Source organism: Sceloporus occidentalis, unplaced genomic scaffold (genome assembly GCF_023333645.1).
Source record: "Sceloporus occidentalis isolate IW3139 unplaced genomic scaffold, rSceOcc1.0.p SCAF_49, whole genome shotgun sequence".
NCBI lineage: Eukaryota > Metazoa > Chordata > Lepidosauria > Squamata > Phrynosomatidae > Sceloporus > Sceloporus occidentalis.
The window spans coordinates 6,576,840-6,715,419 of NW_028317029.1; the positions used below are offsets into that span (position 1 = coordinate 6,576,840).

Sequence of the window (138,580 nt, forward strand, 5' to 3'; positions counted from 1 at the left end):
GACAAGATCAAATATTTGAAGTCAGGTCCATTTCTATGGCAAGCATGATACCTGAGCAAATTAATCAACTCTCATGATATTAACTTCGTTTTTCTTTATCCATGTTCATTGCTTCAACATGTGCAAACTGCGCTGATGCCCCCCTGAGCTCCCACTGTCCTTTTATTAATATATCTATCATTTTATATATATTTATATATAATCAGTGCCTGCTTCTGTTTTCAAATGATCCAGAAAAGAAACGAGGCAGAACCTGCCTTCATCACAGTTCTCATTTAGTCTCGAGACTGGTAAAAGAGAATATAGCCTGATTCAGAGTTCTTTGAGATGTCCGATGTTAACCCATAGAATTCTTCAATAGCTTGTGCATCGATTTTCTGGAAAACAATCAAAAGAAACAAAAAACATTTTTGTACAGCTGGTCATTACATGGACATACAATCAGCTAAGCCGAAATGCACAAAAATATTGGAATTAGGATGCAATCTGCTAAATTCACCTTGGCATTCCACGCACCAGGAAATTACTGCCCATACAACACTAACTTTGTATTGGTACCACGTTTTCATTTTTCACCATATGTGTGTTTTATTAAGATTGTGCTTTTCTGTGTTTGATGTACCCACAGAAATTACACATCCATTTTTCAGAACAAATAGGGGCTTTCCTTTGAAACCATAGAAAGACACAACCACCAAATAAGCATCAGCAGGTCTAAATTAGGTAAATACAGCCTCAGATGACCACATGACGTATTACGGCATGCCATGATTTATACAACAAAAATAAAGCCAAATAACTTGAATTGTTTTCTGTATGACTATCAATCTCCTACAATGTTGTGGAGGAATTATGGCCCACTCTTCTTTACATGTCTTTGCTACAGTTTATTATGGGTTTGTGGGCACTTGCTTATGCATTCACTTAAGGTTCTGCCATAGCATTTCTACTGGGTTGAGGTCTGGACTTTGACTGGGCCAATGCAAAACCTCAATTCTTTTCTTTTTTTAACCATTCTGCTGTAGATTTGCTAGAATGCATGACCCAGTTCCGGCCATGCTTTAGCTGTTGGACAGGTGGCCTCACATTTGATTCCGGTACACAGAGGAGTTCATGCTCGAACCCCTGCGCCACCGTGCTTTACAGTTGTGCTTAAATGTGTTTGGTATTCGCCAAACATCTCCACTATGGTCTTGTCTGTCCAAAGGACATTGTTCCAAAAGTCTTCTGGTTTGTTCACATGCAACTTGCAAACCTAAGCTGTGCAGCCATGTTCTTTGTTGAGAGAAACCCTTCCAAACAACCCATACTTGTTAAGTCTCTTTCTAATTGCGCTGTCATGAACTGTAGACTCTGAGATGTGGGTTTTGGGTGTATTGCAATTTCTCCAAGATGTCCACACTTGGGAAGATTGGAAACTGTCTTGAATGTTTTCCACTTTTGAATAATCTCTCGCTGTAGAATGATGGACTTTAAATTGTTGGAAATGGCTTCATAACCCTTCTCAGATTAATGGTCAGCAACAATTGCTTCTCTAAGATCATTGCTGATGTTGTTCCTTCTTGGCATTGTTTTAACACATACATCTGAATGCTCCAGACCAGCAAACTGCTAAAATATTGGCTTTTATAGAGGTGGCAACACTTGCTGATGATTTATTTGATTAGCAGCACCTGTCTGCTACTTAATTACTATGGAAACAGTAAGGGTGTAGTCAGTTTTTCCACACATGGCTTCTCCTGTGTTGACTAAATCATGAAAATGCGTCGTGTTGCCGTTTACCTGAGGTTGTACTTACCTATGTGTGTATAAACACACGTGTTTGTGTCTAATCATGACGCTAATCACATGCAGAGCAACTACAACAAAAAGTAATATACTTGAACACGTATTATAATAAAAATTCCCTTCTCAACATTATGCGTGGTATGTGTCTTCCTCAACCTCGGCTCCTCTACCAGAAGCCTTGGAGTTTGGATGATCTGCTCAGTATCTTAGCGGTTCCTAGCACTGCACTCTTCTGGAGTGTTCTGATGTTGCCCCTTTTGCCCAACTTAGAAGTCACAGCCCCTAGCGCTCCTATGACCACCGGGTCCACTTTGGCCTTCACTATCCACATCCTCTCTAGTTCCTTTTTCAGGCCCTGGTACGTCACATACTCTTTTCAGATATTGCTCTCACTTGGCACCGCTACATCTATCACCACTGCCGTCTTCTTCTTATCTACTACCACAATGTCGGATTAATTGGTCAGTAACTGCTTGTCTGACTAGATCTGGAAGCCCTACAGGATTTTAAACCTACTGTGGAGAGATTAACCATAAACTCCACACAGTGCTAAATGTTCAAAGCAATGATCATGCTATCAGAGAAGCTCAAGACACTTACCTCTACTATGTCATCATCAAACAGCAGCCAAAAATCATGACTCTTCACTATTGCAATATAATGTCCTCTGTTAGGTCCACTGTAAATACAGAAAGATTGTGTTTAAGCTTGTCAGATGCTTCAAGGCTGAAATGATTGAACGGCAGAAAGCTGAACACTTGGATCAGTGAAAGATACATCTTATTGAAAAGTAAAACTACTATGAAGATGACAAATAATGATTCTGAAGGAAACTCGCTGCGTTCTTTTGACCAATGCATGCCAGCAGGTCAAAATGAGATGAGAAGAATTTCATGATAGGCAACAGGTAAGACTGATGGACCGGCCACACATACACAAATCCTTGAGGGTTTTGAGATAAATACTGCCAAAACAATTATACTGCTGCTTGCAGTAATAGTTTTAATTAATGAACTTTACTTTTGGTTAAAACATTAGTGACAAAAATAATTATTGTTTCAGAACATCTGACCAAAATGACTTATCCGTTTTGGAAGCACAAGCTGTCCTCAGTTATTTATATGGCTCACAGCATTGTCCAGAGCTTATAAACAGCCTTTTACTTAAACATATATTGATATTGCACACAGTATCATACCAAGCATGAACATGATACTCGAGTACAAGCTTCATAAGAAAATGTGGAGCTTGAGGAATCCCCCTCAAATACATATATTAATGAGACTAAGCTTAAAAGAAGGAAAACAGGAGGGAGAGAAAAACAGAAGAACGAGGCGTAGAAATTGCGTGGAGAAAGCCATATGGTCCTCACTGGGCTCTATAAGACTATTAGGTTGCGCTAAAACCGTAATAGCCCTGTTAAAAGCTGCCACAGGACAATTGGGTTCATTTTTTTTTTTAAAGGAAGAGTAGGCAGGAGAGTTAATGTTTCATCTCACTGTATTCACTATGCATTTAAAAAGGTCTCAAAACAAGTTACCTTCCACAGTGGACTACCACAGCTACAAGGTCATACATTCTGTCCGGGTTGGTAGCGTCTCCTGACGTATTAAAAAGTCGAAGTTCTAAAGGAAATACTACCCTATATGACAGTTTTGTATATCGATGCAGCTGATCCATGTACTTGAACCTTTTCAGGTGAAGAGCTAAAATCATGGGCAGCTTTTTTACTTTCATCCTGGGGAAAAAATAGAATAAAAAAAAAAACAGATTAAAGTGTAGAAGGTCTATTGCGTAGTGTTGACCTTCATAAAAAGACTATGCACCAGGATGACGTAAAACCACAGCGAAGAACATAGTGTAGGACATCACCACACAAAACGTTACTGCGGGGTAACTGTCTCATTCAGAGGACCCTGCAGAACCCCCAGGATGGACTTTTATAGCACAATTCCTCTGGTTCTAATGGTTATTTCAAGTAAATAAAGCATACTTTCGTGGAAAACTGTGTGTGACCCCCAGATTTGCAGAATATGATGTTGCGATATAAAACAATGAAAATATCTCTACTTGTGTTTGTTGTGTATTACGTGGAAAAATTGAAAGGTGCTGTCCCACACAAAATATGAATTGTCCTCCTAGATCGTTAAGCAAATTCACGCAAGGCAAAGTTTCATCCGATTAAAGATATATTTCTGGGGAGCGTTTGGCATTCAACAGGTTTCTGATGCTGCATCAAGTCATAAAGTGCCACATTTTGTAGAAAGAACAGAAAAGATTTTACATACAGCTGAGTCCATTTCTTAAGTTATATTGCACTACATAGGGATACATTGGATTTTATTTGAATATTTTATAAAATGTCAAATACAATATGATCTGCACATGATAAATGACAAGTAAGGGACTGGATTTTATTAAGGACACGGAGGCTCCTATTATAGTGCAGTTAAATATTTCTTTGCTCTCCCATTTTTTGTCATTATTATTGTGGTCGATTATTTCATCTATTTATTTGCTACCGATATATTTCTCCTGTGTTTTGTGCCTTCTCGTCGTATCCCGACTTTGTTGTGGCATTGTGGGTTGTGTTCGCAGCGGTTCCTACCGTTTTGGCGCACCCCCCCCCCCCTTTTTACCTCTTACCACTTACCTCCTGGTTCTGTGTCTTCTCCGCCCGCGACGCGGAGTTCATCTGCGAAGCTTTCTGTTTCTCCGGCTTCGTTCTTAGCCGGCGAGCCCGGTGCGCGTATGCGCCCTGACTCGTGCGGCGTTTGGCTTCGTTTCTTAGCTGGCGAGTCGGGTGCGCGCATGCGCACTGACTCGTGCGGCGGCCATCTTTGTTCGCGCGCTTCTTCTGGTTTTCCCCGCGATTCCAGCTGCGCGTTCTTCGTCGGCAGACGCCCCTGCTCCTTCGTTTGATACAGGTGTTCTTCCCCTCGGGTTAATCAACCCTTAGTTTCGTTTTCTTGGCCATTTTTCTTGGTGTTTCTTGTTCTGCCTCAGTTTTTGTTTCCCTTATGGATCATTTTGGGGACCAATCTGCTCCTGCTGGTGTTGCAGGCTCATCCATTAGGGATCATACTGATGATAATCAGCCTCTGTCTTCAGAGGATTTCCAATCCATACTGGATGCCACTATGTCACACTCAATTACTAAGGCCCTTTCCTCTGCCATGGGTGCTATGTCTCACTCTATCACCCAGTCTATTCAGCAGGCCTTGCTCCAGGCGCCTGTGGCGTCTGTTCCTGCCCCTGCCACTTCTGCCCCAGTAGGCAAAAAGGCCCTGTTTAAGACTAAACACACTTCCCCACCACTGCATGACAGCCATGCTGATGTCGTGATGGACAAGGCTACTATTCCTGTCCCAGAGAGCGCTGGTGTACCGCGCAAAAGAGTCCCTGACCGGACAAAAACGGCCAGACAGTGGAACCGCTGCGAACACAACCCACAATGCCACAACAAAGTCGGGATACGACGAGAAGGCACAAAACACAGGAGAAATATATCGGTAGCAAATAAATAGATGAAATAATCGACCACAATAATAATGACAAAAAATGGGAGAGCAAAGAAATACTTAACTGCACTATAATACTCGCCTCCGTGTCCTTAATAAAATCATGACTTTACGTCATGAGACTAGTAAAATCTTAGAATTAACCATCGTACATGTAGCGATTTATTCTTAAAACTTTTGTTATTCAAACGTTAGATTGAATTTACCAGATGTTTCACGTAATGTTCTTCCGTATACAAAACTAAACCTGATGAACATGAGCTGGATATGTGATACTTTTTAGTTCCTAAGAATAACGGTTCATATCAATCACGTTCATTTACACTTTCAAATGGTGAGGGTGATGAAGGCTTTGGGCTTTATGACTAAAATAGCATTTATAGATCTGGTTTGTTGGATGCTCAGTTAATTTTAAGGTGACTTGGCCGGCACAATAAAAGGGATATAATGTATATAACAGCACAACGATGTCATATGTTTTCAGTTATAAAAATGAAAATGTATACATTTGTCTCAATAAACCTGGACATGAAAGGAAGGGAAGAACAACATCTATTTAACCCATAAGTCTTCTAACTGCTGCTAGATACGCAAAACATTCCATCACTTAAGGTGACTACTATATGAGCTTACGAGGATGTGCTACAATTCAGAGTCTGCCGTAGGGCCGCAGTGAAGAGACATTGCTTTATAACCGAGGTTGGTAAAGAGACGTTATAATTGTATTTACCTTTTGTGTGCTTCCTGTTTACTGCGACATTCTTCACAGTAATATTTGTATTCACTACAGAGGGTTTCTGTGTTGCTGAAGCCTCTATATATATATATATATATATAAAAAAATGGAAATTTTGATTAGAAACTGGAAAAAAGATAAGAGGAATAAATCTTGATGTGTCTGAATCCTATATTTTTTTGTGTGGATAGAACAGCCAGGACCTAGTGCTGAGCACAGGCATACGGAGTCACAGCCAGCACTTCACCTCGTAAGGAAGTGTTGCATCACACAACGACGCTATAAGATCAGACACATTCCGGTAAATGAAGCAGAAGTGCCCTGGAGAGCCTGGTGATCATTGCGATCTGCCGCCAAGGGCCAGAATACATCACTTTATGGAAGCCTTTCAAGACATTCTGCAGGAAGAACAGCTCGGAGCTACGGAGGTCCTGCTGTATCAAGTTCAAAATCCACACGTCCGATAACCCCTTAATGACAAAGCCCGTACATGTACGGGCTCAAAATGCATTGTTTTCAAGGGATTAGGGACCGCCCATTGTCCTTAAGTGGTTAATAAACTACAGCTTGCAAATGTAATGGTATGAAACCTGTTACACTGATGGCCTGGCCCATTATCCCATCGACACAAATCGCCAGATTTCCACAAATACCACTCAAGAATGGTAATATTAGCAAATGCTTTCAAGAGTCAAAGAACATATAAATTAATGAATTTCTGCCTTTTGTAAATCAACTATAATAAAAAAAAACCTCAAACTTATAACACATCCTCAATAGCAGGGAAACACAACGACCATGCGCTTATTTTGTCGTTATTGTACGAGCCCATACATGCTTAGCTGCCAAGGATTACTACGTATCAGACCCTCCATTAAAAAGATAAGGCCCCAGAATGCCTTATATTAAATCTGTATTAAGTCTGTGTTTTCATTATATGTTGCTGTATAAAATGCCGTTCCTCACCGACGAAACATTAACTGCACCTTCTGAAAAAACAACCCCAGGGCTCCTGCAACACTTTACCCCAGAAACAAACAAACGTATCAGGGCAACAAGGAAAGAAGAGCAGCCCTTTTGGAATCTTCACGAACAATGTAATGAGAATACAATTGAGTATTAATGATTACCGCCGATTACCTTAAACAATGAGTGATTGATGTATTTTGTTCCACGTCTACTGAAAGATCTAAAAAATCTTCATCTTTGCTGCTTATCTGCAGGATAAGAGAGAAAAAAAAAATAAAAAAAGCGACAAACGACTTCTAGAACAACATTCTTGGCTTGTCCTCTGCTGGGATTAATGTTCTGTATATATCCCCGATCACCATCCCCGTTACATCTCTCTAACTGTACTGTTGCTAGCACCAATTGTAAACACAGAGACATTTTGTACGGGATCTATGTTTTGCATCATTTCATTATTTTTATACAGTGCTTGTCATGCTACGGCCAGTTAATACCGATGATACGCACATTTATAACAAGCCTGATAGGCTATAAATATGTATAAATAACAGCCGACAGACGCGTTCAGCCACACCTGGCTAACAGGTATTACAGGATTACCTCTGCGTGCTGTATCTGGGTCAAAAAAGAAATGGGGCAATAAAGGACTTAACAATACTTATTTAATACTACTTTACTCCTAGCTGTGAACCCAAAAGGCGGGTTTGTGAAGATGGCTTATGGCTGCTCGTCCTGGTATAATACACACAACGTGAATGATTTCTACACATTCTGGAAACGTATTACCAAAAACGCAACCTGACCGATTCAGCCCCATCATCCATGATGCACAATCCCTGCCTTTTCCACGTTCATCACCTTTCCCTGCATCTTCCAACTTCCAGAACGGTTCGTTTAATTACCGCAATAGCAGATACCTTTTACATTTTTATGTTGACTTTCACAACATGAGTTTTATGAATTTTTAAACGATACAGCTAATCCTAAAAGAAATAATCGCTCCAGCGGGGACGGCCGTATTCCCCGGTCGCAACCTACTCTCACACCGCTGATAATATATACTGCGAGTAACTACGGATACGGTTGTATGGGAATAGACACATTTATTCATGGACGTGTAAATCAAGGTCAGCGTTCGATATTCCTCGAAGAAAAAAAAATTAAAATAAAAAATAGGAGTGTGATATTAACACGTCTATGGAAACTGAAGTCTTCCGAGCGTCTTGCTTACATTTAACAAGCAACAACTCGTGCCAAGTAAAGAATACATCCCATGCTAGGTGAACGTTTGTTTGCATCATCAGTTTATCATGTAAGCTATGAAAGGATGTTGCCTCATAAATATAAAAAATTTAATAAAAATGACAAAAGAACAAAATGGCTCTGGTTAAAAGTCAGCAAGAGATGCTGCCGTATTATAAACACATTAGAGGAATGTTAGCGATGTTAACAGTGATGATTCATATTGTTATCAGCATGAGGTCAGAAATGACGCAAGCGTTACAATAAGAAACCCGATGCCGCGACCCGGTAGAGTCTGCTTATATACAGCGAGAAGACTATTATCGTAGGTAACGAAGTGGTCTGTGTAACCAACATGGAACACAAAAGGTAGAAGTACAGAGAGAAGGGAGAGAAGCTTCTGTGTAGGCTGCAGGGAAAGCGAGGGGTCTACCGGGGGACGGCTGCAGGGAATATAACAATAGCAAAGGGAATTGTCTCTAGAACAATGCGCCTTCTCAAGGACAGCTACGGCTTTATAGACCAGCACACCTCTCCGAAACTAAACTGCAAACAGATGAATATAAAGTGAATGCAACCCGTTATCTATACATAAAGTAAAGCCTTAGTGCAAATAAGCAATTGTAAGCTTGTAAAATGGGCATAACCATGGGTTTGCCATATATAATTTACATATTTAACCAAATGTGTTTACAGGCCAGCTGACCGCAGTCTAAGTAACCCAATATCAGCAGCGGCTTAGAGTCTCTACTGAGCAAACAGCTGATAGACGGGGAAAGACCATTGAAATTGTGTTGTTGGCTTGTCTGAACATCTTTTCATTAAAAGAGCGCTCCGGGTAGCATATGAACGTTAATACATAATAGAGTGCTCCCTTTAAATGATCATGGTGCACCCCATAAACAGCATTTTCAGCGAATACATTATTTGAAGGCATGGTGAATGTATATTACTCACAAACACAGCCATTTTTCACTTTAAGCTTATGACAGCCAAGCGGCACACTATATTTTAGCTTTTTTCATCCAAATTAAGAGGTGATGATTTGTGTGAAATTTCTAGGAGATCTAACAAGACAGATCACAGATAACCCCTGGAAATCTCACACAAGCGACGGGCTAGTTGGAGGTATCCCCTTTAACATGACATTGACATGTGACACACACAGGATTACCGTTTCACAAGTAAGACATCTGGTTTCGTTGGTTAATGTTCCCTGAAAGATCTCGTGGACCCAGGTGGGGTCTGGTGTGCTGTTATTGTTCTCGTTGTCGATATTACCATTGGGTATTCTGCCATTTTGCTTTTCTTGCTTTCGCTCTTCTTGCAGAATATCAGCTATCGTGTTGAGCAGATAGTTTAAGAATTCGTGGGCATCTTGCTGCATATAGTTGTCAAAAAGCTCTGAAAAGCAAACATGTCTTGTTTAAGTCTACATTTGCCCCACAACATGCTTTGGTGTTCATAAAACATACATTCATTGTACAAGCTCCAGATAAAATAGTCAAAAGTGCTAGAACTGCAATGTGAAAGCTGTAGAGACCTGTGAGTTTAAATGTATTTTCTATATCTGCCCAAAAGGCACCCAGCTACGACACGATTCAGTTTTGTCTTGGGCTAGTAAGGCTATATCCATTTTTCTTATTGAGCCGAACCTCATACAGGATCAGCAGCATTTATTAGACTTGCGCAAATGGACCACACACGATTCAGACAAATTATAGTTTCTATTTTGGCCCATTCGCCTTCCATCCTTTTGGCTCAGATGAAGCTTCGTTGTCACGCGCTCTCTCACTGTCTCTCTACCTGCGGACCTCTTCTGCGTCCCTGTCTCATTTCCCGCAGTTCCGCTTCTTCTCTTGCCTCTTGTTCTTCTGTTTTTCTTTGTCTGCTTCTCAGCGGAAATGGCCTTTCTGCAAAAGAAACAGGGAAAGGCTGTCCCCGTGGCTCTGCCCTTTCAAGGAAGTGCACAGCGAGGGTACGAAAACGCAGATAGATTCGAGGAGAAAGGAGGCGCAGAAACACTTTTTTCTCAGCGAATCTGTCTTCAATATTCTTGCCTCTCGGTGCCCTTCCGCAAAGGGGCGGGGCCACAGGGATAGCATTTCCCTGTTTCTCCAATAGGGTGAGACGTGTGCCCAGAGGCTCCACCTTTTGCAGCAGTGAACAGGGAAGCAAAGAAAGACGACACGGGGAGAAGCGGAGCTGCGGGAAAGGAGACGGACACACAAGCAGTCGGTGGAGCAGGTAGGGAGACGTTTGCGAGACAAACAAGATTCAGAAATCAGCAAATTGCATGAAAATTTTAATTTGTACTAATCCTAACACACGAGTCTAATGGTCATGATTATTTTTATTTTTTTAGTTTTTAAGTAGATAAACACTCAGGAATCCGTTGACTACACCTACACCTCCTATATAATTCTGAGATGTCAAACACCAAACCCATACATCCTAAGATATTTAGCCCTTTATATACTTGTCAGTGTTACTGCTATAATATTTTCTGACTTGGGCTGTAATTACAGTTCGTGACCTTCGGCAGAGCGTGTTATTTGAGCGTTCTGATTCTCACTGAAATGTGCCTCTGTCAGTAATTGGCACGCGATTCTCCGTGTATTCATTCGGAGCCATAAAGGTTTCCCTGACCAAGTCAATCTGCAGATAATACTAATAGCCATGCCTCTTCCCCAGCACGGAGACTTGCCCCATTTCATCTACGGTGGCCTTATACCTTCAAGAGTTAACTTCCAAGCAAGGATCCGTTCTGTGCACAGCACAAAAGAATGTGATTAAACACAAATAACTAACTCAATGAACTTCTTATAACATTTCTACGTGGGCATAAAAATGTAACTTTATAATGAAGACTCATCTACAGCATTTTCTATGGTAATCAGACTGTTTGGATTAATGCCGCCTACAGCGGGAGATCGCAGAAAATGTCAAAGGTAAAAGAATCAATGCAACCGACTGATAAAGCCCTTGAGACTGCAAAGCGATTGCCGTCCCTGAAACACTGCACCTTTTTTATCTCATTCCCTTACATTTCTGGCTCATCAGCTTTAGTGCTTTAAGACTTATCGCATAAGTAGCAGTAAGACGTAGCTCTCCATCTGTGGCGAGGAATGATGTTCAGCCTGCGCGATCATCATAGGCTTGAACAGATATTTGGGGCACCTAAGACCCCAGCACTTAATTATGGAACTGCGCTAAATCCATCTCATTCCCCAAAAAAGATATTATAAATGTTTTGCTTGCTGCTATGTCAGCAATAAAGTTATTTGACCAGTTAATTGCCCTTAACTTGTGTATCAGATTAATGCACTTTGACCAATAACTTTTGCGGACAAACATCAGACACTCAAGTGAAAACACTCTGAAAAAGGAACGCCAAATACCATTTTCTTTGCGTAATCTGGTAATGAACTTCTTTGGCGGTATCACCCCAACCTTTTTTTTCTGCGTGGCGATGCTGTGGAAGAGGTCCGCTAAGCACGTAAGGAGATTCTCCTTCTTCCTGGGTTGACTTTTATAAGCGAGAACTTTTTCCCGAAATGGACGGCAAAAATAAAGCGCTTGAAGGACAGAATTGCAATAGCAGGTGTTCCCAAACTGCAAGATTCAGTAAAGACAAAGAAAATGAATATTAAAACACACTGCACATGATATATATTATTGCCAGCGGATTTATAGATCATGGTAAAACATGGTGATCTTTAATAATAATAAAAATTAAGAGTAAATCTACACTGATGTAATTGCAGGTTTTCTGGAACTGCCCCAATAAAAAGGGTCTTCAATAAGGAAAGTTTACATTGTGCAGAGGGGGACAGATTAATAAATTCAAAAGAGGCAACACTTAACCCTTTCAATGCTAAAGGGATAAGTAAACCAGTGTAAATGATTCAACAAATGCGCTGGAATACTGAAAGCCATTACCTCTGGCAGTTGAATGGCACGTGCCCTGCGTGGGTTTACTCAGCCCTCCCTAGCCTGGTTACAGCCAGATATGCTAAAGTACATAAATACCTTGTTTTCAATCAAATAATCCTTATATTATACTTCTGTATTAGTTTAGTTATAAGAGGAACTCCTGAAAGCTTCTGCTTTTCTTGGTTGGGAATCAGTGTACGGGTTTCAGCGTTATTAAGTGTAAGCCTGATGCAGATCCGTGTCTCCAGGTGGTGGGGCGAGCATTATCTAACAAATTTACAGTCCTGAAGATCACTCCATCCCTGCTGAAAGCCCAAGGCCTGAACTAAATCAACAACAGAACTGTTAAAATACATATACTCACATTGACTAAACCGAAATAGTGCTCATTTACAGGAAACTGTTCTGGACCAATCTCTTTCTCTAATGCCGAGGCATTGGCGCCCTAGATAAAGTGTAAAGAGACAATAGTTAGATACTATTCCACGCACATTAACAGCTACAACCTAAAGAAAAGGCATTAGACGGCAGACAATGGAACCAGTTCTCAGCTGGTATGACTGCAGAGCAGTTTAATCATCCCGTTAAACCTACTCTCAGCAAGACGCCGACTGCAAGCAAGGGCTGAGACATGAATTCATGAGTCTCCTGGTGTGAGAAGCACAACAGACGAGGATCTCTCATACTTTAATTCAAGCTTTCTATCTAATTCACTTTTGAAACAGCATCAGGTTCACAGTTTGTGGAGGGCTTGTTTCTACAAGGTGCTGGAAACATTGCTCAGAGATTTTGGTCCATGTGGAGATGATGGCATCACGCAGTTGCTGCAGATTTGTCGGCTGCACATCCATGATGCGAATCTCCCGTTCCACCGCATCCCAAAGGTGCCCTATTGGATTGAGATCTGGCGACTGTGGAGGCCGTTGGAGTTCAGTGAACTCATTGTCATGTACAAGAAACCAGTTTGAGATGTGACACGGTGCATTATCCTGCTGGGAGTAGCCATCGGAAGACGGGTACACTGTGGTCATAAAGGGATGGACATGGTCAGCAAAAATACTGAGGCTGCCGCGTTTAAACAATGCTCAGTTGGTACAAAGGGGCCCAATGTGTGCCAAGAAAATTTCACCTCGAACCAGAACCAGTGCCCATTCCCCTCTGACATCAACAAGGCATTTTCGTCCATACAACTGCCGCTCGCTGGATATTTTCTCTTTTTTCAGACCATTCTCTGTAAACTATAGAGAGGTTGTGCGTGAAAATCCCAGATCAGTTTCTGAAATACTCAGACCAGCCCATCTGGCACCAACAACCATGCAACCTTCAAAGTCACTTAAATGCCCTTTCTTCCCCATTCTGTTGCTTGATTTGAACTTCAGCAAGTTGTCTTGACCACGTCTACCTGCCTAAATACATTGAGTTGCTGCCATGTGATTGGCTGATTAGCTATTTGTGTTAACAAGCAATTGAACAGGCGTACCTAGTTAAGTGGCCAGTGACTGTATATACTATATACACACACAGTGCTGTGAAAATTTGCCCCTTCCCAATTCTATTACGCATATATGTGCCACACAAATATTTCAGATCATTCGACTCATTTTAATATTAGACAAAAATGCATTTTTGAAATGATTTCATATATAGATGGAAATGAGATATCCAACCATACCCCGCACTATATGAAAAAGTAATTGCCCCCTTGGTTACTTAATAAGCCAATGAATAATCTTTAGCGGATAATCGGGGTGAATTTCACTAGAGACAGACAGAGATAACGAGACAACCAGGAATGACAACCAGCCCTGCGGATTCTAAACTTCAATTAAAGAATTCAATTTATTAGAACCTGGCAGAGCAGCTGAAAGTTTTAAAAAGCAGCACGATGCCAAGATCTGAAGAAATTCAAGACGAGAAAAAAAAAAAAAAAAAAAAAAAAAAAAAGAACGGGTCTGGAAAGGGTTACAAAGCCATTTCTAAGGCTCCGGGGCTCCAGCGCACCTCCTAGAGCCGGTATCTCCCGCTTACTGCAACTCCTGGATAAGCTTGTGTTTATTCAGTGTTATACTTAATTAATGTTCTTATATCCAACAATTAGGTTCTACTTTATTATATTATTAAATAAAAGACAGCAATGGCAGAGTGAATGGAAAGAAGCAGCCAGCGCGCTCACTCAGAGCCCATTAAAAGGTATTTCTCAAACGATTTACGTGCTACTTGTCTTGTAGGGCAAGATAATGAGATCCCCGCAGAAATGGCGTAATTACAGACTGCCTGTTTACAGCTCGGTCATTTACTTCATCAAGCAGGACTCCTTTCAGAAATAGACGGCTGGCATATAGCTAGATAAAAGAAAACGTATTTCCTGAAAGCAGATCATCTACTTATCCCAGCGTCGGTTATCAAATATATAAACTGAACTTCCACTTATACCTCAATACAAGTTCCGGAAAAGTGACACAAAGCGATAATAAGATATCATACACACGGTTAAAGCCGTGATTAAAAAAAGGGTATACATAAAAACAGAGCAGGAAGGCAGAATTACATTGGATTTATTCAAATAGTCAGTAAAATATAAAAATAATATAAAATCACGCACAATAACAGACTGGTACAAATGAGGACTTTGCTCTCTGAGCTTACAATCTAATGGTTGCAAGTAGGAGAGAACTGGGTAGAGATAAGCTGAGTCAGGAGGATCTGTAGAGGTTGTTGGTCATATATGTAACGAGAAGGATAAACTATTGCCTGAAGGTTTCTCCTCCAATATATAAGTCAAAGGTCCCCATAGTATCCACTCTTGGTTACTACTAAATAGAGGTGATCGCAGAGACGTATTCATTAGTCAGGAGTATCGAGGTATGACTTCGCTGAGTATAATAAAAGGACAAATCCAAAGAAGGTCCGAACACGCCCTACAGTTTATTAAATGTACATTTCCATAGATTGTATGCAAATCAGCGCATGGATTATTTGGTTGAGTAATAAAAGAGCCCCACTCGCTCTGGTTGGCCCCTACTGAATTCAGGAAGCATACGCAAGCACACGTAATAAATACACGGCAGCAGATGCAGTCCATCACGTTCATGCTCACTGAACAGCAACGTTCAGCTAGGACACGTGTAACCGGCTGCCGCTACTCCCATTCAACGGCAGCGCCACAGAGACACACGTAGGCCGGGCAAGGAGACATCTCAAACGATTGAGCACATTGTCGACGTCAATACAAAAGTGTTTACAGCGGCGAGTAACAAGCAGGCAAATGCTGTAAGATCCTACGCTCTATATAAAACTAGGCTTCAGGTTTAAACCAAGTGCAACCTTTAATGTAAGCTACAGAGGCGCCCTTAGAGGACTTCTCATAAAAGTAATACATTTCAACATGTTCTGCGCAAATATGTTCAAGACATTTGTTTTCGCTTGGATGCAAAAATAAAACACACAGGAAAAGCAACTGCCAAAAACATTTACGATCTGAAGTAGGATTTGTCTTCATGGGGCTATTTTAAACATTAATGCACCAACAAACCTCAGCGACCAGTTCCGTAACCCCTTCGTGACAATGGCTGTTTTAGCATTTCTGTGGTGCTCGTGTTCAGCTGTAACTCACTGAACCCAGACGAGCTTTTGGCTTTATGTCCCACTAGATCGCCTGAAAAACCCATCTTTCTGTCGAAGGCGTTCAGCTCCGCAGGCCGGGACTCCTAATGACAACATGGATCCTAAAGTGCGCTATATTTCATAAATTATCATCCCACCGTTTGAGTTCAAACAAACAAAAACATTAACCGCCTCATACTAACAAGGAAAGTGAAATGAATTGCGTTAATGCATTGGATGAAAGCATTTTACAAATTGCTCCAACTATGATTTCATAGCGGCAAGAGCGAAAACACTTGCTTAACATGTCATTCCGGCTATAAATACTTTTCATCTGCTCAGCAAACAAATCATCTCCCTTGGTTTCCCAATATCAGGCAATTTTATAATGTTACTTTAATGGGCAATTAGCTTCAGAATGAAACAGACGCCTATAGCTACGGAAATAATGTGCCTACAACCAGCAGGAACACCGGCAAATTCCCGTCCACAACACCTCGAAATATATCATAATAATAATCTACAAGGAGGGTGGAGAGAACTAGAGAACTTAGAGGCAGAGCGGGGCTATCATATAACATACCTTTGACTTTCATCAAAGATTTGAAAGTATATAAGAACTGGCCCTCCGGTCTTAGAAAATTAATATAAATATATATTTGAATATACTTATATATCAGGGGTGTTGGTTTTGATGGGGAGGACCACATTTGGAAATCTAGCCTAGAAGCCAATACTCATGCTGCTGGTGATAGAATATAAAGATATGGGATTGCCAAGCGGATAAAGAGGCCTTTGAAATCTCCATGAGGCCCATTACTTTTCAAACAAATAAAGCTCTCAAATATATCTCCAAAATATCAATGAAAGTAAGGTATTTTATTCACTGAAGCCATATGAACATGCATGCAGTGTCATAAATACTGAACCAGGACACAAAACATATAAAATGCTCTCTATCATGAATCAAACCAAGAAGAATAGCATGAACAGAAGAACAGCCAATACATCATAAACAGTGTACACCTTCAATAAAAAAGGTACCGCTACACTCATAATGGGAATTACAGACACAGATTAACTATGTGTGAAAAACAGCGATCTGTTACACAACCACAGGTGTTTTTTACCTGCTTACTGGAAATATGAAGGATTTTTTATACAATGGGAGGAAAAAAACAAGCAACTTCTCTACATGCGGGGTAAAAATGGCTTAAAAAGAAAAAAAAAACCAAAAAACAGTACTATGAGAAAATATCACTTGCGCTGTAATAATCTCCTTAGAGCACGCAGCCGAGCAATTAATTAGAAAGCCATTCCGGAGCATTCATACGGGACCTCTGGGATCCTCCCGAGTATGAAGGTTTAGAGTCTTCATTAGGCAGAATCAAGCTGCTGCTCTATAAGTCCTGCATACATCCCCTACGCCCAGAAGGTTTAATGCATCCGGTACAGGCACGCACAGGCTTTCCCCAAGCAAACAGCCTGCAATAAACCCACTTGAGCCCATATGACTGAGCTATATGACCCACAAGGTGGTCCTAGTCTGCTGTGACACAGGAAACCCATTCGTGAAGCCAACTGCGGGACATATGAAGCAGTGAGATTCGTGCTACGTACTGAAGAGCGCTCCGCAGCTCTCTCTTCTTCACAGAGGATGCCAGCGCGGCTTCTCTCTTTTACAGAAGCCTTTCATACTTTTAAACAAGCAAGACCACCACCTGGAAGAGCCCCCCCTGCACTACAGAAACATTCGCGTGCGGCGATCACAGACAGGGTACAGGCAGTGCTGCCGTGCAAGCGGTATGTACCACGTATATACCGCATGATCCACGAGGAAGCGGAGCCCAGCTTAGGCAGCATAGATAACACCAGAGGAGTAATGAGCCCTTAGGGCAACCATGGAATATGACAGGAGAGTCACACAAACTGGTAGCCAGAAAGCAAGACTACCTCTGTCCAGCTCATAGACTTGGTTAAGACTGCATTCTATAAATAATTTACTCAATCAGCTTCGTATCATTCAGTGTCATCACCAGTGTCCTACATAGATGACATGTAATAATATCCTGCCAGCAACTACTATCAATTACCGATATAACACGGCAATGGTTATTGAGTGGTTTTCTGGAAAGAAAATAGGAATCACATTTAATAGCACAGTAGTAACAATTAAAGGGACATTATACCGACATGGCTGCACAGTCTGCGATCCAAGAGTTTTCATGGTATCCGGAGGGAAAGCATCTCTTATACTTGAGTTAAATCTAGTTAGTATGATTTTATGTCTATGACGCTGCTTTTATCATATGGTCAGTTCCGATAAATATTTATTCCACGGAAAGTGCTTTAGATCAGTCAGTTGGGTTTTCATTCTGAATTTTATGTTTCCTTACCCCACCGTTTAATGTCTGAACCTACCGACCCAAAGACTAGGCCAAAATTATAAGACTAAACGAGCAAGAAAACAGTACACTGTATCCACAAACGTACAGACCTAGAATTTGACAGCACTTCCACGATCAGGAGACAGAGCCGATTGCACGAGTATGACACTAAAAACATGCTGCTCACTTCCACAACTATATTTGTAGTCTAACCGCCTCATCCTCGTTTTCTGGATTTAGCCTTCAGACACTTTCTCTACGGATGTTCTCTCTTACTCCGGCCTACATGTCAGTCACACCCTTACACCTGGAGACAGACTAGAACATCATTCTCAACTCTTCACCCGCAAAATACATCTGGAATATTATCATCATCTTTTTTTTAATATAGCGCCAACAGTTGACGCAGCGCTTAATACAATACATATATTCAAGGGATATGACAAGACGAGAATTGACGGACTAAGACAAACCGATACATTAGGTGGAGAGAGCCCGGCTCGCAAGCTTACAATCTACCTCCTTTCCTCACACAACTAATTCATTCCCTTATAGAAACCCATCTAGATTATTGCAACTCCATACTTATTGGCTTCCCCCGCTCCAATCCATCTGAACGTTAATCTTCTTATCCCACCACACTTCATCCGCTCCCCCACTCAAAGGCCCTCCTGACCTACAGAACCCTTAACAATAATACACCCCCTATACTTCTTGAGAATACTTTGTACTGACAATGGCTGCTGCCTATTCATCCGTCGTCACTGAGAATCCACCGATCCAGCAGCATATAATCTTTCCTTCTCGTGCTCACAACCCGTGTTCTGAAAGAAACCACCTGTTCTCATCACCTCCAAGATCTGCAAACCACAGACTTCATCCTCATCCAAGCAAGTGTCTCTTTCTCATCCCTCCTCCACCTCCTGGCACGGGGCCTCTTCTTCTCTACCTGTATCTTTCCAGTTGTAAATGTAACGTGATTTGGAGTCGTTGCGTTTATCCGGGCTTTAAACGTTATGTTTCAGCCGGACGTTGGCCTGAAAATGGTTAGTTCAATCTATAGGTACACGTTTACCCCGTATTTGTGTGATGATGGCTGTTCAAAAACTCACGATCTGGGTAATATACGGCTGCCATTCTTTGTATTTACGAGTGATATTTGACACTCTAAAGGAGGCAAGGTGGGGGGGGGGGTTCTTTTCATGAATAGACGGCAACAATTAATTCATGACAATTATCACTGTAAGGACCTCAATGCTTCTGAGCTCCATTACTGTGCCGCTTGGTTTCATTGTCGCCCCCATTGAAACTCTTCAATTAAAAATCCAGGCCCCACACATCAGTGATATTCCTTTCTATTACAAAGATATCACGGCCGACACAAGATTTAAAAAACAAATCTGTTAATGTATACTAACGGAAGACTTTATGAATTCCTTTATGCTTTTAAGATGGAGACAAAAGAATCACATTTCCATTATATAATATATGTATTACATATGCGATACGCGGTAAAAATCTTTTAAAATGCTGCGTTTCCTTCACTTTTGACAGATGCTATTGGTTATATTGTTATTTTCCAAAACCCACGTGGCCAACATCAGAACGCCTCCGTCCCAATCACCCAGAGGTGACTCAGGCAAATCTAGAACGGAAAGGAACGTCGTCAGACTGGCCATAAACAAATATATTAGCTTAACGCTTGGTTTGGGAAAGTAAACTATGAGGCGACCGACGACAATATCAACATCCATGTCGGCTGATGTTTATCGGAGTGATTCTTCCCCGTAACAGCACAGAACTTTAGTACATATCGCATAAGACGGTATCTGCACTGAACTTCTGTGCAATATCAACTAGCAACATACGACCGGCTGAACTCTCTGCGGCGCATCCTACGTGTTAACGGAATGCTAATGAGGTTTACGTAGGTAAGAGATATATATATATATATATACACACACACACACACATATATACATATGCAGTACCGGGTTAAGTCCCTGGCACTTTGGAGCTTACACTTCCTACACCTGCGCATTCAGAGCACACTAAAGGATTACACCGACCGCCATGAAAAGAGAGGAGGACACGCTCACAGGCATTTCACGAGTCCAGCTCCGTATATAATTCAATAAATAAAAAATAGAATCCTATCTTATGTCTGTGTCACTGGCGTGGTTATTCTTGGGGCTGGTAGGATTAGTCCTCCCCATTGAGCAGCCGATTCATTTAAGCAGCCTTCGTAGGGAAGGAATTTGAGAACGGCAATTAAAACACAGGTCCGACAGATTCCCCTAAGGTGCAATACCGTCTTTGAAAGCAAATACCTCCAAATACAATCACATTGATTACACGACAAAAAGAAATAAATTAGATGGATTATGCAAGAACACCATGAAAGCGACGGCTCCCCTTTCCGTTTGGTTGATTGACAGCTGAATCCGTATAACCCTAGGATAGAGCAGCGCTTCCATATAACGCGCTGACAGAAATCCAGCCTCATGCGGAACCTCTGACACAGATTTTATACGAAAAGCACAAGGGAAACATGAAAAAAACGACGCAACCAAACGGTGACCACTAAACCGTTTCTATATATTATATAAAAGGCTAAAGCAGAGCGAAAGGCCAGCAGTTACAAGCAGCAGTCTGTGCCATTTAGTCGCTCGGCTCCTATTCCGTAACGCAGGGAGCGGCGTGATCCCGGCGAGCGCAGACCAGCCGCACGTCTCAAAGCTTTTCCCGTCAAACCGACGCCGGGTACAACGTTCAGATATTAGGGATTTACTCATAAGGGGGATTTTGCTGACAACGCAAAAGAAAAACACACACAAAAAAATGTGAAAAAATCCCAAGTTGCTGCCATCAGGTGGTTTGTAATTATTTGGGGAGCTGCAGTTATCACAATTTAATATCTGTGCCCAAAACAGCCGGGAAATACCGCGGAAAGCCAATAACCCCACATGATGCACGTTACATAGAATATTATATGTAGTACATAATATATAGAATGTGTGTGGGTATCATTATATAAATATATATGTATAATCTTCTGCTAGTCAGGAAGCCCTGACACTTGCCCTTGACCCGTAGTCGTGCACGGCGGGGAGGCACGTAGTTGGGAAGGGGGTAAGCGCCGGTGTCCCGGAAGGTATCCGCGGCGTTTACATTGCAAGCTGCTGATTAAATCGCGTTGAGGAGTGCTGCAGCTATACGCGGGACTGCTTCCTATGTGCGGTTTTATAAATATTACAATAAATAGAAATTCATTCATAAATGCACCTTTGCCTTCGAGCAGAGAAATGACCCCCCGGGGCGGCTACTGTGCACCTGTCAGACCCACCTATCTGAGCAGGTTCACCGAGCCCCTGCAGCTCACAGGCTCCATTAGGCCCCGTTTCATCCTCGGCCTTTCCTACACAGCAAAGCCGCAGATCAAGCACTCTACATCCCTATCATCTATCCCCAGCTTCCGCTATGTCAGCAATGCCCGCTCAAGGCCGCCCAGGCATTTTCCAGCCTATTCCCCGGTATGGTCCACCTACCATGGTACAGATAGAAGCGATTCTGGAGACTGTCATTAGGATTTCCATCCGCCCGGCGCCATCTTCGCCCGATCACCGCCAGCAGACAGGCCGGAGCCGCGCGCCCCCGACCAGCGGACACTCCGAGCGCGTGCTCGACGCTCTACGGACAACCACCCGTAAGGCGCGCCCCCGGGGCTTAGGGCACTAACCCGCGTGCTCACCAGGGGCAGCCGCCGGAGGGGAGGGTAACGATGCAGAGCGAGATGCCCTGTAAGAGGCGGGGCTGCTCAAAAACACGCGTGACTTTTCTTCCACCCGAGTGTCAGGGAGAAAGTGATCATGCGTTATAGGGCGTTTCTTGGAACGAGAAAGAGTCCTGTGCTGGTCACGTGATGCGTAGAGCAATAAACCAAAGTTCCCAACGGAGACTGGCCTGTGAGATGAGGGCTCTTCGCATTTCCACACAGTGGAAAGTGAAGACCCCTCAGACCCTTTGGTGGGCGGAGATATCCCTCCTAACCCAGCCCACACCTGCTACAGGTGCCTGTGGGGGTGGGGCAGAGGTGGTAGTAGGCAGTTTTTCTGAGGCATCCTTTGGTCTCCATGTCCTGGATGAGGATGAGGAAGGACTGAGATCCGGATTCATTACACATTGTAGCAAATTTAAGTAAAGTAACTGTGATTAGAAGTGAGGCGGCTGCATTGTTACTGTTGCTTCGGGAGCCGTAGAGCTGCCCCGGGGCAGAGAGTTCTTCTGGTTTGACCCCGGATTTCCTGATTTCCTTTGGCCATCAGTACCGATGCTTCACGCCATGTTTTGGTGAAAGGCATATAAATGCACAAATAGATTTTTGGACGTTCCCTTCCTGCAGGATCTTCGCCCAGAAGACCCTGCTGGGTACTCTTGCGACCCCCTTAGCATGTGTGCTGTCTTCAGGCATGATGGAGTCTGGATGCTGGAAGCCTGTCCAGACTGACGTGGCACCAATGGACAGCTGCTGCGGTCCTTTAGTGTAAGCCCAGGCCCAAGCCATCCGCTGTTTTCTGGCCCACAGTAATGACCGCTCACCGGAGGGTCACAGATACGAGCCGTTGAGAAATAAATAATAATGTATCGTTTATGGGTACGTTGTTGCCGATTCATCTCGTTAATATATAAATGCATGGATGTCAGTTTGTTAAACATGTTTTTTTTAGCAGTTGCCCCAATCCTATGAAGGGAATTGTGAGCAACATTGGTAAGGGCGGAAAAATACACGTTTATCGCTGACGTATAATCTAGAACAGCTTGATGGGGAAAGGGTGCATGAAAAATGGAAGAACAGCCCGTGTAAAATAGCCCAGCTTGTCCGCTTCTCACAAATGTATGCTTTTGAAATCTGTGAACGGTATTAAAGTTACAGAATCAGCATATTTGGGGGAAGGGTCATGTGCAACCTTTAATATTTGCCGGTAAATGCTAAAGACAGAGTTTTTCCAAAACTTTGCATTCTCCATCCTCCATCGCACTCTGTGCCTTAAAGACGCCCAGCACAGGCATCCATAGTGTAAATCACCTGATTTTGTTGATCAGCAACCTCTTCCATACCCAGCCCATTGGCCAACGGCACACCGTGGGGCCTGGTCGCCCAATGGTGTGCTCTGTGCCCCCGTTCTGCAGTGGCCTCTCTAGACATAGGCCTTAGTTGGTCTTGGCCAGAATACATCACCGCTGTCATATCCATTCTTTATTCCCGTTCCTCAAGGTACATAGAGCAGTGCGGGGTTTCATCTGGGCTGTATTTGTCTATTTAATTGGTTTCTTTTAACTAAATACTCTTATTTGAAACGTTTAGCTAATAGCAAGAGTTAGCTTAAGCGTTTATCCTACGTGTAACAAATGTATATTAAACTATTTACAAAAAACTTTAATATGAATTCTTAAATGATATGGCTGCATGGAATACTACACATTCCCTATGAAATGTGTAAAAATGTGTGGCTGACTCATACACGATATACAACATTATGACCACTGACAGGTGAAGTGAATAACACTGATAACCTTGTTATCATGGCACCTGTCAGTGGGTCGGATATATTAGGCAGCAACTGAACATTTCGTCCTCAAAGTTGATGCGTTAGAAGCAGGAAAAATGGGGAAGCGTAAGGATCTCATTGATTTTGACAATGGCCAAATTGTGATGGCTGGATGACTGGGTCAGAACATCTCCAAAACTGCAGCACTTGTGGGGTGTTCCCGGTCTGCAGTTGTCAGTACCTATCAAAAATGGTCCAAGGAAGGAAAAGCGGTGAACCGGCGACAGGGTCGTGGGCGGCCAAGGCTCATTGATGCACATGGGGATGAAGGCTGGCCCATGTGATCAAAGCGATCAAGACAAGGTACTGTAGCTCAAATTGCTGACAAAGTTAGTGCTGGTTCTGATAAAAGGTGTCAGAACACACAGTGCATCGCAGTTTGTTGCGTATGGGGCTGCGTAGCTGCACAATGCCTGTTCTGACCCCTACCCAATGCTGAAAGCGCCTACAATTCCGTAACCTCGGGTCCTCTACCAGAGGCTTGTGAGTTTGAGTGTTCTGTGCAGTATCTTAGCCAGGGGCGTACCTAGAGTATTTGGCACCTGGGGCGGATCCTGTATGTGGCACCCCTCCCCCCAAACACTTTAAAACTGCATGGCTTCTATCGTTATATACTGGCGCAGACATTGAAGGTGGTACAGCATTACTGTTATGATTATATACTGAGGCAGACATTGACAGTGGTACAGCATAACACCTACCACTATATACTGAGGCAGACATTGACGGTGGTAAAGCATAACACCTAACACTATATACTGAGGCAGACATTGATGGTGGTACAGCGTAATCCCTATCACTATACATTGAGCCAGACACTGATAATAGTGCAGCATAACTCCTATCACGATATACTAAGCCAAACATTGATGCGGTGTAGGCCTACCACTTCATTGTCTGACTTAGGGACACACCGAAACGAAAATTCTGGACTGAAACCGAACATCCAGCATTTACCTGTCCGAAACCAAATATGACCCCCCACCATAAAAAAAAATCTCACACTTTTATTTAAAGTAAGTAACACAGCAAAATATATATATATATATATATATATATATGATTGTTAACAGCACTAATTCACACTCTCATTCTCACAAACTAATTCATTATCTCCCTCATTCAGACAATTCATCCACACATTCATTCATTATCTCGCTCATTCTCACTATCCCCCTTTTCTACCCCTTCTCACTATCTACCCCCTCTCCCTCCCTACTCACTATCTACCCCCCTCCCCTTCACACTATCTACCCCCCTCTCCCCCTTTGTAGTTAAAGTTTTTTTACTTACCACCTTGCGGTGGGAGCACGACGCCTCCGTTTTCCTGCTCTGCCGCTGCTTCCTGCTGTGCCGCTTCACTGCTGAGCGCCCAAATATGATGTCATATTTCGGCGCTCAACATGACATGCCGGCACCGCGACGGAGTTAGAGGCCTCACGAAGGAGACTGAGGGGCGCCGAGCGGTTGCTAGACGCCCCTCTCTATCCTCCGTGTAAAAAAAAAAAAAAATGACAATGCTGCCGGGGATCCGGACATGTGGTCATCCTAGCCCGTGGCACCTCTCTGACGATCGGCACCCAGGGCGGACCGCCAAACCCCCCCCCCCCCCGCCCCGCACTAGGTACACTAATGATTTTAGCTGTTCCCAGCACTGCGCTTTACTGGATGGATTGGCTAGAAATACAGAGGCCATATACAAATAAATTGATTATATTCCTGGTAACAAAGCGAGAGGGGCAATTACCATTTTTTATTCTCACTTGCTGGTACACACTGAGGTTAATTACAGGGACAGAGTGAGAGGGCATTTTAGGGCAATTAAAGGGGCACTCCAGCCATTATATGCACCTTAATGCATGGACCCTTTACATTTTTGTGTGGCCCATTTTGCAAACGCATTGGGGTATTCTGCAAATAGTTAGAGCTTTAATTTTGTTATTTTGGTTTTTGAAGAATGCTTACTTTTTAGAGGGGGTTTCAAGAGTTGTCTAAAGGGGAAGTGCCATGCAAAAATATTTCCTCCTTCAGCAAAAAATACAGTGCTGTATGTAAATTAGTATTGACAGAAGCCTGGTTTATATTTCATTTTGTTCCAATAAATGTCTTTTATCTGCAGATCTGAAGGCTGCAATTGTCATTTTGATTATCACTAATATCAGTGAGATGTCTTCAGTCTCGTTACCTATTGAATTATTCATTGTGTAGGGCTAGCTCAGCCATTTACTTGCCAGTGTTGGTCCTACAATATAATTAATTAAAACCACAACTGTCCCGTTAACCCTTCTATCAAATCTTTTTTTTTTTTTGTAATGTATCTATTTTTCTATCAGTAACTTATTTTTTTACATTGTCTTGCATTAGAAAATTGACTTCAGTTAATTCTCTGATACTCTTTTATAAAGATCTTTTTTAAGATATGTTTTTCTGTTCTCTAACTTTTTATATGGGGTCAAATGGAGCATTTACCCAGGGGCGCCTGGTGGCAGGGGGTCCTAATTGCTGATAACCATTAATGCATTTGTCTACGCTATACAGCATGTGTGCGGGCCTTCTTGCTAGGTGATGGGGGAGCCCAGAAGGGGGGCATTTGATGTATGGGACTCTTCACCTACAGTACAGATATTTACAGAGACAAAAACAGATTGCAAAGTGCAGGATACCCATATTCCAGAAAACATAGAAGACCCTCTCATTCAGGGATTGGGTGTGTAGGGTGGAGGAGAGGTTGAGGAACTAGTTAAGCAAGCCTTGGACCTAGACACAGCTTACATGGCAGCTTGGCTTGGGTGGCTGGAGTTTATCTCCTCTGAAGAATTCAAGATCATCCAAGACCTGGGTTTGGATGGCCCCCTACAGTGGCGCCATGCTTTCTCCCTTTCTCTCTCTCTTTTTTTCCCCTTGTAAGGCTGGGGAAATAGGTAGGCTTAGGCATGTTAAAGTTCACCGCTCGAGTCCCTTCCTACATTGACTGCAATTTAGATGCTACTGTTATGATATTCCTTTTGCATAGATGTTTATTTTGTACCCATGCCCCACTACTCTGTGTAGTAATATACTCTCAATAAACTTATATTCACAAAAATAAACAGATTGTATGACAGATGTCAGTGATGGCAGGGTCAGCTCTCATGTGACAGGATCTGCCAGTAAGCAGCTCCTTCTGTAGTCACTTGTTACAGTCAGTAAGAGTGGAAGCTGCATGGCTCTGTGCCTTTAATGAAAAGGTAATGATCAGAGTAAATGTATCTAGATCTCCCAGCCAGCAGCTGGCAGCTTCAGGAAGAGAGACACTCTGCAAGTAGGAGCTGGGATCTGTCTTTATGGCTGTCACTGTGTATGTATTTGTGTAGGGATCTCTGTATGACTGCATATGGTCGTGCCTATTAAGCATAGACATGTATGTGCGTTATGCATTTGTGAGCCTATGTATATCGGTGTAGCAACACAAAGGCAGAAGAAGCTTCCATGACATATGTAAAGATTTTACATGCTGCCTTATCTGATGGTTACTTGGCTTTGTGTAAAGTCCATTATCACCTTCTTGCATGATTCCCCCAGCTTTATCTATGGGTCCCTTCCTGCCTCCTCACATATGATTCCTGTGCGTGAAGCTGAATTGTGTGTTGTGCGAAGAAAAAAAAAGACAAATTATAGAAAGTAAATGTAGTAATTCCTGAGCAGATAATGGCTTCTTAATATACTGTATTGATGTATAAATACATATACAGGTTTTTGGGGTCACACAGTCTGGAACGGATTCCTTACTATTCTACACTGCTGTGATTACATATCAAATTTAACAGTTAGGGAGTTTGTTGCAGCCCCATAACAGAGCTGTGGCATGGCTGCACACAGAGATCAGAGGCCCCCATGGGATTCCCCTGACTGCTGTAGAGGGGACCACCACAGAGGAACTCCCTTGATTGCTGTGCTGGGAACCCTAATAGGTGATAAGTGATAAAAGACCCCAAAGTGGATCTCTATACATTGAGCACTGTAAAGATAGAGAGCAGTGTAAAAAAAATGTAAACCGTATTCTAAAATGAAAAAAAGAAGTGTTCTTTGGCAGTGACATATACCAGCAGCAGTAAATTCATACCTGAAGTACAATGGGTGTAGAAAAAAACCCACCAAAAATACCACAAACAAAAAAGGACGTGGTAGAATTGTATGGGAAGATTTAAAATACCTTGGGGTGTCTTCTTTAAAAAAAAAAAAATGTTTTGGTTAAATAGAATGCCCAGCTTTAATGATGTCCCACATAGGACATGGGGCAGGATGACCAGATTTTACATAAAAACATTGGGTATTTCTAAACTGAGGACAAATATCAGCATCTGTTTAGCAAGTTTTTTCATAATTTTTTGTATATTTCCTAAATAAGTGGTAGGGGCTTTTCGCCATATTTTATTGTAAATTAGATGATATGATCAAAATAATGGAATCTAAAGAAAGCCCTCCTTGTCGTGAAAAAAAAATGTATGAGAAAAGAAAACTGCAGCTAAACATGAAGACCGCAAAAATTATTAAAAACAGCCACATCACAAGGGCACAAAAAAAAACAACCCAGTCCTTAAGAGGTTGAATAGCATCCAATGCATTAAAAATAAAAATGTAATATCACATCTACTGCCATAGAATTAAGGCACAGAGGATTCCATGCACATTTTCCTCCATATCTGATAACTCCTCATTGGAACCGCACTTCCAGCTCCATTGGGAAGTAGTAACCACTTTTTGTGCTCTGAGTGCATTGTTACCATGGCCTGTACCTTAGTGGTTGGTTATATCCTGGCAGCTCCTCTGTAAAGTTATTCTTGTGAGCCTTCGTGAAAGGGAGCATTTTCAGACTCAGCTCATGCTTATGCTTATGACTTTTGCATTAGTGCGGGAGAACCCATAACTAAATCAGAGAGAGAGCAGCATCAGCAGTTGCAGTTGTTCCTTTTGCCCCAGGTTAAGGAAAGCCTCAAAGAAAGAAATGAGGAAAAAACAAAACAGGGGCTACAAGTGTGTTTTTACAAGGGTCCAATGTCACTGCACCTGTAACAGGGCTCTAGTAGAAAGACCTCCGTTGACACAAACCTGTCTCACCTTACCTATATGTCCTCAGTCACACAGCTAACTGGCCAGGAAACATTAATTATCTCCACGTAATAATGAAAATGTCATGCGTTTGTAATTCCGATTCTGGATTGTTGAAAGTCGTTTTTTCAGTAACAGATTATAATGCAGAATCACACACATTATGCAGAGGCTGACAGATCTGATCATGTTTATTTATATCCCCAAAATTGTGTGTATTCACAGATTATAGTTATAATGAATGTAGATACTCAGGTTTTATATCTTTTATAATCACGTATAAGAAAAAACACTTTTGTCATTTGGCATTTGTGTCTTTTGTACAATGTGTTGCGGACCAGTCAGTGATGGATGGCACCGGAACATTTGGCAAACACTAAACCAAACAGAAGTAAATCAAATTGTGTTTTAAGAAGATAAAAAAAAAAAAAAAATATGTATTCACCCCTTCCAAGAAAATTCAGCTGTGATTCACAGTGAGCGGCGTGATTGTTTGGTAATGTACCCAGCACACTTCCCAGTAACGATGCTGTACGGCTTTACATTTTTGCAATACAGTACATTTCTCTCTGTACCGGAAAGGCAAAACATAATACCCTTGCAGATAAACAAACATTTTGTAAAGCAGTGACATAGCTAGGCCTGGGGGCAGCAGTACCCTACTGCAAGCCCAGCGGCCCCCCAGTGTCACGCTACTGAATGGGCCGGTTACAAGGGAAATCTGATCTCTTCAACCTGTCCATGTCTAGCATGTCGGCTGTGCTGGCTCAGCTCTCTCCTTTTAAAACAATGAAGACGCCGGCTGCCCAAAAGGTATATATGCTGCTGCATAAGGAAAGTATCCTGACCATGTATATTCTGTTGAGCTTTAGAAATACCCTGTTTATTTGTTTAGCTTTTCTTTTTAAAGAGCTTTGCACAAAAATATTTGTCCTTTTCCGGGTCTTGCTTTGGTCTGTTTATGAACTGTTGTTTTGGGGGGTTTCCGTCAAGGGGGAGTTCGTCGACTGGTGTTCTTTTTCCTTTTGTATTCGCTCACGCAGTTCCTTCTCAGACCACGGTCGCAGGACACAAACTGCAGCTCTTCCATCTTTGATAAGTTTGGGGCTGAACATACAAGTTGCGTGTGTTGTCATCGATTCAACAACTTCCTTTAAAAGTTCCTGGAAGAAAATAATTTGCCAGACTCAGATGTAGATTACTGTACCAACTCAATATGGACCATAGGGAACACAATGTTTAGCTGCCCCGTTATACACACACATATATAGAGCAAAATATTCCCAAGCATACCCTTTACTTGCTCTCTTCTTTCAACTTGGCTATTCATTTAAAATATTCTTACATTTTTGTTTTTACTTTTTGTATAAATGATTCTTTTAATAAATTACATTTTAATGTAAATTAAACAGATGCTCCAGATTCCCCTGAATAATGAATGCATATAAAAGCACTTTTATATGCATTCTTCAAACCTAAAAAAAATATAATAAATAAATGTACTTACCAATGGGGGAAGCTGCAGTTCCTCATCCCCTCATGCCTTTTAAATGCATAGAAGCACTTGAGAGATGGAACTGACTGGCGGTAATTTTCACATATATCAGGAGATGTGTTTGGCAGAACACATCTCCTGACCGCCAGCAAGCTGGGGGATGGGGGGGGGGGGAGGTAAATACATTTGAGGGCATTCTGCAGAATACCCTCCATGAATTTGCAAGGGGAACATCATATCATATTAAAAGGTAAGTATAGCTATCATATGCTTAAGGTGCATCATCCCTAGAAGAGGTCTATGGCAGGTAAGGCAGAAAAGAAAGGGGCTAGTCAGATCAAGGATTGCGGACTGTCAATGTCTATGCCCCCTGGTCTTTACAATGTTATTGACAGACCATAACATAAGTTACTTGGCCTTGACATACAATTGAACAGTAACATTGATAGCTGTCTATTCAACAGGCCTTTTGTGTTAATATCTACCCCATCTTTAGTATTTTATCTTTTTGTTTTATATTATACCTTGTTTCTACAAAACACTAGGACTTCATCACACAGCTAAACAGACCGGGTCCCGATCTTCAAAACCAAAACAAGTTGCCACTCACCAGCTTGTCGCTCCCCTCTGCGGAGCTGCCCCTCTGAACGGTTATTCGAACATGGTGCTTCTTTTCAATCCAGTGTGTAATCTGCTTGAGTTTTACATCTAAATCATGCTTTGCGATGCTGACAGAAAAGGACAGCTCTTTTATTTGTACCGGACCTGTGGAGGAAGAGACACAAATTGCTAGTTTAAGGATCATGGGTTAGTACAGCTAGAAATGGGGTTTTCTTAAGCACCTTTATGACTGTTAATCGGTATATTCTGTGGAACACGGTATAAATAATGGTGACAGAACTTTAGATGCATAGGGCAACAAACAGCATCTGTTTTAATATAGCATAAAGTATGGTATTATGTCTGATAACTCCTACGTGTGTTCGGTTGTTACAAAGTAGAAGAATCCTGAGCTTTGTGAATTAGTTGGCAAAGATCCCTCTTCTCCTGGTCTTTGAGAAAAGAAAGGCCTACTTTACCTTATGAAGGTCTCCTAAAGTGGCAATGCGTGTCGACATGACTGTAGCAGCAAACTTCCATCTGGAAGCTCTTTCGCTTTTCCCAGCGTGCGCCACGCGCACACAGACGTTTCCCCTTACTTTCTCAAGCAAAGCATATGCATAACTTCTTCTACTGATAATCTCAGTGCGAGCAGCTGAGGCTACCAGGGCTCCGGTCAGAAACAGGAAGTTCTACTTACCGAGAGCTTCTTTTCCCTGTCAATCCCTGGTGACACTAAGGATAGACTCCTCCTCCGTACCTGATAGGGCAGGACTCAAAACTTTAAAAGGGCCCTCCCCTCCTACTAACACCAGTGAACACCAAAGACCACACAGGCAAAGCAATCTGATGCAACAAAATTTATTGATAAGAAGGGAGGGAACAAAAACGTGTCACCAGGGATTGACAGGGAAAAGCAGCTCTCGGTAAGTAGAACTTCCTGTTTCCCTGCCATCCCAGGTGACACTAAGGATAGATTTACCAAAGAAGAAGGGTGGGCAAACTAAGGAGACAAAACAGCCTCAAGGACCTTCCGACCGAAAAGAGAGTCCTCCTGAGCCATCTGGTCGAGACGGTAATGCTGCACAAAAGCGTGGAGAGTCCGCCAAGTAGCCGCCTTGCAGATCTGGTCGGGCGAAAGACAACATCTTTCAGCCCAGGAAGTGGAGACTGCCCTAGTAGAGTGGGCACGGATCCCCACAGGAGCAGGTTGGCCGGCTGCAGAATATGCCAAGTTGATGGTTGCAACAATCCACTTAGCGATGGAAGACTTGGAGATACTGATGCCCCTGTTGGGCCCTGAAGAGGCCACGAATAAACGAGAGGACTTACGCAGGGGTAGAGTCCGTTCCAAATAGATGGTGAGGCATCTCTTCAGATCCAGAGTGTGAAGAACTTCTTCTTCAGCCGAGCCAGGAGCAGGAAAAAAGGTAGGCAACACGATCTCCTGGTTCTTGTGGAAAGCCGACTGAACCTTGGGTGAGAACTCTGGCGGCAGAGAGAGAACCACCTTATCCTGGAAAAAACTGAGAAACGGTTCCTTCATACACAATGCCTGGAGTTCACAAGTCCGACGAGCGGAAGTAATCGCTACTAAGAAGGTCGTCTTCAGCGATAATAGATACAGAGAAACCGACTGAAGAGGCTCAAAAAGGAGGTAATGTGAGTCTTCGAAGGACGAGATTCAGGTCCCACGGAACCATCCTGGTGACCGAACGAGGACGTATCCTGACGATGGCCTTGGCAAAACGTCAGATCACAGGCAGAGATATAAGCTCGAACCCGAGGAGAGCACTGATGGCAGAAATCTGCACCCGGATCGTAGAAGGCTGAAGTCCACAGTCGAATCCTTCCTGGAGGAAATCCAGAACAGAGGCAGAGGAACAGGAAGTTGGCAAAATCCCCTTGGAACAACACCAACTGTGAAATCTCTTCCAGATCTTAATGTATCGCAGAGAGGTAACCTTCTTTCTACTCTGCAGAAGAGTCTCAGCCACATGACAAGAAAAACCTTGCGCTCTCAGCAGTCCGCGTTCAATCTCCAGGCAGTCAGGTGGAACACGGCAGGGTTTGGGTGTAGGAACGGACCTTGATGTAGAAGGTCTTTCCAAGCTGGGAGCTTCAGAGGGGGAGAGAGACCTAGAGCGATCAAGTGGGAATACCAGACTCGCTTCGGCCAGTCTGGTGCTATCAGGATCACGGAGGCGTGGTCCTTCTTGATCTTCTGTAGGACCCTGGAGATTAGGGCAAACGGAGGGAAAACGTATGCGAGACGGAAATTCCATTCCTGTGAGAAGGCATCTATTGCCAAGGGATGATCCTGAGGGAAAAGAAATCTGAGCATTGTCTCTGGATGCCATCAGGTCGATCTCGGGCAAGCCCCACCGTTGGACGATTAGATTGAAGGCTATCGGATGCAGAGCCCACTCGCCGCTTAGCACAGGAGTTCTGCTCAGGAAATCTGCTTGAGAATTCAAAGTTCCACTGAGGTGAACGGCGGACAGAGTCATGTGATGGGACTCCTGAGCGATATACGGAGAAGCCGAGGACTTCTTGTTCCCCCTTGTCTGTTGACATAGGCTACCACTGCTTGATTGTCGGAACGAAGCAAAATGTCCTTGCCGGCGAGCAGATGCTCCCAGTGATGCAGAGCTTTTTCTACTGCAAGTAACTCCAGACAGTTCGAGGGAAGAAGTTTTGTAGCTGGAGACCAGAGACCCTGCACAAACAGGTCTTGATGCGTAGCTCCCCATCCCTTGATGCTGGCGTCGGTGGTGAGAAGTACCTTGGAGACAAGAGACCATCTTCTCCCTGCGGCAAGGACGTTCTGTTGGAGCCACCAGGAGAGGGAAGCTCTGACCTGCGGAGGAAGACAGACACGCCTGTCCAGAGCCAATGGGTTGTCTTCCAGATGGTTGAGGACAAATCCCTGAAGTATTCTCATGTGGGCCAGAGCCCAGGGCACTGCATAATTTGCGGAGACCATCTTGCCCAGCAGGGACATACATAACCGTAAGGAGCTGCGGTGCGCAGAGCGAATCCTGCGTACTAGGAATCGAATCCCCTCTATTCTGGCAGTCGGAAGGAAAGCTTTCCCGGAGCAGGAATCCAGACGAAGACCCAGGAACACTAGATGTTGAGAGGGAACGGTGCAGGATTTGTCCCAGTTCAGAATCCAGCCGAGATCTTGTAATGTGTTGACCACCGTGGAAAGATGAACCCGAAGAATCTGTGCCAACCGGGCATGGATAAGCCAATCGTCCAGATAAGGAATGACTGAGATTCCCTGGACACGGAGATGGGCCGCCACGACTGCCAAAAGTTTTGTGAAGACTCTTGGTGCTGCCGACAATACGAATGGAAGGGCTTGAAACTGGAAATGCTGGACAGTTGAACCCCGAGGAATCGCCACTCTCAGGAAACGTTGATGAGACGGATGGATGGGAACGTGGAAATATGCATCCTTTAGGTCTAATGAAGCCATGAAGTCGTTGAGGCATAAGGTGTCGAGGGTGGATCTTACGGTTTCCATCCTGAACCTGATGAACTGGAGGTGACTGTTCAAAAAACGCAAATCTATGATTAAGCGAAGACCACCCGGTCTCTTGGGGACCAGAAAAACCGGAGAATAAACCCCTTGGCCCAATTCTGGCCAGGGGACAGGAACCAGGACTCTGAGGTCTGACAACTGCTGAATGGTGGATAACAGGACCGACCGCCTTGCCTGGTCTGGAGGAAGGTGGGAGATCAAAAAACGGTCTGAAGGTCTGGTCCGGAATTGAAGTTGATAGCCGTGCGATACAATGGCTCTCACCCAGCGGTCTCGGGTGAGTGAGAACCAACTGTCGGTGAAAAAACGGAGCCTTCCTCCCACCGGAATGGAGGAGGCGTCATGCAGCGTTCTTGGGGTCTTGAAACGTTTTGGGGAAGGCGATCCTGTCAAATCTCCCCCTTCCACGAGGGAATCTGCCTCGAAAGTTTTGTTCTCTAGACGAGGGGTTGAATCTAGAACTATGGCCTCTAGATTGTCCCGGGAAAAAAGGCCGAAAGGACTGCCATCTCTTCGAAGGAGGCTTTCGTTGAGGCATCCAATGCTTGTCCCCTGTGGTCTTCTCCAAAAGGGACTCCAGCTCTTCCCCAAATAAAGTCTTGCCCAGGCCTTAAGCCACAAGGCTCTTCTAGCTGCCACCGAAAGCGCCGAAGCTCTGGCCGTCATTCTGATGTTTTCAATTGAGGCATCACAGAGAAAATCCACGGCCAATCTCACGGCAGCAACATTCTTGAGGATAGTCTCCCTGGAAGTTTTGGCAGCAATATCCTCCTCGATCTGGGAGAGCCAAATCTTGACAGCTCTGGAAACTGAGGCAGAAGCAATTCCAGGTTTAAAGGTCGCAGCTGAAGCCTCGAAAGATTTCTTAACTGCAGCTTCGGCTTTCTTTTCCATAAGATCCGCGATCACCGCCGGGACGACGGCGCCACCGCAGCCGCGAACACCGCCCCGGCCGGGACAAGCATTGGGCGACGCAGCACCAGCCATCAGGCTGAGGTGCAAGGTATCCCCCAGGAATGGGGGCTTAGCCCGGGGAAACGGCTCAACCTAGAGCCTAGAAAAATAATAAAAGGTAGACGAATCCCCTACCTGGTAGGGCAGGAAAAAACACTGGTGTTAGTAGGAGGGGAGGGCCCTTTTAAAGTTTTGAGTCCTGCCCTACCAGGTACGGAGGAGGAGTCTATCCTTAGTGTCACCTGGGATGGCAGGGAAAAATTGCTTTTGGTGCCGGATATAATAAAATCATTTTTAGGCCAGTTCTCATTTGTGCTCCATTAGTAAATAAGGCAGCAGGAATACGGAGTTTACACGTATGTGTAGAGCCATCCTCAAGCGGCAGAGTAGTCTTCCTGGAGACCTTCATAACAGCAGTATCCACCAGCGGGGTAGCACAAAAATCAGCAAAGTTCTCATCAAAGGGAAACATGCGTTTAACCCGTCTGGACAGGTTAACCCTCCTTTCCGGGTGGTTCCATTCCTGCTTGATAATGTCAGAAAGCGCAGGATGAACAGGAAACGAGGCAGACTGCTTGGAGAAGCTGGCACCAAAGAAAGAGTCATTTTTCTGGGTGGAGGCCTCCTCCAAATGCATAGCTGACCTCACAGCAGAAATTAAAGTCTCAATTTCCTCCACCGGGAACAAAAAAGAACTTTCCTCCCGGATCTCTCCTTCCTCTGAGGAACCTTCCTCTACCTCAGGATAATCAAACTCAGAGTCTGAGAACAAAGGCTGACGCCCCAGGAGAGCAGGGTCTTGTACCGCGGGAAGGTGATGATAGGCAGGAACAGGAACAGGAACCGTCTGACGGAAGGCAGAGAAGGTAGACTGCATCTCCTCTTTAAGCCAGACCAAAAATTCCCTACCCCCAGGCGGCTCAGAATCCGCTACAGATCTCAGGCAAACGGAGCAGAGTTTGTTCCTTGAATCCTGCAAAGCCTTGTGACACCCGGAGCATTGGGCATGTTTAGACTTCATAACAGCTTTCTTAGGCTTGTCCTCAACAGAGGGCGGCTCAGAATTATCAGGGGCCGACATGATGAAAGATGCAACAGCACCTGACCAAAAGAAAACAGCAGGAACACACACACCATCCAAATCACTTACCTTCTATATATACAGTGAAAAGGAGCTGAAATTAGGCTGGAATCTGCAACAGCAGAGTTTGGCGCCAAAATTTTAAATTCTGACCAAAACGAGGCTTGGAACGCACAACCAGAAGTGCAGAAGCCCGAACCGGAAGACAGCAGACGCCATATTGGCCGAAGCCAGTAAGCCGCAACAGCGGCATCAAGCCGCTGAATAGTCAGACCGGCAGGCGTCCCCGGCTATAGGAGGTGCCGGCAACCCGTTGGCATCTCCGTAAACACGGCCGGTGGAGCTGCCGCGCTAACCGCCAGGACGGCGGCCACAATCACAGCCGGGACGACGGCGCCGCCGCGATCACCGCCAGGACGACGGCGCCGCCGCGATCACCGCCGGGACGACGGCGCCACCGCAGCCGCGAACACCGCCCCGACCGGGACAAGCATTGGGCGACGCAGCACCAGCCATCAGGCTGAGGTGCAAGGTATCCCCCAGGAATGGGGGCTTAGCCCGGGGAAACGGCTCAACCTAGAGCCTAGAAAAATAATAAAAGGTAGACGAATCCCCTACCTGGTAGGGCAGGAAAAAACACTGGTGTTAGTAGGAGGGGAGGGCCCTTTTAAAGTTTTGAGTCCTGCCCTACCAGGTACGGAGGAGGAGTCTATCCTTAGTGTCACCTGGGATGGCAGGGAAAAATTGCTTTTGGTGCCGGATATAATAAAATCATTTTTAGGCCAGTTCTCATTTGTGCTCCATTAGTAAATAAGGCAGCAGGAATACGGAGTTTACACGTATGTGTGCATTTTAATAACTATCTGCTTTAATGCTACTCTGTGATAACACAGAGACCATGGCAGTATAACTCACTGACAACTGTTGGAGACCCTTGCATTATATTAATAAATGCTTAATATGAAACATCCATCAGGAAGCGGTTGAGAACAGTTGAGAAAGCAAGGTCAGTTGAAAGCTTTACATACACCAGCATTCATTCTCACTTAAAGGATACTAGACCCATGTTACGTCCCATACATTGCTGGTCTGCTTTCTATTTTAACAAGATGTGTACCATGATTGGAGGAGATCTTTTGTTTTTCTCGAAGCTTGAGCTGCTCTTCGTGAATCTGTTTGCCCGTTAGCAGTCTATAGACAGGGGGATCAGCGTTTTCTTTGACAGGAACCAGTTTAAGGCCTTGTTCATCCATGATACGTATAACATCAGCTCTATGCATCATCCCCAAGTCCTCTCCGTTGTCATTAAACACATGAATAAGGCGGTGAGGAATCTTCCGACCTACACTTCCAAAGAACTTGGTATTCTGGTTGCCTTTTTTCTTTGTGGCGGGCTTCTCAAGTACCTCCTCATCCTGTTCCGCTGTGGAATAAACATTTACATGAATAGCCAGGGGCCCTCCTCGAGCCCACGTCGTGGAATTTAGCGGTAGAAATGTTGTCAGTTTAAACCAATTAGACGGCAAGACAAGGTGTTTTCCAAAATGACACCTTCCATTATTTGCTGCTTGACAAATGATTTTTCTTAGGTGAAAACCAGACATTCTGCAAAACAAAGAGAAAGTTCAAGCACTTGAATTAGAAAATATGCATTTAGCTTTCTCTTTATTAAATCAAAGAAGCCAATGCAAGAAAAACTCAACAAAGCATACCTCGATTTTATACCCAGTATCTAATGTTTCTTAGCACGTAATATGGAGTAAAATTTGCTTGGGTTTCTACTAACCATTTTATTTACATTTAGCTCAAGGCTTCATTTGATAGATGGCATTAAGAGAACATGTACTTTTCATAGTCTGCATGGGGATGTTTAGAGGAGCTTGCACTCAAAAACAAATCTGGATCAAACTCAGTTTGGGTCAAACTCATCTGCTACCTGGTATACTCACTGTCACTGAGCTCCAGTAAACGTATTACTACTACTACTAATAATCAGTATTAAATTCAGTTACGAACCCGTGTACTTCACTATTCTATGTTGTAAAACAATATCAATGCCTGTTCAATTTCTCCTGCCAATGGGCTAATATGTCAGTGCTAAAGAGTCAGTGTCATTATTATTAATGATTATTAATGTTTTCATTAGTTTTCATTGTAGCATCGCTAGCAGATGTTGTCTAAGAACGTAGAATTTGACAGTAGATAAGAACCATTCAGCCAATCAAGCCTGTCTGCTTTTCCAGCTTTAAATACTGAAACCTGAATCAGTCTCTTAGATTCAGGACAGCCATATGCCTATCCCGTTCATGTTTAAATTCTCTCACCGTATTAGCCTCTATCGCCGCTCGGAGACTGCTCTACCTATTTACCATCCTATCAGTAAAGTAATGACAAGTCATTGAATCACAAACCGCGGATTATTTACAACCATTAAGGTAATTGGATCATTAAATCAGACCTATTGTGTATATCATCAACAAATTAACTGGGTGGGAGTTCTCATAATAGAAAAGGTTTTGATGATACAATTTTCAATTCATGTTTCTTAGGAAAGTTTTTGATTTGTTTGTTGTTTGTGTTATTTGTTTTACCGGGCAAACAGAAGGAATTGCCTGTAGAGTAATAAATTCCATTACTAACAAACAGCTAGAATTGTTTATTGAGCAACAGTGTAGCATAGTTTCAGTAACTCTACTGATACAGATGCCTTAGTTTAGTTTATTTCCCTGTATCCTCACGGTACATTTACTTGACTGATAAGAATAGGTAGATCTTCCCGGAAGGAATAGATCTCAGGGCAGCGATATTGTTATCCGGCAAACTAAGTAAGCATAATAAGGAGCATTTTAAAATGAAAACTATTCAACTCTGCCAGGGCTGGACTGGGGATGACAAGCTTAAATGTTCTGTTTTTACGGGGCGTATGGAGCAATAAAGGTCAATATAGGCCAGCAGCCCACCAGACATTCGCCCGGTGTGCCAGTCCGGGCCAGAATATTGTTATAAGACACTGGAACTGCCTCTTTAAATACAGCTCCCTGCACTTACCGTACAGTGTTATCTTTAAGTAGAGACGTCGCCAATTTACTAAAGTAAATCAAAAGCACCTGAAAATGTAACACACTATATGACCGTATTGAATTATCTGCTTATGTGCCGATTTGAAGATTTCCTTACTTTTGCCAAAATCACCAAAACAAGTCATAACTTGACTTACCTGTTCAATGCGGTTTGTGACAACTGCAGAAGTCTTTCAAACAAAAATCAGACTCACATTCTTCTTCGAAGTAAATATTTCTGTAGGCATCAAAGAAAATACTTCATTACCTTTGTCCAAGGGTCATCATCATCATACCTGGGAACTTCTGGGCTCTGGCTACCTGGAGCCTTCCCTTGCAGGATGCGGCCGGTCCTGCTGACATCGGGGGAGTTCCCGCTGGCGGCAACAGGAAACACCCCATTTAAAGGAAAAATGGGCTGGGAGCGGGACGTGTCAAGACCCCACTCCTGTGACCCGGAGGAGCAGCGATCACCCGGAGAGTTCCCAGGTATGGTCATCATGTATACAACAATGAGTTTGATATCTATTTGAAAACAATTTTTTCATACTTAATAAAAGCTATGATTGAGAAAAAAAAAATTTTTTGGTTTTTATTTCCTTTTATTTGCCAACCTGCCCCCCAGTTTTGCACATCTGCCCCCCAGGCTTGCCACTCTCCTCCCTGATATGCCTTATACCCCCCTATATGCCACTCTGCGCTCAGTGGATCTGGATCTTTGAGGTCTGATTAGAAGACGACCCCATTTGCTCTGAAAAAAACCTTGTCTTATAATTCAGCCAATACGGTTATACTCGTTAAAAAAAGGTTGGGGATCTGCATCAAGAGTATGTTATAAATGGCCAACTGTGTTCTTTGCAGATGAGGCCGATCACATTAAGCCCGAGGGAAATGGTGTATTGTAGTCTTTGCATTATAAGCAGCATTCAACCTACTCTTCTGAAATTCTGTGCGACACAAAAGCAGGCGAGATAGGTTGTTGCCGTAGAAACTGAAAATGCATCTAAAGTTTGTGTGTTGTCTTTATTTGATTAAACCATCAGAGGAAATAATAAAATGTACAGTTCTGCCAAGCTGTATTTGCTGGGCATACTAGAGGGTAGACTTGTGCACATGGACGAAAAACGATTCGGACAAATTTTTTTGTTTTGTTTTTGGTCCATTGTTTTCAAACAAATTTTGATTCCTGCCCTTTTCATTTTAGAGTTTTGTCATCACACATCACATTACCTATACACAATATGTGCCTATAAGTGTAATGTATACTGAATCAATCACTGGATGACATCTTGTAGGGTAGCGTGTGCATAATATAAGCCTTCCACAACACTACATCAGCTTATTAACCATCATTTAAGGAGACAAAGGCTGCCACGGGCTATATTTTAAAGCTAGATCCATGGTCATACCATGCAAAGATAAATACACCCTATACAGCTACAGTGCATATAAATACAACCTATGCAGCTACAGTGCAAATAAATATTTACCCTATACAGCTACAGTGCATATAAATACAACCTATGCAGCTACAGTGCATATAAATATTCACCCTATACAGCTACAGTGCATATAAAATATACCCTATGCAGCTACAGTGCATATAAATACACCCTATGCAGCCACAGTGCATATAAAATATACCCTATGCAGCCACAGTGCATATAAATACACCCTATACAGCCGCAGTGCATATAAATACACCCTATGCAGCCACAGTGCATATAAATACAACCTATGCAGCTACAGTGCAAATAAATATTCACCCTATACAGCTACAGTGCATATAAATATTCACCCTATACAGCTACAGTGCATATAAAATATACCCTATGCAGCTACAGTGCATATAAATACACCCTATGCAGCCACAGTGTATATAAATACACCCTATGCAGCTACAGTGCATATAAATACACCCTATGCAGCCACAGTGTATATAAATACACCCTATGCAGCCACAGTGCATATAAATACACCCTATGCAGCCACAGTGCATATAAATACACCCTATGCAGCCACAGTGCATATAAATACACCCTATGCAGCCACAGTGTATATAAATACACCCTATGCAGCTACAGTGCATATAAATACACCCTATACAGCTACAGTGCATATAAATACACCCTATGCAGCCACAGTGCATATAAATACACCCTATACAGCCACAGTGCATATAAATACACCCTATGCAGCCACAGTGCATATATAAATTCGCCATATAAAGGTACAGTGCATATATAAATACACCCTATACAGCTAATATATAAATACACCCTATACAGCTACAGTGCAAATAAATATTCACCCTATACAGCTACAGTGCATATAAATACACCCTATACAGCTACAGTGCATATAAATACACCCTATGCAGCCACAATGGAGATACACCATGTACAGCTACGGTGAACATAAATACATTCTATACATCTACATCTATAGTGCATTTACACATATTATATATATATATATATATATATATATATATATATATATATATATATATATACACACAGTGCAAATAAAGCATATATTATGTCATTACATGACCTGTCGTGCGATCCGCGCACCGATACACACACCCTCCCCTTGTACGTTTATTTCCGTACAAATCACTCAGCTGTCACCGTGAAGGCCGCACTTGATCTGCGGCCTTTCCTGCCATACAGCGCCGCCACGCGTGTTGCGGTCACACTGATCAGCCCCGAAAAGCAGTGAAAGTTACCGACCCCGCTCGTCCTCATAGACTGTGACCACCGACAGCACCCACCCGGAATATCCGCAAAAAGCGCGCTCCCAGCGGCCCCTCACCTGTCACTCACTACGCCCCATAGGCAGCCAGGGGGCTGACCACACGCGCTACCCAGGTCACATGGCAGCTGCAGATCTGAACTACAACTCTCATTATCCTCAGCCAATTCGAGTTCCACACTAGCTGTGATTTACCTAAGATCGACATGGGCAGCACCGTATAGGGAAATGCACGTTATTTATGGAAAAAAGGGTTTATATGCAATAAAGAAACATAGCTGCCAAACGTCCTTACACAGTAAACGCTGGCTGTCCTGGCCACTGCTGCTTCCCAAGACCTTTTAGTGGATCAGTTACATTAACCTTAAACAGGCATTCCAGCCATCATACACTTTCATACATCATACACACTTAGCAACCCTTCTACTTAGCTTGCAGATGTCTTCTGCACACACACACACATGCACGTATATACACATACACACATATATATATATATATGTATATACACTCACTGGCCACTTTATCAGGTACGCCTTGCTAGTCCTGGGTTGGACCCCCTTTTGCCTTCATTCTTCGTGGCATACTTTCTACAAGGTGCTGGAAACATTGCTCAGAGATTTTGGTCCATGTGGAGATGATGGCATCACGCAGTTGCTGCAGATTTGTCGGCTGCACATCCATGATGCGAATCTCCCGTTCCACCGCATCCCAAAGGTGCCCTATTGGATTGAGATCTGGCGACTGTGGAGGCCGTTGGAGTTCAGTGAACTCATTGTCATGTACAAGAAACCAGTTTGAGATGATGTGAGCTTTGTGACATGGTGCATTATCCTGCTGGAAGTAGCCATCAGAAGACGGGTACACTGTGGTCATAAAGGGATGGACATGGTCAGCAACAGTACTCAGGTAGGCTCAATTGGTACTAAGGGGCCCAAAGTGTGCCAAGAAAATGTCCCCCACACCATTACACCAGAACCACCAACCTGAACCGTTGATACAAGGCAGGATGGATCCATGCTTTTATGTTGTTTATGCCAAAGTCTGACCTTCCCATATGAATGTTGCAACTAGTATCGAGACTCATCAGACGTTCTTTCAGTCTTCCATTGTCCAATTTTGGTGATTCTGTGCGAATTGTACCCCAAGTTTCCTGTTTTTAGCTGACAGGAGAGGCACCCGGGGTGGTCTTCTGCTGTAGCCCATCTGCTTCAAGGTTTGACGTGTTATGCGTTCAGAGATGGTGGGGTTAAGGACATTCTATCCCAAAGTTGTAGAACCATTTGCTCTACACAGAGATGGCTTGAAGGACTTAGGAGCAGCGATCCGGGTGACACAGTGTGTGTGGACATCATCATTTATAAAGTGAATATGTCTATATTCAATGCAAATATGCTAAAGTATGTATATAATATATAACTTAAAACCAAAATACAATAACTCTCAGATTGGGAATTGGATTTTAACCCATTTTTTTCTGGAACGATATAAAATGATCCTCTCAATATGCTAAAGTATGTATATAATATATAACTTAAAATCAAAATACAATAACTCTCAGATCGGGAATTGGATTTTAACCCAATTGTTTCTGGAATGATATAAAATGATCCTCTCAATACAATCTACCAGTATCAAGATTTCTGAAGTGTGATTCTGGCCATTTATTTTGATGGTAAGCAGCACTGGAGTGTGGTTAGAAGGGGGCTACATCTCTCTTGCAGCACAACACACATTTTGGGGCTTGGTCTGGCTTTCTGGGAACCTGGCGTTCATGTCATCAATATAGGTTTTTTCATCAGCACAGAACATCATGAAGGTTTAAAGAGTTTAAGCGGAATAGCACTCTTATAACTAAAGACATTACTGCTTCTTTAAGTATGACAATTGCCAATATAAAGTTTACCAGGGCATAATATAATATTACCCAAAGTATTATTATTTATTGTTTTATATAACTCCATCAGATTTTGCAGAGCTGTACAATGGGTAGACAGGACATGACAAGTAGTATATAACATAACAATTTGACTTACAGAAACAAGAGGTATGGAGGGTCCTCATCAAAACAATTTTATAATCTAGAGGGAGTTAGGGTGTATTACACAAGAGGTAAAAGTCACACTACTGTAGTATAAGTATTGTCTGAAGACATGAGAAGGACTAGGAAAGCTAAAGTCCTTAAAGAAGGGGTTCTTGGTGGATTTTTTAAAAGACCAAAGTCAGGGGGAAAGAAATATACGCCGAGGAGGGTATTCCAGAGGATGGGGCAGCCCTTGAGACATCTTGCAAGAACTAGAAATCAGAGCACAGGACAGATAATTGTCACGGACACAGATTGGATGGTGGGGGGGGGAGAGACTGGGTGGGAATGTACTTGGAGATGAGTGATGGGAGGTAGGTATGAATGTACAAGTCAGGATTTTGAAATGTATACTGAAGTGCACATGTAGCCAGTGTAGGGACTGACAGATGGGAGAGCTCCGGGATTGGTAAGGAAGATATGTCTGGCAGCAGCATTCACGGTGGGTTGTAGAGGGGCGAGACGGGTATGAGGGAGACCAGCTAAGACAGAGTTACATTAGTCAAGGCTGAAGATAATGAGGGTATAGACAAAAGTCAGTGGCATATTGTGTTAAGAAGGGATGAATGCGGGCCAAATATTTCTAGATGAAACAGACTGGATATGGGGGGTGAATGAGAGATCAGAATTAAGGATAACACCAAGGCAGCGAGCGTGAGGGGATAGGGAGATGATCGAGGGACATGAGAGAATGTTAGTTTTGGAGGGAGGGAAAATAAGAAGCCCCGTTTCTGAGAGATTACAGAATGGTGCAGATATCCAATTAGAGACAGAGGCAAGGCAATTAGTTACACGATCTAAGAAGGAAGGAAAGCGATCAGGGTGCCATCGGCATACAGGTGGTATTGAAATCTCAACCAAAAGGTTGAGATTTGTTTGCCCAGCGAGGTTGTGTAAAGGGGAACAGAAGGGGTCCTAGAACGGAGTCTTGGGGTAGACAAACTAAGAGGGAAAGGGGAGAGGTAGTGTTACTGGAGAGGGGGATGCTGAAGGTACGATCAGAAAGCTAGGATGTGAACCAGGAGAGACCAAGATTGTGAGGAGCTTGGAGGAGAAAAGGGTTGCCCACCGTGTGAAAAGCAGCAGAAAGGTCCAGTGGGGTTAGCATAGGAAGGTGGTTAATGCTATAGGAAGTATAGAAAGCTATATATAAAGGTCATAAGTATATGACCAGTGACAGTTCCAGTATAGCCCTGCCAATAGCTGCACCTCTAATCAAACGCCTAGAACAAACAAACAAGCAAAAAGCATCATCTTTTGCCATTGGGGATGTGGAAGGTATGAAATAAAGGAAGATAATGTACTAATAGCTGTTTATGATGCTGCTTACTTTACATTAGTGGAATAGCCTCCCATTAGAAGTAGTAGAGGTTAATAAAGTAAAAAATAGGCAGATTAGATGGGTCTTATCCGATGTCAAATTCTAATTTTTTTTCCTCGAGGGCCGAGGGACTTTTCAGTCGCCAATTTCTGCACGTGCACAAAAAAACATTAAAGTTGAGCTTTAGTGTTCAACCAAGTGAAAAGGTGGGAAAGGATTATTATATAATTAAGAATGTATTTTATTGACATAGTTTATATTTACGCTACATTTTCTGTTTATAAAAATTATTATCACTTACATACACTCACACCCACTAACCATTCCAGGCAGGGCCGGCCCGACAATGGAGCCGAGTGGGGCAACCGCTCTAGGCGGCACTTTTGAAGGGGCGGCACTCCGCCACCCCAAGCCCTTTTTTTTTTTTTTTTTAATTTTTTTTAAAGCGAAAGAGAGAAAGGGGCGCCGAGTGGTTTTCGCTTACCAAGCTGTCAGTACCCGCTCGGCGTCCCTCTCTCTCCTCTGCGGCGAGTCTTCCTGTTCTGTCTCGGTGCCGGCTTCGAGACCGAACAGGGAGACTCGCCGCAGGACTGCTGAAAGGTAAGTACAAGGGGGGGGGGCGGCAGGGACGGAGGGAGAGGAAGAGTAGATAAGGGGGGGGGATTTTAAAATTCGGCCCAGGCGGCATTTTGCCTTGGGCCGGCCCTGATTCCAGGCGTCTAAAAAAACAGGAACATCATCGGATAAAACAATGCCAGGAAGGTCTAAAGATGCGTGCCCCTTAAAAAAGGAAACCTAGTACGCATGCCCAGACTCACTGACCAAAACCCTGAAATGCAACGTTATGTTATTATCTGCTTAAGAACTTCGCTTTCATGAAGTGTAGTGACAACACGGCGCATGATAACTACAAGTCCCATGATGCTCTACAACAAGCTCAACCCAGCGTAGCCAATGCTATGGTCTCCCATGGAGTAGGTCCTCTATTAGTTGGCCTATTTAGCCGCCTACGTGGTTACTAACGTTTTATCGGATTTGTGGAAATGTAATTTCACCGCTGAGTATGATACCGGCGTCTTTACACTGCCGAAAGTTAGTTTATTAATGTATTTTTAGTTACCGTCTCCAGTCAGGCAGTGCGTGGGACAAACGCACGGGCTTCATGTAAGGGGAGGCGGAGCTTTTACTCCCCCTTTCCGCCGGACCCGCCATCTTGCAGGTAGCCGCATGAGATCTCGAGCTCCGCGCTATGCGCTAAAAATCTAGGGTTTTCTCCGTACATTCGCGGTGAAAAGTGCCTTTGTGTGGCGGGGAACGTTATCGTGACTGCCAGCTTGGCTTTAGTGGGGAAATGTAGGCGAATTCTTACCCGGAGGGCTATTAATTGGATTGGTATAATGTGGCCTGGCCCTCTATGGGAAAACGGCCTCTGTCCTGTTCTGCCTGGAGACTGTCATGTATTCCCTACCTGAGCGGCCTTTTATGTTTATGAAGCGTTATTTCTATACAAGTACGGATGTGTCTGTCAGGGGACTGGCGTGCAATTTTAGGGCCAGGATGGTTTTTCAGGGTCACATTTTTATTATAGTTACCTTCTGTATTAAATGACGTAAAGTTATAGCCATCCCTACGTGTCCAGGTAACCACAGAACTTCCGTTCTACTTAGCGGCATCGTTACCGATGGTCCGCTTGCTAGGCTGGTGTGCTTACGGATGCTCTTCACCTTAGTCCGTTAATGGGTTGTGTATGGAAGGCGCGTATAGCGGCCTAAATCTGAAGGAGCTGCGTCTAGCCCTGCCGTCCGGGTTTGGATGCGGCTTTGGTTGTGTTTGCAGTCCAGGCACACATGGCATACCCGGGGTGTTCGTTACGGCTTCGTGTTAAGACTAGGTTACCCAAGTTCTATACACCATTGGAATGTGACCGGAAAGGTGCATGTATATATAATTAACCTTTTGTGCACCGCATTTATAGGATATGAAGATACAGTGGGTAGATATGGGTGCTGATCGTAGTTGTGTGATTATAGCGTGTAGTACAGCATTCCGTGGGCTGCCCCGTGGGCTGCATGGTGACATCAGCTGTGTGTGTTTTGTGACTGGCCGATGGAAATGCAAACTTGCTGAGGACTCTTTTCTCTTTTACTCCTGCAGTGAACCGCAAACATGACTAACACAAGAGGAAAAAGGCGAGGAACCCGTTATATGTTCTCCAGACCCTTCCGTAAACATGGTAAGTCCATCTCACTGGCTGTTTTTGGTCCGCATCCAGTAACTGATCTGCTACATCCCAGTCTTTTTTTTTTTTTATTCTTTTGCTTAAACCCAATAAACGTTAATCATTTTTTTTTTTTACTTTTAGCTGTCAAAAGGAGTCATGTCTGTAGTGCAGTAGTATACTTTGGTAGTATACGGCAGTGCAGAAAGTTTCTGCTTTACTAATGGCAGCTGGGAGACGGTCCTTGATGGGTCTGGACTGTTGTATTTAACGTAAGGGGTGATAATGGTGCAGAACTTCGTTGTCTTCTCACTGCAGAAATAAATGAACTGGTGTGATTAGTTGAGAGATTCAAGTGATTGTCATGGTGACAATCTTTCTCAAACTGACCCAAAAATGTAAAGGAACCATTAATGAAACAGTTGGTCTTTCACAAGTTATGTAGAACGTATTCTTTATAAGCAAAAGTCCATTTTTTTTTATTTATTTTTTGCAAATGTAACGGTGTATCATGACTCGGGGGCCATCTGCTCTCTGGCTAAGATGCGCCCTGACGGTTTCACCAGCAGGTCTGAGCTGGCAGTGCAGAAAGTGCAATGTTTTAAAATGCCCTGCATTTTCTGAAAACTGAAAGGGGAAATTAAATTTGGTTTCTCTGTATTTTCTGCCACTTGCCAGTTTGTGTTTGGTATTAGAGCGGTTGTTCTGTCATGCAAGCCAGCGTTAGCGCTGTCTGGCAGCGAATATCCTCACAAGACATCCAAATAGGTGTTGAACATAAATGCAAAGGTTGGATTTTGCTATGACAGCTGAGTGTGAATTTACGTATGAACATTTCCATTCATTAACATAGTACAGACTAGTACGTTCCCTATAGTCTCCACCAGCCAATGCTGATTTGCACAGGTTATTACAATAAATGGACAAGAAACAATCACTTCTTGTAAACATTTTTAACTATTCATTTGGTGTCTCTTAGGTGTCGTTCCTCTCTCTACATACATGCGCACCTACAAGAAGGGTGATATTGTGGACATAAAGGTAATGTCTATAAGATAATTGGCAAACCCCTCTATAAGCCCTCTCCTGTACTTTACCAATGGCACTGAAAAGCCTGATATGGCAATGAGCTCGCTTTCTTATTAGCTGGGGGGTAGTGAACGGCATTCTGGGATGTATCTCAGGAACAGATAACATAACAGCAAATATGATGGCGTCGTATAGGCTGCTGCATGCTATAGAGGCCAATTTCTATTTTCCGTTAGTGTTGTTGTTTGTAATAAAAGCTCTGCCTAGACCTTGTTTACCAGCTCGTATTGCCATGCAGTGCTGTTAAATGCTCGATGATGATATATCTCCTAACTATTTACGTCAGTAAATATGAGTCTATCATTTCACCGGTTCTGAGAGCATTTTCTAAACAACTTACAAAAAGGCTTTCTTTTGGATCTGTCTGTCGTGCCTGTTTTGTCGTTAACAGAGTTTATGGTGCTATGGGGTGTTTGCATATCAGTATTGAAAATGGTTACTTGATGAATAAACTGTAAATTTCCTTGTAAAATGCTTCTTTAGGGTATGGGCACAATTCAAAAAGGCATGCCCCACAAGTGCTACCACGGCAAGACTGGAAGGATTTACAATGTCACTCAGCATGCTGTAGGAATTATTGTAAACAAGCAGATCAAGTAAGTGCCGCTCCATACCCTGACAATGTAAAAGCCCTTTCACTTTACCATATAGAATTCTGTATGTCTATAATGGCCATTCAGGAGGGCTATAGAAACTCTTCTTAAAACCCAAGCAAATACTGCATATATTTGACTTGTGTCCTGTCAGAGGAAACATTTATTCAAATAACTAGTGATGTGTATGTAACTTCTCCAAAAAGGAAAACATCTGAAAATTACAATGAGCAAAATGTACTGATCTGTGGGTTTACTTAAGTAGACATCTAAGCAGAATATACAGTTCTTCATACAGTAGTGTAGATTAGATTTTACATTTGATGTCAATCATTCAGCCCATCTAGTCTGCCCTTTTTTTTTTTTTTTTTTTTTTTTGCTGGTGGAAAGACTTGGGCTTTACCAAGACCCTCTTGGTAAAGTAAAATCAGGTTTTTCTCATTTTGTTCAAATTATCTACCGTTCTGGAGCAAAATGTCTGTTGCTTTATGTAAATGAAATCCACTTCTGCGTGGACTTTAGTTTGGCTGGATCAGTAACACTGAGCTATTCTATTGTTCTAAGTAATAGATGTGTTTAGTAGATTGAGCTGGGGTAACAGGTGCAATACGTGACTAATGTGCAGTTGTCTGAAAACATGCAAAAACTAGAATTCTCAAACTAATTTTTAATAAAGTAAAGAAAAATGGTGAGGTTCCACTTTAAGTGGTTCATTCAGTTTTCCTAATAACTGAAGCAAAATGCCTTTCTTATTGATTAGATGAGACCGGGTCTTCACTTAGTAGTCACTAAGTAGTCATCTTACGTATTAAACCTGTAGCATCTGTCTGTCGCCACAACCATCTACCTGCTCAGGGAGTGATAGAAGCACATTGCAGGGCATGAGGCTCTTTCACAGTAAAGAAGTTATGTTTCTGCTATCTTAGAACTATGAAGCATCCTAAATAACTTTTTATTAATAGGGGAAGGATTCTTGCCAAGAGAATTAATGTCCGCGTTGAACATATTCGCCACTCAAAGAGCAGAGACAGCTTCCTGCAGCGTGTGAAGGAGAACGAGAACAAGAAAAAGGAAGCCAAGGAGAAAGGAACTTGGGTGGAACTGAAACGTCAGGTGAGTGATCGCTCTGCTGCCTGGTTGCATGCTGTCAGATCTCTCGTGTTTCTAAGTGCTCGTGATTAACTTTTGTTTTCTTTCTTTTGCAGCCCGCTCCACCCAGTGAGGCACATTTTGTTAAAACCTTTGGCAAAGAACCAGAGCTGCTTGAACCAATTCCATACGAATTCATGGCATAATTGTCTTCTATTAAAGACCTCTGTTTTTCGGAAAATGGCCATCGCCTATTTAATTATATTACCCCACATTGGGGTTTACGTGTGAATGATGTTCTAGCCCCAAAGTCTTGCAACTAAAGTCCATTATAGGGACTGTTTCTAGACACCACATCAAACTGTTTATTGGTAGTCACAAGATTGCAAACAACCTGTAGCTTTGCATATGTCATCATTATCTGTTTGCCATGTATTCTCCTGTCCGCAAGTCAGCCAATGTTTCACAAAAAAGGCAGTAGGGAGGAGTCGGGCAACTACAGGCCAGTAAGTCTTACATCAGTAAGGCTTTTGATACTGTGCCACATAGAAGATTTATAAATAAACTGCAATCTCTGAGTTTAGATCCCAATGTTGAATGGATTAGGCAGTGACAGACAACAGAGGGTTACCTCAGGGATCTGCACTTAGACCCATTCTCTTTAATATTTTTATTAGTGGTGTTGCAGAAAGTCTTGATGGAAAGTTATGTCTATTTGCTGACGCCGCAAAAATTTGCAACAGGGTTGATGTTCCTGGAGGGAGAAGCCAAATGGGAAATTTCGGTAAACTGGAAAAATGGTCAGAGCTGTGGCAACTGACATTTATTGTGGATAAATGCAAAGTAATGCATCTAGGGCATAAAAACCCAAGGACAGAGTATAGAATATTTGATACTGTCCTAACCTAAACATGCAAGGAAAGGGATTTAGGAGTAGGCAGACAATGCAGTAGAGCAGCAGGTAATGCAAGCAGAATAGAGAGGTATTAGCAGTAGAAAGAGGGAAGAGCTCATGCCGTTGTACAGATCACTGGTTAGACCTCACTTGGAGTATTGTGTACAGTACTGGAGACCGTATCTCAGGAAGGATATAGAAATGTTGGAGAGAGTGCACAGAAGGGCTACTAAAATGGTTCATGGATTACAGGATAAACCTTACCAGGACAGGTTAAAGGATCCTAACATATATAGCCTTGAAGAAAGATGTGACGGGGATATGATAGAAACATTTAAATACTTAAAGGGAAGCAAGATAAAGGAAGACCAAAAACTGTCTGCGATCTCACCCTAATAAAGTTGGCAACAAATATATAAACATAATATAAATGAGAGGTTTTGGTTGTATGAATTGGCCAAAGCATAATTAAGCTCTAAAGGCAGATAAAGATCAAAATTGCCTAGAGACCCCCAAATTAAATTATCTAAAACTTAAAAAAAAAAAAAAGTATTCTAGCTAAATGATCACTGGTAGACTGTTACCACAGTGATCATATAGCTATGACATTCCCTTTTTAAAAATGGCTGATACTAAATTTTAACCCCATGATCCCTTTGATCATGGTGTTAAATTTAGTCAATGATAGAGGAACTGCAAATATTATTGAAATCAGCCATTTAGCCTGTGCGGTACGTGAGTAACCATCTCATCGCTGGAGCGCCTTGCATTTTTACTGCGAAACTTTTTTGCTGTAAAAGTGATTTATTTTTTTTCTCCCTTTACCATCATTTCTTTGGGATTGTAAGGGGAAAGAATGGTGTGTGTGCTTCTGTGAGTGAATGTATGGAAAGTATGGTGTGTGCTTCTGCGAGTGACTGGTCAGTAATTAGGGTTGAAGCCTTGACGTGGCATTACTGCTCACGTAACAAGTTAAATTATGGCACAAAAAGTACATATTTGCAAAAACTACACCCCTTGGCGCATCATATGAGGGGCTGCATGTGTTTCTAGTACAAACCTGTGCGCAAGACACAAATGAACATCTCGCTATGGTTAGAAAAAACATTTTCTAGCCAAAGCGACATATTCCATCATTATTTGTGCACTCAACTTTTGTCCTAGAAATACATGTAGCCCCTCATTTGAAGCTCCAAGGGGCGTAGTTTCTTGAAAGGTGTACTTTATGTACCCTAATGTAACTTCCCAGATGTCTAAACCACTTTAACTTCAGATATGGCAGATTGGAGAATCTTGTTAAAAATTGTCTTAAAACATTTAGGGGGGTTGCCTGAATTTAGACAGCTCTAGACAGCTGGAAAGTTAAATTACGGTACATAAAGTATATATTTTCAGAAACTACAGCCCTTGGGACATCAAATGAGGGGCTGCATGTATTCGTAGCACAAGACTGGAGTGCGCAAGACATAAATGAACTTGTCGCTTTTAATTAAAAAAAAAATTATTTTTAGAAGTGTGATATTCACTTATTTGTTGTGCACGTCAGATTTGTGATACAAATACAACTTAGACCTCGTTTGCTGCAGCTGGGGTGTAGTTTCTAAAAATATATAGTTTTGTTGGCATGTTTTAACATCCCGGGCAGCAAGAGCTGTTTTAATTGACGGCAGCCATGCATTAAATTTAAAGATGTCTTTTGTGATAGTCTAAGAAATGTAACTTTTAGGTATAAAATACTAGAAAAACTGTTCTCAATTTCCGTTTATTTTAGACCGGTTACCTACTACAAATATTTAACACAGCTTTTGATATTAGAGTTTAGAAAAATAACATTACGAACTAGTTTTTATTGAGTCGGAAGTTAAAAATTACACTTTTTCCCATTTTTGGCTTTATTTTGCAAACCTAATGGGACATACACATATAGAAATGGTATATTTGGAATCTGCTGGGTGTGCTGAAAAAAACCAATATATGGTATAGTTTATTCCCAAGAAATGTACTTCTAAACGCGTTTAAACGTGAGATGCACCAAAATGCTGAAAACCAGCTTAGCACCAGGGTGGGAAATGGCTTAGCAGCCAAGGGGTTAATATCATAGCCTCAAATCCTCCAGTGGTTTCTGATAAAAATGCACTTTTTTTTTCCTCCCCTTCTCTCGGACCAAATGTTAGACACCAAATTAAATATTACCTGCCTGCTAAAACAAACAAACAAAAAAAAAAAAGTCTGCTATGTTGGATCTGTTATCACTTTAAATGCATTGGTCTGTTTCTGTGCTGGTAATAGCACTCATTCCAAACATTCTGGGTCTTCTGCAGAACCAAAATCACTTATTGTCTGTCATGGCTTTTCAGATTCCGGGTGTTTGGGAAATACATGGCCTGTACTAGAATAAAGCATTTTTTAATTGCACCCGAATCCATGCTGGCTTTTTGGGACTATCACCCTCCGGCTGCCTCTACTAAAAGCATGCGTAACGCGCATGCTCTGTAATTGGTTATGTATGAAAACCTTTCCTGTAGCACTTCATTGGGTATGAGGTAGCAAGGGGGGGGGGGCAGTTTCTCCCTTCTAAGGGTGCCTTCTTGGCCTTTCAAGCTCGTTAGTAAAGATTTTATTCTCCCAAATGTAGGCGTTCGCAGCTCATGAAATATACACATTGCTCAGTCTAATAATTACTAATTAACTGTCTTAATGTGTTTCCTTAAGTTTACCAGCTGGGATGAGACTGGGATGCTTTAAATCTAACTTCTCTCCTGCTAGAAAGTTTTTTGTGAATGTTAACTAGTTATTAACCCCCTGTGAGCTCCTCTCCATGCTTCCTCCTTTACCTGCTACTACATAACCGTACCTGCGTTAGGTGGGGGTCATAAACATTGCCTCACGAAGCATGGATGAGTGAATATTCAAAATATGTGGAAAATTTAATTTCCTGGAATCTGTGGCAGCACACAATGGGTTTACGTTTCCTCGTTCCCTTGGAATAGAAGATACGCTCAAGCAATAGCACAGAGACAAGTAATAATTGATTAATTAATTGGTGGTCCCTCCCACACATACCCTATAAAACCCGTTACCCAACAACGGACACCTATAGCAGTGAAAACATTTATTGGGTGGGTATACTTGTGCTGCCACGGATTCCAGGAAATGAAAATGTCAAAAAAGGTAAATTTTCCACTTCCTGTTCATCTGTGGCAGCACACAATGGGACGAGCCCTGCAGTGACAAAGAATACAGGGTGGGAAATCACAAGCAGTTACATCATACTTGCTCCATGGATTACACTCTTGCCAAAGGCTGATCCTTGAGAGGATGCGACATCCAACCTGTAGTGTTTCATAAAGGTAGATGGGGAGGCCCATGTGGCCGCTTTACAGATTTGATCCATCGGTATGTGGTACCTCTCTGCCCACGATGCTGCCGTTGATCTTGTGGAATGAGCTTTTAGTGTTAGAGGAGATTGAATACCTTCCATGGTATAGCCCATCTTGATGGTGTTAACCATCTGGCTAGAGTAGCTTTGCTTGCTCTTTTGCCCTTGTTTTGGCCTTGAAATTGAAGGAAGAGACCTTCTGATAGCCTAAAAGGAGCGTTTTTTTCCAAGTAGGTTACAATGGTTCGTTTCACATCCAAGAGGTGTATATTGTCTTCTTGAGATGGTAGTACTGGAAGTATGATCTCCTGATTTAGATTCTCGACTGACAGAATTTTAGGCAAAAATCCTTAAAAAAAAGAAAGCCCTTGATCAATTAAGGCTGACCTCTCATGTACCATGCCGTCAATTGCAGTCTGTTCAGGTCTGGGTGGAACATCCCTGATTGAAGAAGCAGATCCTTGGAGATCGGCAGCTTCCACAACACCCCGCTCGAAAGCGTCAATGCGAGCTGAAACCATGCCCGACGGGGCCAGTATGGGAGAATAGCGATTGCTCTGGCGTTCTCTGTCTGAATCTTCTTCAGTACCTTTAGAATGAGAGGGATAGGAGGGAATACATAAATGAAGATTAGCAGATGAAATTCAATGTAGATAAATGTAAAGTTATGCACTTCGGGGTAGCGAATGCACAAGCAACCTACACCCTAAACAGTAGTGAATTAGGGGTAACGACAAGAAGGATTTGGGAATTGTTATAGACAACAAACTAGGCAACAATGTGCAATGTCAGTCTGCGGTTGCTAAGGCCAGTAAGGTATTGTCGTGTATAAAAAGGGGCATCAAGTCGCGGGATAAAGATATAATTTTGCCTCTGTATAAATCAATGGTAAGGCTGCACCTTGAATATACTGTGCAATTTTGGGCACCTATTCTAAAGAAGGATATCATAGCACTAGAAAGGGTGCAGAGGCAGACTACAAAATTAATAAAAGGAATGGAGCACAATAGTTATGAAGAAAGGTTAACAAATTTAAATCTGTTTAGTTTAGAAAAACGTCGATGATAACATTATATAAATATATTCGGGGCCAATACAAACCATTGTGTGGAAATCTGTTCATAAACAGGACTATGCATGGGACACGTGGTCATGCGTTCGTATTAGAACATAAATGAAGATTAGATTCCAGTTGATTGATAGACTGTCTATGAAGGTCGGAGTGTCTTTCCTCGATAGTGAGCAGAAGCGGGACAGCTTCGAGTTCTGGCGAGTGGCCATCGCGTCTAGTTCTGGCGTGCCCCATCTGGATGTTATAAGGGAGAAAACTCTGGAAATCAGTTCCCACTCGCCTGGGAGCATGGTATTTCTGCTTAACCAGTCTGCTGCCACATTCAACAACCCCTTGATGTGGACAGCTGAGAGGGAGAGAAGATTGATATCCGCACACTCTGCAGCAACCTGCTCCTTCTTCCGCCTTGTTTGTTTATGTAGTATGCTGCCGGTAAATTGTCCGTCTGGACTTGGGCTGCCCTGTGAAAGAGAAGGTCTTTGAAATGAAACAGTGCTAGCTTGATAGCTTTCAACTCTCTCAAGTTGGATGAGAGTCTTGCTTCCGCCGGTTTCCATTTCTGTTGGACCCAGGCTTTCATAGTGTGGGCTCCCCAGCCTTTCGCCGAGGCATCGGTAGTCAGGACTATGGGTTGGGAGTAAACGAGAGACCTGCCGTTTGGAAATCTTTCTGGTGTCAACCACCATCTGAGATCCTTCTTCAGAGGGACAGGGATTACCATCATGCCATCCAGGGTGTCCTGCTCCCTGTTCCATGATCTCAGGATATGATCTTGTAGCGACCTGATGTGCGCTCTTCCCCATGGTACTACTTCCAGTGCTGATGTGAGCAGGCCGAGGACTCTCATCGCCTCTCTGATAGTACATTCGTTGAGGAATATAAGGTGGTTCACAGACTGCCTGATATTCGTGCTTCTTTCGCTGGAGAGAAGAAGTCTCATAGACTGAGAATTTATGACAAAGCCTAGGTAAGTTATCTTTGTTGTGGGAAGAAGTTGCGATTTCTTGTAATTTATTAGAAATCCGTGATCCTGCAGAACCTGAATAGTAAGCTGCAAATGGAGATCTAGCGTTTGCTTCGTTGGGGCTTATAAGATATAAGGAAGCCAATAAAGAATGCAAAAAGGTGATTAGATGGGCTAAACTAGAAAATGAGAGGGTGATTGCCAAAGAGAGCAAAACTAACCCCAAAAAATTCTTTAAGTACATCAATTCTAAAAAAAAAACAAAAAATGAAAACGTAGGTTCATTAAAAACAGAGAGGGGAGTGTTGGTTAAGGAGGACCAGGAAAAAGCAGAAACTTTAAATGACTATTTTTCCTCAGTATATATTAAGGAGGAACCTATGGCAATGGATATACATAGGACCACTGAGAAAAATTTTCAGTCAAACTGTGAGTGGATGGCTCAGGACAAGGTGCTGTAGCAACTAAAGAAAATTAATGTTAACAAAGCTCCAGGGTCTGACGGTATTCACCCACGAGTACTTAAAGAGCTGAGACAGGAGATAAGTGAACCTCTGTTTCTAATCTTTCAGGATTCTTTTCTTTCAAGAATTGTACCAGAGGATTGGAGGAAGGCAGATGTGGTTCCTATTTTCAAAAAGGGTTCAAACTCTGTGCCCGGAAATTATAGACCTGTGAGCTTAACTTCTGTGGCTGGGAAAGTATTTGAAGGGCTGTTTAGGGATAATATTCAGGAATTCATTGGGAAGAACAATATTATTAACAATAATCAGCATGGTTTTATGAAACATAGGTCCTGTCAAACTAATTTAATTGCATTCTATGAAGAAGTAATTAGAAGTGTTGATCAGGGTGTTGCAGTGGAAGTAATCTACTTGGATTTTGCCAAGGCGTTTGACACGGTTCCACACAATAGATTAGTATTCAAACTGAAGGAAATTGGTCTAGATGCAAATTCTTGTTCTTGGGTAGAACATTGGCTTAGAGATAGAGAACAGAGAGTTGTTATAAATGGTAAATTTTCAAGCTGGTCAAAAGTGGTAAGTGGTGTCCCTCAGGGTTCTGTTCTGGGACCAATTTTATTTAACATATTTATAAATGACCTGGCAGTAGGCGTTGAAAGTCGTGTTGCTGTGTTTGCAGATGACACTAAACTAGGTAAAGTTATACAGGGCGAGCAGGATATTACTGTGCTGCAGAGGGATCTAGATAGACTGGGGGACTGGGCAAACAAATGGCAGATGAAATTCAATGTAGATAAATGTAAAGTTATGCACTTCGGGGTAGCGAATGCACAAGCAACCTACACCCTAAACAGTAGTGAATTAGGGGTAACGACAAGAAGGATTTGGGAATTGTTATAGACAACAAACTAGGCAACAATGTGCAATGTCAGTCTGCGGTTGCTAAGGCCAGTAAGGTATTGTCGTGTATAAAAAGGGGCATCAAGTCGCGGGATAAAGATATAATTTTGCCTCTGTATAAATCAATGGTAAGGCTGCACCTTGAATATACTGTGCAATTTTGGGCACCTATTCTAAAGAAGGATATCATAGCACTAGAAAGGGTGCAGAGGCAGACTACAAAATTAATAAAAGGAATGGAGCACAATAGTTATGAAGAAAGGTTAACAAATTTAAATCTGTTTAGTTTAGAAAAACGTCGATGATAACATTATATAAATATATTCGGGGCCAATACAAACCACTGTGTGGAAATCTGTTCATAAACAGGACTATGCATGGGACACGTGGTCATGCGTTCGTATTAGAAAGGAGATTTAGACTAAAGCAGAGGAAAGGGTTTTTTACAGTAAGGACAAAAAGGATGTGGAATTCTCTGCCTGCAGAGGTAGTTTTATCGGAGTCTGTACAGATGTTTAAACTGCAACTGGATGGATACCTGGAAAAACATAATACTCAGGGATATAATCTTTAATTATGGGGAAACAGCTTATTGATCCAAGGAGAAATCTGACTGCCATTTTGGGGTCAAGAAGGATTTTTTTTCCCTGGTTCGTGCAAAATTGGAAAGAGTGAAACCGGGGTTTTTTTTGCCTTCTTTTGGATCAACAGCAACAAATTAACAGATATAGGAGAGGCTGAACTTGATGGACGCATGACTTTTTTCAGCCTATGTAACTATGTCTTTGAGCTGTGGCCCAAATAAAGATGAGGGATGAAAAGGAAGAGACACAAAGTTGTTCTTTGATGGAATGTCTCCTTCCCACTGTTTGATCCAAAGGGATCTCCTCGTCGCGTTGGCCAGGGCCATGGACCTAGATGAAAATTTAAGGACATCCAAGGGGGCATCACAAAGAAAATCAGCAGCTGTCTTCATGATAGAGATATTACTCATGATTTCTTGCCTTGGCACCCCCTCTTCCACATCCTGGGCAAGATGGGTTAGCCATATACAGAGTGCCCTGGCCACTGGTATATAGGTGCCACTGCCATATAGGTTTTCTTGCATAGCGAGTCTGCCTTCCTCTCCATTGGGTCTGGAAGCATGCATGACTCGTCAGAGGGAAAGAAAGACTTTTTAGCCAGTTCCGCTGCTGCAATATCCACTTTCGGTGGGTTCTCCCAGTGCGAACATGCCCCTGGATTCAATTTATAGATGGTCTTGAACTTCGCCCCCGGATCTGTTCTTTTCTCGGGTTTCTCCCAATCCTTTTCACACCAACCAGAGATTAAGTGGTGCGCAGGAAACGCTTTACCTTTGTTACAGGGAAAATAAAATAGCTGTTCTCTAACAGGCTTGTTAGACACGTCTCTATCCGACTCCAGTACACCCTTAACAGCCGAGATAAGCTTAGGCACTTCGTCCTTATGCAGTAGGTAAAGGTTATCTGGGGCTTCGTCATCTGAATCCTCAGAGTCTGATCGCACAGTGGCACTAGATTCCGTAGATCTGTGACTAACGGAAGGCTTGTTTTTCTTATTTTCTGTCATGGAGGACACCACTTCTTGGAAAGTGCTAGTCAGTTGCTCTTTAAACCAGTCTAAGAACATCCCAGGCTCCATCTGGGCTGGTTGTTCTGTAGACATACATCCTGCACATTTATCCTGAGCCCAGGATTCAGGCAAGGGCTGGGAGCAATTCAAAAAGGCCTGGACTGTCTCTTCCTTTTTTCCCCTGGACTGGACATCCTAAGAGGAAAGAGGAGACAGTAAATCACAATCAGAGTAAAAAAACACAAAGTGATAAGGGAAAGAGAGGGACTCCAAGTCCCACTACCTGCCAACACCCTCAGATCTGCTGCCCCGGCTGAGTGTGAGCTCAGAATGGCTGCGGAATGCAAATCTCCCGCCCGCAGATGGAGCTTTGCGCATGCGTATAACAGCCCCATGGCCACTGCGAATGCGCCCGGCAGCCCGCGCTCACCGAAATCAGCCCGCGTCCTTATCCCTGCCGAACCGCCGGGAAGCTCAGACATGAGGGGACTGACCTACCTCCTGAACAGGAGAAGGGATCCTTGGCACACCCGATGTCAATCACTCTGTTATAGGTAACTGGGTGGTGAGCTGGCTGAAGGACCAGGAAAACTCCCGGTTTACGGCCGCATAAACACTCTCCTGCCCCAGGGACTAAGCGAACGCCCTGTATAGAGGCTACCTGTCCCTGTCTCTATTTCTGTTCCTAGAAGAGAAAAAATACAGGTGTCCGTTGTTGGGTAACGGGTTTTATAGGGTATGTGTGGGAGGGACCACCAATTAATTAATCAATTATTACTTGTCTCTGTGCTATCGCTTGAGTGTATCTTCTATTCCAAGGGAACGAGGAAACGTTAACCCATTGTGTGCTGCCACGGATGAACAGGAAGTGGGAATTTTCACGGCTTTAAAATGGAGGAGAATGTTAAGTGACTTAACACGGATGTAAGCTGCAGCATGGGGTCCTGAAGCTCAATATAAATGTGAGCTAAAGTACAGACGGTGAAAATCTGGAAAGGAAAGCCGGTCGGACGGTATATCGGTGTTCTGTATAAACAGAGAAGCTACCGTGGAACTAACCGCTTACATCACATTCGGGTGGATGACGTCGGACTCGCACACGTCTGTTCTGGTCCCGAGGGTGTAGCGGACAGTGCTGCTCGCGCTTGGATGTCTGTATTCTGATTAAATGCCAATGTCTATAGTGGGATTAAGCGCTGTTACTTCTGTCGTTTGTTATGCTTTCTCTGGGGATTCGGTGATATTTGTTACTCTTCTTGGCTAAAGAACCTCGTTCCAGGAGTTCGTTTCCAAATATTATTACAACACATGTTACTGGGTCTTGTGAAAAGATTTCCTGAATTAGCCTCAGTCTGCGTAAGTAGATAATTCCCTGCTTGCATAGTAACGGGTGTTTAGATAGCTGTGCTGATAAGGCTGTAACGGTATCGTTTGTCAGTATTAAGCGACTACCCCATCGCATTAACATATATGTAGTCCGTGTTGCATTCGTCCTGAGCGGTTCTGTTGAATGTGTGTCGGTACAGACGCCTGCTGCTGCAGCACAAACTTACGTTTTTTCTGATAAAGCCTGAAGTCCCAAGAAAAGAATTCCGCTACTTGCAGATCTGGAGGGTACTATTGTTATCGAACTGGCTTTACCTGATCAGATGCTGCACAGACCTGATTCTCCAGGGCAATGCTGGCGGTTTATGGCTGAACTATTTTACTGTTTTCCGCGTCATGAAAATGTGCCTATGGTATATGATGGCTCAGAACATGATTAAAGGAGCGGTGTGAGGGCCGTGCACACCGCTACCCAACGGTTCCTGGCTGCAGGCGATTACCTGCATCTGAGGCAGTCCTTGGGAACCATCATCCACCCGTGTAATGACATGATGAATGGAAATGAATGGAAGCCTGCAATTAAACGTGAGGCTCCATTCATGGCGAAGTGAGGACTGCTGATTGGTCAGAGACTGATCAGCAGCCTTAAAACCGTAAAAGAAAACAAATAATATAAAAATGGTAGTTGCAGCAATCAATGCATGGAGTAGGCAGCCTAAAGCGGCCGCCTGCTACGCTGCCATTAAATATAGAAGAATATAAAGAAAAGGCGTGCAGGGCGCCAGCGGATCTATCATTATTGCTGATCCCACCCCCCTCCCCCTAAACCGGATGTATAGTATTTAGTATATAGCATGCTCTATTCCGTGTGCTGTCGTGCAGTAAAATAAGCGTGTCATGTAGCGTGCCCTGTGCATGTCGGGGGTGTTTCTGTATTCCGGGGATGCGGCTGAATACACGCAGTGGGTTTCGCTGCCGTCTCTGGCATGTAATCGGCGCAAACAATCCTTAAAGGTGAAAAGGGAATGGACATGTTCCTTTTTTGAGGACTTATCATCTACAAACGGTAATAAAAGGAGGCTCTATCTGTCCCTGAAAAATATAGAATTTGTGCCGGTGCAAGAAAAATCACAAAGGAGAACAATGTAAAAATGCGAAAAAGCCCCAGGTTTTGGGGTACAAAATACCCTCAGTAAAGAAGGGGTTAAAATAAGTAGGCACGATATTGTTTGAAAGCTTATTTTTCATGAGATACTAGTAAATAAAATGACAATACTTGTTCCTGAATACGCGCTGAGGGAAGGTCGGTGCTTGCAGGTCTCATTCTCGGTCACTGTTACAATATGACGTCATCAACAAGGTCGTTAGACCATATACAGCAATGTACCGGGGAAGCGGTGTATTCCCAGAGGGCTATTCCCGCCTCTCGTCCCCGAGCGGATCCCCGGCTATTCTATCTCCCAGCTGTGATGACGAGCGGCGGGCAGCGCGTCACCGTGCGTAATGCTGCCGGCCCCCCGAGCCGTCCTCATTGCCTTTTCCGGCTGAGAGGCGGCAGCCCGGCCCCGGCAGGCAGTCCTAGCGCGCAGCCTTTAAAAGCCACGGAGCATGGTGAGCAGCGAGCGTTCCCAGCCGCTGCATGCCGGTGATCGGTCACTGATAGCGGACCTCAGCACTTACATCACCTGCGGCTACATTACCGTTACAAGCATCCCCGCGTCAGACACACCGTGAGCGGCACAAACTCCGCCCGGAGCTCGCTCCACGTACACGGTCCGTGCCCGGCGGGAGGCGGATGAGTGTCGCTGCGTGATCCGGAGAGCTGGGATCCGCTCCTCTGTTCCCATGCGTCTGCCGAACATGTCCGGTAACTTCCTGCTCGCGCCCATCCCGGAGACCGCGGACTACTTCACCGTCAGGGATATTAAAATAACCGTGTTCGGGGCAAGCGGCGTGGGGAAAACCGGTAAGTGACCCGGCCTGAGTGACAACACCCGGTCATCGCATCGGGGGGGGGGGGGGGCAAACAATGCAGGTGATCGAGTAGATCCCAACTCTGCATCCTGATCATCCTTACAACATACTAAACAATCCAGTGCTTTATCCATTGCCCCGGAGATCGGTTCGGTAACTCGCTGCCTGCACTGGTTTGGAAGTTTTGTGATTCTGTAGAATAGTAAAATTGGTGATCAAGGACCGTGAGAGGATGGAGAATTTACTAAAAAGATAAAGCCACAGAGGCTTTGGGGACCTCAGCGGTCTCTTTTACAGATGAAGAAATTACTGAGATTGCAAAACCTGTTTGATAGATGAATCTCCATATAACGCCGTCCGGTATTATTGCTATATAAAGTTATTGCTGGGTACATTTTATATCAGCTGGGGAGTGTGTGTGTGTGTGTGTGTGTATATATATATATATATATTAACCATTTATTTATAAAGCACCAGCAGAAGTGATATGAACATATAGCTTTGCTTCTCAGTATAGCTGGTGTGTGTGTATATATATACCGGTGTTTATATAGTGCCTGCTGTACATCCGGTTACGGCAGTCGGTTTTCGGCATTTGTTGGCAGCTCCACTCGATGGGTCATCGATCTCAGACGAGACGAGGACTGATTCATTGGTTATATCGGGAAAGGTGGGCAGACTAGACGGCTGACGGTCACATTCTGTTTCTATGGCGTTGATGTCGGTGTTCTTTGGCTGCGCTGTATCCTCTGTGGGACCGATCTGCCGCGTGTCCGTAACCGGAACGTTAGCCAGCGATGCCTCGGAGTCTATGAGTCTGCCGGCTCGGACTCTGATTGCTGACACCGGGTTCGACTTCTCAACGTTCCAAAGGAGTGATCTATAAATAACACTTTGTATAAGATGCTGTTTTGGATATACATATCTGGGAACTTCCAGGTCTTGACCCTGAATTGCAGGGTTTTTTGCTGCCAGTATGTTATGGTTGATATCCCTGCTTGAATTCAGGTGACTCACTTAAGTGTATCTTTAAACAACGACAAGTCAAGGTTTCCAAAAGGACCTCTGCTAAAACCATTTGTGTTAATACATAGCATCTTCTCGAGTTATTAAAGGGTAAAGGCAATCTTGAACATCAGAATATATAAAGGGTAAAGGCAATCGCTTTTAGAATTTTGTGCGACTTGATAGATCTAACTGGAGGCTTCCACGAGGCACCTAAACGGCACGTACAGCATTTTATGTTTCATCCTAACTTTTTTCTTCTCTGAACTGAAATCCAACCCGGTTTATTTTTTTTTTTTTTCCCATCCAGCAATGATTGTCCGTTTCCTTACAAAGCGATTCATCGGCGACTATGAAGCCAATACCGGTGAGTGAATATTCTGATGAGCCAAGAAATCAAATAAAAAAATAAATAAATATAAATATATATATATCTATGGTACAGGAAATAAAATGTATATGTCTGATCACACAGGAAACCTTTACTCCAGACTGGTAGTCATTGAAGGAGAACAGACATCTCTGCAGATCCAAGACACACCTGGCTGCATGAAGGTACATCTATCCATAAAATATACTGATCGTGGCAAGCTTTATAATTCTATGTTCTTGAAGGCTATACCTCCTGATGCACGAGGCTTCTACGGGCGCTTTGGGTTGAGTTGGGGACACCTGGTGCCTACTGGCTACACAAATGGTTTTATATTTACTTTGGCCAATAGGACCGGTCTGAGCTCTTCGAGGAGAGGAAGGAAAGGGGCAGATGGATATTTTCTCTCCAATTAGATCACAGACTTTGTATTTAGTTGAATTCCCTCTAAGACGATTAGATAGATTTTGTATTTTATGCTAGCGGGCTTCCTATACTGTTGATAAGCAACTGAACTATTTCATGTAATACTAAATGGTATTTTAATGGCCACCCCCCCCCCAACTCACCACTGAATATTTTTCATGCATGTTGGGTGGTCAAAATCTGGGACACGCGGTCCCACTTTTGTCGGGCCAAGGGGATGCGTGCTTTCCAGTGCGTCTCCATTCATGCGCCACTTCAGGGATGTGATGGCATACCTTGGCACCAATGAACATCTGCCCCACTAGAGGTTATATCACCAGGAACCTTACGTGATCCTTAGTAAGCAGTCATCTGCGGAAAATATTGTGGAATTTTGTTGTTGATGTTCATATATTTATATGTTTTGTTACAATATGTTAGGATAATAGTAACAGTTCTGTAAATGGTTTGGTTGCAGGTGGAAGAAGATCTGCTACCGGCTGCAGACACGTTAAGGTGTGTTCAGTGGGCTGAAGGCTTCCTCCTTGTGTACTCCATCACAGACCACAAGAGCTACGAATACGTTCGTCATCTTCACCAGCACATCCGGAAAGTGCATTCAGACTCTAAGATACCAATCATTATAGTAGCCAACAAAGGAGACCTTCTCCACGTGCGCCGGGTTCCATCAGACTCTGGAATACAGCTGGCCAACGAACTGGGCTGCTCTTTTGTGGAAATCTCGACCAGTGAGAGCTGTCAGGACGTTTGTGATACGTTCCATCATCTGTGTAAGGAGATCAGTAAAGTACAATCTGCAAGTACCGGAGAAAGGAGAAGAGGCTCTGTTATCCCTCGACCGAAGTCGCCCAACATGCAAGACTTAAAGAGACGGTTCAAACAAGCGTTATCTCCAAAAGTCAAAGCTTCCTCAACGGTGGCCTAGAAGTCATACGATGACAGAGTAGACGCTATATTTTGTTTATTAGAGTAATTTATTTATTTTTTATGGACGTTGGCACTTGTGAGCGGGTGGGTTTCTACTAATGTTAAATTATATTTGACCTTGTTTGTCAAAATAATCAATTTTAAACCTTGTTTGTGTACTTATGCATTTGCACTTTCCAGCAAACCAGCGCTAGAGGAATGTGGTACGTAGAAGGTTCTAAGAAGGGTGACTTTAACCATTTACAAACCCTGCACCCCCTCTGGTTCTTTAAGGTTTAAGGGGCTACCGTGATTTTGGGACTCTGTTGACTTCCCAAGTATTCTAGACTGTTTAATGAGTTTGGCTGACATACTTTTTATGGAATGTTAATATGTAGACTGACTTCGATAGCCAAGACCTATTTCTTTCACTTGTGCATTCCTTGGATTTTGTATCAATTATTTTTGGAATCAACATAATCCAGATGTCAGAGATGGCACCCGTCCAGTGCTGTCGGTGCGTGGCTTCGTATAGCCAGACAAAGCGGGGGGGGGGGGGGGGGGGACTTTTTCTAGAAGTATCTACGTTTATATCTGAGCCATATTTGTAATTGGTTTGGCAGAGATAAGATTTAATAAAATAGAATAGAATGCTTCTCTAAACCTTCATCTCTCCAGCTTTACAGTACCTTTTTTAAATCTTCCTTTTTTTTATATCAATAAAATATTGAAGTGTAAAAGGTTTTTTTCTTTAATGTATGGCAACATTGTTAAATGATGTGTGATAATATATATATATTATACACAAACCCTGGCTCCCACCCTATTTCTGCTCTTTCTGTCTCGCTCTCCCTCCCTCGCACTCCACTCACATTCTTCTTGTGTGTTACATGCTGCCGCACCACTTCCAATACCACAAAGCCTGACCTTCACACCTTGGCATTAGTCAGATCATGCACGGCCTACTCTTTTGCCGTGTTATGTGCATAATAAGTCCTTTTATCCATTCTTATAATATCAAGGACAGATCCCACAAAGTTTTTCACCGTACCATGACTCTACCGTAACTTGCTTTCACTTCTCTGTAACACAAAACTTAGTTAGCCGAGTGGAACAAGTCCATTCTGACCAGATTTTGTCCAGTCTTCACATTGACATGTGTAATATAGGTAGATCTGTATTTCAAGGAGGACCATCTGAGATAAAACTATGTTTGCATTATTATTATTTTTCATATTCTGCCATTTCATGGAAATTTCATTTCATATGGTCCAGCCCTTACGAAAAAATTACTGCAGTTTTTCTGAAGTAATACTGCAGTTTTTTGGACATGAAAAAACTGCAATGCTGCACTTTTACTGCAGTTGTACTTCACTGTACTGCAGTTATTTTTGTACGGAAGTACAAATGCAATAAAGCTGCAGTACATTGAAGTACAACTGTAGGTTTGCAATATATAAAAAAAAAAGTGCAGTAAAACTGTAGTACAGTGAAGTACATGTAGTTGTAAGGGATAATGTACACTTTAAAACCGCAATATGTTAGTAAATAAAACAGACACATATTTCTTTGGAATAAACAGGTGTTATGAAAATGATTTTCCTAATTTGTGATTTACGTCATAGACAGCAGAATGACAGCAGAATTAATTTAATATAAAGGCTGAACTATTGACCTACTGGTCAATAGTTGTCCTAGGATCCCACCAACAACAACAACAAAGTTGCTATACAAGCTATCCTAGCCTGAGGCGATAACAGCCAGTTCTTGTGTGATTGGTGTTGCTTAGTTACATATAGGCAGAGGCACATTTTGTTTTTATTCACATGTGTGTAGGTATAGGATGTGTTAGTGATTCCGGTGTGCATGGTTACAACCGAAATATTGTGCACCTTTCAACCGAAAAAACTTACTAGTTTACCATTGATACGGTTGCTATTTACATAGCAACCTATCAATACTATAGTAAAAAAACACCTTAAAAAGAACCATACTCCATATGCTAGTGGAACTTCAATCCAGGGCTTGATGGTGCCTGGATCCAGAGGGCTTCACCTGTTTTGTAAGCGCCCTGGGTTATAGACCGGAATCCTTCCCACGTTTCATCAAGTAGTCGTTATGACCAACGGAGTTCCACTTGATATTGTTTTGCTGGGTTTCTTCATCATCTCTGTAAGCTGACCATCTACCGAAGCTAAGTATTATTGTTATGTTATTGCAATCTGTTAAGACTGGTGTGTGATTTTAATTCTGCTGATCATTAAAGTATAATTACCATTCACCACAGTATTTAAGTATTTCTCACCATATGATCGACTGGAATACCTCATATTATATACCATTTGTATATCAAGATACAGAGTGTATATAGATTAAATAAATTTTATTGTTGTTATTAAGGTTCCCTGATTACCTTAATTAAATAATTTAAAGTTAGAATCAGGCCACAACCACAACAACAGGCCGTGGACTTTTATTTAGTTTAACCAAATCACGTATTTCACAATAACCAACTTTAACAAAAAACTCTTGGCCCAAACCCAGAGTTTAACCTCCATATATAATTTACACAACATAAATATATATAAAATGCCTACCGCCCTAAAAGCCAGCAGACAACCACCACATAACCAGTTCATCCCAATGCGGGACAACTTTAACCCCAATAAAAGCACACGACATTTTTTATTTTTTTTTTTACAAATTTTGTATATATATATATATATATATATATATATATATATATTTTTTATACACACATTTTTTTTATTTTTAACATAAACGGGAGAGGGGGTGGGAGTTTTTCCAAAAGAGCTTCCATTTTCGCCTGCGGCTCTCCTGCACAGCTGCTATTACCAGCCTAAAAGGTCAGTAGCACAGCCAGCAGTTCGCCTTGTGGCATGAAGAAAACGGCCCCCTCAGTCCCTCTATTTATAGCGCAAATTCGCGCCCTTTGCACAGTGCGAGGCGTCCTCGAGACGCCTCGAGACCAAGGCGGCAAATCACTAAACGGCACGCGCGCACCCCGAAATTTCTAACTTATATAACACAGCTTTTTTTTTTTTTTTTTGAAGACTTCCTAGCCTGAACTTTTGAACCCTCCTATCTAACTAATAGGTGACCTTTCTGTGAACCCTAGCTCCTATCCCCACAACTACATGCCGCCCTGTGCTATTTAGGCAGCAGGGCTCTACAAATGCAGTAAAAGTGCAGTATTGCAGTTTTTTCATGTCCAAAAAACAGCAGTATTACTTCAGAAAAACTGCAGTAATTTTTCGTAAGGGAGAAATATGTTGGAATCCTACCGTCAGCATAGGAGTTTAGGAGTATTGATGTATTCTAGGGTGGCAGGTCAGGACGGACATTATCCCCTCTGCCGTGTAACAAGGAGCCTCAGGCTCCCTCCAATACCATTACTCAACCAGAAATCAACGATCATCTCAACTGGCAACATGGAGAGCTGTGCTGAGGAGGCAAAGTCCTTCGGCGTTTCCTTCCGTGCCAAGCGCAAAAGTGGAGCACCGGGATATGATGTCATGAGTGGAACTGAGTAGGAAGAAATACTGTTCCTGGATTCCACCATCAATGTCTGCAGACTGTTCACACGCGTGTACGGTTTACAATCCTGCAGTTTGTATCTATAGGTGTTACAACGTATCTTGGAGTAATGGAGCAGAAGCAACATGGCCGCCACGTACAAGCAACCGAAAATAAGAGAAAATAAAAAGAAAGCTAAATTTGTACGTTGTATGTAGGTGTAAGAATTAGTATCAGGAACATTTTGAAAGCCTGGGAGCTTGTTGGGGTTCACCCAGAGTTTGCAGCTGAAGGGCTGCTTCTCCAGGGCTTTGGGTTAGTATCTTCAGTGTGAGGGTAGGGGAGATTGGTGATGCCCAATGTCTGCCCGTGTTCTGCTCACCTTCTGTGCCTTTAAAGCCTAACTGAGTCTATCCCTCTCCTATGTCCCTAGGTATACATAGAAGAGAGGGGAGCTCCCTGGTACGACCATCAGGAACGTGATGGCTCCCCTTTAAAATGGCTTGATAGATTTTCTCTGTGGGTATAGGAATGTCTGTTTCTCATGTTTCTTCAATATCTTATTTCTTTAAATTGATTATCTCCAAATCCAATACATTTATTCCTCCTCTATCCAGCTTTCATTTACACATTACAGTAGATTAGAATTGTTCGTCGGTTTTGTAGTATCAACCAATGTTTGTCCAGCGCACACCACCCAACGTCTACCCTGGCAAATACGGATGATGGGAGGTAGAGTGTCACTCAAACTAGCAGCGCTATTGTGCATGGGCCGTATGCATTCTCCTGTGTCCCCGAAAAGCGTGACAGAGGTAGAGCTTAGAGGGACAACGGGATGGAGTGGCAAAATCCAGACTGCCCCCCCCAAAGCGGGACAGTTGGAAGGTGTTCCAGAGCATGGCAACAAAAAAAAAAGAAAAACAGTCACTGTGCTTGTTCTGATCAGTAACTCCCATTATGGGATTACCCTTTAGCTGTCTTACCTGCTATATATTTCTTAGAAAAAAACATTTTATTTAGGAGTGGAATGCTTTAATATTTGTAACCTTAGAAACTGTATCCTATATATTTATATATATATATATAGTTCAGATCAGTGGTGTGACAAACATATGGCTGTGCTCTTATCCACAGGAAACGTCCCGCCGCTGATTTATGGATTGTTTAAGTTATATATTTCCGTTTTTTTTTCACTTAGCCCTTTTAAGGCAGTCATAATTCATTTAGGCTGAATGTTATGCAAACCGTTGTTTAACTGTTTTCAAGCAGGCTCCATGTTATCACCAAATGAATCAACTTCCTACAGTAATTTATGGGATTTTACCAGAAAGGGAAAGCCATGTGATTCTATATTTATATATCGGCCGGTAGCTGATCCAGCATTCCGAGGCTTTAACGCTAACAGTGAATGGTGGTTTGGGGTTTTCTACAATACATGGGAACGCTCCGGGTTTGACTCGGAGTCTCGGAGTGAATGGTCGATTCCCAGATCTCCGGGTCACTCTCCTCTCTGGGCAGGGTGGGGGTGGTGTTTAGCCAGGTTGTCTGGGGCTGGTACCACCCATATACATAGCTATCCCTGCCCCATGCAGCTATTTTCTTCTCCTATGGGGTAGTCTTATATTCAGGCTTTTCCTTTTTTTTCTAAATTATTCAATATTTTTCCTAAATATTCAAATTTTGGGAGGCCGTCTTATAATCGAGCAAATACAGTATTAGAAACGGTGGCATTAGTAAACATGAAAAACAGAAAACCTCTTTGTTTGTACCTCGTATGTTTGTACTTATCTACATAGGGATACACACACTGTCCTGGACACACGATTTGATGTATGCGATGTACGATTAATTGCTTCCCTTCCATGAGTTTATACATCTCACATACCGATCTGCACTTGACACAAGCCGGTCAGTAATAAGTGAAAATAATATCCTGGTAAACATGGCCGATGGCCGAGGTTGCAGAGCTCTCCAGGATATGCTCTAGATGACAATCTGTCCTTTCTGGCTTTTCTATATAATTACTTAACAACAAAGTTTATTCAATATTACAGGAATTTAGACACAAATCACAAACTGCTTTCCTATTGCTAAGTTGCTGATCATATTTGATTGGTTGAGATAGCCTTTGTATGGGTGGAGTAAGGAGAAAAGAACATTTATAACAATTATATGGCTTTTTGTGCTGTTCACCTCTGTTCACGGAATAATGTTAGGTTTTTTTTCAGCGATATCCTGATAATATATCCAGACCCAATATTTACATCACTAGAGATAAAACGACTAGCAAGACTTCCAAGGTTTGCAGATATCACAGTGATTTGATATGCACACACGTGTTCTTCATTGCAGTAGAAATGAAGGAGAAATAATATTATGTGGTATGTAATAATCATTCCTCCTGCGTGATATTTAGACAGGGTAGACTCACATTAGTAGTTCCAAGAATAAGGTAGTTTCATGTCATTCTAGCATGTTGTTCGACTGGGCTGTGCTTGACATGTGCAAGAATTTTACTACTTGAAAAACCACATGAGACGTGTTCTGTGTCAGTACTATTTATTATCGAAACCAAGTCTCGAGACAGTCTCCTCTATCATCTACAATGTAAGAGCCAGGACACATGCCGTGGGTTTTGCAGTCGCAGGCACTAATAGAAGTCAGTCCTTTCTAAAATATGATAAAATCTGCAAGCAAAGAGAAAAAAGCAATATAAAGCTCCGGTGGAATGTTTTTTAGATAAACGGTAACATCTGCCCATTAAACTGATATAACGGTACACACAGCATTTTAAAATGATATAAAAAGCTTAAAGAATGGAAAAATTACTTGTTTGGTGGTATACATTTTACATACACAAACATTTCAATGACTTTCATTTTTTATTTTGTAATAAATACTTACCATCAAGTTTCACACACAGAATATTTAATATATGGCTTGTTGGTATAGATCACATTTAAATGTTTTAGACCATCCAACTAATTTCTAAATCAAAAGACAAGTAAACACAAAATGCAGCTTTTAAATGACCATTGAATTTATTTAAGGTAATGAGTTAATCAAAACCTATATCATGTATGTGAAAATATAATTGCACCCCTAAATCTAATAACTAGTTGTGCCACCCTAGCGGTAAGAACTGCAATCAAATGTTTGTGGTAACTGCCAATGAGTCTTTTATATCACTGCGGAGTGATATAGCATATGTGATGCCATTCTTATTGCTACTTTAACTGAGGTAAGTGAGGCCTGCATACACATTTGTACAAGGGTGGGTCCTATACCCTAGTTTGACATCTAATTCTGGTTTCATATTTGGAGATTATAGAAGCCTTCTGACATGATACTTGCACTATGATTCATTTCCTTTTTGGTCTCCCATGAATGTCTGCCGTTGGTGGGCTCTGCTAGGATTCACTCCATCGCTTGGTCAGAACATGCTGAAGTAGACCAGACCTCACATTCGCTTCTGCTGAAAGACCATGGTTGTGGAAACGTAACGACACCATTTTACAACAACTGGCCTTAATTGTTGGGACTGCTAAGTCTTATTTTGAAAGAAAAAACCCCAAACTGGCATTTCCATATCCCCGAGATGCCTAAGGCCTACAAATCTGTGTTGGAAGTGGTGTGGACATAAGACCACTTACTTGCCAACTGTTGCAGTCATTATGGAAGTTAGTGAAAAAGTTAAAACCCAGTAGTTCTGGCCATCTTTCTATTCATGTCAGTAAAGTATACAGAATATCTCATTAAGCAGAAGGAGATAATAATAGCTTTCTGATTGAAGCCTATAACTTCTACAATGACAATAATACTGGACGAAATTAATGACAATTTACTAATACACAAGCTCACTGCTTTGGCACATGAAACTCTGCAGGCATCTTATAAAACTACACATCATCAACACAGAATTGTCTATGAAACACTGGAGGAATAATCTAACCCTTCTGAGTATGTGCCTTTCTTTGTGAGTCATCTCGGTGCGTCACGCGAACAGATGTCCCAGTCCAGACCGGCTTTTCTGACTCAAATTGGGTAATCTCAAGCCATTTGTATTAGCCTCGGTGATGTGTGTTTAATGTATGGTAAGCCCTTGTTATGTATAAGAATTATTTTTCTTTTATTATCTTTTATTTTCTCATTTAAATAATCATTTATAGTTGCGTTAACATGCATATTTATGCAACAGACAGATGAGCTGCCATGGAATTGATAAGCTTGCTGTATCGAGATTCAGTGTGTGGATGCTTTGCGAGATCTGCCCTGTTGTTTTGATGATAGACAAAACATACTTGACGCTGTAAGATGGATATAGTCCATTATAGGAAAGAGACAGGTCCTGAGTTCTCAATGCCCGGTATCCATGCACTGCCTGTCTGAAAAGTCCCCATCACAGGCTTCAAATAATGTGTAGTTATATCTTGTGTGTTAGACTGGATTGCCCAGTTGGTAAACTGGTTAACAGTTTACATCAAATCATGTTGAGGGGTGACATAGTTGCTTTAAAAGGTGCTGTTCCACCTATTCTGCTGAATTTAACACTTTTTTCACTAAAAGAACTGGAAGGATCATTCATAGTATTGTTGAACGTACAAAAACTGCCCAGCAATAATAACTGAATCATGTTAAATTTTGCCTCATTTATAATTGTTGCCGAGAACATGCAAGATCAGGCAGTGATCAGACAGTTGCCATGAAATTGTGTGGTTTTTCATGTCATGAAAGAATAAAATCACAGATTAACATACTTAAGACTGCAATTAATGATTAGTCTGCAGGGCTGTCCTCAAGGGTTACAGGGCCTGGGGCCAGAAGGGTCTGCCGGTCCCCATTTGTCCTCAGGAAGGGACAGATGGGGTCCTCCTCAACCTCATGCTTGTGGTCTCTCCATCGCTGAGAGTTGCAGAGCGACATCACATCACAGTGGAAGAAGTCTCGCTTGCCCATGCCTAAGGCAGACATGTTACTCTAAGTGGATAAGTATCTTTAGGCAAAGACAAGTAAAAAAAAACACTGCTCCTATGCTTCAAAGAAAGCTTTAGTACAGAGTCAGAAAAAGTTATGTATCCTTATCTGTCTTTATTATAGGTTTTCTGGTTGCACGGCCATGGAGAATATGTTACATGTTACATCATGTCAGATGAGATATTACATACACCTGATTACAGTCTCTATTCTCGAGTAGCCAGAAGATTCTAGCACTGACACAAACAAGAACAATCCACTGCCAATATGAACCAATTACTGCCAATGGTTTCTGGCTGCAAGTGACTAATTTATTTTATTTCCGATGGGCTTCTTTCACCATAATGGCTTATAGGAAAAAAAAAAATAGTTACTAAAACTGTCAAAGGTGGTATGTAATACTTGTACTTACAGAATATGTCAAGCTATATAAACACCCACAAGATGTCAGCTTGAAAGAACTTTTACTACCATTTGTTGGTCTTGCATTCGGTGTCCTTTTCTTGCTATGGACATCTGTCTATGAACCACATTCACTATTAAGACGGGGAGTTAAAGCTGCATGGGAACAGGGAACTCTCCGGCTTTGACTCGGAGTCTCCAGGTGAAGGACTGCTTCCAAGACACTTGGTAACGGCAGATACGGGGACATGCTGTGCTGCTCCTATGATGATGCCAACATGTGTCACTTATTAGTATTCCGGTCTGAGCATTGTTCATGTATAACCAGAGTACGTATTTACATGCATGGCAGACTTTGTTAAATAATTGTTGCTTATTTCTCAAGCTTTGATTTTTTCCTAATAATCAGAATGTATGTCAGCATATGAATCCAAAAATGCGAAGTATGAAGGAAAAACCCCTGTGGGCATCTTCTGTGTGAACAGATGCATTGTCATATTTACAACTTCCACGTAACAAAAAATAAAACCCAACAAAAGCTAGACATAGAACACTATGCCAGATTTATGATTCCATGAATTTTAATGAATTCTAAAAAATATAATTAAAGGTGGTACATATGCCTTATGGAATTTAAAAAAAATGTTGCAGCTGTACGTAAAAAAATTGTTTTTACTTTAAATATTATAATTTTTGCAACCCTAAACATTTATTCTGTTTTTAATTCCCTTCTCTATATTCCAGTACACACACCTTCCCGTTTCTCTGCTAAAGACCTTGCCAACCACATTATAAACTATATATTCTTTATGATGACATACTTATGGAATACAATGTATTTCAACCCCACTCCTTGCCCGAAGCTATCCTTTACTGCTTCAGCCCTATCAACCATGAATGGGTGTTTATATCACCTGTCGCCTCACTACCTGCCCACCTCTCCCTATTCCCTCGCATCTACCTTATTTTTCCATTAGACCTACGCTAGCCCATATTTAACCTCTCTCTTACCACTGGAAAATTCTAATCCTCCCAGAAACATGCTCTTAACATGACACAGCCCTCCCTGGATCCCACATCCCTATCTACTAAACATTCTCCCTTACTTACAGAGAATTAATAATATTGAAACTCAATGATGTATCTCCTGCGCTCCCTTGGTCCGACCTAGAGCAGCGCCCCCAGCCATCCCCTCCGCCGTTGCCATTTTCCTTGCATTAAAAAGCATGCAATGCTTTATGACACGTAGGACTGGGATATGATGTCATATCCTAGTATTCGGTGTTCTAATGCAGTCTATGCTGGGCCGGCAAAGTCGGTTGGAGGGATCAAAGGTCTCCCCGGTACACTGCCACCCTAGGCCAGTACACTGGTATAACCCCTAAATCTCTGCTCTTCCAATGAATCTAACAGCCATCTTAACTCTATCTCTCCTCAAGAGTTGCTGCTTCTTCCCACCCATGTCTGCAATTCCAACATGGCGGGTCAGGCACAACTAATTACAAAACTATGGGTCCCTCCCAACAGTGCTTGTGATCTAAGTTGCGCTCACCTCAGGGGTGATAATCATTTTGAGACAGGGGCCCTAGGTGATGTTCACAAATTACCTTGTATTGTTAAAGATTCATTATGCCACTACCTGTCCAGTACGCTTGCTAAGCCCTTTAATTTCACTTAAAACATAAAAACATAAGAATGCAGGGTTTTGTTGTACTTTACTTTTTTTGCTACATAATTCAGAAGCCATTGGTGGGGAAATGTTTGCATGGAACGTGGTATAGTGAGCTTTGAGAAATGGTCTTGGTTTTAGAAATATACGATCCCAGCCTATCAAATTTGGAAATCATTATTTTACAAAAAGTGGTATACATCATTCAAAATTTGCCAGCAAATGTGCCTACTTGGTTAGATATAAAAAACACATTCTAAGCATATGCTTATTTCAGAACACAAATAAGTAAATGAAAATGGACTGACTAGATGGGTGGAATAGTTTTATGTTTCTAATGTTTTTAATATTTAATGGGTTAAATGAATTGCTTATCAACAAATCATGATGTATTGGTAACTATAGCTCCAGTTGCCCAAAATGTGTGCCCCTTCTGTTATTTGAAATATATGATGGCAGCCAATGATTTCAAACTCATTTCAGATTTCTAAAAATAGACATTTTTCCAGTAATTCCTCTATGAGTTGCCAATTTGTAGATTTATCATTAAAACTTCTCTAAAATTGTATTTTGCAGACTAACAGCATTCCTCCCTAACCAATACATCTATGAGCATGTTATTGCAGGTAAATCCTGCGCTACCGCTCTTCTGGGTGATCAGGGGATTCAGAGATTGGCAGTGCCTTCACCTAGATGGCGCGTGCCATCACTGAAGCCCAAATGCTACCTTTACTTGCCGGTCTTGTCCTCCAGGTTATCCTGGAATACTAATAATACTATTTAAAGTCCATTAATTTCCTATGTATTTACCCTTGGTTGGTGTATGCGTTTGTATGGTACTCCTTCGGTGCAGTTCTGATGGATATTGACCCGGCTTGATTTTGACCTGGTTTTCATCTCCTGATTTGGCTCCAAGGTCATCTGATATTCGGCTTTTAACTCGGTTTGCTTGACCACAAGGTTCTGCCTTCTGATTTTGTTCCTGATGTACCCATCTTTTGCCAACCCTGTTTCTTGTCTCCTTGGGACCCTGCTTTGCCAATGGCAATTCATGATTAAATCAGTGGATTGAATTGCAATTTCCTTTATAAACTTATTTCTAAGCTTCTAATCATAGGTAGGATTTGTGGCTGCAATGTAGATGTGCATTAAATAGTTCATCTATGGCTCATAATCTGGTGGACTGTTCATCATAATGGTATATTCAAGGGTGTTCATGCCATCCCTAGCCTACCAAAAATGTAGGTTCTAACCTATATGTGGACAGCCCATCAATTAAAAAGACAACACTGGCATTGATTAATAGATCTGGTAACTCTTTAGATTTCACATGGAGGCTCCAGAAATCAGAGCTGATTAGGCCTCTGGTGAGTGATTAATAACTGAAGGGCCCTCCACGCTTCCTGACCTTTCATGTCTTTTGAAGATTGTCCCCCCACCATCCTACCTCAAATAAGAAGAGGTCTATGAGTGGGAGCAGCCATAGAATGTTCTCATGTATGTTAATATGTTTCAGCACATGCAATGTCATACTGCTTTTGATACTGAATGTGATTTCAGGTGATAAACAAAAATCACAAAAACCCTACCTTCTTCACACCTTACGTTTTCCTCACCCCATTCCCTCTAGATTGTAAGCTTGCGAGCCGGGCTCCCTCTACGTAGTATATCGCTTTGTGTTAGTCTGTCAATTCTTGTCTTGTCAGACCCCTTGAATATATGTATTGTAAGAAGAGCTGTGTAAATTGTTGGCGCTATATAAATAAAAGATAAGAGGAAGAATACTAATCAACAAGATTATTTAATCGCCATAAAAAGAGGAGAAAAGTGGTTAGGTGAAGGGAAGAAGGGGGTTTAATGCTTACACGGAGGTTGTGAAAACATTCTACATTGGCGTGTAAGGTTGTGCCAGCAAACTGCTACAGTCAACAAACAATGAAAACAACTTGAAGAGGCATCACAAATCAACAACAGGATCATTCATAACGGTTACTCCATTCCGTGCTATTCTTAATCAAATTAGCCTTCACTAAAATAAAACTGCAGTTTTCCCAAAGGCTCTAAATGTAACCACAAGCAGCGCATTCCTGGCAACCATCAAGAAAGGCGTCTCTTTAATTCATGGAGCCAAACTTAATTGTGATATTTTTTTGTAAGTTTCTAAATTGCCCTTTTTAGGCTTGGAGGTACCCAAAAGCGATGGTGCTTCACATAAATGTCCCGTGCCATGGACGCTGGCACCAACGTTGTTATGATTTGTTTGAAAGCAATGTGTGTTGTAGTAAGGAACAGATGACAGTTTTATTTAACAGCCTTGTACTGAATAACGCTAGATCACATTTAGTCTTCTAAATTACCTACAAGATTGTAGGTCAAAAGCATTAGCGTAATTGTGAATTACTAACAGACTTTGTTTAAACAATCCAAAACAATACAGATAAAAGTGAAATAGACCATTTTTAATACAGAAATACTTCATATGTACATATCTAGTAGCCTTATTCTATGGAATATGGAATTTTTATTCTTATTCTATGGATGTGTAAATTCACCACTATATCAACTCCTACAATTTATGCTGGTGGGCGGTTCCACGTACCTACTATCCTCTCAGTGAAGCAATTATTACTTTAAAATTCTAGGATCTAGGATCTTGTGTACTAGATCTTTTCAAAAATACCTCCGATGGAGTACCATAAGCCTTTTCTCTTTGGCTACCACTTGACAACTGGTGTCTGTTTACGAGCACTCTACGTACCCTTGGTTATGGGATTTAACAAAGTAACCAACAACATAAATGTAATCCTTGCACATAATGGTATTTAAATATTCTACAAATGAATGCTTTCATGATTAAAGTTATTTAGATCATTAGTAACAAATTAAAGGGACCCTCAATCCATCATATGCACTTTAACGCAAAGAAGGGCTGTGTGGCTCCTTCAAAGTTTTGTGGCGGACAGATTTTGGCAGTATGGGGAAAAAATAAAAAAAATGTTTGATTTGCAGAATAAAAGTATTGATAGCTGTCAGCTAAATATTTTGGAACAAAATAAGAAGGGTCTCTCATTAAAAGAATGGTATAATAAAAATATTACATTTGTAAAAGACAATTCGCACGATTATCAGTTCCATTTATCTAATAGAGAGGTTTCAATAGCCTATATATTAAGAACTATATAAAATCCATTTATGAGAGAGAAGTTATAAAAATATAAGAAATTATTTTTTGTTATAAAAAGGTAAACAGGAAAATAACTGGAGGTTCTGAATTTATTCAAATTGGAGAAAGTCAGGCACATTTTCCTACAATAAGTAGGAAAAAGATCTAAAGAACGCTATCACAATGTCTGATTGGATGAATTCTTATAGAAAGGTAAATAAAACGATTCACTCGTTGCTTTACAGTTGGTGGAGTTGTAGATGAGTGAGACCACTCGGGGCGACGGTGTTCAATCAAAAAACCCAGACGTAGCATTATTACACTCGATTTGGCATCAGGTTCCACCGAAACAGAAGTATCTCGCTATTCATTGAATGGTAGGTGCAAAAATCTTGATTGCACGTAGTTATAAACAACTTTCAATTTGTATGAGCTTCAATTGTTGCGTAATGTTAATATGGAAAGAGGTAAAACCCGTACAATTTGCTCTGAAAAAAACTCGTCTTATAATCGAGCAAATACGGTATGTAGTTGGTCCCCCTTTACAGCTATAACAGCTTCCACTCTTCCGGGAAGGCTTTCCATAAGATTATGTTGTATGAGACGCCTGGCTCACAATCTCCATTCCAGGTGTTTGATGGGGTTGAGGTCAGGGGTCTGTGCGGGCCGGTCAAGTTCTTCCACACCAAACTCATCCTACCATGTCTGCACGGACCTTGGGGCACAGTCATGCTGGAACAGAAAAGGGCCTTCCCCAAATTGCTCCCAAAATGTTGGAAGCATAGCATTGTCCCAAATGTATGCTGAAGCATTAAGATTTCCCTTCACTAGATTCGTCACTCCACAGAACACGTTCCCACTGCTCCAGAGTCCGGTGGCGGCGTGCTTTACACCTCTCGATCCAACGCTTGGCATTGTACTTGGTGATGTGAGGCTTGCATGCAGCTGCTTGCCCATGGAAACCCATTGCATGAAGCTCCCGCCGCACAGTTTTTGTGCTGTTCCTAAACGCTTCCACTTTTCAATAATACCTCTTACGGCTGACCGTGGAATATCTAGCAGGGGAGATATTTTTCAAACTGACTTATTTCTAAGGTGGTATCCTATCACAGTACCACGCTGGAATTCACTGAGCTCAGAATCACCCATTTTTTCACAAATGTTTGTAAATGCAGACTGTGTGGCTAGGTGCTTGATTTTATTCACCTGTGGCAATGGGTCTGAATTGGACTATTAAGAGGTGAGTCCCAATAGTTTGTCCATAGAGTGTAGGAGGCTTTACAATGGTGAATTTCTTATGGGTCTGTAGCTGTAAATTCCTAGTTAAATAATCCACAGATTTCAGAATGTTATCGTTATTGTTTTCAAATTGTAACATTGCTTCATTGTGTTTTACGTTTTTTATTTAAAATCTTTCTTCAGTGGATTTTTTTAAATAATTTTTGGAATCACTGAAAATGGCCACAGTGGAGCATAAAATCTCTCCCTTTGGGCTGTAGAGGAAAGGAAGGGGTTGCATATTCCTGCGGAGAGCGTGGCCCTCGAAGAAAGAAGATTTGGAGATCTGGTGTCCATCATGGCCCTTAAATGGACACGTTTTTGTCTCTATTTTAGCTTTTTTTCTCACGGTGAAGCACTGACTTTGGTCACAAAAACCATTGTGTATAGAAAACATTATTTTTAACTGGTGATCCACATGTTTGTGGAAGATGGTTTGTGGTTATCCGGTAAATAACTAATAACATAGAAACATAGAAAGTGACGGCAGATAAGAACCAGTAGGCCCATCCAGTCTGCCCAACCTCTGAGTACTTTCCTTTAGTACCTGCCCTTATCCTATATCTAGCTTGGCCTTATGCCTATCCCATGCTTGCTTAAATTACTTTACTGTATTAACATCTATCACTTCTGCTGGAAGGCTATTCCATGCGTCCACTACCCTTTCTGTAAAGTAATATTTCCTGATGTTACCATTAAACCTTTGCCCCTCTAGTTTATGGTTATGTCCTCTTGTTGTGGTAGTATTTCTCCTTTTAAATAAACTCTCTTCCTTTACCTTGTTGATTCCCTTTAAGTATTTAAATGTTTCTATCATATCCCCCTGTCCCGTCTTTTTTCCAGGCTATATAGGTTAAGATCCTTTAACCTGTCCTGGTAAGGTTTATCTTGTAATCCATAAACCATTTTAGTAGCCCTTCTCTGAACTTTCTCCAACATTTCTATATCCTTCTGGAGATACGGTCTCCAGTACTGTACACAATACTCCAAGTGAGGTCTCACCAGTGATCTGTACAACGGCACGAGCTCTTCCCTCTTTCTACTGCTAATACCTCTCGCTATCCAACCCAGCATTCTGCTAGCATTACCTGCTGCTCTACTGCATTGTCTGCCTACCTTTAAATCCTCAGAAATAATCACCCCTAAATCCCTTTCCTCACACGTTGAGGTTAGGACAGTACCAAATATTCTATACTCTGCCCTTGGGTTTTTATGCCCCAGGTGCATTACTTCGCATTTATCCACATTAAATGCCAATTGCCACAGCTCTGACCATTTTTCCAGTTTGCCATTTGGCTTCTTCCTCCAAGAACATCAATCCTGTTGATCTAAACCCAGAGATTGCAGTTTATTTATAAGTCTTCTATGTGGGACAGGGTCAAAGGCCTTACTGAAATCCAGATACATAATGTCTACTGCACCACCGCGATCAATTACTTTAGTCACCCAATCAAAGAAATCAATAAGATTTGTTTGGCATGATCTTCCTGAGGAAAACCCATGTTGTTTTTGATCTTGAAACCCATTTGGACACACATTAAAACTGACAATACACTTCCTATAAGGAATTTAAAAAATAATAATAATACATTTACCTGGAAATAAAGATGGATGCCTACATGCTCAAAGAAACTTAGGGAGAAAAAGGGTGATTCGGTGGAAAATACAAAAATTCTCCAGATATATGACACCATCCTAATAAAATACCGCTTGGGAAATACTTGCGTGTTTTTATTAGCCATTTGTATTAGTTGATATATTCCACTTGATTGTGAAATATTAAGGAGTCTATGAACACACCAACAATAGTATTATTTTATACATGCTGCAGTGCCCGACAATGTAATAACATGTTTTAGATCTCACTTGTTTGAATCAGTTTCAAAAATAACGCGAAAACTCTTCTCTCAAAACCAGATAGGACAAGTTTTCCTTAAACCTAACCGCTTTTAAATTGTCTTGACTGGTTTCCAAATATTTCCCGCTAAGGTGGAATGTGGCGGGTTTTTTTATTCCCAAAATCCTCCACAGATTTCCCTGCGGCAAATCATTAAAAGTAATTTTTTATGAAATATATTTCATTATTGTCTAATAATGATGCTTGTCTGTAGACCTGCTGGCATTCGTTATTAGGTCAGGTGATATCCATGCCCAGGGCGGCCTTAGGGGTGTGCGACCTGTGCGACCGCACAGGGCGCCATGGTTGCAGGGGCGCCTGACCGGGACTTAGATTAAAGCATCGGTTTTTTAAATGTTAAATAAAGTTTTAAAAAAAAAACGATGCTTAAATCTAAGTCCCGGTCAGGGGCGCCGAGCGGTTGCTCGTGAAGTTCTCGGCAACCGCTCGGCGCCCCCTACTCTCCGTGACTCCGTCGCTGTGCCGGCATCTCATGTTGAGAGCCGGACTATTCCGGCTCTCAACATGAAATGCCGGCACCGCGGCAGAGAGAGAAGACTGATGCCTCCCGCTCTCACCGCAGGACTCCGGCAACAAGGTAAGTGGGGGGTGTAGTTTGAAGGGGCAGAGGGGGGGGGGGTGTAGTTTGAAGGGGCAGAGGGGGGGTGTAGTTTGAAGGGGCAGAGGGGGGGTGTAGTTTGAAGGGGCAGAGGGGGGTGTAGTTTGAAGGGGCAGAGGGGGGGTGTAGTTTGAAGGGGCAGAGGGGGGGTGTAGTTTGAAGGGGCAGAGGGGGGGTGTAGTTTGAAGGGGCAGAGGGGGGTGTAGTTTGAAGGGGCAGAGGGGGGGTGTAGTTTGAAGGGGCAGAGGGGGGGTGTAGTTTGAAGGGGCAGAGGGGGGGTGTAGTTTGAAGGGGCAGGGGGGGTGTAGTTTGAAGGGGCAGAGGGGAGGTGTAGTTTGAAGGGGCAGAGGGGGGGTGTAGTTTGAAGGGGCAGAGGGGGGTGTAGTTTGAAGGGGCAGAGGGGGGTGTAGTTTGAAGGGACAGAGGGGGGGTGTAGTTTGAAGGGGCAGAGGGGGGGTGTAGTTTGAAGGGGAAGAGGGGGGGTGTAGTTTGAAGGGGCAGAGGGGGGGTGTAGTTTGAAGGGGCAGAGGGGGGGTGTAGTTTGAAGGGGCAGAGGGGGGGTGTAGTTTGAAGGAGCAGGGGGGGTTGTAGTTTGAAGGGGCAGAGGGGGGTGTAGTTTGAAGGGGCGGGGGGGGTGTAGTTTGAAGGGACAGGGGGGGTGTAGTTTGAAGGGGCAGAGGGGGGGTGTAGTTTGAAGGGGCAGAGGGGGGGTGTAGTTTGAAGGGGCAGAGGGGGGGTGTAGTTTGAAGGGGCAGAGGGGGGGTGTAGTTTGAAGGGGCAGAGGGGGGGTGTAGTTTGAAGGGGCAGAGGGGGGGTGTAGTTTGAAGGGGCAGAGGGGGGGGTGTGTAGTTTGAAGGGGCAGAGGGGGGATGTAGTTTGAAGGGGCAGAGGGGGGATGTAGTTTGAAGGGGCAGAGGGGGGGGTGTAGTTTGAAGGGGCAGAGGGGGGGTGTAGTTTGAAGGGGCAGGGGGGGTGTAGTTTGAAGGGGCAGAGGGGGGGGTGTAGTTTGAAGGGGCAGAGGGGAGGTGTAGTTTGAAGGGGCAGAGGGGGGGTGTAGTTTGAAGGGGAAGAGGGGGGGTGTAGTTTGAAGGGGCAGAGGGGGGTGTAGTTTGAAGGGACAGAGGGGGGGTGTAGTTTGAAGGGGCAGAGGGGGGGTGTAGTTTGAAGGGGCAGAGGGGGGGTGTAGTTTGAAGGGGCAGAGGGGGGGTGTAGTTTGAAGGGGCAGAGGGGGGGTGTAGTTTGAAGGGGCAGAGGGGGGTGTAGTTTGAAGGAGCAGGGGGGGTTGTAGTTTGAAGGGGCAGAGGGGGGGTGTAGTTTGAAGGGGCAGAGGGGGGGTGTAGTTTGAAGGGGGAGAGGGGGGGTGTAGTTTGAAGGGGCAGGGGGGAGTGTAGTTTGAAGGGACAGGGGGGGTGTAGTTTGAATGGGCAGGGGGGGTAGTTTGAAGGGGCAGAGGGGAGGGGTAGTTTGAAGGGCGGTAGTTTGAAGGGGCATGGGGGGGTAGTTTGAAGGGGCAGAGAGGGGGGGTAGTGAGGGGGGCACCAGAGGAGTAGTCCACACAGGGCGCCACAACGCCTAAGGCCGGCTCTGTCCATGCCTCTTCCAGCAATAGCTACCGAGTGGCAGATTAGATAAATTGACGTATAGAGAATCCATTAGGTAACCTGACCACCGATCTTTTGTAATTTATTTCCATTACCTATCAATTTTTCTACGGAAAGATGGCCTCTAATTCACCTTTTGCGAACAATGTTTAAACTCTTTGCATTTGGAGGGTAGAATTTTGCTAAAAAAGTGGTTTATTATTGTACAGGTCTGTTTTACCTGGAGATTGTACGCAATCTCATCTTTTCTTATGCTTTTTCATTCTTTCAAAGGAAAAAAAAAAAGATTTTTAATAAGAGGTCAATGACTTGTTAGGTTTAATCCGTTTCTTCTGAATTTCTGCACACCTAGCAAAGGTGTTTATCCTTCTTACAACAGGCTTTGGATATATTTTACTTTGTGTAATTGAAGTATAGCCAACGCATCTGGGTACACAGTTTGAATAATTCTTTAAACAATCAGAAATGATAGTTGTTATTATTATACACGTGTATTATTACAGGGATGTGTGAATATATGTATATATACACACGTTACATGGTGGGTTTCTATTTGGCGTGGTGTTTTAGCCACTGATCCTTTATCAACATGGGAGTGAAATGTGTTTTGGGTAGAAACTATGAGCCAAGCATTAAAATAAATTTTAGTTCTGAAATGCCAAATGCCAAATACTCCTAGTATTATTTTACAGTTTTGTTCACATATTACTGTTTTGATTACTCAGCCACACTATCTCCTCTCCTGAAGCTTCTGGAACAAGCGCAGCTTAGTGGAGGGAGCCCTGACAGGGCTAGGAGGTGGGCCTAAGGGGTTTTGTTTTAATTTTATTGGCTTGCCAGGTTAGGGGCTGGGTCATATAAATAGTTGGTAGCCATTTTGTGAGCTCATTTTATAATCAGCTTTTCAGACCTGTGGTTGTCCCTCCCTAATTATGGTTTTGGGGGGGGGTCCTGGTTTGTCACAGAGGCGGGGTGGAGAGGCAAGTTTGGAGAGTTTAAATGGGGGTTTGAGTGGTAAAAGTTAACTAAAGGTTGTTGGTTGGTATGTTTCGTAGGTTTCGAGCGGGTCTGTGGCTCAGAACCTGGGGGTGTAGGGGTATCTGGGTATACCCCTATTAGGAGTTTTGGCAAAGTAAAGTATTGGCACTTTATTGTAATGTTTTTTGGTTATTGTTAAATTATTGTTTGGGGTCATGGTGTGGGTGGTGTCGGGATATTATTGTTCTATTGTATTTTGTATGACAATGACTTTTTGTGAATGGTGTTTTTAAGCTGTGGACTTATAAATAATTTTCCACTGCAATTTTGGTGTCCGCGTCTTATTTTGGGTGTTGGGTATTCTGGTGGGTTTTTTCCTAGATGGCCCACGGATCGTCTATGCGCCTGTCAATGTGTTTTTCCCTACCTTGGTATCTTCTACAAGTGGACGCAGGGGAGAAAAAGGTTACTATGCTATACTCTGAATACTGTGCTTCTGTACAAGTGAAAAAATGACATGTTCTCTATAAAATTTGAATCTATGATGCCATATTTGTCACCATATTGGCACTCGTATACCCATGTGGTGGTTTGGAAGCCCAAAGGTCATGTGCATTGTTTCAGAATATCTCCATATTGCCTTGATGAATCACATCCCTAGTTCTTATTCCCAACCACTAGAAAACATTTCCATTTCCATTTAAACTACACTTAGGCTGGATAATGGAAATCAAGAATGGAGCTGGACACCATCGGGTTAAACGTGTATATAAATGATTGCACGCCAAGTACAGTTGACCTTTTAATGCATGGTACATTTGCAATGGCCAGACTCACAGAAGCACAAGGAGGCTGCGCATTGTTCTGCTCTTTTACTTGCTGGGCCATAAATGACTATTTACTTAAAATGTTTTCATCCCCCCCAAGCATTCTGATTCATAGATTCCCTGAAAACTGCATTAAAACCGGGCATTGTGTGGGCACGCAGACTCATTTGTCCATGTATAACGTGTAATTGCTGACTATTTGTGTTGTGTTGGAAATATGTATTTAGTCATTAGTTAAGACCAATGCCCAGGTTCAAATGGCATGTTCTGTTCTCGTAGCTAATAATTGTATATAAATCATTAATCAGACTATTATATTCTTGGGGGGGGGCATGAAAATCTGTGGCTTTTTAAATGTATGATATTTTATATCTAGAAAAGTATCCACTTCACTGCTTTTGGTCTTACTTTCTCACTCCTCAAAATATTTATGCCAGGATGGCCATTTCTTAAACATTCATAGCGATAATAATCTCTGAAACATACAGTATTGTGCAAATGTTTTAGGCAGTTATGAAAAAATGCCGTAAAGTAAGAAAGCTTTCACAAAATGAGCGAACAGCCTTTGCCTTCAAAACACCATAAATTCTTCTAGGTGCCCCCACACAGTTTTTTTAAGTAACTTGGCAGGTAGGTTGTTCTGTCTATTGGACAATTAACCACTTGTATGGATGTAGGCAGCCTTAGTTGTTTCTCTCTCTTCAGGTAATCCCGGACAGTCTGGCCCAGTGCTATGTTTAACCGTTCAGGACTGCCCAACTCAACCAACACAACTGACCAACAGACTCAAAAGTGGACAAATACATCAATTCAACTGACAAAATGGGCATTTAACTCAACAGAGTTGAAGGTGAATGCAAAGGTAACTTAACTCACAATGTGTGGCTCAACAGCACTTTACTCAACATTCAAGTGGACTTAGCTGAGTGCTGCAAAGTGGTTTTCAGTTTAGTCAGTTGTGTTCCCTCTGGAACTCGCTTAATTAATTAAGTAATGGGTGCTTTCATCCATTTCAATTAATCTGATACAGATACTGTAGCACATTCAAGTTACCCCCACCTATGGGACATATAACAAATACTAAAAGGAACCAGACCATTAAAGCTGCACTCTTTTGTAGCCACTAAATCCGCAGTGACATTGTGAACCGCAGCCCGCTCTGCGTATGACATCTGCCTGGAAGAGCCACAGCCCGTTCTGCGTATGACATCTGCCTGGAAGAGCCGCAGCCCGTTCTGCGTATGACATCTGCCTGGAAGAGCCGCAGCCCGCTCTGCGTGTGACATCTCCCTGGAAGAGCCGCAGCCCGTTCTGCGTATGACATCTGCCTGGAAGAACCGCAGCCCGCTCTGCGTATGACATCTGCCCGGAAGAGCCGCAGCCCGTTCTGCGTATGACATCTGCCTGGAAGAGCCACAGCCCGCTCTGCGTATGACATCTGCCCGGAAGAGCCGCAGCCCGTTCTGCGTATGACATCTGCCTGGAAGAACCGCAGCCCGCTCTGCGTATGACATCTACCTGGAAGAGCCGCAGCCCGCTCTGCGTATGACATCTGCCTGGAAGAACCGCAGCCCGCTCTGCGTATGACATCTACCTGGAAGAAGCGCAGCCCGTTCTGCGTATGAAATCTGCCTGGAAGTCTGCTCCTTTTAAGGACTGTTAAGTTGGCAGCCATACCTGGAGCGAAGATTTACTGTTTATCAGAAATTGCTGTACTATCTTCTTACGTCAAACGCGTGAGTCACTGGCAATAGTACAATACCGTGCTGCATTTCTGGCTCGGCGGATACCGTTCTGCGCGGCGGTGAATTCACTGCCTTTTTTTCCTACTGTTACAACAGATTGCCAAGTAATTGCTGGAAAACATTGTAAATTATCGAGGATGAGACAGGCAGTATTAACAAAAGGCTGGATGTGGAGGCGTTCAATGAAGGCATATGACAGGGACCGAAACCTTGAGCTGTTTGCTGTTTCAGAGATCTTTTTGTAGTTCTGTGGGGATTGTGGGAAAACATTGCTCATTCATACATGACCCTGAAGTGAAACGCTAATCCGTAGCCATCCAGGCCCTACTCTCCTTCTAGGGCATATGAGACAAATATAAGATACAAGTTACCAACCTATCAACTATTGATTTGGAAATATAAATACATGGAAACTGCTTCCCAAACAAAAATTCTCCTGCGATTGACTGAAATAGTGAAGTTTCCGAATAGTAAGTAAATTCCTGGCCTTTGCATGACCTTCGATGAAAGACTGTATACTAAAATGTGTGGGAAAAGAGAGACAACCCCCAATCTTACGTCTAAAAATATCTGCACTATTGGTCCTGAACCATGAAATCCATGCCAAGTTTCTTTCTCATAGCTATGAAACTTCCTGTTGGTTTGGCCCATGGAGTCCTCTGCGACTGAGAAGCACCTTTTTTGGTGTCCAGCATTACCAGACAAGGAAATATATTAACTCTCACTGTCAGGCCTTGAGTTATAAAGTCTTTAGTGCATAGTCACATGACAAGTAATATTTCATATATCTTTTTTTTATCTAACTGCGGGAAGATATACTTTCCAGGTTAAACAATAAAAAAATGATTACTCTTCTGGGAACTTGTTTAAATTCCCAGAAGAGTAATTCTTTTTTTTTTATTGTCTTTCTTTTTTTTTTTTTTTATCACCCCCCCACGAGGTGTTAACCCATTGCAGTGCTTCTGTATAGCAAAGGAGCTTAACAGGTCTAACAGGGGCCGTGTGATCCGTGCAGGGGAGATCAGAGGAAGAGAGGGAGAAACAAAGTAGAATAAAATAAAATGAATATAAATAATAATAAAAAATAATTGTTACCGTGACATCATTGGCATCCATAAGATAAAAGACAGCTCACTAAAGGGATTTCTATCAGTTTTGCAATAAACAATGTAATAGAAGAAAAAAAATAAATAATAATAATAAAATAAATAAAAAGAATACGCCCCAACATCCTTTTCCCCTAGCACTGCAGAAAAAACTATTTTACTACTCCTAAAAATATTAAGCCAGTACTGTAGGCAGGGGATGTTGACGAACTTAAATTGGGTCATTGCTTAGCAGTTCAGAAAAAGGGAAATATGCGAGGAGGGTCCACATACCATAAATATGTATATATTGTAGGATTTACATTACTCAGCATATTGGATATTTCATTTCTTGAAAATGATTCCCCCCGAAATGGCAAAATTCAAGGGGGATGCCTTCTTTTGGATCGAAAGTAGAAAGGATAGGTAGACGGGTTGAACTTGATGGACTTTTTTCAACCTAAATTCCTATGTTACTATGTAAGGAGGACATCCAACATCAAGTAAAAACAAGCTATCAACTCTACAGCTTGTAAATATCAAGCCTATAATTAGGTAAAAGTACCCACAAAGGCAAAAATAGGTTTTATTTTCTGAAAGAGCGAGGCTCTAAAGTTAATCTAGAAATTGGAAACCTTTCACTCAATGCTTTTGTAATCCATAGATTTAGAACATACACAGTATAACACACCAGGTTAGTACCAGCTTGTCTCTCTCACTTCATATTGCGTAGTCACCAGAATCAGGAATCAGCACTCACTCCCCACAGGAACTCAGGTGCTTAGCTGTGCCGGGAAGGGCCAGCTCCCCAGTAAATCAAAATAGAAAAAGGCTCCAGGCACTCAAGGGTTCCATCAGACACATTTATTGAAGGAAACGGACAACAACGTTTCGACCTCACAATGAGGTCTTTATCAAGTTGACCACACAAGTAAAAAGTAAAAGTTTAAATAGCGCATATCAATAAATGAATAGCCAATCAAAAGACCAATCTAATCTAACACCATGTGTAGTATAATTGATAATCATGTATTAACATAAGTAAATATTAGTAACATATTTGCTTTTGTCGATTTGGTTGTTTGGTTTGATTTGATTCACAATTTTTTTTTTGGAGTATTAACACTGATTGTGTTTACATGGAACTGCACTAGTTAAATCTCTGTAAGTGTCTATTACAGACACTGATTGCACATACTTTATGGGTATTTTCTTAATATATTCCCTTTGGTTATTTAATACATATGGATCTTAATATATTTCTTTATTTTTCACTGGTTTCTTTTAATATCTGCAAGTATCATTTATTTATTATGCGATGTATACTTTTGAATATTTACTTATGTTAATACATGATTATCAATTATACTACACATGGTGTTAGATTAGATTGGTCTTTTGATTGGCTATTCATTTATTGATATGCGCTATTTAAACTTTTACTTTTTACTTGTGTGGTCAACTTGATAAAGACCTCATTGTGAGGTCGAAACGTTGTTGTCCGTTTCCTTCAATAAATCTGTCTGATGGAACCCTTGAGTGCCTGGAGCCTTTTTCTATTCATATTGCGTAGTGGCAGACTAAATAACATTACCGGTATATAGTGATAATGATACAATAACCATCATCAAATCATTTCACAATGATAACTAGGACCATGTGGCTACAAACAGATTAAAATGCGAGCAGCATAAATTTGACCATACTGTGAAAAAATCTTCCTGTACCTTTTGGAGGTCTACATTCTTTATAGGCATCGCCAACTGGGTTACAGGAATGGCAATACATGCCTTACTTGTTTCTTGATTCCATTTTAGATACTCCTAGGTACAAAAAAAAAAAAAAAAAAAAAAAAGATGATGTAGGAAGACCATGGCTGGGACATGGACAGGTGTGACAACATTTTGTTTAACATTCACTGATTTCATTTTCTGCTTTATGTTTTGAGTTGTATACATGGGACTGTAAATCACACTGCTCATGTTATATATCACCACACCAGAACACTTATTAGGAACACCAGAAAGACAACGTCACGTGTTTTCTAAATGCTGGCTAACTCCACCAGCTCAGGTTAAGTTGTTTGTAAATGTTGCAGTCCAAGGACAAATGTTATGGCCAATGTACCCATCAAATGTTATCCCCAGAAAGTATTAAAGAAATGAATGGGAAGAGCAACCTTAGTAAGTCATGGGACTGAGCAGCTAAGGTGCGAAAGGATGGTTATACGCGGTTTAACACATGCTAAAGTTAACAGGCTATTAATACGTAGTTACATCTTTTAATTGTTTTGCATTTAGAAAGAATGGCATGTCCATAGATAACTATAATTGGATTCCTACAAGTCTAATGAGTTGCCGATTCTAGGAAAGACATCCAAGCTGGGGTTTTCCCACCGCTCTCTGTCTTATTTGTGTGTATCCAATATTGCAGCATCAGGTATATGTTAGCGTTCTCGCTGTAAGATGAAAGAATTCTCCTCAACAGGGCATAATACCGATAGAGAAACACCCAATATGTCCCCCCCCCACAAAAATATTGTTTTCTTTTTTAAAACAACTCTAATTTGTTCTAGATGTGTTCTAGCTCTGTTATCATAATCCAATCTACTAGACAAACACAATACAATGACCCAGTGTTAAATCACCAAGATGGACACTCTGACTAATAAAACTCTCTGGAAGAACGGACAGCACCCTATTTTAAGTTTCATTTTTTTTAATGTGACTTTTCTCTTAAAGCCTGTCAAACCGAGGTACACTGCCATACTGTAAAGTCATATATGTCCATCTTTTACGAGACTGGTGTTTTATAAGCACTGATAAAATGTACAGTTTGCATTTTGTAGATGCGTCACAAACTTCGATTTATCTGTATACATAATGTCTGGTCAAAGTATGTACAGATTAGGAGAGAAACCACTGTGAAAAACACACTCTTGATGAACTATCAGTGGGGGAGGCGACACTCATTTTTTCTTAATGAGGAACACAATGTTTTCTAAAAAAAAAAACCCAAAAAACGTTTTGGTTCTATAAACAAATGTGCATTTCAAGAGCCTTAACTTTAAAAATAACTTTTCCTTCCATAATACACATTACTGGAAACACAGAAATTATCCTCTTTCCACTTACAATAAGGCCAACATAAGAGAAGAGAGACATCTAGTGTACTCTATGAGAAGCAAGTTTACTTAAGATGTAGTTTTCGCAGGGACGGTTCTTAACAACAGTGTCTCGATCTGCCAGGATTCTGGGCTTTCTGGCGCATGTTCTTATTCTGGACACAACCTGCAGGTTTCATTGCCTATTTTTTGCAGACGTATTCCGTTCTCTGCCCATTCCCTCGCTTTCTTTTGTCTCCAGCGGCTCAGCTGCCGGTTATTGCTTAATGAGCCCTTGGGTTATATAAACCTCATCCTCCCAAAGAGAAATCACTCATATAAGAGGTGGCACTATATGGCATCGGAAGGCACGACTACTTTGGGAACATCTTGATGTTAACTGACTAGATAGTACATGTAACAGGGTTACCCATCTTCTTCTGTTGCTTAATAGTTTTGTTAACAATAAAAAAAACAAGCAGCGAATCAGTTGTATGAATCATTGGACAACAAAGTGAAAGGGAAGCATTCTTCTTTAGCAGGGGTGTCAGGGACATTCAACTGCCTCAACACGCCTGCACGTACAAACTCTATAACTTGCGTGCATGTCAATACATTAGGAACAAATCATACATACATACATACACATAGAAAACACATACATATATCTGTGTGCATGCAGGACTATCTACCTCTGAATCAGCTGCAAAGAAAAATATACTACCATGTTTGTATTGACACAACTGCAGTGCATATAATGTCCACTAGATGTCAGCATCCAATAAGATAAAAGTGTTAAGGTTCTTGTAATTGATCATAAAAAAAACCTCAAACTTTCCTCTGTAACAAAAATATTAACTTTTGCATTGTGTCAGAAAATAGTTACTTAATTTTTATTACTAGACATCAGCTATAAAATAATGCAACTCATTATGCTTTCTATACATTGAAAGCATTATCATATAATTACCTTATGCCCAGGGTGTGACATCCTCAAACTTAACAATACTTAAGGTAAACAAAACAAATGCTGGTGCCGCTATAGCTTTTACAAATCAAGATTATTTACCAATAATGCTCAGTTCTACAGGATATCTTTAGAACTCCAATGTGCTCAACGCTGTAACGTCAGTTATTATACTAAAATGCATAAATAAAAAACATAAAAAAAGCAAATGTGTAAGAAATATAAAAGGGATGGCTCTGTTTAAGATGCTCCCTGAACTTAATTTTAACTGAGTTCAGATAGTTTAGAACCTCTTGACAAAATAATGATATATATTTTTTTTTATCAGCAACAGTTGTTACATGCTTGCCACAACCACCCTGTGTTATAGGACTTTCATTGTTTATATGTCTCTTTGTGTCATATAGAACTTTCCATAGACCAACCCTAATGATTTTCACCGAGACAAGCTGCCGTCTCTCGTATCTTGAACAAATCAAATCCCCAACTCAATACATGCAAAAAGGCTCCAATCTTTTTTTTTTTTTTAAATCAATATAAAAGTAGTCAGCAGAAAGGCGTTTAATAATTAATGACCAGTTGGCCGACTAATAGTATTTACATAAGCTTTCAATAATCGTTTTCAACGCAAACATCAACTTTTAATCCTTGTTTGCAGGTGAATGAAGACACAATATGATTTCTTGCTGCCTTGTCCCTGATTTTACCCCAAAATAATCACGTTTCCCAAACTCTTTAATGAATTACCCTCATTTGGTTTCCAGTGTGGCCAATCCGTGCACATATTGACATATTATCTCCATTCTAGAAGTGGAAAAGGTTCATTCTCATGCTCGGAGTTACAGAGGTGAGCTCAGGTCAGTCATTGCTGTGCATCTCGATGGTCACAGGTAACCTTCATACAGCAGAGTGCAACGAAGGCTAAGAGCAGGTGCAATAAAATGGGAATGATCGGCCATTAAAATTATTTCACATGAGCAATTACTAGTGGATTGGTGCTTTTCAGAATCCATTTTATCTAGACAAGTGAACCATGATAAGACGTCCATAACATTTCATAAATGACATCCTACGCCTTGTGTTTCTACACACATGGACCACTGGGCCGCACGAAAAGAGACACCTGTCCCAGCAAGACCACTAGATCAGGGATCATGATGGATACAGGTTGCCCTAGGATGTAGCGCTGGAGCTGCAGCCCCTGTGAGTTATGTAGTGATGTCACTGTCTATGGTTTTACATGGCATTTCTTTTAATGGAAGAGACATGACATCACATGACAAAGTAAAACAAGTTAGTTGACTCTGTATATGTTAATGGATTTCAAATCTATTGTTTTTTTTATTTTTATTTTTTTGCATGCTGTGTATTGAAGTAAGTGCGCACCACCTGACCACAATTATCTCTTTCCATGTACAGTAATCATACCAATATTTGCCCAAATTACAGCTAGTTTACTGTGTAAACTGATCTTTCCTTGGCAGGCGCAGGACATCTGTGAGCGTCAGGACTGAGAAAAGGCTCCTGTTTGCACAGACATTTGTAGGTAAATATACCACCCTAAGCAAGCCACTCACCTGCACTTTACACGACTGATACCGAAGCTGCCGGCTCGAGCTGACACCTCCTCTGCTTTGAGATTTCATTAACAAGACATGAGCTCAACTTGGCGCCAGTCTAGTTACAAGCTTAATCAATTATGTCAACGATTTAAATTGTGAATTGCAAATACCAAGATAAAAGATTATTAATTCCGGTTTGACAGAAGCTGCGATTGTGTAAATCTCTCACAAGTTATAAATCTGTAGATCATCATATTTGCCAATAAGTGACATAGCAAATTCCCCACACCTAGAGAGGCACAAAGAATAAGATGACAGAATACCGCCCGTAAAATGATGTCACTGCGTTTGTTTTATAAAACCCGGGATTAGTGGAATGATAATATCCAGACAGATTATAGAGATACCTTTTATTGCACTAGCATTCACAAAACTTTCATGACCTCAGAAGTCCCCTCCTCAGATGAGATCTGAATTGGTTAATAGGTTCACTGTCTTTTTAATTCAAGTAGCGATGGGTCTTATTAAATATTTTTTTTGTTAGGAGGTATAAGGCTGGAGAAATGAAGGGCTGCACAGCACAGACATTGAGCTGTAACATATTGACATATATCATAAATATTAAATCATGACATGGAGGAACTATATATTCTGCTATAAGAAGTCAATACACCAGCTCAAGTCCCAAAATAAATGAAAAGTTATCGGGGTTCTTCAACGCCAGTAGGACTCAGTTCCAGATCCCAGCGAAAGACTTTATAAATATACAGTGTAGCACCATCTGACACCAGATGAACACAAGGTGACGTCCACGTAAAAAAGGACAAAAACTTTATTTGAATCCAGACAGTCAGCACACAGACCCCAGATTAGATGCTTGAAACATTTTGCACAAATGTGCTAATTCCTAAACAGTCCCAACCCCTAGGCTGCCTAGGAATAAGCACAATTCTTTTTTTTTTTTTACTTTCTACTTTTTATTTTTTTTTAACAAAACATAAAACACATAAAATGCATTCTTAATTCATCTTAATAGAATTATAATTGTTGCAGTACAAACATGACCCACAAACATAAAACACAAAGGGAGGAAAGAGAAAAAAATTAAATAAAATAGAAAAATAAATAAAAAAATAAATAAAAAATAAATAAAGTGTGGTCTGTAGGGAATTTGGTCGGATGCTTCTTTCTTTTATACTTATTTTTATATGGATCTCAATATTATTTTTTCAATATCCTTTTACATTATGTACGGGTTCTGTGCAAAACGCGTCAAACTTCTAGCCTGGGCTCAGTGTGCCGAGTGTCTCTCAATGCTTTTATTTTGGTCTATGGGCTGCATTAATGTTTTTGCCTGGACGTCCTCTTGTGTTCATCTGCTGTCAGCTGGGGCTACATTGTACTTTTTTCACATTTATTCTACTATCCATTTTTTTCTTGTAGTTATTTTCCCTACTTGGCTGCTCATTTATGTAAGTGTATGAAATGGCCAGCAGGTGGCACTGTGTAACTACTAATGCAGGAATGGGTCAAAATGTTTTTAACTGCTTCATTATTAAGGGTATTTTCAAAAACAGTTTTTTCTTCATTTTTACCATGTGTTTGTTCAGCCATGATCCCTCTTTTTCGTTTTTAGTGTATTCACAGAAATGTTATATTGTTTTGTTCAAAAAGGAATAGGGCTTTCTTTCAATACCACTATTAGATGTTTAGTCCAACATTTATTATGAATAAAAAATTAAATTATTTGGAGAAAAAAAGCATTTACAATGTTATTTGGATTGTATCCAGAAAACTCATATATAGGGCTTTCTTTTAATTCCATTATTTGATATATAGTCCAACATAAACATTTATTTATGACTTTATAAAATGTATGATTTGTGGGGAAAAGAAACACATTTTTATTATATCTGCTTTATTTTGATATCAATATATATGTAACATTTAGTATGGCTATATTTAAAAGATGAAAATATTAGAAAATAAAAGCATCTACAATGTTATTTGGTGTATCCATCAAAAAAAAATTTCAGGACATACAGGACTTTCTTTTAATTTCACTATTTGATATATAGTCCAACAAAAACATTTATTTATATAAAATATATGATTTGGGGGGAAAGAAACACTTACATTTTTTATTATATCTACTTTTTTAGATCAATATATATGTAACATTTAGTATAACTATATTTAAAAGATGAAAATATTTAAAAAATAAAAACATTTAAAATGTATCAACACAAATTATAAAAGGAAAGATAGGGCTTTTTTTATGATACTATTTTTAAATGTATAACAAATATAAATTCTATATTTAAAAACTAATGAAAACACATTTCCACACATCTGGAGAGGCACAAAGAATAAGATGGCATTTTTTAGTTATTTTGTGGACACTAATGTTTTTGTTTTTTTAAAAAATATTAGTACTTAGAGATATTGTGTTATATGTATTAACATGATTTCAGAAGAAGGCCCTCAGTTTTCCTGAGTTTCCTGAGTTTTCCCAGAGTCCCAGCAATGGGCACGATAGAGGACAATTAAAAGAGAAGAAAAAAAAAAATCACTTATAATGTCTATTATGGTTCTGCAATTAAATAGATAAATTAGTTTTTTTTATACTTCCTGAAGACCTAATTTGTTACCTTTTTATGGATGAGAGCCCAGGATTTATCATATCCTATTATAATATTATCTTCTTATTACATACATATACCACATTGGAACACAAACATAGGATCTAGAGAAACTAAAACACGAGCTTCTACTCCTTTATCGAGCCGCCCCTCGATAAAGGATGGTTAATGAGGAACTATATCCCGAAAGAAATCTTACAGCTTTTCTATGCATAAAATAAACTAACCCAACAAACCTGGTGCTATATTGTTGGCTCAAGCATCACAAGGAGGTTGTCTATAAATTACAACATACGCCGTTAGACACACTCTCACAACTAGGAATGACTGATAATTATCAGAATACTGAGCATAACCCGGTAATTTAGATGCCAAATAGACATTTGAAAGATAGCACACCCAATATACCACCACCATGTCCAGAACAGACCAGTAGCACAGGCAAAGGGGAAGCATGACCTGGCACAGGGTGAGGTCTTTACCATACGAGAATTAACAATGAGACAAAAAGGACAGTTGCCCCGGGGCCTCTGGTGTCAAGGGTCCCCCACTTGCTGCTGTGCAATTAATGTATTAGCATTGCTGCAGTTGTTCTGGGTGGTATGGGCTTCTCTCCTGCAGCAGGGTTATCTATAGCGAGACAGACATGATCAGTGATAACCATACTTGGGAAGCGCTGCTTCTCCAGGCCACTCTGTGTAGTGGGAATGGCCTTGCGGCAGGCCACACTCCCTGCCCACCTACCCTCCAACAACGGCAACGTCAGCGGGACCACCCATCAATGCCAGCAGAACCTCCTGCAAGGGGGCTCTGAGTAGCCAGAAAGTCCCAAAGTACGGCGAGGACAGTTAGCAGCCTACTTCTTGTCACATGACAGTAAGACCCTTCTTTTGTAGTCTTTTGCAGTCAGTAAGAGTGAAAGCTGCATGGCTGAAAATGTAAGATCTGCGTCAGAGGGGTTTAGTTACCAAAAGGAGAGTTGCTTTCAGCACCATGACTTTAACATTACGCATTATAAGGATCCAGCTCCAGGGTGCATCTGCTGGAGGGAGATCTTGGTTATCCTTTAAATCAATGAGATTTCTTCAAAGTCTCCTTACCCATTCAATTATGCATTATCCAGAGCACAATTCTTAATGGAGAACCCGCCATAATTCATAATGAATAGTAAAGTGGGGAGTTGAAACCAAAGTCTCCTGTCTTTAATAAATAGAATGATTATGTGGATTTCTGTGGGATATTTCTGTATGAATGCACGTGTTGTGCCTTTATACTTATCTGCCCCTGGTCTTCACCAAAAAAATCCTCCAAAATTCTATCTAAAACAATGTAATGCAATTGCACTTGAGCAACATTAGAAAGCACACGCTCAAACTGTAACGGACAGGTTTATAGAAAGACGTTAGACCATGGCGATCCTAGATTTTAAATATCAAGGGTGAGAGAATAACTCAAATAACAAAATAAGAGGGATTATGTTTCATTTGCTTTTATGACTAAATATAACCCCCAGGCCTCATCTATATAAAAGATGATAAATAAATATTGGACATTTTAATTACAAGAAAAATGTAAGTTGTTTTTTTTATCAAATAAGGCTCCTACTTTTTTCTGAGAGATGTTAAAAAGCTTTATAGCCCCTAGCCTATAACCTAACATTTAGGTTACGCATTTCGCTAGTACAAAGACAGGTCAGAATTTCTTTGGATCAATTAATTTATTCATTATTCAACAAGATTATAAGCTCGTCTGAACAAATTTTACATTATATACTACTTCTTATGTCCTTATATACAATACATTGGTAGAGCCTCCAGGTCCCTTAAACAAAGGGTTTTATTACATCTAGGAAATAAAAAGATTAAACATAGTGCTCCAAGACACTGTACCACCCTTCTTGACTTTTCATTTTAAAAACTCCTCATTATGAATGTTTTACCTCACAGGGGGGGGGAATTGTTAGAAAGTAAATCACTGTGGATTTATAAAACGGGCATGTATCTTCATATATTTATTATTTTTTTTGGTTGTAATTTTACATTTTAGTTAGCTAATTTTTAATAGATGATAATACATATTTGTGTATAAGAGTATAACTGAGGTTAGCAGTGACTCTGAGGCCAGGGAATTTGGTTATAATTCAAAACAATGGTAAATGTTTGCTTTTTATGTTATTTATAAAAAAGAGAAGGGGCTCCACGGCCCAGGGAGCTATAAAACCAATGGAGGCTGAGTGCTGCGAGGGGACACGTTGGGTAAGGTGGGTGGTTGGCCATGCTTTCGGGAAGCCTCCTACTCATACTGTAGCTGTCTGCCAAAGAGATATATGGCTGACCATGGAGTCATCTAATGTAATTGGACTACACAAGTCTTGAATAGCAGCCGTAGGCATCTGCAGGAGGGGTCTCTTACCCCTTGTCCCTAGAAATTCCTTGAGTCCATTGCACCATATTCTGCCAATGCCCCCAACCCCTTGGATAGGGATAAGATTTTACAGAGGACAGGGAAGAAGAGAGACCTCAATTATAAAAGAGAAATAGGGAATCATGTAAAGCCTGTGTGTTTATCGTTTATTAAAAGTGCTTCAGAGTGTTGGCAGACTTATAGAACCAGTCAATATTGACAGGACTAGTTCCATAAGATAGGAAGTTGGCATTTATAGTACCACAAAAAAGGTAGCAGGGAAGACTCAGCCAAACATAGACCAGTAAGTCTTAAGTAGTTGAGAAGTTAATAGGAACCGTGGCTTGTGATTATTATATATCTCTATTTTGCTTGTTTACCTTGTTTACTTTTAATTTCACAAAATTAAAATTTAAAGCAGAAATGTGATAAAATATTTGTTATATCCCTCTCAAGCTACCTGTGACTTTTGTATGTGCACTTTATTATTAATATTATATTTACATTATATAGACCCAAGAATTTCCACAGCACTTCTTACAGTACATATATCCAAAGGGTATGACAAAACTAGAATAGACAGATGAAAGCAAACCGATACATCACAAACCACTTTTCAAACTTGCACGACTATCATGTCTTATAAATAACCCCTATTGAGTTGATTTAACTAGTTCTTTTGGGAATTTTTTTACTGTTATTATTCTACGTAACAGCTGACAAGCTTTACAGTATTTCCAGTTTCTAATTTATAAACCTATGACATAAGGTTATACATATATATATATATATATATATATATATATACACCGTATATATATATATATATACCCATCTTAGTACCTTCAATATCTTTAAAATGTCAACTATTTTCAGAAATTGATACTTTTTAGCCTCTTAAATGACAACTTTATAGCATTTTGTTCATTGTATAGTATACTTAGCATAAAATATAAACAATAATCAATTTCTACAATACTATTTTGTCAGGATCTTTTAGCTCTCCGATATATTTTTTTACACTTGCTAGTAAAACGACTCTCATTATCTAGAAATGCTGGTATTTTAAGTTAATGTGAAAAGACACCGAGTAATTGGTATTAACCACTAATCTTTCATTTCCTAAATAGACTCCATTTAAAGTCTGAATAATCACATTTAAAATGTGAATACAGTTATTGATGATATTTAGCTAGCAATGCAAAGGTCATCACTTCCCTGGGGATATAATCACTTAATTATTCCATCTACATTATGCACTGAAATCTATTTACATGGCTTTATTACTTATATTAATGGCACCGTAGTCTTTGTAGCAGGCATTTGAAGTCAGACTGCTGCAGCAATAATTAGAAGGCATTACTGCAGATTATTGCCATTCCTTTAGCACATACCCGCCAAATTGTAAATTAATCTGAGCCAGTGTATTAGGATGTAATGGTTTAGTGGCACAGAGAGCTTGTTGATATAATTGCTGGTGCCACACAAACACTGGTAATTACCATATTGGATTAATAACTTAATTTTACCTGTTGATAATGTCTGTTCTAAAGCCTGTAACTCGCCTTGATTATTTTAATTTCCTTTTTTTTTGCAATGTCAGATATTAAACATGGCTTACATTGATGATCTGATTAGCATATTAGATATTCTGCACAGGACAGGGCATTAATCTTTTCTTAAAGTCTCTTGTGACATTTAGGCCCGCGGAACTCTGTAGTACACTTGTACTCAACAAACCTTCTAGGAAATGGAGATATCAGGAGAGGCGGAATGGGATTTGGGCTCTGAGGAATGGTCCTCCTAAAAAGAGACACTTTGGAGGTGTGGGTAATTTCTTATATCAGCAAACATGTATAGAGGAGGGTGCTAGAAAAAGGAAGTAGCTCTAGGGGTGGCACCAGTTATCAGTAACTTTATTTGTACCTGGGAATTGTAGATTAGAAAATGGCTTGTTTAGGTCTACCCAAGTGGAACAAGAGATGTACAGTTGTGGAAGAGATGAGTCTGTGTTGGCGGAGGTCTCTTTAGCACATATATGTGGTTATGTGTTGCCTCAGGATGCCCTCAGTCTTTTACTCCTGAGTAAGAATAAGTGAATAGTGCTTCTAAAAGCCAACTGTGGAACAGAGCTTTTGTTACCTTCAGTAGACCAAACTCAACGAGCAGGAAAAGCCACCAACTTGCCAGGCAAGGTTTGCAAGTGGGGACAGTAAGATAATTTTCATGGGTTAAGGGCCAGGGAGAAGAGGGAGAGGGGTGAAGGAACATAGAGAAGCGAAAGAGAGAAAAGGGGAGAGGATGGGACCTTGCTTTGTGCACCACTATATGGACAAAAGTATTGGAACACATCTCTTCATTATTGAAATCAGGGTTTGGGCTAGGCCCAGGGAAGGAAAATGTTAATGTTACAGCCTACCAAGACATTTTGGACAATGCTATGCTTTGATCGCCTTCCAATTTTTTATCTTTAATCAGGCGTTTGTCACCACACAAGGCCCCTGCTGTAGACCTTGGTGGTGCTGAATGCCTCGACAGCAATGCATTATGAAAGTGATCATAAAGCTCTATTTTGGTCTCGTCACTCCAAAATACAGTGTGCCATAAGCAGTGAGGTGTGTCAAGGTGTTCTCAGGCATATTGTAACCGGGTGACATTGGCGCAGTAAAGGCTTCTTTCTGGCAACTCAACCATGCAGCTCATTTTTGTTCAAGTATCGTCGTATTGTGAAACAACCACACCGTCTCTTTCCAGAGCAGCCTGTATTACCCCTGAGGTTACCTGGGGTTTTTTCTTTGTATCCTGAATAATTCTTCTGGCAGTTGTGGCTGAAATATTTCTTGGTTTACCTGACCTTGGCTTGGTGTGAAGGCGTTGGATATCTTTTTATATTCTTTTCCATTTTTATAAAGTTCCATTACTGTGTTACGCAGGTCTTTTGACAGTTCTTTTCTGCTCCCCATGGCTCAGTATCTAGCCTGCTCAGTGCATCCACGTGAGAGCTAACAAACTCATTGACTATTTATACACAGACACTAATTGCAATTTAAAAAGCCACAGTGTGGGATAATAACATTTAATAGCCATTTTAACCTTTGTGTGTCTGTAACAAGGCCAAACATTCTAGGGTATGTAAACTTTTGATCAGGGCCATTTGGGTGAGATCTGTTATCATTGTGATTTAAAAAGGAGCCAAACAACAATGTGATAATAAATGGCTTCATATGATCACTAGCCTCTATGAACTAAAATCCTGGCAACACATAACCTTATCTTTCATGGGAAGGGCCACTATCTTCAAAATGAGAATTTTTCCAAGACTACTAGACCCCATACAAACACTACTGATTCTAACAAAACACAAATACATCAAATTTTTACACACTTTACTAAGCAGCTTTATACAGACAGGCCATATACTTGATCTCACGCTACACCAATACAACCCTTGATCAGGCCTTTTTTCTACACGGATGACTGGGAAAACCCCTTGGACCACCTTCCACTACCAACTTCCTGGGTTCACCCATCAACATCTAATCTTTTCTCCGTGATCAGACACAGCATAAATTTTGAATCACTCTGTACAGGCCCTTGACATTGGCGAGCCCTAGACCCCGCTCTCACCACAAGACATACAAAGGCCCATCTAAAAATGCTTAAAACTATCCCGTCCTCTTTTTACGGTGAAATGTTCTGCACAACCTTCCATGCCTCATACATTTCTCAGACACAAAGCTATAAAATGGGCATCTCCAATACGGATTAATGCCCCAAATACAGACATCCAGCAGCCAGCCTGACTCATTGTCTATGGCACTGTCAACATCATGGCGACAGGTTCAAAGGTATGCCAACAGTGACCTTTACATAAGATTAGGGCTTTCCCCTAGCTACACCCTCCTCGGCATCACATTTGGGACATCCACCGTAAAGGTCCACACAGTTCCAGAGGTAAAAATCTCTACTGACCTTACGCCTGAGTAGCGGCGTGAGGTCAGAGGGATGTTAATAGGATATTCAGACATATTCTATACTATTCCAGGTAGGACTAAATAATTACACAAGATCGTGTAATGATATCAGTAAACGCAATGAGTGTTCTAAATTTCACGCATACACTTTACCTCAGGAAGATGAACTTGTTGAGTAATTGGCCCCAGCCAGGTCTCTCAGTTGCTTTGACCTTACAAAGGGTTATTGGCAGATTCTTCTGTACGAATCTGTTAAAGAGAAGATGGCGTTCATGACCTCTGAGGGTCTACTCTTTATCAATATACTGTGTTGCCATTTGGTTAGCATGGGGCCCCTGCTACCTTCCAAAGATTAGTGAATATGCTGTTGAGACCCCATGCTGCATTTGCCTCTGCTAATCTAGATCTAGTCATCTACAGCCAGGATTGGAAATCCCACTTAGACAAGGTGGAAGCTGTGTTGGATACACTGAGGGTTGCTGATCTTACTGTTAACCCTGTCAACTGTATACTAGCGAGTCCGGAGGTTAAGTATTTGGGGTATGCTATAGGACGGGGCATGCTCAAACCCCTATATAATAACGTAGCTGCCATTGAAAACTGGAGAAAAAAGACAGATTAGGGCTTTTCTTGGTATCGGATACTATAAGGTTTATACCACATTTTGTTACCCGAGCTGTCCCCCTAACAGAGTTGACAAGAGCACGGGGACCAGATAATTTTCAGTGGAGTCAGGAAGCCGAAGTGGCATTTACTAGACTTGCGCATTCGTCTTCGGGCGAACATGAAAACGAGCACGAAGAGGCCGTTTTTTTGTTCGTTCCGAAGACACGCCGAAGAGAATACAGTGCCGGCAAAACGTAGGAGAAGACGAAGACTCACAACCACGAAGAATCGAAGATTCTTCGTGATCGTCTTCGTTTTTGCCGCGCAGCCGCCAAAATTTCAAACAGGAGTGAGCTGATCTCGTCTGTCCAATCAGCTCACTCTTGTGACGTCACGCTAAGGGTCTCGTCCAATGCCTGTGCTGCTGTTTTTTGAATTCTGAAGGCGCCTTTATAAGACCAGAGCTTGCCTGAGAGATCCATTCATTTTTCGCTGTGACTGCTTTGGCAACACTGCTGTGCTGCATCCGAGCGTTACAGAGAGAGATTGTTCTGTTCTGTGTGAGACTGGTAAGCCTTAGCCTGCCATTTTCTCACAGTGTACTTCATCCTCACTTCAGTGCTACTTAATATAATTAATAATAATAATTTGATTAATTTTTTTTTTTTTATTTAATTTGTCATCAACTGTAGTGTAAGTGCTGTTGAGTTGACAGTGCACCCAGTGCCTCAGTGGCACTGGGGTGCCCTTGCCCTGGGCTGGCACTAGTGCCTATTGCCTGTCCTGCTTAAATAAATTAAATAGAATTTATAAATAATAATTTAATAGAATCTATAATTTAATAGTTCATTATTATATATATATATATTTGTCAGTCATATATATATATATATTCTATAGTATACTAGTGTAGAGTGTACTGTAGACATTCATCTACTAGTGTCTAATTTAAAATCAGTAATATTAATTAATATAATTAATAATTGAATTCATTATAAAATTATATATATATTTGTCAGTTATAGTTAGTAATAGTATACTAGTGTAGAGTGTACTGTAGACATTCAAGACATCTACTAGTGTCTAATCTAAAATCAGTAATATCAATAATTCTATAATTCTTTCTTGTCTTAATAGTTAATTAAATTAGCTATAAATAAAAGTAATAATATTAAATAATTACTACTAGCGTATAGTTCAGCTAATCTTATTAGTACTGGTGCTTTGTTTTAGCAACAGCAAGAGACCAAGTCAATTTTTCTTAATTAATCTTTCATTTTATTTCATTTGTTTTGCTCACCTCAGTCCATCAGTGAAGTGAACTTGTTGGGCTAGTGAGTGCAGCCGCATAAGTGCTGTGGTTTTTTTTGATCAGCAAGCAGTGACGTTAACTGTTTTGCAAAGATTTTCTCATTTATTTTACATTTTATTTCAATTTTATTAAAAGTACCCTTAGTGTTTTGCTCACCTCAGTCCATCAGTGAAGTGAACTTGTTGGGCTAGTGAGTGCAGCCAGCAGTGAAGCTAACTGTTTTGCTGTGACATTTTATTTTATTTCTAATTCTTTTCAAGAAAAATTGACTGTGACGAGCTGTACTAAGCAAAGCTTCAAGCTACTAGCTGTAGTACTAAAATAATTCTAATCTTCTTTAATCTTAATCTATAATATATTATAAATAATATATAACAATATAAATTCTAATTCATAATCTATAATATAAGTAATTCTAATTCAAAATTCTAATTCATAATCTATATCCTTCTATCTATAATACATAATATATAAGTAAATTATTTCTAATCTATTAATATTATATAACTTAATATTAATTAATAAATCATATACTGAATCTGATTTAACCTCACTTTAGCTTAGTGGGTTTGAGAGCGTCTGCCTAGAGGTAGACTTATAGTAAGGAAATATAGCTTTAGGCTAGCATAGTAGTAGGCTAAGCTCTTAGGCCCGTGTAAATTCAAATTAAAAATAAAATACTGCTAGTTATTAAATAGTTAATCTTGAGTTAATAATTTAAATAACTTTAGCACTTTGGCAGATTGCACACAGCACAGTGCAGAAGTGCATAGTTTTACTTTTTAAGCAGTAGCACTGAAGAGAACTTCCTCTAATTTTTTGTCTTTAATTCGTTTTTCCTTTTTTTTTATTTTTTTTTATTTTTTTTATAGTTTTTTAAACACTACACTACACTACACACACAACACAAAATTTGAAATGGATCCTCCTTTTGGGACTAAGGAGGGACAAGCTCCATCTACCACCGCCACCACCAGCACCACCACCAGCACCACCACCAGTTCTAAGATGCAGCCTTTGCGTCAGTCTAGTCGGCCAAGTAGGCCAAGCTCTCGCTTATCATTTGGGGAAGCATTGCTTGAAGGATCATCAAGTAAAGGAAAGGCACCAAAAGCAGGCAGTAGTAGTGCGGCTAGGCCCACAAGCTCTATGGTTTTTTACGGAAAGCCTAAAGCACCAGAAGCACGTTCAAAGTTAAAGGGTAGCACAAGTAGTACCAGCCCAGTGACTAAAAAGAAGTGCCTTTTGCCCCAAGCAGCATCTTCCCCATCCACCAGCAGCATGCAAGGTACCAAGCAGAGCCAAATTAGCAGCAAGACTCAGAGGGGTCCCAAACCAAAGCGATCTCATTCCTTTGTAGGGAAAACCACCACCACCACCACCCCCACCTCTACCGCCTCTACCACCACTAGTGCTGCGCCTACTGTTCCCACTGGTACCGCCACGCCATGTCCTCCTAGTACCTCTAGCAAGCCACCAAGTCCTTACAAAATTTTTGTAAAGACAGTTAGAGAGAGGGCTACACATAGTGGAACTCCACCTAGCGAGGTAGCAGAGGAGCCTGAGACTGAGAGGCCAAGTGCAGAGTCTATTCTTCCTGCTCGCACTACTACTAGTCACGAGTCTCACGACGATATCAGTCTTAGCTCCAGCCTAGCAGGAATTCCATTCGATCTGGCTAATGAAGAGCTAGACTATGAGCCAGAGGAAGTAGAGGAGATGAGTGGTCAGGAATCAGATTCCTCAGGGAGCAGTGTCCAAATGACTAGTGCACAATTTTCCCCTGAGCCTCCACCTTCTCCGCTACGATCATCACCACCACCACCACCACCAGCAAAACCTAGCAAATCTAAAGCAATTAGCAGTCCCACTATGGCCAGTACTGTTACCACCAGTCCCACCACCACTAGTTCTGCCTCTGTTCATCCACCCCGAGCAGTAGGAGCAGCACCCAAGGCACACTCCAAGGCTATGCGCGCCCCAATTTGGGAGCACTTTGAAAATGTTGAAGAAGGGCGCTATGGAAAGTGCAAACATTGTGGGAAGCTAATAAGCAGAGGGAAAGTGTCTGGCCATTTTACCAGTGCTAGCATGAAGCATCACCTCAGCACTCAACACAACGCTGTGCTATTGGGGAAAGATGCAGAGGGAAAACTTAGTGCAGGCAGCATAGCTGGTGGCCGTGGAAAAACCCCAACAGCTTCTTCTTCTGAGCCAATAGCAGCAGCAGCAGCAGCAACTAGTGCTGGCAGCCAGAGACCAAGGCAGGTTGGAGCACTGCATGTCCAGCCCACCCTGGAACAATTTGTGGCATTCCAATCCAAAAGGTCAATGCCCAAACAGCAGGCCAATAAAGTAACGCAACTGATTGGTCAGTTCATTGCTGTTGGAGGGGCATCCTTCTCTATGATCGAAGGGGAGCCTTTCAAACAATTGATGGCGGCTGTGGCTCCACAATATACAGTTCCGTCACGTTCCACTTTCAGCAGGAACATTGTCCCCTCATTGTATCGGTCCTGTGTTGCAGCAGTGAAAGAGGAGCTTTCCAAGGCTGCTGGTCAGTCTGTTCATTTCACTACAGATTTGTGGAGTGCACCTAGCGGCCAGCATGCCTTTCTTTCTTTGACAGCACACTGGTGGCAGCCCGGTGTGTCTAAGGAAGCTGCTGCAGCAGGCTACCGATCTTTCCTTCTCCATGCAGAAGTGATGGATGAAAAGCACACTTCCCAAAACATTCTGCATGCGATGAGGAAAATGTTTAGCCTTTGGGTGGGAGCAGAGGCGGGCACCAATGTTGAAGTTGGTTTTGTGGTAACTGACGGAGGTGCCAATATGGTGAAAGCGCAGCGAGATGGTCATATTGTTGGTGTGCGCTGTGCAGCCCACATCATCCATCTTGTAGTGAAGGCAGCAATGTCAGAAGGAACTAATGTGGCAGCAGTAGTTCTGTCCCGCTGCAGAAAGATCGCTGGGCACTTTCACCATAGTGTTAAGGCTAGCCAACTTTTGAGGGAAGAGCAAGAGAGGTCAGGTCTTCCCGTACACTGCCTACGTCAGGATGTCAGTACACGGTGGAACTCCACGTTAGACATGCTCGAGAGGATTTTGGAGCAGCAGAGGGCAATCCATAATCTTGCCTCAGAGCACAATATTGGGATTACCTCTCCATTGAATAGGGAGGATTGGACAGTGATCGCCCAGCTAGTGGCAGTCCTTAAACCATTCAGGGATGCCACAGAAAATTTAAGCTCAAACACTGCCAGTCTGGCCCAGGTAATCCCAGTGTTCTCCCATCTAGGCAGCTAGATGGATGTGTTCCTTGGAAACCGTGAGGCTGTTCAAGGTGGCACTCTACATCCTGACATAGCAGCCATAGTCAGGAAGCTGAAGGATCTGCTAAAAGTACACCTTCGCAAACGAATGGAAGGGAGTCCCGAAATGATGCTAGCGTGCCTTTGTGATCCAAGAATTAAGGGAAAGCTAGCTTTGAAATTTAATGTTCTCAGTAGCTACCGGGAGCAATTGGTCAACAAGGTGCGTGACTGGCAGCGTAAAATGGGAATGCTGTCCGAGGAGGGAGAGGTGCAGGAGGAGGAAGAGATGATGTGGTCTGCTACTCCTAGCAGCAGCATCAGCAGCAGTGCCACAAGCAGCACAACACAGCTGAGTGGAGCAGCTGCGTTTTGGGAAGAGGCACTTGGGAGTATAGTTGGACCATCTGACAGAGCTAGCAGCAGAAAGGAGAGTAGTGCTGCTGAAATGGTCAAACTTTACCTCTGTGAAGTTCCTTCTGCGCCTAATGTTGATCCTCTTAGCTACTGGGATGAAAAGAAGAGTGTGTGGCCTGCACTCTCATGGGTTGCGCAGCAGCTACTATCATGTCCGCCAACCACTGTTCAAAGTGAGCGCGTGTTTTCTATGACTGGAAACATACTGAGTCCACAGCGCTCACGCATGGCACCTCATCTGATGGAGCAGATTGCCTTCCTTAAATTCAATCTGCCCAAGTTGGGTTACCCAGCTCTTAGCTTGGAAAGTTAATTTTTTTTATCTGTAATGTTTAAGGTAGTTTCTCCCCCTGGTTGCACGTGTTTGCGGTGTGGCAACGTCTGCTACCTCCGCCGGTGTAGCCAATTTACGCTAGGGCCTAGTGTCTGAGTTCTGGAAGTCCGCTCCCAAACGCCATGGACTGACAGACTTTCATGCTTTGCCCTGGGGTGAAACAGGTGAGCGGGTCGTCAATTGCCCACTCATTCACCTTTTTCCTTTTCCAACGGTGCTGCTGGTGGTGGTGCCAGCATCTTTTGCCAGTTCGCTTCCTGGCTGAAATCATGCCTCAAATGTCCCTAATGGAGAGGGTAGTTTCTCCCCCTGGTTGCACTTGCTGCGGTGTGGCAATGCCTGCTACCTCCGCCGGTGTAGCCAATTTACGCTAGGGCCTAGTGTCTGAGTTCTGGAAGTCTGCTCCCAAACGCCAAGGACTGACAGTCTTTGGATGCTTTGCCCTGGGGTGAAACAGGTGAGCGGGTCGTCAATTGCCCACTCATTCGCCTTTTCCAATGCTGCTGCTGCTGCTGGTGGTGGTGCCAGCGTCTCTTCTCTGCCAGTTCGCTTCCTGGCTAGTGTCATGCCTTAAATGTCCCTAATGGAGAGGGTAGTTTCTCCCCCCCTGGTTGCACTTGCTGCGGTGTGGCAACGCCTGCTACCTCCGCCAATGTAGCCAGCTTACGCTAGGGCCTAGTGTCTGAGCTCTGGAAGTCTGCTGCCAAACGTCTAGGACTGACAGTGTTTGGATGCTTTGCTCTGGGGTGGAACAGGTGAGCGGGTCGCCAATTGCCCACTCATTCGCCTTACCCAATTCTGCTGCTGCTGCTGGTGGTGGTGCCAGCGTCTCTTCTCTGCCAGTTCGCTTCCTGGCTAGTGTCATGCCTTAAATGTCCCTAATGGTAAGGGCAGTTTCTCCCCCCTGGCTGCGTCTGTTTGCGGTGTGGCAACGCCTGCTACCTCCGCCGGAGTGGCCAGCTTACGCTAGGGCCTAGTGTCTGAGCTCTGGAAGTCTGCTGCCAAACGTCTAGGACTGACAGTGTTTGGGTGCTTTGCCCTGGGGTGAAACAGGTGAGTGGGTCGCCAATTGCCCACTCATTCGCCTTTCCCAATTCTGCTGCTGCTGCTGGTGGTGGTGCCAGCGTCTCTTCGATGCCAGTTCGCTTCCTGGCTAGTGTCATGCCTCAAATGTCCCTAATGGTAAGGGCAGTTTCTCCCCCCTGGCTGCCTCTGTCTGCGGTGTGGCAACGCCTGCTACCTCCGCCGGAGTGGCCAGCTTACGCTAGGGCCTTGTGTCTGAGCTCTGGAAGTCCGCTGCCAAACGTCTAGGACTGACAGTGTTTGGGTGCTTTGCCCTGGGGTGAAACAGGTGAGTGGTTCGCCAATTGCCCACTCATTCGCCTTTCCCATTTTTCAATGCTGCTGCTGGTGGTGGTGGTGCCAGCATCTCTTCTCTGCCAGTTCGCTTCCTGGCTAGAGTCATGCCCAAAATGTCCCTAGTGGTAAGGGCAGTTTCTCCCCTCTGGCTGCGTCTGTTTGCGGTGTGGCAACGCCTGCTACCTCCGCCGTAGTGGCCAGCTTACGCTAGGGCCTTGTGTCTGAGCTCTGGAAGTCCGCTGCCAAACGTCTAGGACTGACAGTGTTTGGGTGCTTTGCCCTGGGGTGAAACAGGTGAGTGGGTCGCCAATTGCCCACTCATTCGCCTTTCCCAATTCTGCTGCTGCTGCTGGTGGTGGTGCCAGCGTCTCTTCGATGCCAGTTCGCTTCCTGGCTAGTGTCATGCATCAAATGTCCCTAATGGTAAGGGCAGTTTCTCCCCCCTGGCTGCGTCTGTTTGCGGTGTGGCAACGCCTGCTACCTCCGCCGGCGTGGCCAGCTTACGCTAGGGCCTTGTGTCTGAGCTCTGGAAGTCCGCTGCCAAACGTCTAGGACTGACAGTGTTTGGATGCTTTGCTCTGGGGTGAAACAGGTGAGTGGGTCGCCAATTGCCCACTCATTCGCCTTTCCCATTTCCATTTCATTATTTTCCTTCTGATACACAACCAACCAAACATAACACACACAATAACACAAATAACACAGTGACATAACACATAACACACATAACACAGTGACAAGTGACAACACACATAACACATACACGTACAATGCAAAAATCACAAGGACCTTTCCTCTTGTTATTTGTCCTGGCCTTCATTTCTACACTCACTAGCATTAACGCTATAACTCACACTTCATACTATAACATTTTTCCATCCACATACCTGCCAACAGACCCAACTTTTTCAGGGACAGTCCTGCTTTTTTCCAGTCCTGTCCCATCTAATTTAGCTAAACTAGGTATGCAAATACACGTTGGTAGTTATAGCTCGGTAGGTAGCACTAGTATAAACATTAAATAAATATAATAAAGTACTAAATAATAAATCTAACTTTAAAATACATTTAAATAAACCCCTAATTTTTTTTTAAAACCCATTAAAATTAAATTATTATTTAGACATAATACATCTTTAACCAAAGCAGTGCACTGCTACTAATCTTAAACATAACCGTACATTAACCCTAAGCTATTTTTTAGTTCTTGTCCAACATTTTTCCATCCGCATACCTGCCAACACACCCAAGATTTTGGTGGACAGTCCTGCTTTTTTCCAGTCCTGTCCAGTAAAAGTTGGGTTGTTGCAAAGTATGCCATTGTAAATAGGTAGCAAATGTTAGGCATGTATTACAAGTGGTCCAAAATCAATTTAAAAATGTAAAATAATCCCTATTCTTTTATTAAACATCTATGGATGTGTGATTGTGTATGATAAACGGAGGCCAAGTTCCTTGGAGCATTTGTCTCTAGGTCATTTTGTGTACAGTACACCTCAGTACGTGTGTGCAACTCTATTGGTCGTTTCGGCAGGGGGCTGGCCTGCCATCAACGAATGAAGTGCGTTCTGCAATTCACTAGTTGATGCCAGACCAGCCCCCTGCCGAAACGACCAATAGAGTTGCACACACGTTCCTTCACGGCAGCTGCTGCTGCTCCGATGTGTTGTTAACCCCGTATTAACCCCTGCAAGGCAACCGGGAAGGAAACGAAGATTAAACGAGCACGAAGAATGTCCGCGAATATTCGCCCGAAGAGAAGACAGGAACGGGCGAATATTCGCGGAATACGAAGGTTTTTTCCCCCCCGAAGACGAGCACGAAGAGCCCCCTGGTGCCCAAGTCTAGCATTTACTGACTTGAGGACAGGCCTATGCTGTCACCTGGTCTCGATAGCCCCGACCAAGCAGTTTGTGCTACAGACTGATGTTTCGGAGGTGGGTCTTGGGGCAGATTTGTCCCAGGTTGTGAGGTGAGGAACATCCGGTACTCTATATTAGCCATAGACTGCTGCCTAGGGAGCGGAAATATGCTGTGATAGGAAAAGATTGCCTGGCCATCAAGTGGGCTGTAGAGTCTTTGCTCATTGGCAATGGATGCAGAGGACCAAAGAAAAAAATGCAAAGGTCATCAGATGATTCCTTTCCCTGCAGCCTTATAAGTTTACAGTGAGGCACCAAGCTGGTCTCGTGCATGCTAATGCAGATGCATTATGTAGAGTGCATAGTCTCCACGCAACCGCCGCTGCACTCTGTTGTGATCCGCTGGGGGGGAAGGATACGTCGCAGCGTGAGTGAGCAGTGCTATACTTTTAGTATTCCCTGACTAGAGGGAGTTAACGTTCAGGCTGCTCTTATAGCACTAATCTAAATTATATAAACCCCTGTTCTGCTGCCACTATCTCTTCCATTTCTCATTATCTCCTCATTCTCATGTTGGGAGCACGAGGTCGGTTGCTCCATCGCGGTGCGCATGGCTTCGGAGCTGAGCTCTGGGAGATCCAGGTGCTCAGCATCAATAGCTGGCATACTTCGCAAGGGAGGAGTGAAACCTGACGAGGTCTACATAGACTTTGTGCTCCCTTTTATTTTAGGGCGATTTAAAAAAATGAACCTATCAGTCACCAACCAGGCCGCAAGCCACAGCAGAAGCCTGACAATGGCCCGACAATGGAGCCGAGTGGGGCAACCGCTCCAGGCGGCACTTTTGAAGGGGCGCACTTTGCCGCCCCAAGCCCCCCTTTTTTTTAAAGCAGAGAAGAGAGGGAGAGAGGGGCGTACCCGCTCGGCGCCCCTCTCTCTCTCCTCTGCGAGCCCTCTAGCTCGGTCTCGGTGCCGGCTTGTAACGTTGAGCGCCAGAAGATGACGTCCTTTCCAGCGCTCGGCATTACAAGCCGGCACCGAGCAGAGTAAGTACGGGGGGGGGGAGGAAGAGTAGATAATGGGGGGGAGGCGGCAGGGAGAGGAAGAGTAGATAATGGGGGGCGGCATTTTAAAATTCAGCCCAGGCGGCATTTTGTCTTGGGCCGGCCCTGCCGTTGAGGCACACGTGCCGTAGACACGCTATCAGTGCTATAAGATAAACAACATAAATGAGACATAAAAAGTGACGGAGCAGTAGGGACATGTCTAATGATTTAGGAGAGGGACAATTTTTTTTTTAATTAAACGTGTAACCATAGCACAGGAAAGCTTCTCGCCGAGACGCATACCGGGGAATTGTACCCCGGGAAAACGGTTTTGCTCTCAGTGATTTTACATGATTAGCGTTGCTCTTTTTGCAGGTTTAACAAGATTAGCGTTGCTTTGCTCCCTTTCTTTCTCTGGCTACCTCCTTAGTCTCCTCCTCAGTAATGTGATTAGCAGAGAGCCAATGTCACAAAGACCTCCGGCTACATTACTTTATCAGGCTGCCCCGTAACTGTGGTTTGAAGGCGGCTGAGGGTGACAGGAGTTACAATCTGACAAACCATGGAAACATGCAGGTTAATAAGAGGGATTGTTATGTTTTATTACCCTGCCAATAAAATTACTTTACAGAGATGTTTTCCCTTAAACACTAGAGATCTTCTATTCTTTCCAGCGGGTAATTACATTTTCTGCTTTGTTTGCTAATATTTTTCCAAGGCCGTAATTCCAAGCGGGAAATCTTCTTTGTCTGACTTTTGCAGTTACGGAATTCTGTGATTTGCGACTGAAGACACCGTACAATTTACAAGAAGCTCTTTTTGAAACATGGCATTTTCTAGATGTTTGAAGTAGTTTGCGGTAAATACCGATTCTATCAGTTCTCCGACGATGTTTTTTGTGATCCGTTATAACGTTAGTTCTATTTCCAGGAGTAGCGGCTGCATTCCTCATTCTGCAGCTAGATCCATCACCATAGGAGCCAGAGTAGCACCCATCCGTACCCGGCGAAGCACCCACCCTCACCCGGCGAAGCACCCATCCGCACCCGGCATCGCACCCAGCGTAGCACCCATCCGCACCCAGCGTTGCACGCACTGCCAGAAACATTGCAACGTCCCCAGTGCCAGGATCTACTACAAACTTCCGCTGGTCTGCGGAATAATCACTCCACCTTTCTCTACTTTGAACCTGTCACCTCCATGCGACGGGGGGGGGGGATATTACCACTATTACTCATAGTATCACAGAATTTGGGGGCAGATCAGACCCATTCACTCCATCTAGTCTGCCGTATTCACCGATGTAAAGACTCGGACCTTAATCAGTCATTGATCTTGTCTTTATGCCTATACCATACATTATTATTATCTCACTGTATCAGCCTCTGTCCCCTTCTGTTGGGATGCTGTTCTAGTTATCGACTACCTTCTCACTGAAGTAAATCTTCATTACATTACATCTCGGTCTCTGATAACTCCTTTGTAACAGCTCTCTAGCAAACTATTTACGTTCTACTTAACTTTTACAATGACTGATAGCCCGGTCATTATCACATAGCATGGAACAGATAAAACCCCCTTCTCCCTACTAAAGAAAAACCGCTAATCAACTTCCCTTTACAGTCGATCACGTGACCTCGCCCCGACCATCAAAAGATGAGGGAAGTTGATACTAACTACTTACATGTTCAACAACAGCTCACATTTTTATTTTAATTTACAAACCGATACGTAATATTTCAACAAAACAGCCTCGTAAAACTATTCGGCTCTGGGTAGCTGTGTTCGGTTTAAAGGGAGCAAGTATGTAGCCACCCCCTCCCCTTAATGGTTCATTCTGTCGGGTTGTTGGATGTCTTCCTCTCGCAGGGGTGTGCATTTTGTCGTCAATACCATTTATTGTCACAGTGCAGGTTTATACATAGCTCTACATATTATATTTGGATATAATTAATAAATAGTGAGATTAAATGCATATATTATATTTCGTTTGTGAGTTGCAGGCGGCTGTGAGTTCTTACAGCCAACCCCCCCCCCTCGTATGTGCTTATTCATCCCTTCCAGGACGATAAAGTTGCACATGGCGGCGCTTATGGCTCCCTGGGTTTGCCAGGTTGGTTTAGGAGTCTCTGGAGCCGTTGATTCCGCGCTTGTGATGGGTGAGACTACGGTGCCTCCCGTGTACAATAAGTTTATCTGCTCCTTCCCGGACTGCAACAAGTCCTTCAACAAGGACTGGAAGCTGCAGGTGCACCTGTGTAAGCACACGGGGCAGGTAAGTACGGTGTCTGACACACACGCACTTTTGGCCATGCAAAAAATGCCTTTGTAGGTGATGACTATTACAGGACTTATTTTATTAAGGGTAGTGCGTGTTGGTATTTGGGGGGGGGGGGGGGGTTAATGAAAGCAGTATATACATAGCGTTGGGGAAACCTTATGGCTGTACAGCTGATACTCTAGTTTTAATGGTGTATGTATATAGTGTATATATAGGGACTTAAAGCGTACCTTTGCGTGTGAAGTGCTAACAAACCCTTTATTGTTGCAGAAACCTTTTCGCTGTGAATATGAAGGATGTGACAAAGGCTTTGCCACAATGTATCACTTGAGTCGTCATACAGTAACACATACTGGAGAGAAGAACTACAAGTAAGTGGATGTGAGCGATGCTCTTCGAACAGCAAAGAATGGCACCTTAGAGAAATGATCTCCTGATTTAGGAGATCGTGAAGACACAATGTCACCTGTGTGTTGATGAGGAGTGGGGTGTCTGGGCCATGGGAGAAGATGCTTGGTCCCATTTCTGATGGCTGCTGCTCCAAACTTTGTATAGAGTTGTGCAGTGCGCCATAGAACAAGATAAAGCAAATGTGTTAAAATGGTACATTTACTGTCTGACTGCCGTGTAACGGCCAATAAAGGCTTAATCTTTACTTTCACTGTGCATGTAACTCTGCGGCACTTCCATTATCTGAGAAAATATACTCGTCGGCGGTAAAGTGTTCGAATGGTAAACGCACTCCAGTCTGTTAACCTGCATTATCCTTGCAGGTGTGAATCGGAGGAATGTGACATGAAGTTCTCTACAAAAGCTAACATGAAGAAGCACTTCAATCGGGTTCATATGGATCACGGTCAGACGTATGTGGTAAGTTCATGGTGACTTTGTAAAATAAGCCTGAGGTGCTTGGTAGATACTGCGCTAAAGTGGTGGGAGTTTGTGAATCACCCCAGCTTGGCTCCAGTTTGCGAGTTCATATATAACTTGAATTGTTTCTGAAGGTGTACACTTTGGGCTAATATCAGTTTTACTCAAGTTCGCCTCAAAAGCTTGCTGTTTTCATGGCCTTCACGACATATTCTGCTAATCTCGGTCTGTTTAATGCTGTCAGATAAATTTTATGGAGTTTTTTTTATTTTTTTTATTTTGGAACAATTTGAGACCTTTATTAAAAACATAATGACCCCATAAAACCTGGTGCAGAGTAATGTTGGTGATGGGGAAGCTATCTTTGCCTTTACTGATTCCTAGTCTTCAAAGGGTAGGAATAACTAAATGGAGGGATACTATTCCTGAGAATGTACCTTTCGTGCAAATATGTTTCAATCGGCATGTTTAACTTTGTATTTTAATGCAACTACATTTAGTGTACGTAACTGTATACTAATACTAATCTACCCTTTTCAGTGTGAGTTTGCCGACTGTGGCAAAAAGTTCAAGAAACACAACCAACTGAAGGTCCATATGTGCGTGCATACAAACGAGCTGCCTTTCAAGTAAGTAAATGTGCAGTTAAGCTGCATATACTATTGATATATCAGCCAAGTGAATAAAAGTACATATTGCTAGCACGGTACGTTAAATGCAGGTAAAACTGTGGAAATACTTTCTAAGCTACTGTTTAAACGGTAACCTGGAGACTAATACAGAGCAATGTGTAGCTGACTTGTGACTTCTGCTCTTGTAAAATGTTGTGATATGCTATTGGTTTAAGTGATCCTTGGTACTTGTCTTACTAAAAGACCTTCCGTCTGGTGCTTTCTGAACTGACTTCTGGTTTCAATCTCCCAGGTGCACTTTTGAAGGATGCGACAAGAGCTTTTGTGTGCCTTCCAGGCTAAAACGTCATCAGAAAGTACATGCAGGTACTTCAAATACAGCTTAAAATGTCTCAAATTAGTGAAGGCTCCCTTTTTGTAGATGTAATACGTGTTCTAGTTCCCTTCCAGTAGCATGGACTCTCATATCCTGCCCTACCTGGACAGGCAAAAAACCATCTTTTGTTCTTGCTCTATCCTGGGTAGGAACTTCTGTTATCTATGGGGCTTGTGGGAGAGCCTGGCTCAATTAGCAGGTGAGACGATCTTTGGTGTCTGCCTCAACTTCGACACTGGGGTGATGCACAATACCGCTTAAGTAGTCCAATCTTTACTTACCGCTAGCTCTTGGCCAGGTAGATGGAGGTGCCCATAGTTTGTGCATACACTGGGCTCCATGGACTGACGAGGGCAGCAAGATAGAGGTTCCCATAGTTCTTTCTGCATGCTTCTGTTAAGAATGTAAAGTCCTTCCTGGGATATAAATTCGCTTCTGACTGGTGCTACTCCCTGGCAAGACTGTCCTGCTAGTGAGTTTAATGTCATCCAGGAGAGCCTACAAGGCAGCTGCAGGAAAAACTCCCCAGGGAAGTACAGGTCACTCCACAAGGCGTTTTTGGATGATGCTAAATTCAGACGGTAGTATGTGTTATGATATAAACAATGTCTCCTTCTTAATGAATTTCTAACAGTTTTGTCACATGTCCATTACAGGTTATCCGTGCAAAATAAGCACATGTGAGTTTGTAGGGAAGACTTGGTCTGACTACCTGAAACATCAATCTTCTACCCATAAAGGTGAGCTCCATTTCCTCTAGAAAGTCACTGCCTCGGGTCATGTACTGAACTTTTCGCTTTACTGCCTTAAACGCAAACCTACTTTAATAATTTTTAAATGCATTGTGATTAGATCAAACTAAGGGATCATCAGACTGAATCAATGTTCTTGACAAAATTATGAGTTTGTAGTCTTCTGGGGACATAGTGTTAAAAAATGTTGCGCTTGGAGGCTGTGGCCAAAAGGTTGGTATTTTTTGCTGTGGTTTTTAGGGGCATAAACATAGAAAGTTGCATAATATTTTAGAACCATAGGTCTCCAAATATTGACAATGACAACGGAGTCTCTATAAATCTTTTATTCCCGTCAGAACCTTCTGTCTGTGATGTGTGCAACAGAAAATTCAAGACTAAAGCCTACCTGAAGGAACACCAGGTGGTCCATTCTGAAGAGCGAAAAGTGTATAACTGTCCGAGGGAAGGCTGTGACAGAACATATACCACACTGTTCAATCTCAAAAGCCATATCCTTACGTTTCATGAGGAGCAGAGGCCTTTTGTCTGTGAACATGCTGGTTGTGGCAAGACATTTGCTTTGAAAGTAAGTTTCAAATTTGTATGCTATACCTGAATGTTACATGCATTAAAACTTCAGAATTTTAGGTCTTGGTCTTTTGATCTCTAGCCATTTTAGAATTTCTGTAGACTTAAACAGCTGATGTCTTATGTTGGGATGATTTTAAATTTTTTTTCTTTAAATAGTTAAGTCTGGAAAGGCATGGTGTTGTCCATGATCCAGCACAGAAAAAGAAGAAAGTAAGTATTTTCTAATCTGTCTGTACATGCAATACTATTCCCAAATAGTTCCTCACTTTTTAGTGGACCACTGTTATAAATTTAGGACTTTATGGGGCCAGTACAGCAATATGCCCCCCCCCCCAACCTAAGTTAAGTGGTTTTTGTAATGGCTATCTAGCAGAAAGGCAATTTCACAAACTTCGTTTTCAACCCACAGAAGGTGAGAACTCGTCAAAGAAGGAGTCTTGCTTCACGTCTTGCTGGGTACAAGCCTTCAAAGAATGATTTGGCTGCGCTTGCTCCTACAGTATGTGACACTGAAGCTGCACCTGAGAATAAGCCACAAGAGTCTGAAACAAATCACACTCTGCTGGACCAATTAAGCCTTAAATAAGATTAAATTATTCAAAGCACATCTTTCATGTTATGTCAAATTACCGAAGTATAGGTAGTGTATTTTTGGTTTTTAAGTATATTGTTTTCAAAGCAATTTGATTTGGCACAGATGTATTACTGTGTACTTTATTTTATGTATTATGTGCTATGGTAACTGTAAAAGGAATATGATACAGGTTTTGGGGAGTGGCATCATTACCTAAAGTAATGATTAAAGATGGAGTCACAGGCAATCAATTTTGGTCTAATTGTATTACTTAGTACTCAAATTCTTCCAGGTGGGGTGGTAATATTCTTTACCAGGAAGAATGGGATAATCCTTACAAATATCAACCACCTATTAATGGCAGTGTCTTGGATGGATTTGACTTCTGCCATGGTTCTACATCATATAGAACATGGGCTGCTGGCGTATCACAATTTAGCATATGGGACAGACAAGCACACACCCTGCATACAAGTCTACTGTTAAGAATCAAAAACAGGAAGCTCCATATTACATGATTACCAAAATCAAGTGGTCACAGGTTGTTCCTGGTACCTTTACAAATACCTAAGCCAAGTCTCGTCCTCATACATCTCTATAATGCGACTAAAGTTAATCCTGATTGCCAAGCTGTGAGCAATGAACAAGAAAAGGGTCCAATGGAACTGTCGTATGCATCCTGTATAAGTCACTGGGTCATGAGCTCTGTGCTTCCAGAAAAAAAAAATCCTGTTTAATATTTTGAGTAAACAATCAGTCTACAAGATTCTTGGTAAACATTCTCACCTTGGGCTCTAAGTTTGGTCATAAGCAAAAGCTAACAGATTTCATCAAATAGAAAATGTTTGCAATATCCAGCGTGTTGTAGACTAAAATCTATTTTCAGACCCTCCATGGCTTCGGCGGAAAGAGGTGTGTAAATAGGCAGGGTGCTCGGGTTAACTGTCATTTAGCCCATTGTGTAATACCTACCTGAACAGGAGCCTTGAGAGTCTGAAATTAAAGGAACTGCATATCCTTTCTGTGTACCTCAAGGTAATATCAATGGAGTCTGAATGTTGTATAGCGCCTCAATGCAATCTGATACATCAATTACAACAATTATCGGATATTAACAGGCCCTGGGTTTTGGTGTTATTGGCAAAATATAATTTGATATGTACATCAGGTTTCCCATGCCACTGGTAATTCATATATCACTTAAAATACAAAAGGGCCCAAATGATCTTCTAGGCTAACGTATAGTAGCCGGTATGAATTAAATTTTTCGGCCTGTTTCCATTTATCTAGACAAGCTCATGCAAAAATATGTTCCCCTGCAAATGTCCTTCACTAAGGATTCCAGTTTTCCATGAATTTTAGATGGTTGTGGGTCCATATTGGTCACTACACCTCTATACACCTCAAAAGCCCCTGAGGTTGGTATTGAGGCTAATGGCTAATAAGTGGCAAAGAAATATATAATATGGCTTTTAAGCCATGTACTGGAACAGATATATTTTTAATTTCCAAATCAATTTTATTTCTCAAAGTATGGCAATGGGCCCAAATGTTTCACACACATACACCAACATTTACATGAATAAATCGGAAATGGAATCGATTTTCCCCGCTTTTTATGCATTGTATTATCTGGCAACGATATAGTCGTGTGAAAAAAAGTACTCCATTTTTTAATTCTATGGTTTTAAAAAAGTTTATTTTTATGAGCAAGTGCTAGCATTTCAACTGTGGGTTGTCTAGCTTTAAAAAAAAAATTAAAAATTATGGTTTGATGGGGTAAATTGAATTGGACAGGCTCAAAGATGTCCCAATTAGGACATGGGCGCAGACTGACCAGATGTCAAAATGAAAAAAAAAGTGTGCCTCACTTTGCCCCAAACAACAAACCTATGAATGACTTTACTCAGGAGATGTTTGAAGCCAGTCAGTTTAGTGTACCCCATCAAACTATATATTTTTGAAAACTAAACACCCCAGAGTATTTCAAATTGTGGTATTTTAACTCTTTCCATGCACTAATTCTACCACCAGCCTTTATCAAAATTTGTTGTTATTTTTGAGTGTTTTTTTTTTCAAATTGTAGTTTAGGTGTGAATTTACAGCCCTTTGTATATGTCACTGTTAATCAACACCCCAAAGATTACATAGAGCAGGAGAGAGAATAGAGATGGAACAATTGGTGCCTGGTGTATAGCGGGACTAGTTTCATGATATTTCTAGAGGTCTTTTTATCAATGGCAATGTTACCATTTTGATATTTTTCTTGCGTTTAAACATCTGGATGTTACATCACTACTTGTTAGGCTTTCAAAATATTGAAAACAAACTGACAGCGGAAGCAAAAGGCTAATAAAACGTAACATTTATTCAAACATCTTGGATATCTCACACATTTCTGTGTCACATTTCTGCTAGAAGTCTCTTGGGTATATTTTCACAGCTGGCATGAATTAATGCAACCACTTATCAGGTTTTGACACAAGCGTTATCTCCTAAGGGAACTCAGGGCTCTACAACAGACCACTAAGTTAATCTTATCATTTTATCATTTTTGGAAATTCAATTTATACCTTTCCCTACCTATTTTTTTTCACAATATTAGGTTTTATCCACTTCCTAGAAACATTTGAAGTGCTAACTACCCTTATAATATAACATCTCACAAATATATCTTATATCACTATTTATGTTTTTATATAAAGAATGCAACATATAAAAATAAAATGTTCCTTAACATTTGTTCTAAGTGGATGATTTGAAATTATTAATAAAAACATCTTAAACACAAGGCATTACAGAAAAATCCAAGAATAAAAACAGATGTTTATACCATAGAACACTCAATTCCCTCTGATCCGTCCATCATGTACCAAATAATATGCGTTCTATGTTTTTTTAATTGTACCAATATAACCTCCCATCTAGTGCTACATTGTTAGAAATAAGAGCATTTAGGGGGGCGGGGCGAGCCACGACCCAAGATGGACGCTTAGAGCTTTTGCTCCTCCACTCAGCCCTACTAAATGCTGTAATTTGGCGCACAACTTCACCCTATATCGCCCCTTCGCAGCTGTCTGTGACTGGAGAATGTCCGGGAGGCCCCGCAAGTCCTCCAAGCAGAAGTCGGTACAGGATTTATTTCCCAAAAAGCCCACGACTCCTGAGCCTCCCGTGCCTCCTCAAGACGACGACTCGAGGCCTCTGGCCGACATGGCGACGCAGGCCTGCACTAAGCAGGACATTGCCGACATTAAAGACCTTGTGCGCTCGGTTAAGAGGGACCTGATGGACCACATACACGCTGAACTCGGCGACCTGAAGCGCGACATCCAAGACATCGGCACTCGCACTGACACGCTGGAACGGTCCCACGCCACCCTTCAGCGGGAAAACCGTAAGATGGCCGGCGACATCGAATCCCTGCAGCAAGAGGTTCTTGCACTCCAGGACGCTCAGGAGGATCTGGAGAACAGATCGCGGCGCTCCAACTTTCGGCTGCGGGGGATACCTGAGTCCTACCTGGATCTGAACGAGGTGCTCCGTTTGCTGCTCCGCCAACTCCTTCCGCAGTCGGCCCAAGAAGTGTTCCTGGTGGACAGGATCCATAGGGCCCTGCGCCCTCGACCAGGGCCTGCTGAGAGACCCAGAGATGTCATCGTGAGGTTGCATGACTACAACATCAAGGAAGAAGTTATGAAGGCGGCGAGATCGACTACGCTCACGCTCGACAACTCTGAGATTCAGGTGTATGCTGACCTCTCTCCCAGGACCCTGCAGCGACGCAAGCTTCTCAAACCCCTCACGGACCATCTTCGGGCGCACTCCGTTGCGTATCGCTGGAGGTTTCCGTTCGCCTTACAAGTCCACACTGGCGACAGGCAAGGTTCTTTGCGGTCCCTTTCGGAGGCCGAGGACTTTCTCAAGGCCCTGGATCTGCCTCCTTTATGTTTGGGCCGGAAACGCAGCCGACGGAGCCCTGATGCCCCCGACCCGGGAGATTGGCAGGAGGTTCCAGCGGGTACCCCTCCGTGAGGACGTTCTTCATTCGACGCCACCGTGAGATCTGTCATCTCCTAGACTCTTTATTTCTCTTGTTCTGATTTATTTTGCCTGGTTTTACCCTGCCTGTTGCTCGTTAGACCGTGCCTCTGGTACCCGTGATGCTAGGTTTATGATGGATGTGGAATTTTATTATTGTTTTATTTTATTTATTTATTTATTTTTATTTTTATTTATTTATTTATTTTTTTAATTTTTATTTATCTCCCCCCCCCACTTCCGAGCCCTGTCAGCCGGGGGACGTCATCTCGTGCCGGGCCGTCTCTGCTGGGCCTGAGCTGCTAAGCGGGCAGTCTCCGTGCCCTTTCCTCATTGCACAGGCACACTACACAAGCGCCCTCTTTTCCGGCAGCCTATTGCAAGATGGGGGTGTCATTATTTCTTTATTTATTTGTTTTTCTTCTTTGTCCCTCTCTCTCCGTTCTCAGACACACAGCTCCCCCGCTCGGTCCACCGCTGGGCTCCTATACATGGCGATATCTGCCGCCTGGGCCTCGTCTGCTCTCCTGAGCCTTCTCTGCCCATCCCGTGGCTTTTTCCACCTAGTCCACTGGGGGGCTCATGTCCACCACACACATGGCTTTTTTCCCTAATGATTTTTTTTTTTTTCCCTTTATTTGTTTATTTATTTATTTATTTTCCCCCCACACACACTTTTGAGCCCTGTCAGCCGGGGGACGTCATCTCGTGCCAGGCCGTCTCTGCCGGGCCTGAGCTGCTAAGCGGGCAGTCTACATGCCCTTTCCTCATTGTACACGCACACTACACAAGCGCCCTCTTTTCCGGCAGCCTATTGCGAGATGGGGGTGTCATTATTTATTTATTTATTTGTTTTTCTTCTTTGCCCCTCTCTATCCGTTCTCACACACACGGCTCCCCCTCTCTGTACACCGCTGGGCTCCTATACATGGCGATATCTGCCGCCTGGGCCTCGTCTGCTCTCCTGAGCCTTCTCTGCCCATCCCATGGCTTTTTCCGCCTAGTCCACTGGGGGGCTCATGTACACCACACGCATGGCTTTTTTCCCTTATTATTATTTATTTTTATTTTTTTTATTTTTTATTTTTTATTTTTTTTTTTTCTCCCCTGCCTTTCTGCGTTCCACTTGGTACCTGGGCAGCAGGCTGTTTACACGTGTGTATTATTTGTTGATAGTTCCTGTTTTTGCATGTTTGGGTGAATGTTCACCGCTAGGGCGGAGTATCCACCTTGATGGTAGTGCTACCTTCTACCCCCGTGCGACCGTTAATGGTCGAGTTACAGCCTGGTGGCTCTTCCCCCGGGAAGTTCCTGGTGGGAGGTTTAGTCAGGGTTCAGGGCTGTAGTTTCCATGGACCTTGTGTCCACATTGTGATCTTCTATCTCACTCGTGCCTTATTTTGTACGTTTTTATGCATGTGCTGTTATGCGTCTGTGTATCATTGCATGATTTTGGCATATTTCCTTGGTGTTTTTCCCTTTGTCCTTCCCTCTCCTTTCTTCTTTTTTTTTTTTTTTTTTTTTCTTTTCTTTTTCCCCTTCTGTTCCCTTGGTCCCTCGTCGCCTTCGCTCTCCTTTATATTTTCGGTCCCGACTGCTTTTTTCTGTGAGTGTCCATGCCGCCAGATCAACTTAAGATAATTACCCACAATGTGCGGGGCCTCAACTCCCCCCAGAAGCGACGACAAGCTATGCGATACTATCAGAAGCTGCATGCTGATGTTGTCCTGCTACAGGAGACGCACCTTCGTAAGGCCTCTTTGCCCTCATACTGGAACAGATCCTTTGGAGTCCACTACCATGCTACACATCCTACTAAACGTAAAAACGGCGTTAGTACATTCCTGAGAACCTCGATGGGATTCCAGTGTGAGGACGTTTTGCGTGATAAGTGGGGTCGTTACCTCCTTTTGTCGGGACTTTTACATACTACACCTGCAGTCATTCTCAATGTTTACGCCCCGTCGACTCAGTCGGCCTCCTTTTTTCATCAGCTCTCGAATCTACTCCTCCCGTTCCGTAACCACATGATTATAGTAGGGGGCGATTTTAACACATATTGGGATGCCTTTGTAGACCGGAAGGGTCCGACTATGCGGCAGGGCTCTTCTCCAGCCTCTAAACACCTCAGAGACTTTGCTAAAACAGCGGCGATTGTGGATATTTGGCGGCTTCATCACCCCAAGGCTCTGGACTTCACCTTCTTCTCTCACCCTCACAACTCTTACTCGAGGATAGACTACATTTTCCTCGGTCAGACCCTGGCCCCGGCGGCACATGCTTCGCGGATTCACCCTATCTCCTGGTCCGATCACGGCGCGGTGGAGTGTTCCTTCTGCCCTAAAGATTGGACGCCGGGCACGCGCACCTGGCGTCTTGACGAATTCCTGCTTACGGACCCGGGGGTGCTGGCCGAGGTAGTCTCCGACATCACGGAGTTTCACCGCTTCAATGACACTCCGGGCATCGACCCGCAGCTCCTTTGGGTTACCCATAAGGCCTTTGTTCGTGGCTCGTTCCTCCGAATTGCGGCTAGAAAGAAGAAGTTGCGGCGCCAAGCCATAGACTCCCTCACCGCTAAACTCTCCTCACTAGAACAGGTCCACAAGCGGACGCTAGACCCCAGTGTTCTTCGGGAAATTGTCCAACTGCGAGGTGAGCTGAATGTCCTTTTCAGCAATGACGTTCTGCACTCCTTGAACCATACCAGGCAAAAATTCTTCGAGTCCGCTAATAAGCCCGATGCCATGTTGGCGCGCCGGTTACGTGCCCAAAGGAAATCGCAGAACATCCGTAAGATCATTGACTCTAGCAACACTCATTGGGTGTCACCTACAGACATTGCTCAACAATTTGCTCTTTTTTACGGGACTCTGTATGACGGCGACAAGGCCCCCAGAAACCGCTCCGGGAGCACTTATATTCGCCGATTCCTTGACTCACTGCCCGCCACAAAACTCTCTGACCAGCAAGTTGACTGTTTGAATCAAGAGATCTCGGAAGATGAGCTACTCGCTGCCATCTCCAGTGTCAAGCCGGCCAAGGCGCCAGGGCCGGATGGACTCCCGGGCTCCTACTATAAGAAGTTTAAAGATCAACTTCTGCCGCAGTTGTTACGACTCTTCAATTCCTACCTGGGGGGCTCTGTTCCCAGGCCTGAACTGTTGCAAGCTAAAATTATTGTTATTCACAAAGATGGCAAAGACCCCTCTAGCTGCGGTAGTTACAGGCCCATCTCGCTTATTAACGCAGATATAAAGCTGTACGCTAAGGTTCTGGCCACTCGCCTGGGCAAAGTCATCGCCTCCATCGTCCACCCTGACCAAGTCGGCTTTATTCCACACCGAGAAGCACCTGATAATATCCGGCGCACGGTCGACCTGATTGAAATGGCAACGCTCACCCACCAACCGGCCATGCTGCTGGCTCTCGACGCCGAAAAGGCGTTCGACAGAATAGACTGGGCTTACATGTGGGAGACTCTGAGCTGGTTCGGCTTCCGTGGTAATATTTTACAAGGTATCCGTGCTCTCTATGATGGTCCGACGGCCTCGGTTGCACTGATGGGCTGTGAATCTCGAACTTTCGACATACTCAATGGCACGAGACAAGGGTGCCCGCTTTCCCCCCTCTTATTCGCCCTTTGCTTGGAGCCCCTGGCGGTAGCTATTCGCCAGCACCCCGATATCACCGGTGTTGAGGTTCATGGTCAGCACTATAAACTAGGTCTCTTCGCGGACGATATCCTCCTGACCCTATCTCGTCCGCTTGTCTCTCTGCCGAACCTGTACTCGATCTTGCACGAGTTCTCTCAGATTTCGGGTTACAAGATCAACGCCGCAAAATGTGAGGCCTTAAACATCAGTTTGGCTGCTGAGACGCAACGGACTATTGCCGCGTCCTTCCCGTTCCAATGGAAACCGTCGTCGCTTAAATATTTGGGCATTAACCCTACCAACAGCCCCCAGACGCTTTACGCTGCGAATTATGCTCCGCTCTTGTCGCTGCTACGCCGGGACCTTCGGCAGTGGTCGCGGTACCACATATCCTGGCTGGGCCGGATCTACGCGGTCAAAATGAATGCGCTGCCACGTCTGTTGTACTTGTTTCGCGCCCTGCCGATTGCTGTCAACACCGGCGACATTGACTCGTCCCAATCGTGCATCTTCCAGTACATTTGGAATGGCAAGCGGGCCAGGATCAATCGGCACACGATGTACCTACCTAAGGAGCGGGGCGGTCTGGCGGTCCCATGCCTTCACCTTTATTATCTGTCCGCCAGACTTTCGCAGCTGGAATCTTGGTCTTTTCCGGCTGGCACGCTGCCCTGGATTGACATCGAACGCGCCTGCCTACCTGACCGTCAGCTCCAGTTATGCCTGTGGCTTGGCCATGGTCGGTTGCCGGGCTCTCCGCTTCTTTCTACTATGCAGGCGTCCTACTCTCTCTGGAAGAAAGCTAGATTTAAATACCAGCTACGGGGCCGTGTGTCCCAACTGACCCCACTGTTCTTTAACCCCCTCTTCCCGGAGGGCGTGGATACGCAGCGATTTCAATGGTGGATTGAGGCAGGCCTGTGTAGGTTGGGTGTCTTGGTGCGCAGGGGGCGAATACTTTCGTTTGAGGAGCTGCTCGACCACAACCGCATCCCCCAAGCCGAGAGGTTTCGATACCTACAAATTAGACATTTTGTGCTCACTCTCCTACGTGAAGCCGGGGTCTCCGAGCTGACCCCCTTTGAACAAAGATTTCTCACCCGCCGCAGACTACGAGGCTCTATCTCCTTTCTTTACTCCTACCTCCTGACCAAGACATACGTCCATCCCCCGTCGTATCGGGCGCGCTGGCATGAGGCTCTGCACCAAACCTTTGAGGACGATGATTGGTGTAGAGCGGCGACTAACACACATCGCATTACTGTTAACACAGTTATCCGAGAGCGGTCCTATAAGGTTATTGCTCACTGCATGGATGCGTAGGCGTTTGCGAGCATGTTTGTGTAAGTGGGGTGAGATGGAGTATGTGTTAGTGAGTATGAGTAAGTGTTTGTAATTTATGTAAGTGTGTTTACATTTTTTGTATGTTGGAAGGGGGCAAGGGTCAAAGAAGGCACAGAGAAGTTGTTTGGGGGCAATGATGGCACTGAGTAGCTGTTGAAGTAGGGGGGGCCCAGGGACAATTTTCGCATCTGTAAACCATGTAACCTTTCTATGTACAATGTATATTGTGCATTATATCAACATATTATTATTCAGTAAGCCATATATTCACAAGCCAAAAGTGACTCCTCTTAAATATAATTTAGCCAAAAATGGTTATAAAAAATATAGTTTGCACTAATATTTATTATAGTTAACCTTATTCCATATATCTGGAGCCATTCATTTGAATTAACAAAATCCCATCCTTTTTTCCTTTCTAATGGGAAGAAAGGAGTTGTTTACTGAGCACAACTAAGGCACGGATTTCCCATGAAGACAGACACTGGCTGTGTACACGACAATGCAAGCGTAATACTATGTGTTCTGTGATAGTGGCGCCATACAATTAAAGTTACAACTCCCTGGTGGTTAATGTTATTTTAAAAATGGGTAACTCCCGGCACTGCCCAGGCAGGGGGGAACACAATTTCACCGTAACATTGAAACGCTGGATGCCGGCCTCTACAACTTATCAACTTCAGCTGCAGAGTTTATAAGAAGCGGCTTTGTGTAGCCACCCAGGACATATCTATGACCTTATTAAAGGAAGGAGACTCTTTTTTGCAACAGTAATTCTACTGATTTTACAGTCGGTTGAACAGCAATAGATGAAGCTGTTGAAAGTCTTCCGCACAAAGAAAATCAGCCCGATCCTGTTTTGATTGCCGTAAACCACATTTAGATAGTCCGGGGAAAAGAAACTATTACAAGAAGCTCTAGAATAGGGTACACGATCTCCATCACCTGCTTTTAAGCACAGGTGCTGACCCTACCGCCTATTGCGGGCTTCCTGTTATAGTATAGGCCAAGACAGTCTTTTGTGTGGCGCATACAATACTTTTCCAATGACTGCCATGCATGGCTTCAGCAAACGTGGCAAATGAATAAAGCAGAGGATAAGGGCCAACTCAAGGTCAGAATGGGTTAAATTTAGTTAACATCAGACGTTGTAGCTTTTAACGAGTAACAAGAGAGCCGTCTCTAAAAGATGCCATTTGTTTCTTCTTTGTCGGCTATTATGGTTTTCTCGTTCTATTGATGGTGGCAGTTTTAACAACGTTTTTATACGTTGGGGTCCTTTTCCCTTTTCAGCCTAAAGAAAAGTGATTTTAAAAAGACATGCAGGTGGGAAGATACATGATTTTTAAATTGAAAGTTGAGAATTGGCCTTCTGCCAAGATAGATAAAAATAAATTGTTGGGGTTACTGCACTGCAATCCCCCAACGCCACCGACTGATAGATAAATGCATTCAGGATCTAAGTGGATCCTTTGTGTTGCTTTACGTTAGGCAAATGTATTTCCATTTTGGCAGCCTACGCCACAAAACCCTACGTTCTAATCACACACGCTACATAGTAATAATTGTACTCACCTATGTACCAGTTTTACTCTTTATTTACTAAATGATGATGGTAAATAATAACTAAATATAATAAAAGATTTATGCCTAATAGAATTTAAGAAACAAAGATATATTGTACAGGACTCTGAGATATGATGACGGTGTATAAAATAATACATAATAATAAATAATATGTAATAATAACTGTACAGCACTGTGAGATATGATGACGGTGTATAAAATAATACATAATAAATAATATGTAATAATAACTGTACAGCACTGTGAGATATGATGACGGTGTATAAAATAATACATAATAATAAATAATATGTAATAATAATTGTACAGCACTGTGAGATATGATGACTGTATAAAAAAATACATAATAATAAATATGTAATAACTGTACAGCACTGTGAGATATGATGACGCTGTTTAAAATAATACATAATAATAAATAATGTATAATAATTGTACAGTACTGTGAGATATGATGACGGTGTATAAAATAATACAGAATAATAAATAATATGTAATAATAACTGTACAGCACTGTGAGATATGATGACGGTGTATAAAATAATACATAATAAATAATATGTAATAATAACTGTACAGCACTGTGAGATATGATGACGGTGTATAAAATAATACATAATAATAAATAATATGTAATAATAATTGTACAGCACTGTGAGATATGATGACTGTATAAAATAATACATAATAATAAATATGTAATAACTGTACAGCACTGTGAGATATGATGACTGTATAAAATAATACATAATAATAAATATGTAATAATAACTGTACAGCACAGTGAGATATGATGACGGTGTATAAAATAATACATAATAATAATATATATTACTAATTGTACAGCACTGTGAGATATGAAGACAGTATATAAAATAATACATAATAAATAATATGTAATAATAATTGTACAACACTGTGAGATATGACGGTGTAAAAAATAATACAAAATAATAAATAATATATAATAATTGTACAACGCTGTGAGATATGATGACGGTGTATAAAATAATACATAATAATAAATAATATATAATAATTGTACAGCACTGTTAGATATGATGATGGTGTATAAAATAATACATAATAATAAATATGTAATAATAATTGTACAGCACTGTGAGATATGATGATGGTGTATAAAATAATACATAATAATAAATATGTAATAATAATTGTACAGCACTGTGAGATATGATGACGCTGAATAAAATGATACATAATAATAAATATAATAATGATAATAATTAATAATCTGTTATATGTAAATATATTTGGCCCTTTAAATGTATTTCCTTTGTTTTTAGTCTTCATTATTCACATATTAATTTTGTATGGCTTTTGCTGGTGTTATGCGTGTCAGTAATTAGATACATTTACTAATGATGTCCAGAAGGGAAAACACAGACTGGTCATTTAGGGGTTGAATTTCATTTTAATAAATGCTTGTGCATGTTTCCTATGCAGATGGCCTTAATCTGACAGACGGCGTAGATCCACTTTATGTTTGAAGTGCCAGGGAAGTGGTTCTGTGTAAACCCTTCATGGAACTGATTAGAAAAAAAATAGACCCGTGTGTTCCTGAATTATTCATTTTCAGTAACTGAGAAAAAGCTTGAAATCCTTACATGAATGCTAAATATATTAGGAATATTAAAGGGACGCTGGCCTCTAGCCATCATATTAACATTAGTTTACACGGTGTTCCTACACAGAGGAGGTGGGGAGCTGCAGCTTCTACCTAAGGTAAGTATTTTTTTTTTATTAAATGCATTTCAAAAAATTGTAAGCATTTAATGTATTTTATTTTACATAAGTTCACAGTATCTCAGTGGATTTCTCGAACAAAATATGTTATTTTGAACATTCCCTGGATATAGCCAAGTCCATTACCCATTGATTTACTGGGCCCATGTCTCATTTGAGGCAATGTGGTGGCCCCAAACTTTAAATTAAGCCAAGAAATATATGTATATATATATATATATATATATGTATATATATTTTAAAACACACGCCTACGCAGCTGTTTTCACAACATCTTCAAAAGTTGTAAAAAAAAAAGTGGTTCTGCCACGGTACAGATCTCTGGTCGGACCTCACCTAGAATATTGGGTGCAGCGCTGGAGACCCCCATCTTCAGTGGGACATTGACGTTCTGAAAGAGTTCAGAGGAGGGCTACAAAAATGGTGAATGGTTTGCGGGATAAAAATTATTAGCAAAGACTAAGAGAACTCAATATGTATGGCTTGGAGGAAAGAAGAGAAAGAGGAGATGTGATGGAAACATTTAAATACTTACAGGGATTTGACTCCAATATCTCCTTTCCTTCTACCCATTGTCTACCTTTGTTGGCTCAGAAGAGGGGTTTCCTGGTGGGAAGCAAATATTAGTTACCTCTGAATAGGAATAATGATATGATCACGTTTGTAGTAGCTACAGACCATCATGAACCTGCGCAACATGAGAACTTTAGTTTGCAATAGCTGGGTAGTAAAGATTAGCCCAACTACCCAGTGTAGATCACAAGAGCGGGGTCCTCTTCTCCTTTTGTACCAGTTTGTTTTTGTGCGTGATTTGTGTGTGTTTTTGTGTGTGACTCTGCTGGCGCTTTATAAATAAATGTAACCACAACCCCAGTCTATAATCCCCATGAAGTCCAGCCAGAAATATAGCGGCAGAATATAATTGTAGAAGCATTCACCAAATGTTAGTGTTTGTACTGAAGACTTTGTACCCCCCGCCATGCCCAATTTACAGTTACAGCTACTATTCCTACTATTGCTGGCTCAACATCATGGGAGTTGCAGTCAGGAAAAAATAATGTTGTGTAATGTAGCATTCTAAAGTATTACAAAAAGGAGAGTAGTAAATAAAGGAAAATAAAGGCTTGGAACCAAAATAGGATACTTAACATACCAGATTGGCTGAGAGTCATGGAAGCTGGAGTATTAACTAACCCTAGCAATACATTTTTGAAATAAAACTACCTTGCGCCTGCAGCCAGCAAACTGTGTCTTTGAAGAAGCAGTTACAGTACCAGGGTGCAGGGTAGCAGACCAGCTAGAGGGAGAGGAGGAGAGCACTGCTCTGACAGCAGAGGGGTGTACAGAATTAAAAGTTTTTTTGACGACTACCCGATATTTTTTCTGCCTCTGTGTATAGTTAAGCGACTCTAACCAGCCCACTGTATCTCCCCTTCTGCAGGTTGCTCCAGTGGGCCTCTTTGAATTTACACAGGGGGCGCAACTGCCCCCTCTTATCCCCCCTCCGGATGCCCATGCTTACACCTAATTTCTGTAATATTCAGCAGATTATTGATAGAGGGCCTTATTCCATAAACACTGTGCTTGCGTTATATTTGTGGTGAACTGACAGTAATGGTAAATATAGAGGTCCCCCCCCCCCAGGATACCTGAAAAAAATGGTTTTCCAGTACAACATAATCAAATCCGGAGCTTGAACTCTGAATCATCGCAATGTCACGTCCGGGTTCCCCACAATGTCATTTTTGGGTCAACATCTAAACAAGCAGACTGCAGCGATGTTGTGGAAGAGAGAGGTGTTGGTTATAAAGCTAATGCCCCCTCCGCAACTACAGGCTAATTAAATTAGCCTTAAAATTTGTCACAGTGTTCAATATACTCTTGCCTCTTATCTCCATGCTTCTGTGTCTGTGTCTTTATTTTAATATAATTGAATGACCATATTGACATTGCAGCTGTCAAGGAAAGTCCGTGGGAGTTCTTCAATGTCATCTCACCAATTTAACTATGCCTTAAATTTCACCTTTGAATCCTAGGCGTTGGGGGGGGGGAGCTAATGATCTACAGCAGACTGCTCTACACCAATAAGAGGCAAATGTGTGGGCATCTTCTTTTTCAGCCATCCTAACTACAGTATAAGTGTGTTTGAGAATGGATATGTAAGTGTGTGTGAGCATGGATTTGTAAGTGTGTCTGAGCATGGATATATAAGTGTGTGTGAGCATGGATATGTAAGTGTGTGTGAGCATGGATATGTAAGTGTGTGTGAGCATGGATATGTAAGTGTGTGTGAGCATGGATATGTAAGTGTGTGTGAACATGGATTTGTAAGTGTGTGTGAGCATGGATATATAAGTGTGTGTGAGCATGGATATGTAAGTGTGTGTGAGCATGGATATGTAAGTGTGTGTGAACATGGATATGTAAGTGTGTGTGAGCATGGATGTGTAAGTGGTATGAGATGGAGTGTGTGTTAGTATGAGTGGTGTGAGAATGAGTGTGTGTGTTAGTAAGTATAAGTGTGTGTTTTAGAATGTGTAAATTGGTGTTTGTTTATATATGTATGCCAGAGTGTATGTTGTGCCGGGGAATGCTCAAACAAGCCATTTGCCGTATGGACATATGAAGTTCTTAATGATAGAATTCTGCAGAGGGCAGTAACCACTAACAAGACTTTTCCCAGACTTCAATCAATAGATACAGCCAGAATTCACTTACATCCTTAAGAACTATTTCTTACTCTAAAGACCAGAGCGTTCTGCCACTACATGTTTGTTCATAATTTTCCTCTTTCTAATTCAAATGAAATATGTTTTTAGAACAAGTAAGGTACCTCTGCACCAGGATTAAGCATCCTGCAGCCCCTATGGCCACATGTTTATTGAATGATGTTTATGGGCCTGTATTTTCAGGACGCCATAGAACATCCTGATGCAAGAGGTTAAGCAGAGATGGATAAGATAAGGGGCAAATAAATGTCTGTTAACCCCTTATCCACAAGTTGCCTCTGTGTATAGACAGACTGCAGGACTGGGAAAATGCCAAGTTATTTTTTTTTCGCAGTTTACACAGATTTTTAGAAGACATCCATGTGCCTCAAACCCTTCGCCAGACTTCTGATTTACTTCACTGCCCTCTGTATCATAATCCAGAAAGCATTTCGACATCGAACAGTCTCTTCACTGCACGGCGGTTCATCTTTACCCCCCCCAGCTCTCTTGAGGACTAAAAAAATCCGAAACCCGCTTCCTAATTGACCAATTAGCGCTAATGCTGCATAGTGTTGACTGTTTCGTTACAGCATATTGTGTACAGAACTAATTGTGGTGAAAGCAAATGAACGGGCATGAGACAAACAAGCTACTAGAAAATAATTATCTGGAGTGTCTCTTTCTAGTGCCTGTACTGTCTGTTTTATTTTAGTCAATAGCCTCTGGTGCATGAAGAAAAAGTGGTATTTGTCATTTTCATAGAAACTTGATAATGACATTAATTTATCTTAATGGTCCGATCTATTGTTATAAATAGTAAAATTAGCTCAAATTGTCTTGCTTTTGCTGGTTTTAGATGGCTCCAAAGGGCCCCACATCAGCAGATGAGTAGATAATTTGGTGTGCTTGACAGATTTCCAATAATTTGTTATGTGGAACATGAGTAATGCGAGTACCATTAATGTTCATTTTCCTCTAAATTCATTACTGCCCTTTTCCCTTTTATCTTTTTTAATGCCGAGGCCATTTTTCTATGTTTCAAGTGGAACCACAAAGCCTATTCATATATTCAGCCGGCTATTAACATTCTGCACATAGTGAACTTTTTGTAGAAAAACAACTCTTTATGGTATGATTAGGTTGGTGGCTGTTTATTACGGAGAGTGGATGAGACGGTTTTGCTTACAGGTATTACAGCATTTAGTTTAGCATTAAATAGGCAGACGCAACTTAAACTGAATTTAAATGTTTTCACCGCAGGGAAGCTAATCACTTCCTATTCAAAATAATTCAATTCAGTATTGTGCTCCCCAAAAATAAATCTTCAGGATTTTCAGATTTGGCAGAAGATGCCCATCAGAAAATCCTGCCTAGTTAGGACAGTGACGTTCTTGGCGACCCACAAAAAACATTATTTAGTAGACCTGCCCATTCTAAACCCAAACTTTCCACTAAGCTTCACACATCTCCTTCTCCCGTCTCTTGTATCCTTACTTTGAAGTGGAACATTAGGATTGTGTAGCATGTTCAAGGAACTCAGGGAAGAGAAATAACGACTAACGAGGCTTGGTTGTAAGATTCAAGTGGCATGGTCCTGTTCGCAATGCCGGGGTACACAGATATTTTGACAGCTTTGTGTCAGTCTTGAAAAGTCTCCCTTTTTTTCTACCCTCAGATGACGGCCCCATAAATAAAACCCGGAGCAGCAGCCTAATTAGTTATATCATATCGCCACACATAGATGAAGATACTACTAGAACTAGAAGTGGATCCTGGTTACTTCCCAGGTTTGCGGTTGGAGCGCCCCCTCTATTAAGAGGGTTGGAAACATATGTAATATTTTTTCAGTGGGGGCAGTAAAGGAAAGAAAATGTTTTTTTTTATTTAGCCAGTTGAATTTATAAACCTGTTTTCTTGTATTTCTATACACTTTATTGTAAACTTTAGGGCAACAGAACACAGAGATACACTCATACACTTCTTGAAAAGAGGGACATCAGAGGAGGAAAGATGAGCATTGGGAGATGTTAGTGCGGGTTCCACCTTCCCTCCTTTTTTTAGCGCACCCCCCCCCCGAGACTGGAAGTGGCTGGACCTCATCCAGGAAAGTGGTGCGAAGCGTGAGATACAAAGAAAAGTGGAGCAAGTAAAAAAAGAATATGGTTTGTTATTCAGGGATGCTCCTAGGAAGGTGCACCTGGTGTGCAATGGGGCACCTGAGTGTGATGCACCTGCCTCAGCGGGGTAATTACCACCAGTCTTAACTATACTCAGTGCATCTAAAAACATGCTTCTTTGCCCCGTGTCATACTGCCCCTGTCTCCGGCACGCAGCAGCAGGGTAAGAGCAGCTCAGGCAGCAACAGTGACGAAGAGGAGGACTTGGGGTGTCAAGGGTTTCTATTAAGATTTAATTCTGCTATATGAAAAGAGCAAGAGTAGGGCAAACATAGGGACAGAGATGAGCCTAGGGCCACATGTGTCTGGGCGCAGTATTTTGTTAACCCATGCATCTATTTGACACACCGAATAATCTGTTTCCATGATTTATTTTTATATGATTTCACACTTCACTATTTCTAGTAAGCTCCTGTCGTTTCCACGTGAAAATAAGATTGAGTGTTTTAATAAAATATTTTTATTATGCCAAGGTGCACTTTAGGCATAAGTCTAAATTTTTGGTTGCTTTTTTTTCTGTCGTT

At 42.2% G+C, this 138,580-nt stretch overlaps 5 protein-coding genes and 1 non-coding gene across 7 annotated transcripts; 4 read left to right on the plus strand and 2 right to left on the minus strand.

Moving 5' to 3' along the window:
- Nucleotides 1-275: 275 nt before the first annotated feature.
- On the minus strand, nucleotides 276-21,778 carry USP12 (ubiquitin specific peptidase 12). Of its 2 annotated transcripts, none has more exons than XM_089491150.1 (9): nucleotides 21,731-21,778; nucleotides 12,557-12,637; nucleotides 11,658-11,871; nucleotides 9,431-9,660; nucleotides 7,186-7,262; nucleotides 6,040-6,123; nucleotides 3,329-3,526; nucleotides 2,389-2,467; nucleotides 276-377 (listed from the first exon to the last, which is right to left on the minus strand). In XM_089491150.1, the coding sequence occupies exons 1-9, from the start codon at nucleotides 21,776-21,778 to the stop codon at nucleotides 276-278; spliced, it is 1,113 nt and encodes a 370-aa protein (XP_089347276.1). The 2 variants fall into 2 exon arrangements, with proteins under 2 accessions (XP_089347276.1, XP_089347277.1); XM_089491151.1 differs by having other exon boundaries at nucleotides 11,658-11,834; nucleotides 12,553-12,637; nucleotides 21,731-21,766.
- An 8,060-nt stretch (nucleotides 21,779-29,838) lies between these two features.
- LOC149288970 (translation initiation factor IF-3, mitochondrial-like) lies at nucleotides 29,839-40,117 on the minus strand. Its single transcript, XM_089491211.1, has 4 exons — nucleotides 39,940-40,117; nucleotides 37,677-37,982; nucleotides 30,985-31,139; nucleotides 29,839-30,042 (listed from the first exon to the last, which is right to left on the minus strand). Exons 1-4 carry the CDS (start codon nucleotides 40,115-40,117, stop codon nucleotides 29,839-29,841), a joined length of 843 nt encoding a protein of 280 aa, XP_089347337.1.
- Nucleotides 40,118-47,931: 7,814 nt separating this feature from the next.
- Nucleotides 47,932-50,974, plus strand: LOC149288971 (large ribosomal subunit protein eL21-like). The gene is made up of 5 exons (XM_089491257.1): nucleotides 47,932-48,012; nucleotides 48,977-49,038; nucleotides 49,570-49,682; nucleotides 50,642-50,792; nucleotides 50,885-50,974. Exons 1-5 carry the CDS (start codon nucleotides 47,946-47,948, stop codon nucleotides 50,972-50,974), a joined length of 483 nt encoding a protein of 160 aa, XP_089347383.1. The 5' UTR covers nucleotides 47,932-47,945.
- Nucleotides 49,712-49,844, plus strand: LOC149288972 (small nucleolar RNA SNORA27). The gene has a single exon (XR_016277393.1). It is a non-coding gene; the product is annotated as a small nucleolar RNA SNORA27 (small nucleolar RNA).
- A 12,232-nt stretch (nucleotides 50,975-63,206) lies between the features above and the next one.
- On the plus strand, nucleotides 63,207-66,061 carry LOC149288973 (ras-like protein family member 11A). Its single transcript, XM_089491212.1, has 4 exons — nucleotides 63,207-63,327; nucleotides 64,651-64,707; nucleotides 64,816-64,895; nucleotides 65,594-66,061. Exons 1-4 carry the CDS (start codon nucleotides 63,207-63,209, stop codon nucleotides 66,059-66,061), a joined length of 726 nt encoding a protein of 241 aa, XP_089347338.1.
- Nucleotides 66,062-116,870: 50,809 nt separating this feature from the next.
- Nucleotides 116,871-120,785, plus strand: GTF3A (general transcription factor IIIA). Its single transcript, XM_089491269.1, has 9 exons — nucleotides 116,871-116,990; nucleotides 117,267-117,367; nucleotides 117,770-117,866; nucleotides 118,407-118,495; nucleotides 118,791-118,864; nucleotides 119,531-119,614; nucleotides 119,965-120,194; nucleotides 120,356-120,409; nucleotides 120,609-120,785. Exons 1-9 carry the CDS (start codon nucleotides 116,871-116,873, stop codon nucleotides 120,783-120,785), a joined length of 1,026 nt encoding a protein of 341 aa, XP_089347395.1.
- The last annotated feature ends 17,795 nt before the right edge of the window (nucleotides 120,786-138,580 follow it).

What these genes read in the sequence shown, in the direction of transcription:
- USP12 (XM_089491150.1), bottom strand. Translation starts at nt 21,778, where the DNA reads ATGGAAATCCTAATGACAGTCTCCAGAATCGCTTCTATCTGTACCATG. An exon ending in ACTATTTCGGTTTAGTCAAT is followed by an intron (nt 11,872 to 12,556) that starts GTGAGTATATGT and finishes TGAATCTTGCAG; the next exon opens with TTTGGGAACACCTGCTATTG. An exon ending in TCAATCACTCATTGTTTAAG is followed by an intron (nt 6,124 to 7,185) that starts GTAATCGGCGGT and finishes ATATATATATAG; the next exon opens with AGGCTTCAGCAACACAGAAA.
- LOC149288970 (XM_089491211.1), bottom strand. Translation starts at nt 40,117, where the DNA reads ATGACCATACCTGGGAACTCTCCGGGTGATCGCTGCTCCTCCGGGTCA. An exon ending in AAAGATCTCCTCCAATCATG is followed by an intron (nt 31,140 to 37,676) that starts GTACACATCTTG and finishes CTTCCTCCACAG; the next exon opens with GTCCGGTACAAATAAAAGAG. An exon ending in CAGAGGGGAGCGACAAGCTG is followed by an intron (nt 30,043 to 30,984) that starts GTGAGTGGCAAC and finishes ATTTTCTTCCAG; the next exon opens with GAACTTTTAAAGGAAGTTGT.
- LOC149288971 (XM_089491257.1), top strand. Translation starts at nt 47,946, where the DNA reads ATGACTAACACAAGAGGAAAAAGGCGAGGAACCCGTTATATGTTCTCC. An exon ending in CAGACCCTTCCGTAAACATG is followed by an intron (nt 48,013 to 48,976) that starts GTAAGTCCATCT and finishes GGTGTCTCTTAG; the next exon opens with GTGTCGTTCCTCTCTCTACA. An exon ending in ATTGTAAACAAGCAGATCAA is followed by an intron (nt 49,683 to 50,641) that starts GTAAGTGCCGCT and finishes TTTTATTAATAG; the next exon opens with GGGAAGGATTCTTGCCAAGA.
- LOC149288973 (XM_089491212.1), top strand. Translation starts at nt 63,207, where the DNA reads ATGCGTCTGCCGAACATGTCCGGTAACTTCCTGCTCGCGCCCATCCCG. An exon ending in AAGCGGCGTGGGGAAAACCG is followed by an intron (nt 63,328 to 64,650) that starts GTAAGTGACCCG and finishes TTTCCCATCCAG; the next exon opens with CAATGATTGTCCGTTTCCTT. An exon ending in ACACACCTGGCTGCATGAAG is followed by an intron (nt 64,896 to 65,593) that starts GTACATCTATCC and finishes GTTTGGTTGCAG; the next exon opens with GTGGAAGAAGATCTGCTACC.
- GTF3A (XM_089491269.1), top strand. Translation starts at nt 116,871, where the DNA reads ATGGGTGAGACTACGGTGCCTCCCGTGTACAATAAGTTTATCTGCTCC. An exon ending in ACTGGAGAGAAGAACTACAA is followed by an intron (nt 117,368 to 117,769) that starts GTAAGTGGATGT and finishes TTATCCTTGCAG; the next exon opens with GTGTGAATCGGAGGAATGTG. An exon ending in TCAATCTTCTACCCATAAAG is followed by an intron (nt 119,615 to 119,964) that starts GTGAGCTCCATT and finishes TATTCCCGTCAG; the next exon opens with AACCTTCTGTCTGTGATGTG.